Here is a 144,179-nt window from a genome sequence, read left to right as displayed (position 1 = left end):
CCTGTCATGTGGAGGACCCTAAGAATTTTTGGACCGCACTGTGTGTGTTGAGGCCAGTAAGGAAAACTTTTTTTTTTTTTTTAAAGGTTGTATTTTTTTGTACATATTTTTGTAGGTGTTTGAAAGGTAGAGTAAACATGTTGAAAATGTACATGGTCATAAAAACATGAGCATGTATCTCATGCTAGAACCCCTTCCACAAGGTTATTAGAATTATAATTGTATAACAATGGAATTTTTCAAAAAAAAAAAAAAGGGTGTGGTAGATAAAGAATCTGACACAAGTCTTTAGGGCCAGACGGCTTTTCTAGCAGCTGATTAGATGTCACGCACAAAGCAGCAGTAAGAGAAGACATTTAAAAAATAAATAAATAAATAACAGTGGTTTACTGTACATAGAGCTATTTTTAAACTCTATATTAATCATGCTGGCTTGTATCCCCCTTGATAATAATATAAAAAATAAAAAATACAGCAGAAAAAGGTGCGCGAATTGGTTGACGAGATAAAAGACGGGGTTGTTAAGATATTGTTGTTTCATTAACCTTTCTACGCAGAGGACCTCTGAAGAGTCATTAAATAAAGCTCAATGCAGCAGACTAGATACCTGGGCCTGCTCTTGGATATGCCTCATTATTTTGCATGAATCATAAGAAACTGAGGCATCTATTCAATTAATGAAAACAGTAGCTGATGAGCACCACAACTGAGATCTTTACAATTTGAGAACGAGGGTTTTGAAAATGAAACATTCAGCAATGCATGTGAATTACTTGAGTGCAGTTCTGTCTGTATAAATATGTCAAATGCTGAAGAACTATTTAGATGCAAGCATTTTAATCAAATGGGGAGACCCCAATTTCATTTCTTATAGCAGGGCTATATATTTTCCACTCTTTAACAAATTCCTGTTTTTTAAAAGGAGGACAGTTAATGTTAATATGTCCTATGCATCATACACATGGGAGGAGTCATACGCAAAAACACTCATTATCAGTTCAACACGATACGACTATCATGACAGTAAAAATAGACATAATGAAGCGTTCTTCCCTTTGGCGTGTCAGCCGCACGAGAGCACAGTGTGTGGTTTTCACTAACTCTACTGTGAAGAATAAATGAATTTTTTTTTTCTATGGGCAAATATCAGGACTTTCTTCCTATGTATTGAGATGTGGGAAAATTTGCAAGGAAATCGGGACTGTCCGAACCACATATGGACTGTTGGCATGTATGCTGTAACACTAGATCAGATACAATGGGTCAGCTCTTCAAACCTGCCTTCCCACGCTTGTCAGAAGTAGGCTGGTCTTGGGCTTGCAGAGTATTTGAAGTTGAGTGAATAGCAGTAATGACCTACAGTACTGATCTGGCTTCAACCATGAGGGCTGTTTTGGTGCTTTTCATTCTAGCAGCTTTAGTAAGTACTACATTTACATTATTATATCCTTTACTATTACTGCATAAACTACCATTGACTGTTTTAACAGTTATGCACGAGGTTCCAGGTGTAAATGTATAACTGTTTTTCTATGTCACAGTATAAGTAAAAAAAAAAAAAAAAAAAAAATAAGAAAAAAAAAAAAAAAAAAAAAAAAAAAAAAAAAAAAAAAAAAAAAAGAAAAAAAAACCACAAAAAAAAAAAAAAAAAAAAAAAATAATAAGAAAAACAAAAAAAAATTAAAAAAAAATAAAAAAAAAAAAAAAATAAAAAAAAAAAAAAAAAATTAAAAACAAAAAAAAAAAAAAACAAACAAAAAAAAAAAAAAAAAAAAAATAAAAAAACAAAAAAAAAAAAAAAAAAAAAAAAAAAAAAAAAACAAAAAAAAAACAACAAAAAAAAAAAAAAAAAAAAAACAAAAATTAAAAAAAAAAAATAAAAAAAAAAAAAAAAAAAAAAAAAAAAAAAAACCAATTTTTATTTCTTATCCAGGGCGACTTACAATTGTAACAAAATATCACATTACAAGTTATCACATTATAAAATATCACATTATAGAGTAGCATAACACAGATAAGAGCAGTTGTGGAAGTACAATAAGATCACATTTAAGTAAGTGGAAAATAAAGAATACAGTGAGGTATAAGTAAGAGCAAGTCTGACTCAGAGCAGTAAGAGCAGGTAGTCAGTATGATAAATCAATGAAAATGATTTCCCAATAAGAGAAACTACAATAAACATGAGTACGGTTACCTATAAGAGTAAAATCGGATACAAGATACAGTTATAGTTAGGAGCAGTAGTTGAATATGGCAAGGTATGCAGCAGTTCAGTGCAAATACAAGCTGATGCAAGTACTGGTACAATTGGATGCCATATAGTCCAGTATAGTCGAGAGTTGAGGTTTACAGATGCTGTCTGAACAGGTGTGTCTTGAGGAGGAGCCGAAAGGTGGTCAGGGACTGAGCAGTCCTGATATCCATGTGTAGGTCTTTCCACCACTGAGAGGCAAGGGTGGTGAAGAAGCCGGCTCTGGAGGGGGGGTGCGGAGTGGGGGTACAGATAGTCTGCTGGTGGTGGAGGAGTGGAGGGGGAGAGAGGGGGTGTAGTGAGAAATGATAGTCTGGAGATTGGACAGAGCAGTATAATGCATGTAAATGACAGGCCATGTCCTTTTTCAAGTTAAAATTTCTGAGAATTTAAGTTAAGTTTGACTTAACAGGTTTGGGCAGATTCTGAAGCGCACAAGTTTGAGAGGGTATTTCAACCAAGCCCAAGTTAGCCTCAGGTGGAGTGATTAAAAAACTTTATAGTTAAACGGTGAATGGAGAACAGTCACAGACAGCTCCCCCCAAAGGGGCCCTTCATACCTTTAAAGATAAGTATGCTGGGCTTAAAAGGTGGGAAAACGTGAAGCTGTATTAAATTACACCACCTTCTTTTGCTAATAGATGCCTATTTGCTTTAATTTGTGAACTCAATTAAATGAATCATTTTCTTTTTATCAATAATTTAGTATACAAAGAGGTTGAAAGTTTGTTTTTGCTTTTGTAATCATTTTTTTATAATCAATAATGAAAGGAAGATAAACTTCTAGTCTAAACGTATGTTTAAAATTGTTTACTTCATCTAGGGCCTACTATTTATGTATGATATTCCAGGGGTCCATTTCATAAAAGCAAATATAAAATTAGGTTTCATAAAAGTAAAACTTTCGCAAGGCTGCGACATCTCCGGTTTTCACCAGAAACCTGCAACAGCCAGACAGCAGCTGCAACTTGGAAGCAATTTTCATTGCAGATCCCATTTGAACATATATTTAGTATCCTTCAGATCCTCCTGATGCATATGCAAACTACAAATATGAAAGAAAATCCTCCTGATGCATATGCAAACTACAAATATGAAAGAAAATCCTCCTGATGCATATGCAAACTACAAATGTGAAAGAAGCGCTGCTAAGAAGCTAAGACTCTTAGGTGGACAATTTTATTTATTTATTTTTTTTAGATTTAAACAGAAACAAATTTAAATGGATTTTATTAATCATTTTTAACCTAAATTAAAGTTATTAAAAAAAAAAAAAAAAAAAGAGATGAGCGATATGACTGATGAGCTATATGACATTATGTCCCATTTTTTAATCCCCCAGACACATAATATAATCACAAATATTGAAGTTTTCTTCACAAACGAATAAAATACGTTTTTCTAATCTAGCCCAGATCTGGAATGATGTCCTGACTGTTGCTAGGTGATGTAATTGCTCAGACTCCGAGTCTCAAAGCATCTAAGGCATTCATTAATTTTGATAGCTAGTTTATCGCTGTCCAGTGATTATATAGACAACACAGAATTACACTGCATTCTATTATTTCTATAACAATATAATATTACTGACATCGTTATAATCAAAGAGAAATGTCGGATATGTTTGTTACAGCAGGTGGAAACGGAAGATATTAAACAGTCTGGCTCTTAATATAATATATATATAGAATATATATGGGAAGATATATAACTTATTCTTATATAATAGATAGATATAAGTATATATAATCTATATATATTCATTATTTTGGTTTAATCTAATAAAACAAACTTTATTCTTTCATTAACACATCAAAATAGTGTCAATATATGCCTGTGCTGATATCTTTTGAAAACAAGCCCTGACAGCCCAATAAGCATTGCACTATTTAACTATTAGACAAAATATTTACGCAATACTATAACTATGATGAATTTATTATTAATAGCGTTATAATTAAATTATACCAAATCACACGTTTATTTACAATGAAGTGAACATATACTGTGTCTCCCAAATGCTTACAAGGTGAGCAAAATGTTTTCCCTTCATTGAAAATAAAACCGTGATTTAGTATAATTTAATTATAACTACAGTATTAATAATAATAAATGAATCATGAAGTTTGGTTCTAACAGCAGTTTTGAAGTATTTTAATTGTAATATTGTTAAATACTTAAAAAGTACAATGCTTATGAGGCTGTCAGGGCTTGTTTTTAAAATGATGTATACAAACCAATGGAATACAGTGGATGGATGTGTGTGTGTGTGTGTGTGTGTGTGTGTGTGTATAGATAGATAGATAGATAGATAGATAGATAGATAGATAGATAGATAGATAGATAGATAGATAGATAGATAGATAGATAGATAGATAGAAATTAGAGAGAAATACATGCATGTTTCCATGGTGTTTGAATTCACTAGTCGCTGACTGGATTGCGAGTTGGTATAGCACCCTATCCGATGCTAGGGAATTGCATCGCTAAATATCCAACACGTTAAAACTTCGCGAGCTGAGTGAAATCAATCCGCCAATCTTGTAAAATCACATTGCAAAGCATAATGCCCAATGTGACTAAAAAACTGCGTCACTATTGATCGCATTGGGCAGTGTGTCCAGGGCTACAGCTGGTTACTGATTTTTTGGAGAGCAAAAACAACATTAAAAAGCGAGGCGTTATTGAATGAAAGTGTATTTAAATGAATTGGAATGAATGCATATCTAAATGATAAAATAAAGAATCAAATGAATATTGAATGCCCACTGTGTTCACAGCGCCTCGTATTCCAAATGGATCATTGCTGTATTTATTTATTTATTTTTCTGTGCTATACTCAGCTTCCAAACACTTGGAGTTGAGTTTGTAGTTTGAAGCTAGGTTTTGACTGTCTTTCTTCCCTGCCTTTAAAATCTGTAGTTTGGAGAGGCTGAGGGCTCAGATGGAAAGGAACACAGGGCGCTTCGTGTTTCTATGAATTGTTGCTTTATTATTTGCTGGGTTCGTATTGTGCTTTAGAGCATACTGTATGTGCTTGTTTACAGTCTATAGTACCTGGTGCTGTCTATGAAGACATGTTGTCTGGTGATTCACCTTTGTCACAGCACAATTGGAAATTCCTTTATATAACAGGGCGGAGTGAGCACTGGTGACCGCATACACCACAAGCCAGCGTCTTAATCACTTCTGCATTGGTGGTTTTAAAGTTTTTAACTGCATCATCTCACTGACGGCCTTTTTTTTCCAAAGCTGTGCCTGTTTTTGTGTAGGACTGTTTTTCTCAACTCAACGACAAAATAATTCCCTTTAGCAGAGGATCTGTGTTTAGGGTTCAGTATGCACTGTCTCATATGACTATTATGTCTACTTTTAAAGAGTTATCTGATTGAGTCAGTTTGTTACAATACATCAAGTTTGTCAATCACACGCAATTTTCCATCTGCTCTACCCGAAGTCTGTACTTGTTTGCTGAGTTGATTATATGATTATAAATACATGACTAATATTGACATAATAAAATGTACTGCTTACACAAACCAAGGCTCTACTAGTCAAATAATGCCTTTGTTAATAAATTAGTGTTTAACGTACTGTAGACTTAAAGACGTGTTTCTTGGTACTATGTTGGTAAAATGGCATGCTTTGAGAAGGGTGGGGCTGAGGAATGCAATGTTTAATATGTCAACACATCTCATTTTGTCAACTAAGAAACAAGCAATACACAGCAATGTGTCACCTTTACCACTTGATTTCAAAACACCAAGAGGTATTATTAACCTCTGTTAAATGTAATCAATATTGACATGAAGTAATCTTGAAACAATTTCCTTTTATTTTTATTACACCATATAGGTGAGCAGTGGACAAGGCCATAAGCCAAAGTATATTATGTTTCATCAGAGGCATGGACATCTGTCAAATGCAATAAAGAATCATTCGTTTAAATCTTTTGTGGATGTCTCCTTTCTGAAACTCCAGCCATGGCATGCTTTTGTATCTAGTCGAAAAACTGTAGCATAATACCATAAAGCAACCTTGCTCGGCTTTGCTCCAGAATTCCAGAGTAATTTATAGCCTGCAATAAAAATAGATGTAGATCATTATTCTAGACCGAGTAGTCATACAGTATTACATGTGTTTTTTACATTTGGAAAGACATGTACACTATTTATTTAAATGCTTAATTTAACAATTACTGTAAGGCTACAGAGGCACCAATATACAGTACAAGGAATACCTGGTACTGTATAAAGCGCACATACAAACTTGTAAAACAACTTTACATACGGTTTCTCCATTTGATGAGATATTTGAATATATAAAGAATGACTCGTTTCTCCCAGGGCTGTCACATGGGCAGAGATAGGGGAAGTTGTTGGTTGCGAATGGCAATAACGTACAGTTGTTTGTCAATCTGCTTGCTCTTACTAAAAATCTTGTCAAAAGAACTGAATGAGCAACCCATCCCCCCAACACGATCAGCTTGCTGCTAACCCTCTAATTCCAAGGGGCAGTATCACAACTGATCAATAGAGGCAGAACCACTGATCCATTTTTATCATGAAAATCTGTGAAATGCAGGCAGCCAGTTCACTGGGTTTTGAAAGTTACCTAAGCAGCTGATCATAAAGTTCAAATCATATATTAGGCCGAGCCCGGAGCAGCTGTGCATCAAACCTTTGGAATGAGGTGTGTCGGTTGTAAAATATTTATTTAATGTTTCCAAGTACAGAGAAGTGCACAAGCCCCTTTCCTTTAAAAAAAATAAATAAATAAAAAACTGAATCAGTTTCAGTGAGGACATTATTTTAAATGACAAACAACAAACGCTTTGGGATGATTTCCTCAGTAATATCTGAGAAACAATTGATCTGTCTCTCATTTTTGTCTTGCATTTTAGATTGAAATAATGCGCAAACAAAACGTGAGGCACCAATTTAGAGGGATGGGGATTGATAAAGAGCCAAGGAATGTCATTCAAATCGATGAAAACACAAAGGAAATCTATGTACTGAAAAAAGTTGTTGGAAAACATGGATTGAGAATTGATTAGCAGTTTGCTACGCATGTGGACTGGCAGAGTTATACTGGTGTTCTTTTCTGAAAAGAGACTAATATTGCAGATAGCAGACTGTTTGGTTCAAATTGCATGTACTGCTAACCATTGATAGAGACGTTGCGTCTACAAGCTCTTACCCAATATTGACTGCAAGTTAACGAGATAACAATGCTGTGGACTAGAAGGGGACAGGCTCTAAAGTCTTCAGAGAGATCGAAAGAGATAATGCCACTAGGATCAAAGGGGGTCGCAAGAAGATAACAAAAGGCAGATGTATGGACCTTTTGTCTCCAGGAGTGTGAAGAATGCACTGAGTTCAGAGGTTGTCACACTAGACTACACACACAGACACACACACACCCACACTCACACAATAAATTAAATTACCTTGACCATTGGTTAGGTGTCAGAGAAAGGGGAGGTGGACCATCTATACAGAAGGGTATTTAATGTCATGCAAACATTGTAATGATGAGTATTCTGTTTGTCCTGTACCTGGGACCAGACTCCCTGCATATTTCAATAAACCTGGCAACTGATTGAAGAAAAGGACTTTTTAAAGTTACTTCATTGGCGAGCCACCTGTGGACTGTTTCTTGCTACTTTTTTTTTCCAAATACCGGGGGGTTGATACTTGATTACGGAGAAACCTTTTTTGCAAGCCTGTATCCCATGAAGAGGACCAGGACAAAACAAACAGAAGGAGACTGTTTCTACTTTCAACTCAGACGGTGTGGAGAATCTTTGAATCAGGACTTCAGATCGAACATATAACCACGTACATTGGTGAGTAGTTACTGGTTTTTTGTTTTATTTGCAGTTTTTAGAATGTAGTGAGAATCAAGGGTAAAGTATGAAAGAGGACTTTTGACTACTTGATAATTCATGTACATTGAGGACACAATTAGTTAAGACTGCTTAATTAAAAGTGTATTGACTATTAGGACTTTAGGTATGAAAGTGGACCTCTGGAATCCTAAAAAAAGTCATGAGTAAATCGTGTAGTGTTATGACGTGCCAGTAGAGTTTATTGGACTAGTTACACGGACTTGTATTGCTCAACAGGTACAGGTATACTTAGATTTATGTTTTATGTTTGTTTTTGAGAAGATTTGTTACACTTGTTTTGTCTTTGTTTGTACTGTTTGGTTTATAAGTCACGATAAGGGGGCAGTAGGATAAGCCTCTTATTTAACTGTCCACATTAGGTGGTACAAATAAGGAACAATCAGACAATAAGTTCCAGTTAAGCCCAATAGCACATAGAAAAGTGTAAATTAAATGTGCAATAAACCAAAATAAAATGTTATGCTTCCTTAAGCATAGCTTTAAACACGGAACATTGGTAACAACAAGACAAAACTAAAAAGTGGTGTTGTTTTTTTTGCTAGTGTTGTGTTTTGTTGAGAGTCTGATCAACTCCAAATATGTTCAGAAATAATCGTGACAGTCATCAAATGGATGACTGGAGAATCTGGAGTATAGACTATGTTTTTAAACATGGCAAGGAGGGACCCTATACAAAAGACAGTAATGATCCAGTCAATACTATAGGGCAGGAATGTGTGTCTCGGAATGGAAAAGAAAAGCGTAAGAAAGTGAAACAGGCTAATTGCATAAGAGCAATGAGGCAAACTATTTAAGAACTGAAAACAATATATGATTTTACAAGCGAAAATTGTAAGAAATTATCTGTTGAAAATGAAGGTTTGCATGAGGAAATTAAACGATTAGAATCAGTTACAAGTGCTTCCATGGTTGAAAGGCAATTGGCTGCCAAACAACAATTAGAGATGCGTAAGGAAAACGCAACCCAAAAACAACGATTGATAGAGTAATTTGGAATCAAGTTTGAAAAATGCACAGATTGCATATAAGGAATTATGGAATGTGTCTGGAGAAAACAAAGACAGACATATTGTACAAAAGTTGAGGGAGGTACGTAAAAAAGCATGTGAACAACAACAGAATAATAAGGTTTTGCAGTGCAGAATTGCAGCATTGGGATTGGTTGATAATGAGCAAGAAACAAATAGTGAGGATAGCGATGGTCCCGAGGACTGGGATCCTAGACAGGAGAGTGAAGAGGATGAAGAGGTGGAGGACTTAGATGAGTTATAGGACTTTGCTATAGCACCTGAGGAGGTTCAGTATCAAGAGGAAGGCACTAGAGGGGACTATATGTTCAGTATTGCAGAAAATGTTAAATCAAGGAGGCGCAATACTGAAAGAACAGAACCGAAAGGGAGAGTAAATTTTGCAGGAAAGTATGTCAAAACAGCTCCTGTAATGACTCGTAGGATACGCACAACTGGTACTTTGGACCAGCAAACAGGAATAATTACATATGATTATGCTGATGAACAGGTCAATAGGGATTTGACATTGTCAGAATTGGCTTTGATGAAAGAACAGTTGCCCAAATGGGATGGTAATACAGATCCTACACCTTTGTGTGAAAAGCTGCGTGGTATACAACGTATGTTTAATCTCACTGACAGGGATTGGTGCAGAATCCTGAGTTCAGTATTACCAGTTGAAGTGATTGCACCAACTGAATTTACACCACCGGGTGCTAACCCACAATATCCAGGACATGATGAGAGAGTTAGATTAATGTGTGTGGCTGCTAATTATCGACATGCACCAGATCTCAGTAAGGTTCTTGACGCTGTTCCCAAAAAGGGACAACATCCTACTGACTTCATTCGAAGTTTTGTGCAAACGTATAATACCCACAGAGCGAGAGCTGCAGCAAGAGTTGCGATTACAGATGATAACGTCACGTTTTGGCAGTTGGTAATCAACAAATATAAAGACTTAGTCTCTCCTACATGCAAGCATCTATTGATACAGTACAGCAGGGCACTGTCAGTAGACCCTGTTCCGCAAGGTACAGGGCAAGACATACATGATTGTTTAAGAGACTGAAATGAGTCTGAAACAGATAAAGCACCAATAGAGAAAAAGAGTAGTGTTAAGTCAGGATGTTTTAATTGTGGTAAGCAGGGCCATGTGTCAAAGGAATGTAAAATGTCTAAAATGTGCTCAAACTGCAAACGCGCTGGACATACAATTAATCAATGCTGGGCTAGAGGGGGAGGTGCTGAGGGGCAGGGTCCACAACAAAAGTAGCGGGCTGTAAATAGATGAGATTACCTACTGCACCTACACTCATTTGTGAGGAATTGAGCCAGCTGTTACAAACCTTCTCAAATCAGGTAGGAAACAATGGCCAACATAACCCTTCCCACATCCCACAGGAACCCCCACCTTCATCTGCCCTATGAAGGGGTCAGGTCTCTATTGCAGCTGTGAGTGATAATACTGCTGACAAGGAGGGCCGCCCATGTGTGAAAGTTTTGGCTGGAGGCCGTCAAGACACATTTCTGATAGACACAGGGGCTGCTTGCTCTCTCACTTACCATACAGACCTACCACCCAGTGGGAGGTCTATTCAGCTTGTAGGAGTAGGAGGAAGTGTAACCAAAGCCAGAATATCCACTCCAATTACATTGCAATTGGGTACTATTAAATTTGATTTACCATTATGTATGGTCAGTACACACGAAGGTTGTATTTTGGGTGCTGACAGGATTGCCCGGGCTCGATTGATTATTGATCTTTCTAATCGTTTGATTTGGCAAGGGGCAAGAGATCCCCAGGGCATCAAGATGCCAATCATGATTTCAGATAGGCATTCAGTGTTTACTGTGAAGGGTACAGAAGATTATGATGTTGTGAAGTTACTACATCCTAGTGACAGCCGGCTGGCTGAGATTCTGTTGCGTCACATTAAAGTGTGGGCACAGCACAAGCATGATTGTGGTAATGTTAAAGGTGTGGTAGTAGTTGTGAATAGCATTGATCCCCTGAATACTGTATACTGATAAAGTCAGTGTAAGGAGTGTAAGGAGGTACTGATAAAGTGTAAACCCACAGACTCTGCACAAAAAGCAGAAGTGATAGCTGTACTAGCAGCACTAAAGGAGTTCACAGGGAGGCTTACTATCTATTCAGATAGCGCATTTGTTTGCAATTCCTTTACAGAGTACTTGCCGGTGTGGCAGAAACTGGGTTTTTGTACAGCCGACGGTAAACCACTAACACATTACGCACAGCTCTTGCAGATCTGGGATCTGGCCTATGAGCGTACACCAGGCACACTAGTCATTTGTAAAGTCAAATCACATCAACCAGAAGGCAGAACGGTACAGGGAGATACAAATAATACTGTAGACACGCTAGCCAAGAAGGCAGCCATTGATGGGATCCCATGGGATTCCTCAACTGATCCTGTTCATGTATCACCTGTCACCACGGCCACACCTACCATGTTAGATTTGAAAAAGGCACAGGCACTCGATTCTAAACTGGTTGAGGTCATGGACGCCATTACCGCACAGCAGACACTCCTGCAGCCTTACCATAAATACAAGGACACATTGTTGGTATTCGAAGGAACATTGTATCATACCACACCCCAGCTTGCCTGGGTGACACCTCACTGTTTACGCAAGGATCTAGTCATCTACATGCATCAAGTGAGTGGTCATGCAGCATCACAAAAAGTGTTAGACCTCTTACAGGGATGCTACTGGTGGCCAGACATGAGAGCAGATATAGATCATCACCTTGCGCTGTGCTTAATATGCGCACAAATTAATTCAGCTCCCGCACGCCGCAAGGTCCCAATGGGTACCTCACATTGGAATGATGGGCCCTGGGAATCTATTCAAATTGATCACACAGGACCATTACCTACAGCCAAAGGAGGATATAGATATATCCTAGTGGTAGTTGACATGTTTACACGCTGGGTGGAGGCATTTCCTGCACGTCGATGCAATGCTCTTACAACAGCCAGGATTCTATGGGAACAGGTCTTCACTAGATGGGGCTTCCCTAAGAGACTGGAAAGTGATTGTGGAACCGCATTTACGTCCGAGGTAATGGCCTGCCTATGTAAAATGTTAGGTGTAGAACAACACTTCCACATTCCTTACCACCCGGAGGCTAGTGGTATGGTTGAACGAATGAATCGCACATTGAAAGATGGTCTCAAGAAGGCTGTATTAAAAGCAACTACTGATCTAGGTAGATCTACACCTGACTGGGTTGCAGCTTTGCCCGGAGTGCTAATGGTAATTAGAGCAACTTCAGTGCGAACAACAGGATATACCCCATTTGAGCTAATGACAGGAAGGACAATGCGGGTGGCACACCCCACAGGGGTCCCAATCCCTATTACGAGCAAGGTTACTAATGACCACTTCCTTCAACAGGTACAATTAGCTCTCCAAAACAAACTTCTGGATGCTGCTAACCGGATGGGGGCAGCACATCAATACACAGTTCAGTCCTCTCAACCCCCATATAGGATCTCCTTTCAAATTGGAGACCAGGTCATGCTAAAAAACTTTTTAAAAGGCGGGGCCTGGGAAGCTAATTGGGAAGGTCCATATCAGGTTATGGATAAGTTGGGTGAAACCAACCTGAAATTGGCAATACAGAAACGTGGCAGACCAATACAATACTTTTGGTTCCACGGTGACCAGTGTAAGCCATATCAGAAAAAGGTCATTGAGCCTACACAAACTGCATAAGGATATACACTAAACCTGGTCTTTTGTGTCCCCACAGGTGAATTATGAAATACCAACTAACAACCTTGATTGGCATATTCACTCTGCTCGCTGAAGCACGATGGGACCCACCAACGACATTGGTGACAGAGACACAGTGTATAAAGAAAGGACAGTATGTGCAGTTACAATTTCAAGATAGCCTGGGGCTCCAGGCATGGAAAAAGGACGGTAAAATGTTTGGTCTTGACAAAGTATGGAAAATATCTGGTAATAATCAAGTGCCAGAGCCCAGATATGTCCAAAAAGGAGGGGACATAATACTACAATGTCCAGGGGACAGATTTGGAGATATTTCATTATGCCAGTATAATAATGAGGAATGGACATTAACAAAGATCACGACAAACCCAGAGAAATGCACCTACTCGATTACGAACTATGATGATTCAAAGGGAGGTGTCTGGGAATTTAAAGTTATTTTTGTAGCGGGTGATGCACCACGTGATAGGGTTTGCAGATATAAAGTAAAAACCTGGTCTGATAATGATGCCCAAAGGTTTCTGTGGTCTAAGAACCACGAGGGACGGTATGAATCTATTATATGTGAACCTCCACAAGAATGGGAAAACCCAGATAGTTGGGAAGATGGACAATTAATGGCTGGACACCCAAAAAGGTATTTTAAAAAATCAGACATACAGGATGTTGACACAATATATCAGTATCAATATCCAAATCAAATTAGTAATATTTCAATTCATAGTCATAACTGTTCATACAAATCACTCAAAAATATAACATTAACATCATGCAAGGAGGACAAACCCAAAGTATGTCCCCCTTTACACCCCCTACCTCGGGAATGTATCATTCTCGGACCAGAATGAAAAACTGTTTTGGATAATGTGAATATAGTATTATCATATGTGATGTATAATTTCACGAATCTAACTGTTATGTTTGAACAGCATTGCAAGCAACATACCAATATCCAGAATTGGCTTCAAAGGGAAATAGGTAGTACAATAAAAGATTACAAAGAGCGAATAGCCGAACGAATGTATGAAGGTAATGAGAAACGTAGGAAGAGGGGGCTTTTTGATGAAATAGCAGGCTGGTTTGGTGCAGGAAATTCTGTTGCAAACAGCTGGGATATTTATCAAATGTCAAGAGGGCAAACTTGGATAGCAAGTACTGTTGGAGAAGGAATGGAAAGATTGGGGAATGGACAAATGTATGTAAATCAAGGGATTAGACTCCAGGGTACAGCTATATATGAGCTAATGGATGGAACAGAGGGAGCCTTGCGCAATTTGACCAAAGCGATAGATTGTAGAATATTTGCGGGTGACCTTTTAAAAACAATGAAGGAAGAAATAATGGACATTAGGCTAGGAGTGGTACCTAGACATGCACGGGAGGAACTCAGGTTGAGGTTGGCAATGTTCCGTCCTGATCAGACTGACCTCCTGGGAGCTAGTTTAGTGTGGCCAAAGGAGAACGGCAAGGAACCACCTGGTCATATAGGGTTCTATCTCTCAATACCATACATGGATCCTAATAACCAGTATAAAGAGTTTGAAGTTTGAAGATTAGACATGGAAATAGGAGTACATACACAATGAGACAGTGATAGTTTGGGAAAAGGCTACGTGGAAAGTTCAACGAGGGAACTGGAGTGGTGTGGTGTATGAAGCATGCTGTTATGAAACAAATAGTCATGTAGTTTGCCTGTGTCCTGCAATCACCAGAATCAATAGAAATATAAACACCATACCAATTTTAAGTATGGAGATTTAACTTTTCAGACTTCTCCAGGATTTTGTTTTACTCCAACACATGCAGTTCAGATTGGAGATATATATATATACCTGAACCTGAAGCAGAGGAGTTCCAAATTACAGCTTGGTGGGATGACACATATCTAGATTCATATTCGGTCATTTTTTCTCAAATGCACAAATTGGTTAAAATAGCCCTACAAAGAGCGGAAGAGAAGCTGCTCAAAGCTAAGGTCAAAGTTGATTTGGCACAATCAAAAGCCACTGTACTGAAACGATATGGATGGTTAGGGCAGGCCTTAGGGAACACTTTTTGGGATTATATTGTTTTAATAATACTTTTATTAGTAATAGTATTGATCCTGTGGAATAGCATTCAGTGTTTCTGGTGGAAAAAACAACAGCGACAGTTAGAAAGGACCATTGACAGATGGGAAACTGTAAACTTACTGGGAGCCACCATGAATAAGAAATAACACCTGTGTACAGTGATATTAACTGTATTTACTGTATTTTTCTATGTTTATTTTTCATTTTTTGTATTATTTGTACGTATCTTTGTTTTGTTTTTGCTTATAGCACACTTACATATAGAAACAGAGAAAGCAAGGTAGATACCTACACATAATGGAGAGACTTAGAATGAAGGAACATGCTTCACTATAATATATTATACAAACACATTACTTGATGTGACTACTCAGAACCAGCGAAGAGGACATCTGAGGGCTCGGGATCACGTGAGCAACTTGGTTGTAGCGGGTCACCCCCCTCCATCTTATATTCTAAAAGTAGGGTATGTTGGAAAACATGGATCGAGAATTGATTAGCAGTTTGCTACGCATGTGGACTGGCAGAGCTATACTGGTGTTCTTTTCTGAAAAGAGACTAATATTGCAGATAGCAGACTGTTTGGTTCAAATTGCATGTATTGCTAACCACTGATAGAGACGTTGCATCTACAAGCTCTTACCCAACATTGACTGCAAGTTAACGAGATAACAATGCTGTGGACTAGAAGGGAACAGGCTCTAAAGACTTCAGAGAGATCGAAAGAGATAATGCCACTAGGATCAAAGGGGGTCGCAAGAAGATAACAAAAGGCAGATGTATGGACCTTTTGTCTCCAGGAGTGTGAAGAATGCACTGAGTTCAGAGGTTGTCACACTAGACTACACACACACACACACACACACACACACACACACACACACTCACACAATAAATTAAATTACCTTGACCATTGGTTAAGTGTCAGAGAAAGGGGAGGTGGACCATCTATACAGAAGGGTATTTAATGTCATGCAAACATTGTAATGATGAGTATTCTGTTTGTCCTGTACCTGGGACCAGACTCCCTGCATATTTCAATAAACCTGGCAACTGATTGAAGAAAAGGACTCTGTGCATTTTCTTGAATCTACTTAATCACCATCATTTTTTTAAAGTTACTTCAAAAGTCGATCTTGAACAGTACCAATATTTAACTGTAAGTCACGCTGCTCATTAATCTTATTCACATGGATAACATCATCTTGTGTGTGGCCTTATATGCTGCTCCGTTTTTCAGGGCAGGGAATACACACAGTTGCCATTATTCGTAGAGCTTTTACTCACGAGTAACTGAAAGAATGTTTTTATCAAAGTCTGTTTAATTGAATGAAATACAGTTTGATATTCAGACTACAATTCTTTAGCAACAGTGTGGTAACTGGACCCCTGTAGTGAGTTATTCTTGTCCTCTAAACACGAGCCTGCACTATGCTATGTGTTTGGTTGGGGAAATTGTCTGCTGGTTGGTTTGCATCACGTCGCCAAAGTGACCCCTAGTGATCATGTAAATTGGGGAGAAAATGGGATAAAAAAATAAAAAAAAACAGCTGTGTGGAAATTCAGCACTCTCTAACAAACTCTATTTTCCACCCTGTGCAAAGCTTACATTTCTAGAAATTAACACAATAAGTAATATCCGAGACACTGAGCTTGGCGTCAGTATCAAAATCACGGATATCAATGACAACGCCCCTACTTTTGATCACCAAATCTACACGACAACAGTGAAAGAAAGTCAGGTTCAAGGTAAGAATTACTCCCTGAATTATTATGTGCTACACAATACTGTAAAAAAATCACAGCATGTAAAGCAGTAGGGTGCAAAATTATGAATGAAAAGTCAAAGGTCGACACCAGTCAATCACTTTTTAAAAGAACTCCAGAACTCCCTTTCTTGTAGAACCCCCCCCCCCCGTCTTTTACCAAACACTATTTTTGTTTCCTGTCTGGCACCACATACTGCATATGAAAAATGCTGGCTAATATATATTCAAATATAAAGGAGTGGCTAAACATTGTATTATATGTGATACAAAATGGGCATTGTAGGGTTTTGAGCAATTGTGATTATCTAACTGGAATAGATACAGTATGTTTTACAAATTCAATTGATTGATGTTGATTGTTGCTTCTCTATTTAAGGTGAACAATTAATTTTGGTCAGAGCGGAGGACAAGGATGAGCGTAACACCCCAAATTCAACATTTACTTACAAAATAGTTTCCCAGACTCCTATGACAGACAATGTCCTTTTTTACATTGACCAGGCTGGTATCATTTCCTTCAGAGGGTGCGTCGATTATGAGGTGAGAAGAAGAAGGTTCATCAACTGATATGTGATTCTTCTGGTTCAGTGAGGAAACTCATGCAATAGATTATTAAAGCTTGCACGAGACAACACTACTACATAATACATCTTTTCTCGCTATATTCTTTGGTCTTTGGCCTTGCCTTTTCGAGGTACCCCTGCCCATAAATTAGCTTGCAGATAAGTGTAGATGCTGACTGTAGGGAAGCCAGGGGCAGGGGGCAGGATAGCTGCCCTCTCCCATTAGGCAAAGCCAAAAAGCAGGTGGAGGCTGGGGAGGAGGCGGACTCAGGCGCACAGCAGGGATGTAATGGATTGAGGTATGATATAAATCCCTTCCTTGCTGATCATTGGAAGCATTGTTTATCAAAAGACAAATAAAATACTAGCTACTCAACTGAGGATTTATTCTGGTATTGGAAACGTTTAAAAATGACTTGATGTTTACGTGATTTGATCTAAGGTTGAAAGCGAGTTCTCTGCCTGAACCACTGCTTTGATGAATTAAAAACATCGACATTCATTTTTCTTTTTTCTTATTGTTGCTTATTGCATATGGTTCATTGTTCTCTGTTTTCTGTTTCAGAAAGCTCAGAAATATACAATTGTAATGGAAGCAAAGGACCAAGGTGAGAAGGTACAGCTATCAAGTTCCACTACAGTTATTGTTGATGTTGAAGATGATAACGATCACCTACCGGTCCAGGAAGGAGTTCAAGTAAGAACCACCAGTTTGCCTACATTTGATATCATCATAATTTTATAAACTTGTGTTGCCTTTCTTTAAAAGTGGAAACACACTGGTGAACAACCCACACCCTAAACTACAGATAAACTACATTTGTAACCTCACCTTTACAAATGAGTGCCAATCAATGGCAATTATCTTCTGCACTGAGTGGTTTAAAAGCCAACTGGAAGATTATTTTCCTGATGTTTCCTGGTGTACCATGGCTGTAAACTGACAATGAAAAGACAGTTTAGATCAGATGTTGATTAGTTTGAGAGCTCTATAAAAACCATGGAGTGCTTCTGAAATTAAAAACGTAACCAGGATATGATGACTGAAATAGAAAACAATATGCAACAAGAATGCTCAGACTTATGTAATATCTGTGCCAAGTTTTAAGACTATATAGGACGCAATAATATACATTTTTGTGTGTAAAATGTAATACATGTTTAGACAATGTTTAATTGCTTTTATTAAAGTTTTTTTTAGTATATTGCTATTAGAACCAGAATAATGCTTTTATCACATAACGATTAAAAAAAATCCATATTGAGGGATTTAAAAAAAATTGCACAACGTTAATAAAACTCAATAAATGATATAGCCTGAAAAGGCATAAAACATGGAAAGGTCAAGAAGTTTCTTGAGCTTTACTCAGATTTAATGACTGGGTGTTTAAGTGATGGAGGATTTAGAATCTTTTCTGCTTGGGTCTCAGTTGGTGGCGAACGTGAAAGAGCGGGACTCAAACGTGACTCTCCTCAGAATAAAGGTATCAGACAGAGATAAGCCTCACACTCCTGGCTGGAAAGAAAAATACACGATTGTAAGAGGGAACGAGAACAAAAACTACAAGATTCTCACTGACCCAGATACCAACGATGGAGTCCTGACCCTTGTGAAGGTGAAATAACTCTGCTCTTTATTTCATGTAGAACAGCCAAGTAAGAAACTGGTTAATACCCAGATTTCTTATTACGAACTGTTAAGAACATTACAAAGTTATATTACTCAATGGAGCTGAACGTCAACTAATCAACTTGAAAGGAACAGGATAGTGAGTGACCAAACAGTGGATACCAATATAATTGTTGCAAGCAAAATAGCAGCAAGGACTGCGATTGATCATTTTCTATTGGATTTTTGAAAGCATAATTCTCAGAGGTCAGAGATGCACTGGGATGCATTACAAAACAAACATTTTTAATAGTGATCAATTAAAAAAAAAAAAAACCAACAACACTGAAATCAAATCTATAAACTGCCCTTCCTTCAATATATTGCAGCCCCTTGACTTTGAAGATGGCTATCTGAGGGAGCTCTCTGTCCAGGTGGAGAACGAGATGCCCTTTTTCTCCTGCAGTGTAGGTCGTAGCTAATGACCTCTGGGAAGTGGACTACTCAGACCCTGAAGCAGGCTCAACAGGAATAGGGTTCAAACCAAAGACTCTGACAGTAACTGTCAATGTGGAACACATCAACGACGCTCCGGACTTTGTGCCTCCCATCAAAATTGCCTATCTGGAGGAGAACGACAAAGCTGGAAAAGAACTGGAGACATTTACAGCAATTGACAAAGATGGAAGCTTCTCAAGTGAATTCAGGTGAGTCATTGGATTAGTCACCTAGAGCTGCTCTGAAAACTCAGAGATGTGTAAGACAGATGCTGTTTCAGAGAGGTGTAACATACTGAAGTCAATCTGGCACAAACTCCACGTGGGCTGATGTTCTTTATTAGGTGTTATTCAGCTCTATGCTTTTGCTCACAGGTTCTGTCCTTTTCTTCCATGCTTGACTTCTGGTCAGGGATTAAGGTCTTTTTTCTTGTTACAAGCCATGCATTAGCCTTTTCTCTATATGCCAGTTTTGAAAGAAGTTTGCAAGTTTTCTTTTCAGAGCCTCTGCATGGCTTGCATATCATGAGGTTAATTCCATTGATAAGAAGATTGTCAAGCCAGAAAAGGACATGAAGTCACTGGCTGTACAGTATCATACGAGAGAAGCTGCTGGCTTGTTAGCTATCCACCCCTTCAACTCCAGTAATTCAGCACCAACCCACCAGCTGTTTTTTCCCAGTAACACCATTTGCTGGAAGTGGCTGGTAGTCCATCATACATTTGACTTTCTTATCCTTATTGTTTCCTGTCAGCAAGTGAAAGTCCAGTATCATCACTACATGCCTTATCTCTCCAATAGGTACAAAGTGGGAGAAGATCCAGCAGGGTGGGTTTCTATTGACCCAAAAACGGGTTCTGTAATAACGACACAGCTAATGGACAGAGAGTCCCCTTTTGTGACAAACAATACTTACACAGTCATTCTCCATGCAGTCGACAATGGTAAGTAACATTTAAGGGTGGTTTTGACAAAACAATAGACTGGAAATAGAATTGATTTCAAAAGGAACACTGCTTGCGTTTTAAAAGGTATGCGTAGCAGTGGTACACTTCTGCTGGCTGTAAAACATTGCTTTTAATATTTATGAAGAAAATGTGATAAAATCTAACTAAATGGCTGATGTAAAAAAAGTATATACTCTATACAACAAGTCTTGGGACAAAAATGGGGTACTTCATATACATTGTTAGCCTACATTTGTGAAACTAAACCTACATAGATGACTGTTAAACTAAACCTTCTTTTATGATTGAGATGTCTCCCTTCAGTCAGTTCCATTGTCCCTCAACTTGCATGAGCACTAGAGTCACAAGCGCCTGCATTAAAAAAAAAAAAAAAAAACACACATACAAAATGCAGAATTGCCATATAAATATATCACTTTATACTGTTAAAAGGATTAACACTCTTACTGCTTTTCTTTTTGTAGGTGAACCTCCCATGACTGCAACAGACACCGTGTTCATCCACCTAACTGATGTCAACGACTGCGTCCCCTACCTGTGCGAACGAGACAGCCTCGATGACCAAGCTGGCTGCTCAGGACGATGATGAGGACCCCTACTCTGGACCGTTCAGCTTCAACCTGCTGGAAAAGGAAAGCCTGAAAGGGAAGTGGAGACTAGATCCCACTCATGGTAAGATCTAGGGTAGTGCAGGATTTGGATATGGAAATTAATGTGTAAATTTGGAAACATGTGGCTCCACAAAAAAAAAGATGTTTTAAGAATGTTTTGTTAAGTCCTTAAGAAACAGTCCCTAATTTCTAAATATTTTATATATATATATATATATATATATATATATATATATATATATATATATATATATATATATATGGAGTATCCTTTTTCTCTAAGTAGTGTTAGAAAATAAACAAACATAGCTTAAGTCCAACCTCATTTCCTTTGTGTCCTGTTCCGCAGGTTACTCTGTGAATCTCATCAAACAAGAAAACTTTTACAGTGGAATTTACATATTGCATTTGGAAATTAGTGACCGGCAAGATGTGTCATCGAAACACAACCTGACAGTGACTGTGTGCGAGTGCCCAACCTCGGCTCCGGCCAGCTGCGGAACAAGGAGACTGGGCAGTCCGACAATAGGAGCCAGTGCCGTTTTGATCTTGTTTGCAGCTCTGTTTTTAATGCTGGGTAAGATGGTGACAGCCAGACCAGCCAGGAAGGATCTGACTACTGAGAAGAGCTAATAATATGATATTCCCTCATGCATCTACTGTCAATACAACTCAGCTCGCTATGGGATAAAAGGTCCTAATCTTTTCTCTGCTCTGTTTTGCAGGTGTGTTTTGTTTTGCACTATTTTTCTCATGTGCTCCCAAAACAATGGAGATACATGATGTTGGTGATTGCACCATGTTGCCATACCATTTGGAGCATCCCGGCTCTGATTGCAAGGTGAACGTATTTCTAATCCTGTCCTACATACACTAAACACCCCAGTAGCATTTCCTGCTGTTCGGGGTCAGTGTAAACAGCTGCTGTATATATTTCCAGCAATCTGAAAACTGTATTCTAGGTTACAACCATCTCACATAACATGTATCAAGCACACTTAATAGCGCACGTATTTTCTGTGTAGAAAGCACACAGAGGCTTCACTGACTCATCCAATTGCAATGCTATTTTCACAATCAAGCTGATCATGAGAGTCTTCTCTGAGTAACAGAACAAGTGGCAGCATCACTTTCTGCTGTTGTTTTACAGCTAAAGGTCTAACCCATAAACAAGGCTCTGCATCTCATACAAGAGAAAAAAAAAACAATAAACTACAAGAAATACAACCCCTCAATTTATTTTAATTATTGCAACTGTCCAATGTTTTTTGGTAGCGCTACGTGGTCGAGAAAAACTGGTGCTTTATTTGCAAGCCATGTGTGGCAGGCTGATGAGTGGATAGAGGCCCAGAGACAGACTGCAGTTAAAAAAAAAACTAATTTTATTATAAATAAACACAAAAATAAAGTGCACAAGGGCAAAACAAAAATCTTTAAACACAAATAGAAAGACAACAAAACAAAACTTACAAAAAATAAGGTTTCCAGGCTGGGCAATGCCTTCACAACGTTCAAACGTTCAAACGTTCAAACGTTCAAACGTTCAAACGTTCAAACTTACTTCCTCAACTCCCTCCTCCAAATGAGAAGTAGAGGCCTCCTTTTATGTCAGGTGGCTGGGCGCTGATTGATTGTTAATTGACCTAATCAACTAATCAACCCCAGCCACCTGAACATAATAAACCCAGGCAGGTAGGGGAAATTAACCCCATCCCTGCCAATTTCTAAACGGCAGAGCTTTGCTCTGCCACACCATGTAACACTGTTTTCAATTCCTTGTCTGACTGCTTTAAAATACAAAATAGGTCTAAGGTAGATCAACTAGATTCTAAGGTTAAATGTTACATTTCTTTTTTTTTTCCCTTAGTATTTTGTAACATTAGGTGATTGTGTGGAATCATGTGACATAAAGTTGATGTTACTAAACTGTCAAAATGAAGTGGTTTGTCTGTATGTGAAGTCTGCCCATCACATTGTTCTGTTTAACATGAAAGGTCTAATAAAAGCATGAAGAGATCAACTGCTGTTTTTCTGTTTCTGCATAAATGCATTCGATCTATTTGTTTTAGGAACCAGCAAAAATGATTCAAAATGGGAGCAGTGCACAAGAACAAGAGGTGTCCTTTGTGGGTTTTCCGGTAAATATCTCTTTTAACCTTCTTTTAATGATGAACCTTTATGCCACTGGGACTGACTGGAATGCGATTTGAAATGCATCAGCAGCAGACACATATTGTATCATCCCTAGTTAGGATTACAGGCTGATTCCATCTCTGCTACTCGCTCTAGTGGGTGTTAAGTCTTAGAGGCACAGGTGCTGTGGATGTTGTATACTGTCAGAATTCATCTTAATGATTCTTGTTTTTGTTGTTGCTTTTTAAATATGTTTTTAGATTTCAAATGGGTCAAGTAGACTTGCGAAACTGTATTACAGTGAAGGGCATGAGCAGTGGAGGACAGAAGGCAGCAGGATGCACATGGTACTGTTATTATTATTATTATTATTATTATTATTATTATTATTATTATTATTATTATTAATAATAATAATAATAAACAGGAGCTGCATTCCCTGTTGAAGATGTTACGCCCATTGATTGTTCTGTGTTCAACATATAAGAATTAACTGAAACTATTTAAAATGGGTTATTTCATATTTTATTTCAACTCAAAGCTGACAGACATAGAAGATGGAAACAGCAGACAGTCAGTAGCAATTCCATGGGTTATCAGGGTAGGAAACTGATAACATTCCATCAAACTCTCACATACTGAAGCAGTAATACGAATACTGAAAGTGTTTCTATTCAGATGTGGATTAATTCAATGCACAGGCCAAGCTCTGGGCACAAGCTCAGTTTGGAACCGCTGTATCAAAGAACCAGACATAATACGCTTCATTTCTTTAAATCCTTTTTCCCCACAGACACCATCTACAGTGAATAGAACATCATCATGGAAAAAAAATAACGCGTTTAACAGAACTGGAGTCCTGAGTTCTATGATAAGACAGGTTAGTGTTCTTTTAGGGGTTTTGTTTTTGTTGTTTTGTTGTTTTTACAGAAATAAAGCACAAAAACACATTTGATTTAATGTGAATACTTACTTTTTATGATTTTTTATTATTATTATTATTATTATTATTATTATTATTATTATTATTATTATTATTATTATTATTATTAATAGTAGTAGTCATAGTTTTTCTTATTATTTTGGTCTTGTTTTACAGAGAGTTGATTCGTTACATTCTGATCGAGATGACCTCACTGAGTATAATCCTCACCTGTATTCTGATGAAGGAGAAGAACCTGAAATGTTGCATCTTGATGCCATATCCATTCCTGACAGCGAGTTCTCACCTGATCAGCTGCTAGACCTAGGGCCCAGGTTTAAAACCCTGGCAAGCATTTGTAACCCTCAAGCTAACTACAGCCGTCTGGGCAGGCTGGAACATCAATGGGTAGAGAAGATATTTCAGGATACAGTTATAACTGAACAGTCAGTATTTCAGTGACTAAGAAATAGCTACTCACTGAAAGGGAAAAATTAGACTGCAGGGCCTGATTGGTGCTGAAGAGAAGCCAAGTGATAACATCCAGAGCTTTGTAATACATTCTTTACTGCTCACTGTGCGAGATTGGAGACTATTAATGTAAACTGGGCTCTCAACAGGAACAAACCCCTTGAGTATATTGTCTTGCCGAGAAATTGTTATATAATGCATATGCTTTGAAAGTGGACCCTGACCATCCTTAACAATAGGGTTCATGAGTCACTGAATTACTGTACTTTGACCTCTCCCTGCATCAATTTGAAGGTGTCTGTATTATTTCTGAATGTACTGGATGTATTTCTTCACTGATCTGTCTAGCTTACTTGTGTATATATAATTAGCACTCACACTGGTCTTCAGAGAACCTTTTTATTTTTTATTATTTGAAAGTTGCAGGTGTTGTTACCTAATGTGAGCAGTGCATTTATACCAGCTGCAAGCATGCACATTGTGTTAGTAGTGGAGTTAAATATACTGTAGTCTCATGTCTGTTGTCTAAAGGGAGACAATAGGAATACTAGAGTAAGGCAAATTGAAGCATTACTATTCACTGCAGGCATGTGATTTTAGTGGAGTTGAACACAGTTCAGTTAATCTACTAAGGGCTTGTGAAGAAGACAAATGGTGTATATGATTATGAATTGATCAGAGTTCTACCTTCCACAGAACTGTAAGATGTCATCACTATAATTAGAACAGATGGAGAGAGTGAGCTCTCACATGGGAACAGATCCACTGGGAAGCAAATAAGGAGAAGATCAGAGGTCACTCTATGTGTTTTAGGATAAACTAATGTATTAAAGAAGCATATGTAGCACGCAGAGGCTGGGAATACACCAACACACTTCCTATGTGTCTTGATCACTGTCGGAAGAGTGTTTAAGTCATGTCCTGTGACTTCATCTCACATACAGGTTCATAATGACACTCCACTGTTACACATAGGCAGAGTTTATGTGATGTACTGATGATGTTCAAGAAACCTGGATGCATTCCAGATGGAATCATTCTCCTGTTTACCATTGTTCTTTTTTTGCCTTTACTTTTGAAATGGGATTTTTACTTAGTATACAGTGCCATTAAGTGGCCGTGTGTTATAATTGCAAAGGGATCTACATTTTCTGTAGACCACTGCATAGCCTTTTAGCTTTATCTTCATGGTGAGCAAATGGAGGGAAATAGTTTTCGTACAATATCTATGCAATGATTTTTGTTTTATTCAAATAAGGTAACATGACATTTGGTAGGGAAAGGCATTTGTATTTTATGTGTGTATATATTGTCTTATCTGGTAAAATAAAGGTTAAATGAAAATGATATATATATATATATATATATATATATATATATATATATATATATATATATATATATATATATTGTGAGCCAGCTCACAAGTTTACCACCAGGAGTCATTCATGGCAGGTTTGGTATGAGCCCACAGAGGTTGCCAGAAATGATCAGATGGACCTGTGGGCAGCATACATGCCTGCCATGATGTCAAGGAGTTAACGGACCGACAGGCTGCAGGTGTGGTTAGGTAGGCAATTAGGGTTTGACTATTGTTAGACTATCATTGGCCTTAATTGGCCCACACCTGTAGCCTGTAACGGCCAAATGCCTGGCTGGTAAAAGGGAGCATGTGCCGCTAGTCTGTTGGGTTGTTTGTTTTGTTTGCCTGCCTGAGAACTTCTGAGGACTATCTACAATAAGATCGGAACGGGATAACGTGGTGGTCCTTTGCATCTGCAATTCCCTGTTCTCTGCAGGGGCTATGAGGAACGGCCTGTCCGCTGCTGAGATTCGCAAAGGGACTGGACTGCGGAATAAGGGTAGGAGAAGGGTTCCTAAAGAAGAAACCCAAAACCCAGGTGGAATTACCTATTCACCAACTGGATGGGGTTATTGGTCCGGTTGGTTTACATCAGCAATTTTGCTTTGGTGGTTTGGTTTTTGTTTGAAACCTTGTTTGAACTGTTTATTTTCTTTTGGACATTGCAATATAAGAGCCAGCTGTATAGAATACTGGAATAAAGACTTGCTTTGTTTTGGAAACTACTGCCTGTTTTCTTCGTGTGCACCTACCCGCCCACAAGTGGTACCAGAAGTGGGGCCCTTTGTTGCACACAGTGGTCAGGATGTTTCCAGTGAACACCCATGATAAGGAAGATGCTGCTTGGCCAGCGGGAGCCAACGGAGCTGCGGCAGGAGTCGCTAGTGAGCTCACCGCTACAGTGCAGCAGTTGCTGACAGCTATGCAGCATCAACAGCTACAGTTCCAGGAACTCGTCCTGAAAACCCTGGGGACTCATCGACAAACTGGACCCAGCCAGGTGCTGTCCAAGATGACCCCCGACGACGACATAGAAGGCTACTTAAGGGTCTTTGAGACTGCCGAGCGTGAGAAATGGGCCCCAGCAGAGTGGGCGATCATACTAGCGCCGTTCCTGTGTGGGGAGGCGCAGAAAGCCTATGTTGACCTAGACAGAGAAGCGGCTTGCAACTATCCAAAGTTAAAAGCAGAGATCCTGGCCCGACTGGGGGTGACTACAGTAGTTCGAGCTCGGCGGTTCTATGACTGGCAGTACAACCCTGAGCGGCCGGGGCGTTCCCAGCTATTTGACCTGCTACACCTGGCGAAGAAATGGCTTAACCCCGAGCTCAATTCACCCGGACGGGTGGTCGAGTTGATGGTAATGGACAGGTTCATCCGGAGCCTTCCCACGGCAGCCAGAGAGCGAGTAGCAGAAACAGACCCCAGCACCCTGGATGACACCATAGCTGCGTTGGAATGCTACATCGCAGCACAGGTTCTGGGGCATGTGGACCGGCAGGTCCAGGAGAAGAGAGGGACCACTATAGGCAAGTCACTTGTCCGCTTGGACCCAAAACCGGCGCCTGGAGACGATCGCCATAGCGAACCACGAGGACCACACCGACACCTTCTAGGGAAGCAAGAGGCCCCTGCCGCTGCCACCAATCAGCAGGAATCTATCCAGTGTTTTCGATGTGGCACTAGGGGGCATATTGCCAGGCAGTGCAGGAGGCATTCACCGGAGAGAATGGATGTTGGACACAGCCAAAGTATACCATGTCTCCAAACCAGCTCGGTGAGTACCGATCCTTTTTTTGTTAAAGTGAAGGTGGAGGGTCAAGAAGTGGTTGCTCTGATAGATTCGGGAGTTCAGAGACTTTAGTTACCAGGGACTTGGTACCATTGGAGAAGTATACTCACGATAGTAAGGATGTGTACATACGGTGTATTCATGGGGACATTAAACCATATCCCACAGTAATGATCGAGGTGGAGGTAGTGGGTCATAATTTTTTTGTAAAGGTTGGTGTAGTTTCTGCCCTGCCCTTTTCGATGATCATAGGGAAAAACTGCCCACAGTTTTTAGAGTTGGTTAAAGTAGGGGTGGGCCTATGGGGACAGGGTGAGGGGACGCAGCCGTCCACCTCCAATCCAAATACAGAGGTAGGGAGGGAGGAGGGATCCCAACCTTCCACCTCATTGCAGAAACCGGAAGCTGAGACAGAACTGTTTCCCTTTCATAATGAGGATATAGCGCCCTCTGTGGGAGAAAAGAAAACTAGATCTCAAAAAAAAAAAGGAAGGGGGAAAGTTTTTAGCTAAACAGAAACACGCAGATAGACCACCCACACAGGCCAGTAATCCTCCGAGGAGCCCCAGCTTGCCAGATTTTCTTAGTCAGGCCGTTGAGCTAGACAGAGAAAACTTTAAACAAGCTCAAATTGAGGACAGCAACTTAAAAACAGCTTTTGAACAGGCAATGGTGGCGGATGAGGAGTACTGGAAAAATGCAGAAGAAAGGCATACACCCCATTTTTTATTAAACCAAGGGTTACTGTATCGGGTAATACGGGGGGTTATTCCGGGGGAACACATCCATCAGTTGGTAATACCGCACTCCCAGAGGAAGACTGTATTAAATCTAGCACATGTACACTTGCTTGGGGGACATCTGGGGGCAGATAAAACGAGGGCCAGGATTCTGCATAGGTTTTACTGGTTAGGGGTGTGGCGCGATGTGGTTGAGTTTTGTGAGTCCTGTCCTGAGTGTCAGCGAGTGACTAGTAAGAAGCCCCCTAAAGCCCCGCTTGTTCCCATGCCCATTATAGAGGTCCCGTTTGAAAGGATTGGGATTGATTTAGTGGGGCCCCTGCCAAAAACTAAGTCTGGATTTGAATATGTGTTAGTGATAGTAGATTATGCCACTCGGTACCCAGAGGTAGTGGCTCTGAGGAATACCTCGGCTAAAGTTATAGCCCAGTCATTGCTGCATATCTTTTGTAGAGTGGGGTTAACTAAGGAGGTCTTGACCGACCAGGGTACCCCTTTTATGTCACTTATCTTCAAGGAGCTCTGTGCGCTCCTGAAGGTTAAAACCCTGCACACTTCTATTTACCATCCACAGACGGATGGCCTAGTTGAGCGTTTCAATAAAACATTAAAACAGATGTTGCGAAGGGTCACTATTAACCAGCCACGTGAGTGGGATGTGTTTTTACCGTACCTGATGTTCGCATATCGCGAAGTTCCACAGGCGTCCACCGGGTTTAGCCCATTTGAACTTTTGTTTGGACGACAACCCCGGGGCCTTCTTGATGTATTGCGTGAAGCATGGGAGGCAGAACCAGCCCGGGGCAGAGCAGTTCCCGAGTACATTACGTTACTCCAGAATAGGCTAGCAGAGATGGTGGACCTGGTGTCCAGCAATCTCCAGGAGGTACAGGGAGTGCAGCAGCGCCAGTATAACCAAGGGGCTCGAGTCCGAGAGTTTCAGGTGGGGGATAGGGTAATGGTGCTTGTCCCATCCGACCCCCATAAGTTTTTAGCCCAGTGGAGAGGACCCGTGGAAGTCATAGAGAAAGTGGGCCCAGTTAACTACAAGGTATATCAACCAGGGAGACGGAAGACCCACCAGATTTATCATATTAATTTGTTGAAGCCCTGGAAAGACCGGGATTGTTTTTTTTTCAGGCAGCCAGATCTAGAAGGGAGGGAGAATCGACCAGGTGGTTCCCTGACAGTAGCTATGGGCGGTCAGCTGAATAAGCAACAGCAAGCCGAGTTAGACCGACTTGTCCAGGGAAATGGAGCAGTCTTCTCAGACATCCCAGGGTCCACACACCTTACACAACACCATATCGAGACCGAACCAGGAGTTAAAGTACAGCAAAGGTACACTAGGGTGCCAGAGGCTAGAAGGGAGGTCATGCGTGAGGAGGTACGTAAAATGTTGGAGTTGGGGGTCATCCGGGAGTCACGCAGTGAGTGGTGTAGCCCGGTGGTTATGGTGGCTAAACCAGATGGGTCAATTCGATTCTGTATAGATTTCAGGAAATTAAATACTGTGTCTAAGTTTGATGCTTATCCCATGCCCAGGGTGGATGAGTTACTGGAGCGGTTGGGAACTGCCAAGTATATCTCCACCCTGGATTTAACTAAAGGATACTGGCAGGTGCCGTTGACCCCAAGCTCCTGCGAAAAGACGGCTTTTGCCACCCCAGATGGCTTGTTTGAATTTGTGGTTCTGCCTTTTGGTCTACACGGGGCACCTGCAACCTTTCAGAGGTTAATGGATCAGGTGCTACGTCCTCACACCTCCTATGCCGGGGCGTATTTGGATGATGTTGTTATATTCAGTGATGACTGGCAGACCCACTTACAAAGACTGCAGGCAGTGCTAGACTCGATCAGGGAGGCAGGTTTAACTGCAAATCCAAAGAAGTGCAGGTTAGCCTTCTCCGAGACACAATATCTAGGGTATACTATGGGGCAGGGGTGGTTGAAGCCCCAGGAAAAAAAGGTGGAGGTCCTTCACAATTACCCTCGTCCAAAAACCCAGAAGCAGGTTAGGGCATTTTTGGGACTGGCGGGGTATTATAGGAGATTTATCCCGCAGTTCTCCACTCGTGCTACACCCCTCACAGAGCTCACAAAAGGGAGAAGGAATCAACCTATTTTCTGGTCAGACCAATGTGAAGCGGCGTTTCAGGATCTAAAACAGGCTTTGTCCTCTCGCCCCGTGTTGCGTAACCCAGATTTTTCTAAACCATTTGTTTTACAGACTGATGCGTCAGGTGTTGGATTGGGTGCAGTTTTAGTGCAAGAGGTTGGGGGTGAGGAGCATCCGATTATGTACTTGAGTAGGAAGCTCCTTCCCCGAGAGCGTAATTACGGCACTATTGAAAAAGAGTGCTTGGCCATAAGATGGGCCGTGGAAAGTCTTAGGTATTACTTGTGGGGCCGCCGTTTCACACTTGTCACCGACCATGCCCCTATTAAGTGGCTGTATAGCCAGAAGGATAACAACCCACGTCTTACACGTTGGTTCTTGACCCTCCAGCCTTACTGTTTCGATGTAAAACACCGGGCTGGTAAGGAACATGGAAATGCTGATGTGCTATCAAGGCTGCATGATGACTCTGTTTTCTTTTCCAGGGATATGCAGCTGCATAGGGGGAGGGAATATGAGCCAGCTCACAAGTTTACCACCAGGAGTCATTCATGGCAGGTTTGGTATCAGCCCACAGAGGTTGCCAGAAATGATCAGATGGACCTGTGGGCAGCATACATGCCTGCCATGATGTCAAGGAGTTAACGGACCGACAGGCTGCAGGTGTGGTTAGGTAGGCAATTAGGGTTTGACTATTGTTAGACTATCATTGGCCTTAATTGGCCCACACCTGTAGCCTGTAACGGCCAAATGCCTGGCTGGTAAAAGGGAGCATGTGCCGCTAGTCTGTTGGGTTGTTTGTTTGGTTTGCCTGCCTGAGAACTTCTGAGGACTATCTACAATAAGATCGGAACGAGATAACGTGGTGGTCCTTTGCATCTGCAATTCCCTGTTCTCTGCAGGGGCTATGAGGAACGGCCTGTCCGCTGCTGAGATTCGCAAAGGGACTGGACTGCGGAATAAGGGTAGGAGAAGGGTTCCTAAAGAAGAAACCCAAAACCCAGGTGGAATTACCTATTCACCAACTGGATGGGGTTATTGGTCCGGTTGGTTTACATCAGCAATTTTGCTTTGGTGATTTGGTTTTTGTTTGAAACCTTGTTTGAACTGTTTATTTTCTTTTGGACATTGCAATATAAGAGCCAGCTGTATAGAATACTGGAATAAAGACTTGCTTTGTTTTGGAAACTACTGCCTGTTTTCTTCGTGTGCACCTACCCGCCCACAATATATATATATATATATATATATATATATATATATATATATATATATATATATATATATATATATAATATATGTTGTGTATTTGTATTTGTCTATTTTTATGCCAAGAATTTGGATTAGAGAGAAGGCCATTTAGAACACTGCAGCGCAGTTACACTTGATTCTATGCACAACTGAGTTCATGTGAAATTGAAAGGTGACACATCAAAGCGATGCCGGGTGTATTTGTCTATTTTTATGCCTGAATTTGGATTAGAGAGAAGGCCATTTAGAACACTGCAGCGCAGTTACACTTGATTCTATGCACAACTGAGTTCATGTGAAATTGAAAGGTGACACATCAAAGCGATGCCGGGAGTAATGTTTATCTCTACAACTGAACTGGTGCCTATAAGCAAGTGCAGAAAATGCATCACAGCAGGAAACCCATGTGTGTCTTGCCCCAACACATGCCAAACAGAGAGTTACAATGCTCTGGTTATTTTACCTTGTGCCTCAACTCATGCCAAACAGAGAGTCCTAAAGCTTTGGTTATTTTGCCTTGTGCCCTGACACATGCCAAACAGAGAGTCCTGAAGCTTTGGTTATATTACCTTGTGCCCTGACACATGTCAAACAGAGAGTCCTAAAGCTTTGGTTATATTATCATGTGCCCTGACACATCCCAAACAGAGAGTCCTAAAGCTTTGGTTATTTTATCTTGTGCCCTGACACATGCCAAACAGAGAGTCCTGGTTATTTTGTAAGAATGTGTTTGCGTCTGGTATGTTATTGTGTTGCTTTAAACTCCAAGCCCGGATTTATTCATGGGTAATAAAAGAGTGCTGCTGATTTAAATAACTATTTAGTCACAAAATCTAAGACACATGTTACAAAGAACACTATTTTAACAGTTTCTTCTATTTGTCCACAAGGTAAACTCTACTCTTTGCTGACATTAAGATAATATTTGAACAAACAACAGCATCAAATGTTATTATGTGTTCAACACACTAGCAGAAGTGTGGTAGCAGCAGCAGCTCTTATTTAAAATATCTTCTGTCCATTGTGTGTTGTTAGCAACAGTAAAAAGCAATTGTTCTGGTGATGAATCCAGGGTAACAATTCCACGTAAACACCCTGGACCAGGTCTGTGTGTGTGTGTGTGTGTGTGTGTGTGTGTGTGTGTGTGTACACAGTACAAAGAATTAAAAATAGCAAACAGCACGATATCCAAGGAGAATGAGGACTCAGGTTCCAACAGAATACTCATCAATCATCAGACATACTTAAAGATGAAGAAAAGTAACTGATGAAGTATTTTAATAATTAACTACCCCATTTGGGCTTCCACCTTCTTTAGATAATAGCTAGGTAGACAAAATATACGTTTACATAATTATTTGTACTATCTGAAGGTAGAATCCGAAACGTTGCAGCTAATTAGCATAAATTCATTAATCTACGCATTCATCTAGCCGCTATTAAACGAGCACGAAAGTTGTCATTTCAATACTCGTTCTGGAGACCTTTTTGTTGCATGTGATTAATGAGTTTCTTTCACTGAGGGCAATTACTGCTGAAAACTTCCACAAGTTAATTTTACACTGCTAATCTCCTATTAAAAAAAAAATATATATCCTATTGTAAAAAATATAAAAATAGTAACTAGAAAACGATGCTGTATAATGTGGTATATTCTGTTTTCTTTAGCTTGAGCTATCGATGGCTTGATTCCTGAATATTTGTTCAGCATGTTCCAGCTCAGCAGATATAAGCAACATTCTCAACCTGCTACAATTGTAGTTAGGTTGTTCTACTCAGCTACCTTGTGTGTTTTTCAGACAGAAATGTTTGTTTTCTCTCTCAGGTAAGGCTAACAAAGATACAGTGACATGTTCCACAACAAAGGCGGTGTTGTTCAGAGATATCAATCCTGTGCGTATTACGTCAACAAGAGAAGCTGGTCAATTAGACTAGTGTCTCTGCAAACACTGCTGGTGTGCACAGTCGTGGTTAGTTCATTTCCATCTGAATGATTACTTTACATTAAAGCGGGATCCTCAATAAAGTTCTGTTGCTATATTATATCGTCATTGTTTGTCATCTTGCTATTAATTTGGATAGCGGTTTGAATGGCTTTTTTTTTGTTGTTGCTGTTGTTGTTTGAAACTGTTCAGAGTAAGACATTGGTAGGGATTCTGAGACTCAGTTTATTTGATTACAGTAATTCAATCTGGCATCTATTGGATTTTAAGCATGAGTGAGGGTATTTTAACATTTACCGTATAGTGGTGATTTCCAACACTAACTTAAAATCTCCGTATACAGTATGCAGTTCCTACAGAATTACACAAAGCGTTGTAGAGGCAGCTACGCTTTGGTTTCGGGTTCAACGCTACCTGGTGCTGGACCCGTGATGTCACGCAAGAGGGAAACAGTGGTCACAGTTTTACATTCAGTCAACTGTTAAGAAATGTTGTTGCACTTTGTATTGCTCAACATATTGTTTTTAATATGGTGGCAGTAAACGTCAAACTGAATTTAATGTAGAAATAGGAGTGCTACTACAACATAAGGTCAGGGTAAGGTTGTTTGTTTTTTCAGGTTTGCGTTTGAATGCCTTCTGGGTAAAGAAAGCAGCGTGACGACTGGAGGAGGATGAGGACTCTTGAGTCTGCATCTCATTTTCTTTGGTTTCTCTGGTTTCCTTAAATAGACTAATATTACAAGCTTTGACTGGTATGTGATCAAAGCCATTTATAAAGAACATTTATGACTAGATCCATAATTGCATTTTTAGTAAAATAAAAGTGTCCCATTCACAGTTTCAAGCAGGTTTAGTAGTCTGTCTGTGAGATGCATTACGCATTCTAAATTCATTCCACAGATCTGTCAGATTAATTCAATCTAATCAAGCCAATCTGTTTTTTTTTTTTTTTTTTAAAGATACAGTTAATCACTTTTTATGAACTTTGATAGGAGCTGTTTAAAGCATTCTTTGTTATGTTCTGAAGATTTAATTATAGTCAACCGCTGCAGCGAGCTGAGGCCTAATTGAGTCATTATTTATGCCTGTGTTGGTTGGGGTCAGTTGAAATAAAGGTTAAAGCAATCAAATCGTTATAATGTGTCACTTAAAAAACAAAACAAAAAAACTTTCTTTTTTTCATAGAAAGCCAAAATGTTTCTGAATGGAATATCAGAAAAAGTTTACTTCTTAAATGCCCACTTACTTTCTGTAATTGCTTGGAATAAGCCAGTTTTTAAAAAATAAAAACAAAATAAATAATAATAATAATAATAATAATAATAATAATAATAATAATAATAATAATAATAATAATAAATGTCTCTGAGGTTAAAGAACCAATATGCATTTGAAACTGTGTCAGGCTGATATGCCAGTTGTAGGTGTTTGTTTTTGACGATGCATATCACTGGTATTAGTTATACAGTGGCTTGCGAAAGTATTGACCCCCCCCTTGGTATTTTTCCTATTTTGTTGCCTTACAACCTGGAATTAAAATTGATTTTTATTTGGATTTCATGTAATGGACATACACAAAATAGTCCAAATTGGTGAAGTGAAATGAAAAAAATTACTTGTTTAAAAAAATTCTGAAAAATAAATAACGGAAAAGTGGTGCGTGCATATGTATTCACCCCCTTTGCTATTAAGCCTCTAAATAAGATCTGGTGCAACCAATTACCTTCAGAAGTCACATAATTAGTTAAATAAAGTCCACCTGTGTGCAAACTAAGTGTCACATGATCTGTCACATGATCTCAGTATATATACACCTGTTCTGAAAGGCCCCAGAGTCTGCAACACCACTAAACAAGGGGCACCACCAAGCAAGCGGCACCACCAAGCAAGCGACACCATGAAGACCAAGGAGCTCTCCAAACAGGTCAGGGACAAAGTTGTGGAGAAGTACAGATCAGGGTTGTGTTATAAAAAAATATCCGAAACTTTGAACATCCCATGGAGCACCATTAAAGCCATTATTAAAAAATGGAAAGAATATGGCACCACAACAAACCTGGCAAGAGAGGGCCGCCCACCAAAACTTATGGACCAGGCAAGGAGGGAATTAATCAGAGAGGCAACAAAGAGACCAAAGATAACCCTGAAGGAGCTGCAAAGCTCCACAGTGGAGACTGGAGTATCTGTCCATAGGACCACTTTAAGCAGTACACGCCACAGAGCTGGGCTTTACGGAAGAGTGGCCAGAAAAAAGCCATTGCTTAAAGAAAAAAATAAGCAAACACATTTGGTGTTCGCCAAAAGGCATGTGGGAGACTCCCCAAACATATGGAAGAAGGTACTCTGGTCAGATGAGACTAAAATTGAGCTTTTTGGCCATCAAGGAAAATGCTATGTCTGGCACAAACCCAACACCTCTCATCACCCCGAGAACACCATCCCCACAGTGAAGCATGGTGGTGGCAGTATCATGCTGTGGGGATGTTTTTCATCGGCAGGGACTGGGAAACTGGTCAGAATTGAAGGAATGATGGATGGTAAATACAGCTAAATACAGGGAAATTTGTTTCAGTCTTCCAGAGACTTTAGACTGGGACGGAAGTTCAACGGAGACTGGGACGGAGGTTCAACGGAGACTGGGACGGAGGTTCAACGGAGACTGGGACGGAGGTTCACCTTCCAGCAGGACAATGACCCTAAGCATACTGCTAAAGCAACGCTCGAGTGGTTTAAGGGGAAACATTTAAATGTCTTGGAATGGCCTAGTCAAAGCCCAGACCTCAATTCAATTGAGAATCTGTGGTATGACTTAAAGATTGCTGTACACCAACGGAACCCATCCAACTTGAAGGAGCTGGAGCAGTTTTGCCTTGAAGAATGGGCAAAAATCCCAGTGGCTAGATGTGCCAAGCTTATAGCAGCGAGAGACTTGCAGCTATAATTGCTGCAAAAGGTGTCTCTACAAAGTATTGACTGTGGGGGGTGAATACTTATGCACACTCAAGTTTTCTGTTATTTTGTCTTATTTCTTGTTTTTTTCACAATAAAAAATATTTTGCATCTTCAAAGTGGTAGGCATGTTGTGTAACTCAAATGATACAAACCCCCCAAAAAATCAATTTTAATTCCAGGTTGTAAGGCAACAAAATAGGAAAAATGCCAAGGGGGGTCAGTACTTTCACAAGCCACTGTACATGTCTGTATGCTTATCGCATAGCTTTATCATCTGATGTTGCAGGAGGCATTTTGAATTGCAAATTAGGCTGCACATTTTGAATCTACCTGTGCCCATGTGCAAACAATAAGTCTGTAAGGCATCAATCAATTCTGAAAGTCCAGTTTTAACTTTTTTGCAACTCATTAAATAACATTAAAGTCTGTGAACGGGATCAACACTGCTTACAAAAGTAGTCTGATTACAATAGTTTCCTAAAAGCATCAGAACCCCTGATGCAAATGAAAGCAAAACAAAAAGTGAGTTTAGTGTTTAGGCAAAGTTGCTGTGAAATTATACACTGAGCTGCATGATCAACAGAGCACCCAGTCATTTTGTATGTGCCATGCAAGTAATGTGAGCTGAGGTGGTTCTCCCTCCTTATTAAAACAATTTACCGTTTGAATGCTTCTTCCCTGAGATGAAACGGAGAAGGCCGCGCAGCTCTCAGTGCCGGATATATATATACGTCTATATATATATATATATATATATATATATACTATATATATATATATATATATATATATATATTATATATAGTAATATATATATATATATAATGAATATTAAATTTACTTTGTTGAACTGATACTTTGTTCCTGGATAAGACTGCTTTGATCTACAGGCTGCTTGTGATCACTGTCTCTCCTGCCGCCAAAGAAATAACATTTCCATTTAGATTTCCAAGAAAACCCCTAGTAAACAGATTCTGACAGATATACAAAAAAAAAAAAAAAAAAAAACATCACGATGCGATCTGCGTGCAAAAGCATCGCTGTACGCAGGGATAAAAGGGGTATTTGAATTTGATCGAAAACATACAGATCTGGTTCCAGGTCAAAAAAAAAAAAGGATCGGCGAACAATACACCCGATAGTTAAAAAACGCATGATAGTCAAAAATCTTCTGAGGTTTGAAATGCGACAAACATAAAAGAAGGTTCGTTGAGCTCAAGCATCTAAGCATGGGGTGGCAGATGTGTTTGTTTTTAACAGATCACATTTCTCCTTTGCTTCCTGCACTGTGCCGGTACACTTATTAATAACAGACGTGTCTTTTTAAACAGTAAATATAATTAATTAATTTCAAACAATGTACGTGTTCTATAATTAGATAAGTCAAATGAAATATCCCTTAGCTTTCGCGTCACCAGCTATCCATTATTTGACAAGTGATTCGCTTTATTCTGAAAAGTGTTGACTTGTGTTTTTGGAATAGCTTTGTAATTGGAAACGTATCGGCACTAAGTAGATGTTCCGAGCATTGTTAATACAAGCTTAAAATAGTTACAAATATTAAAACAACACAAAGACTCAAGTGCAGCTATACCATCGACTCTCTTGTACTTATTAAGCAGCATCACACCTGCAAGTAATATTTGCAAACAAACATAGATAGAGGTTGATTTGGTAATGGTTTATAATCACTGTTTAGGGTAGAAAGAACCTTTCCTTTAATACAAATCAGAGATTTCGATATAAATTGTATTTGCGATCCAGTTGAAAGAGGATTATTTCTTTTCATAATAAGATGTAGGGATAAAAAAAAACAAACAATGATGCAAAATATAATCTATTTATCTTGATAACGCGCCTATCGAAATGAAACAAAAATGTTGCCTTACAGAGCTATCAAATAATCTATGAAATGTCCATTGGCTGATACGAATGAAGGTTTGTGTATGGCTTGTAAAGGGTGGTGTTTACCTTTCAGTAAGATGCACGAAGACAAATACAAATGAACATGATATCCTGTGTAAGGTTAAACGCATACCAATGGTAGCGTATGGGGATGTGCACGCACCCGGTTCTATTTCTCACAGCTCTAAAACACAAACAAACAAACAGCCTCATGTTATTACATTACAACCCTTACTCTTGACAGCGTGGTTGAATGGTGTTACCTGTCACTCGAGCGGTGGTATTGAAGTAAACTGCGCCTTCCGCGTGCAAAGACTGAACAAAAGGATTAATCTTAGAGTCTCGGTGCTGAAATGGACAGCTCCCGTGATTACGAAATGAACAGGTCAGACGCGATAGGTAAACCCGGACATTTATTTAATGGTCCGTACTCTGCGCTATGGACAATCATTATCTGTTTTCTTATTGCTTTGCTGGTCGTCGTCACGGTGTTCGGAAACGCTCTGGTCATGCTAGCATTCGTGGTGGACACAAGTCTTCGGACCCAGAACAATTTTTTCCTGCTAAATCTCGCAATTTCTGATTTTTTGGTTGGTAAGATACAACCTTTCTTAACCATTATTATAATTATTATTATGAGAATATGTAATGCTGATATTGTATTTAATTGCATTTCTGGTTATTATTATACTTTTGTTTAATTAAAAGGACAACATCATTTAAGTTAAATGCTATTCCTACTCAGTCATGTTCTGTACATATTTTCTGAGAGAAAACGACATTAGGGAGTGTTCTGTAATGCATGTCTTTCTTTCAAAGTTTTTCCTTCTTAAGGGGGGCCATTTCGAGATACAATATACATCTACTACCTTTCTTATCCTTGGTTTTGATATTATAGTATTACTTACGCATACAGTAATATAGACTAACATCAACTAGAAAAATGAAACACATGGACCAATGGACTCACACCAGGAGTTGATTTGAACACAGACAGACTTTTAGAGCAGTTAACAGTGAATCCCTTTGACTGAATTGAGGTAATTCCAGAATAACATATACAGTGCTGTACAATAAAGGAACCACCTCGTGGTGTTATTAGAGAAACCCTCAAGTTTGTTGGCAGAATATTTTTTTTTTTTGCTCACTTAAACTGCGAACATTTCAGTTACTGTAGTTACCAGTTATTAAAAGAAATAGGAACATTAAAACCATGCAGCTTCCTTTTCTTCCTTCAGGAGCATTTTGCATGCCTCTCTATGTCCCCTATGTGCTGACTGGTAAATGGATCTTTGGCAAGACCCTCTGTAAACTATGGCTGGTCATGGATTACCTGCTCTGCACTTCTTCAGTGTTCAACATTGTGCTGATCAGCTACGACCGATTTCTGTCAGTCACCCGGGCAGTAAGTACAGCAGTGTTGATTGCAAGGACAAGTGAATGATGAGCTAGTCAGGAGAGAGTACGGGGCACTGATTTCCACCCACATGGATAATATCAGAGCTTATGAACACCACCCACATCTATTCATCGACTGCTGGAAACAAACCAAATTGGTTTTCAATAATTAGATTCAATTACCATGCGATGGCCAATTTGGCAGTTATTCATAATGACATATTCCACAACAACCCATTCGTATTATAATTACATCTAATCATTATTAAATGGAACATAATGCCTTTGCAAGCAGGATTCAAAGCTGTAGCCTGATGACCCTGAAACGACCCTGTCTTGTTCAACAAGTGCATATTTATGGAACAGTTGTGAAACACTTTTAATGTGTTGTCTGACATTTACATCAAAGGGAAATGTTAAGCGTTTGAATGGGTTTGTATAACCTGCTTCTAAAGATGCCTCGGAGCTTTGTGACAGATTGTAATAGATGCCCTCAATTCTGTTGGCAGCTGAGAGAATTTGTTCAGACTTCACACCAAGCTTATCTATTGAAAGGTCAGTCAGCTATTGAAGTGGCTTTGCAGAAAAGTTATTTCCTAGAATAAGCCAATTCCCCACATGCTGGTACTATAGTGCATTGCTCAGGCTCTTTCAGAGTGAATCCCAATAAAGAAGTGGAGTGGTCTAGAGGTTCTGGCTATTTAAACATGCCAATGTAGCCAGAATATACTGCTACTGTTTTTTCTCTCGTTAACATTGTTATTAATGAATTTATTCTCAAACTGCAACTCCAAGATCACCATCATTTTGCATCATTTTGCATTTGCATCATTTGTTCCTCAGTTTTTATTAGCAATGCAGACATGGTGAATTTGGCTAGTTAAGAATGCTAGTAGTAGTTTTCACTCACACAATATCTGAGCAGTTGATATCAAGTGTTATTAAAAGCTTCCCAGGCATCTACAGCTTCTTACAACTGTATTCGGCACTTTACCTTAACAGATACAATAAGTAAAGTTATCAACAGTGCTTGCTTTTTTTGTTTACACAGGTTGCATACAGAGCCCAGCAAAGAAAAACTTTACAAGCTGTTTCCAAGATGGTTCTGGTTTGGGTCCTGGCTTTCCTATTATATGGACCTGCTATCATGGCATGGGAGCACATTGCCGGCCACAGCATTGTTGAAAAGGAGGAGTGCTATGCTGAATTCTACTACAACTGGTACTTTCTGATTACAGCGTCCACTGTGGAGTTCTTCACCCCCTTCATCAGTGTGACCTTCTTCAATGTGAGCATATACCTGAACATCCGCCAGCGGTCCCAGTCTCGAAATGCATTGAATAAGGAGACACGGGAGGTCGAGCCCAAAGGAAGCGGTCTGGATCCACTCTCTGAACTCAGCACACAAGACAAGGAGCTGAGCCAAAGCAAGAACATGACATTGGTGCCAATGGGTCCATGCCTGGAGCTGGAGGGCAAAGCTGAGAAAACAGGCTTGTTGAATCCCGGAGACCTGCCACCCAAAGAGAAAGGTCCCGAGAAAAGTAAAGGTGGTGAGTTCTCCCAGAGACTGCCCTCGATGAGCAAAAGGACAAGTGCCATTTCACAGACCACTGCCCAACGCTTCAGGCTACTAAGGGACAAGAAGGTGGCCAAATCTCTGGCCGTCATTGTTTGCACATTTGGGGTCTGCTGGGCCCCATACACCTTGCTGATGATCATTCGGGCTGCCTGCAATGACAGCTGCATCTCCAGGTATTGGTACGAGGTGTCCTTCTGGCTGCTTTGGATCAACTCAGCCATCAACCCTGTCCTGTACCCGCTGTGCCACTACAGTTTCAGGAAGGCTTTCATGAAGCTTCTGTGCCCGAAGAAGTTTAAAAAGAAGGCTAGTTTACGAAGTACATAACTGCGAATGGCTCATCCAAAAAGGGTTCTTCATTACACAATTGTGCCGTAGTTCCTCTTTTAATCATACAGGACAGAGCCCTTTACGTTTTGCAGGAAGATGTGACCCAAGCAGTGAATACTATAACATTATTTCTGTATGAAAGGGAAAGAATATCTTACACATTCAATATGAAATGTCAGTTAACCTCTACAGATACATGTTTGTTAATGTTTAGCAGGATAGAAATTATCATGTTTTTGATCAAGCTCCAAAATGTAATCGAGAACTATGGGATGCAGTACAGCCTGCAGTTCAGAAGTTGGGGTAGTGGACTGAATTCTACATTGGGACATTGAGAATGCACAATGAACAATGCAATACTTGGAAGGCCAGTGCACCATCATTGTCTGCACATTAATGTTTTACCATTGGATCGAGATAATGCCAGGGCCCAGGCTGTACTGCTGTTTGTGACATGGTTGTCATCTGTGCTTTCATTTTAATCTACATTGTGTTTAGATGAACACAACAGTGTGCAAATTAATGATGTCATCTCCTAGAGTTTTTATAAATAAAAGAAATGTGCCATTTTGTTTTACTGTACCTTCTCCCACCTCTATCTCTTTCAAACTATAAACTTACTGTATCTTATTTCACTGCCAGAGACAGACAGGGAAACATTTACTGTGTTAAACACGACATGAGTTAGTATGTTGATGCAGTTAAAAATGAGACAGCTTCAGATTTATGTAGGCTACAGACCCAGTGAGCTGTAGCATAAACAGCTTATATTCAGAATGGGATGGATCTGTGTCATGATTTCAACCATACCTCTACGTACCTAACATTGTTATGAATTTCATTCCTCATATACAGAACCTGGCTTTAGTTTCCAGCTTAACATAGTAATACCTTCAGTGTTGGGCAACAAGACAATCCAGCAAGAGAACATACACAAGGTCAGGGGATGAATACTAATCATGTCCTTTCTAGAGGTCTGATGGGACAGATGTTATTCAACACAATAGGTGGTAGAGGGTTCAGGCACACTGTTTTTTTTTTTTGCCTCAGCTGTGAAATTTGTATTTGTGTACATGTCTCCCACAGTTGATTATCAAAAGGATTTCTCAGACATATACCTGGTATATGCTAGGAACCACCCCATGCTAAATACAGTCTTTATAGTTATTACTGAACTTTTAACCCATTTCAGTATTGAACAGGGACAGCAAGTAGACTAAAGCTGCCGCTCTAGTGCACTTCAACTGCAATGTAACTGTTGTACACCGTGACTGCAGTTTGGCTTTGCCTCAGAGCTGCATTCAAACTGCAGCTGTGATGATGATGTATTGTACGCTGGTCTTTTTGCAGTCTGATGCCATTCTTTTGTTATTAAATCCAAATTTGAAAAAAAAGGTGGTCTGTCATCTTTTTGCACTTTCTGTCTGTACAAAATAATATCCAGGTTTTTTTTTTTTTTCTGCCTGTAATGAATTAATGAAACGTATTACCCTGGCGTCATTCAGACGTTATTTAGGAAAAACAAACAAACAAACAAACAAACAAACTATTTCATTTTTGACCAGCGACATTGGACTTTTTAGTTTAACTCCAACCTCTGTGACAATCATTTGCAATATTAAAACCTCTTGCAAGTATTCTGTTTTGAAGGATCAAAAAGATTTCCTATATAATCTAATTTGGGCTTTGCTAAAAAAAAAAAGAATTGGTGTATTAGACAAATGCATGTGATACATGGTAGCCCTGCTGGCTGACAACCCACCCTTTCATAATCAGTGATTACTGGAAATGCATCTGCAGGGGATGCATTAGTTTTAGCACTGTGTATTTAGGATTGGTCTCCAGGATTCTATTATAAATGTATCTCTTTGCACTTCTGCAGTGCATGCGGTGGGTTAAAACAATTACCAAAGCAGCAACAATGAGAAAATCAATTTCTAAGAGACGCAGTAATTACAAATGTAAAATGGGGGTTAAAATGCAGGTGGCCTGGTTTTGTAGATGATTCTTTTCTTTGTGAAAACTGTTGCTCTGCATAGCCATTGTATAGATGAAAGTACTTATTTATCCTTATGTTTTCAAAGTGACTCTTTTTTTCTGCCCAGACACATCGTGTTTTCCCATTGAGTGCATGTCTCTTATAGTTCCCAACATCAAAGAGCAGGATGGGATATTTTGAATAAAATGACAACTGAGTGGAGAGGCTGTGGACCCAGTTAACATGTGGAGTGCTGAACTACAGTACAAGCGATCATGCTGTATTCACAGAGAATGTTTCTGTTAGCCTTGAAACCCAATCCCAATTCTGCCTAATTGGAGTCGGTCTGATTCAGGCAGTTAAATTAGCAACAGATGAAATAAACAGATTTTGTGAAAAAGCTCCTGGTAAAATATTTATCCAGATTCACGTTCTGCCAGGAAGTTATTTAATGACAAATTAAACAGTACATCATCTTGCAGTTTACTATACAGTATTTCAGTTCCACTGTTTCACTTTGTCATGTTTTATTTTTGTTTTTATTACAATGTGTTACAATACTCTATCTGTGGTTTGTCATCTATGACTTCAAAACATTCAATCAGAACTCAGAGATAGAACTGGAAGAAACTAAATCAACAGGCACACTTTCAACTGATGCCTTCTCCTGAACACTCACACTTTTCCGTCATTTTGGTCATCATCATTCAAGCTGAATGTTGCAGACCACTCAGCATGGGTTAAGTGAGGCTAACCCACCAGGAGCCGTCAACTTGCTGCTAAGATGCTGAGCACACACAACAGCTGCCTCGGTTACAGCAGGATTCCATGGGGCCAATTATGATGAATATAATTGATCCAAAACAGTTTTTTTAAAATAAACATGGGCATATAGTTTTTTTTTTTTTTAATGAAATTATTTTGATGCAGGAAAGCACTGATGTTGTGCAACAAGAGTGCAATGTTTTAAATACACCGAGGCAGGAGACTCCTAACACTTAATCTCATTTCCACAAGTGCTCGGAATGCACAAGGGACTGGGTAACATTCTCCATTTCCCCACCTACAGCATAGCACCGCATGTCTCTTTTGCATTGATCCTGAAGAGCAATTTGACAGTGAGTTGAAGCCTCAGCCTTATGCGTGTGAGTGTGTTAAGCAGCACATTTTTAGACATAACAGGGTCTATTCATTGATCTAAACAACAACACATCTAAATCCTGAGATAAAGTATTAAGACCAGAAAAAGGGAGAATCGTTTAACTTGTGCCACTCTATTTAGGACAATAGCCTGCTTGTAAGAACCACTGATAGGCGCCTAGAGCTTCAGACGAGATCTCCTGTTCCACCTGATTGCCTTTCTGAGGATAATCCCGGATTCTTTCAAGAATACCTACAAGTAAAAAAGAAAAAAAAAGAAAAGAAAAACAAACAAAAGCTATACCAGTAGTTCAATTTAAACTCAATTATTTGGACACAGTTAAAGATGGTAACATTTGCAATCCTTTTGCTTCCTCAAATGCAATGCATGGCTTTTAATATCTATACACATACCTCTCCCCTTGTGATCATTGTAATGAGACTTTTACACATACTCTACTTCCAAGCCATGTAGTGATCAGCACGTCTCTCTTACTAAGTCTAAGTACACTCTATTAGTAATTTACACTGCATCAACAATGCATCTGTACCCAAGAAGAATGAAAATTGAGGGACTGTCTCAGCAGATGCCATGAGAGCTCTGAGTGCGAGTGCACCTCAATCCTGACCTGAACAACTGCCAATCAGTCCTGCGCCTCTCTCAGGTCTCTGTTGTGCCAGTGTTGTGATGTAGGTTCAGGTGCATTGAGGACTAGTCTGAGACCTCGCTTGTCTCCAGCAGCCGGTGTTGAAAGGCACTTTGGCGCTAGTGGATGGCTGCGCCACCAAGGTGAAGCTTTCCTATTACCTAACATGTATCTAATGAGGTCCTGCATGCTGCCCACTTGGCAGTTGGAGAAGCCTTGGAGCTGGACCTTGGGGGAGGTGACGATGGCTTGTGTGTTCTCTCCAGGCCACTGTTGCAGGAAGGTTGCGTACACCCGCTGCTCCATGAATGGCTGCTGGACCAGTATTACCCTACAAGCTTGATTACATAAAAAAAAAAATGTTTAAAAACTATGCTGAAAATTGCTTGGATTTTTATAATGAACGCATTACATCACTGCTGCTTCCTGAAGTTTTCTAACTGCACACTGAAAATGCTTGGCAAAAATCTCAGCGCCGACAGTGGCATGTGCTTTTATATAACTGGTTTTAGCTGGAGCGTATTGAATATATGAGCTCTCTTGTTTTGTCTTTAATTTTGGACAGTGCTCTGGGAAGCCATGGCATGAAGGGTGCTATTTGAAAATACATTTGCATTGTATTGTACTGTATTAAAAATACCCATCAATCTTTTTTAGCACATTTAAAAATTAAAATGCTCAATCACAGTAATTAATTAGATTATTGCATAAAACAAACCATTTTGTTCAGTAATGCTTCAATGCTCTGGGCACTGATAATACATCCTGTTTAACCACTTTAAGTGAACCCAGCTGCCAGCCCTATTCATTGTCACAGGCCTCGCCCGGAGGCATAGGGGGCAATTAATCCTGCTCAAGCACTCTAGTCCTTGCATGTCCACAATAAACACACAGTCTGCAGCCAAGAATGTTTCATGAATTGATGCATGAGTAGATGATTGATAAATAGGGCCCAATTAAAACAAACAATTTCCTTCTGGACATATTCCATTATTTGAACAGCAATGTCTCCTTGTTGATCATTGCTTACACCAGCATGCATGCACTGGGTCATCACTTTGTCTCTTGTTAAACTGAAGGCTGTACAGTGATGTACCTTACCTGGAATACTTTGCTCCATTAGTACTTGAAAAGAAAACCTGACGTTCTCCCCTGTATTGGTAGCTCCAGTCTCCAGCAATATTCTGTCCCTGGGGACTCCCATTTTAACAACAACATCGGTGAAGATTTCAGCTTCTGGACGCTGCCAGACACCTGTTAAAAAAATGATAAAAATGATTGATAATAAATACAAAGTGGACCACAATGAGTAGTGAACAAACTACTTGTGCGTCCGGCACTATTACCAGATGAAATGCATGTTATTAGATTCAGCCTGATTGTCACCTGCAGTCTGGTTCCCCAGGTACCCTGTAAACAACAGCCAGGGAGCCCATCCCTCCAGGAACAGGCTGGCTGATCGCTCCGCAACCCGAGTATCATGGCAGCCCAGGCCAATTATCACATCACTCTGAAAGGGAAGTAGCCACACATGAACAGCCTTTCTATATTCCATATTCAGTCTTAGTATAAGGATCCCGTGATCAACCCAGCTTGTCCAGCAGCGCCACCTGCAGGACTTGATGTTGGTAGCATCTCATAGCACAGATTTTGCAGCAGTTGGAATACAAACTAGAGCTGCACGCTCTTTGATTGTCTGATACATGAGTAATTGATTTTCTATTCAAATGTCAATTTCCGTTACTATGGGTCAGACAACAGATCCGACTGGCTTTGATAAAGAGCAGAAAGTTGGTGTTCAGCTAGCAGATGTATTCGTATGCAAGCGTGTACAAATTCTGAATGTTTCAGCTTTTTTTTTTTTTTTTTTTTTTTGGAAGTGCAGTACACAAAAGGTTTAAATAATTAAAAAATAATGTACAGTATTTAATTTACTTGCTTATTGTTTTTATCATTTAAGCCTTTTGAGCACTTGCAAAAAAAAAAAACAATTTTTCATTTTTGTACACTGCAGTTATACGCCATTTTCAAATCGAATTTTATATATATAAAAATATGCATCCCAGGGAATTAGAAAACCAAAACCACGGCTTGTCAAACCTGAGTGAGGGGGTGGTGCATCTGAAGGTAGTTCCACAGCACCTGTGCAAAGTTCTCACACACATCATCCATTCCAGTTACATCACGACCTGCAACATAAAATCCCCAGAAGAGACGTCACAGCCAGTACTGCAGACAGGATTGCTGCTTTGGGACATTGCCATTCGCTTCCTCTCCGATTTGAACCCTTGTATGCCGGTTTGGAATGACAATAAGAATAATTACAAACAAACACAATGGGGTGTTAGGAAGCCACTATGACAAGGCATCACAAAGTGTTGTAGCTCAAAGATACAAAATATTCACTTTATAGGCACAGCTTTATGACAATCAAATAAAGTAAAACAGATTTGGTAACTTGTGCGCATACACACATTATATATATATATATATATATATATATATATATATATATATATATATACACACACACACATATATATATATATATATATATATATATATATTTTTATATATATAGATCGATAGATAGATAGATAGAGAGCATGTATAAATACTACAGAAGTGCACTGCATTTGTCTGAAGAAGAACATTAAGCAGTAAGAACATGCATTACACTATTCTCTTAGAAGAAAGGTTCACAGCATGGAGATACATTTTCATATCAATGACAAGGATAATCAGCTTCATTGACTAGCCCTGCTGAGAGCAGTGCACTGTTACAGAACACATCATGCAAATACTAAAGAGAAAGTATTCATGCAGGATTGCCTATAGCACTTATCCAGCACTGCCAGCTAACCTCGATGCAGAAAACAGCAGCCCTGTCTTTAAAAAGCCTGCTATTTGCTAGGCCAATCCATGCATCTGCTTTGAAAAAAGGCCTTTAAACATGTTCCTGCTCTGATATCTTTTTTTTAGGCTCAGGATAGATTATGTGCTTCCCATTGTTTTCATCACTCAGTGTCTGTCATCTCACCTGTCACAGCATGACTCAAGGTAGGATATCCTTAGCTCAGCTGATCGAGTCCCTGTTGCATTTCATTGGTTAAATATGAACATGGGGATTTCCCGTGAGCGTACTACTACCATGTGCATCTAGGTGATGTCGTGCACTTTTATTAAATGTATCATGGACTTCTCATAATAAACAGATATGAAAAACACCATTCACTCACTTACAAGAATGTGTGTTAATAAATATGAAAGAATAATTAAAGAAAAAAAAAAACAATAATAATGTCACCAAAAAATATGAATAGGCATGGTGTATATGTGTATATATATATATATATATATATATATATATATATATATATATATATATATATATATATATATATATAGATAGATAGATAGATAGAGATAGATAGATAGATAGATAGATAATAATCACAGATCCAAATATCCATAAAGTCACAGGAAGTCTTTAAAAATCTTAACGATTTTAATCATTTAATCATTTATCAAAGCACACAGATAACTCATCAGATACAGTTGTGTCTTCCAAGCCCACTATTTGCCACTGTGAAGGTAATGCTTTTTACCATCTGGCAGGCCGCCCCCCTGCACTCTCCTCTGTCTGGAGGTACCCATCGTAGAGCTCCCGGAGGTGCAGTATGAGTTCCTTCACGCTGTGCCCAGTGAGTGCGGATACGGGGATGATGCCCTGGGGCACTCGGATCTGCAGGGCAGACAGGTTGGCTCAGGCCTCGGGGAGGTCAATCTTATTCCCTGCGATGGCCTGTGGCCGCTTGGACAGTCCGGTCTCATACCGCTCCAGTTCAAACCTCATATAATCAGTATTAACACATTAGATAGCTACAATTAACACATGGTAAAAGGATGGTTAAATGTGCAATTAACATGTCAACAAATGACAGATAAAAAGGGCTGTTCATGTGAGTGTAAAATGTATGGCTGGGTGATTCCTTTGTTGAGTTAATAGGTCATTAAATCTGTTTTGCTAATCGTTACCGGCACATCCATTTAAAGTACGTATCCTGGAGCTGAAAACAACACGCATATTTTTAAAAAGCATTCTGGCTTTACATAAAATGTACTTTCAATCCGAAACTTGAAAGCAAAAACTGTGCTTAGTAAATAGATACACATTTTGAATGTTAATAATACCTGCCACTTGCTCGTGGTCCTGATACTCAACGATTCCAACGTGTGGATTGAGTGTAGTGAATGGATAAGCAGCTACGGCTGGTTTAGCATTTGAGATTGCACGCAAAAGTGATGACTTTCCAGCACTGGGAAATCCAACCTGGAAAACAAAGAGTCTTACATTAGGGAAGAGAGAGAGAGAGATTTCAGAAAAGAAACAGACATGTTAAGTGAAATATCCACAGCATGCTAAGAAAGAACTAAATAAAACATATTTTTTTCTTTTTTCAATCCCTGAATGTTGCTTTTTTCAAGGAGAACTGTCAGATACAGCGTGTGCCATGGTTCGGAGCTCCGGGTGCAATACCCGCTATTGCCCGTGCTCCCCTGGAGTGGCTTTCATTGGTGCCCGGTCCTCATTGGACAGAAAGAACCAGTTACCTTTGCCACCTGTTCCACCAAATGCAGCCACATACTCCTGGCCATGTTTGGAGAGGTCTGCCACCACTGTCCTGTCCTCCTTTACTATGATACCTAAAGGCACCTGCAACTCAAAAGACACGCTACATGTAATCTACATGACAGTGTGCAGCTAAAACAAATAAAATACACCGGACACCAAGACACTTACTCTAATGTAGGTATGGTCTGTATTTTGTCCATAGCAGTTTTTCCCCCAGATTCTCCGTCCATACCGCGATATAGTGGCGCAACCAACGACAGAGACTTGATTTGTTGGTCAACTGAAACAGCGTTGATAGGGTTAAAAAAAAAAAATTAGCTCATGCATGCGAGCACGCAAAATTAGCTCATGCATGCATGCACGCTGGAATATCAATAAATACATACCTTTTATGATGAAGGTCCCCCCCGTCTCTTCCATTTCCACCATCTGGCCTCCCAAACTCTTTGCAAGGCTCGCTGTGGAAAGTGCTTGCTCCTTTGTCTCCCTTTCCCCCTGTCAAACTCTGCGATGATCCACAAAGTAGCGAGTCTGTGTACAGCAAAACAACACCTTCAGAACTTCAAGACCTCAGTTAAGAAACCCATAACACAATGTATCTGCAATACTTTTTTAACTGAGTGCTTTCTCTGTAAAGTGTAATTAAATGACACATCCTAGTTTACACTGTCACCTCAAATAATTTTGGGGACAGGCATTCAACTGAGGCTTCCCCATTTGACCTAACATTTTACTTACTAGCTTCTTTTCTGAAATGTCTCTTTTCGTTTTGAGTTCTCGGAACTTTGCACAATTAACACAGCTAGTGGATAAGTATCCAACATTGCTGGTTCTCACAGGGTCTTGTTCTGTGTCTGCATATGATGGTAGCCTCTACGTTGCGGTTAACACCATGCTGCCTGACGCTTTCCTCCTGAACAGCTGCGTGCCTTCGTGAAAAACCCACCTTCTGAGAACAGCGTGTGAGGGCTCAGCATCATCAGGCGATTCTATCAACACAACACAGTAACATGTTTAAAATGTAACAGTAGATGTTAAAAATGGTTTACATTTAAATGTTGGCAACATGCTTTAGGTTATTTTGCAGTGCAGCTAAATTCTATATCTGTACAGGGCGCTGGAACTAGGGGTGTGGCAGCACCCCCTTGGCTTTGCATGGCTTCCATCATATACAGGGGTTACAGTTTTGTTCAATGGCTTTCAGCACCCCCACTTTAAAAATTGTTCCAGTGCCACTGTATCTGTAATTTAACTTTAGCACCACACGAATAAAGAATAGGGTGCAGGTCAAGGAAATCAAAGGACTGGACAAGTTGGGCGTTGGCGTGGCGCAGGGGGAGAACTTACGTACCTTGTGACAACACTCAGTACCCTGTGTGTGACTGTGCCCAGTATACTACTACACAAATAAACAGTGACAAACATTAATGTAATAACAATAATAATAATAATAATAATAATAATAAACTCCAGATGTATTCCGAGGTGGGTCTTTGTGACATTTTTTGTGTGTAAAACTGTCAAACCGGAGAACCTGTTTTAAACATTTTAATGATCATTTGAAAGGTCCTCGCTAACACTGCAGGTGTCGTGTCTGTTTCCACTGAATGAAGCTTGGTCTTAAAGACAATATTGCACGCTTCAAAAGCCACATACCCGTCTCGTCTACTTCACTTCTGCTCACACAGGCATGCAAAAGGTCCTGCCGAGCACGGCAAGAACCGAGGGAAAGACATAGGTACTAAACGTGTTTTGGTATAGTCGAAACACGTTTTACTTTTTCAAATTCAGGTTATCACAGGACGGCTTGTGTGTCATCTGATATTTACCAGGTTGTTTTTGAAACACTGTAAATGTGTGCTTATTCATACCTCACTGGGAGCGATCAGAGAATACTGAATATATACTACAGTAACATCATTTTGGTGCATTGATTTTTGCATGTTTTTTTCTGCATATTTAACCTTATTTCTTAATTTAATCATATATTGTGTAGGCCTATTGTCTTACCTATGAAAAAAACTTCAGAGGCAGAGAAAATGAGGAAGTCGCTCAAATTATTATCATTATTCAAAGATTTTTTTTTTTTTTTTATTACTTTTAATTTGTTTTAAGGTCCATCAGAACAGCATTGGCTAACGCTTCTTGTTTAAAAGTATTTGTGAATGTATTGTTTATGAGAAGTTAGACACCAATAGACCTGGTTACAGCCTGACAGCAGAATGTGAGCTTCTCCAGATATCTCAATAACACTGACCCATTCCATTACCCCTGCAATTCAAACCGGGCCGCTCTCAAAATCAGATCGGAGACTACATTAAAAACATAAAAATTCAACTCGGATTCAAAAACCGACATCCATAGTCAGTGTTTCAGGCTCTATGCAACGTAACTCTTGACAACAAAGCAACAGAGAAGGTGAAAGGTGATTTTATTATTTTAATATTAAACAGTACCAAAAAAGCAAAAAAAAAAAAAAAACATTTTTACTAACAGGCAATGCAGTACAATTTACATGTAGATAAAACATTCATATTTGGTCAATGGTCAAATCATAGTGTTCTCTCTCTTACCAATGGTTTACAGTTATTACAATTTTTACATTATAAAGAGCTTTTCAACATAAAACAGCATTACTATAGAAACTAAAAAAATCGTCTTTTGCAACAAGTCATGTAATATGATTGAAAGAATCCCACTATTGTCACAGTACTGGGTGTAAAATGATATAGGTGTCCGACAGCCAAACACAGCAAGCTAACTCTTAAGGCAACCTGAAAATGTAGGTGGATTGTGCTGTTATCTCTTGTGATAAATAAAATGTTGGCATCATTGTGCATTTTGTTCTCAGCAGTTGCCATGCTGTAGTTTAGCTACCTTGCGATTTCTGGAAAAAAAAAACAAAAAAAAAAAAACATACAGGTCGTACAGTATCTTGCCATGGGGTATAACAAAAAGGCAAATGTGTCTATAGAACATTGGATCAAACTTAGCCTTTGAATTCTGATGATGGGCAAACAGGTTACAGGAAGTTTGGCAAAGTTGTTTCCATTTGAGTTTGGCACTACAGTTTAAACAGCATGGCAGCAGTGCTGGAGATCACAGAAAGCAGTGAAATCAAAATTAGTCACCATGGTTTCAATGACAACAAAGGTATTCTTTCAAACCCACTCAGGTAACAGGGCTTATACACGATGGGCAACCAACATTTCCATGGTACAGCTGCCCACAGGACTGCCAAGTACAGCAACAGATATTAAACAGCCCCTGTTTACTGCTGACTCATTTAGAAGTTGCACTATTCCTCTATGAGGCCTCTGTAAGTTTTATTTTGTTTGTTAAACATGTAGCATTGATTTTCACAAACACACATCCACATCAGAATGTTTCTCTTTAACTAAAGCTGAATTACAACATCATTACAAGTGTGGCATTAATAAATAAAGAAATAGAAATAAACACAGTAAGAAAAATAAATATTGCTCCTTAACTGACAGACTAAAGATTTTAACTTCAATGGGACACCACTGAGAAAATTACCGAAGGATGCTGCTGGGGTACATCCCAGTCAACAGGGTAAGCAGTATTTTCGATAAACAAGCAAAACAAACAAAGTACACATTTAGGCATATAAGTAAAGGCATTTGTTGTTGTTGTTCTAAACTGTATTCATTTATCAGTTATGACGCTTAATACTAGCAAAACAAATCCAAGTGCTTTATGTAAAACTATCACTTTTCCCTAAGAACTTCATAGATTTTTTTTGTATGCTCCAACAAGCTTATGAAAATTCTGTCAACTGGGAATAAAAGAAAATGTAGGGTAACCCAGTGTCCCCCACACCGAAGGTAGCGGACTAACCACCATGTACATTCAACAGTGTGACACGAGCATTGGACACTATTAACACATCACAGCAGCCACTAGCAAACCACCCTTCTAAAAGGAGATTTCCAGAAGGAATCTGGTGCTTGTCAAGCTGGTTTCTTTGTGCTTTTTTAAAAATTTTCTTCTGAGACACAATGTGGAGTCTGCAAACCTGAGTCCTCTCACACAAAAATATCATATCAGTCAGTCATACCACTACCTGTGTACTTCTAAACCAATATAGACTGCAGCTCAGCTCAGAAAAGAACTTGGATACCCTCCTGGTAACTGTACAAGCAACAGTGGGAGATTGAATACAACATGTAGAAGAAAAACAGCTCCTTGGATAAAGATATCGGACACCCTGCCCTATACTCATACCTACAAGCATGACAATTTTTCACAAGCTTTACATTGATCCATTTTGTCCACCAGTGCTGATTTACTGAGCGGTTTCAGCGCCGATAAATGCAATAAAATACAGTGTGGAGAGGTCTGCATTAAAGCAGATGAAGTTTCAGTGAGGCAGTATTAAGATCCAGTGCTGTTTATATCACTAGTGAAAACCCCACTGGGTATTATAAAATATAACTGTTTCCATAAAGCGTTACAGTGTTCAAGATGCACATGGGTTGAAAAATATTGGATAACTATGGTATGGCACAACATTTTGTTTTCTTATTTTAGTATGGTGTATAATTGTTTTGGTTGTAAATAAAACTTAAAGTTACCTAAAAATAATAATAATAATAATAATAATAATAATAATAAATATAATAATAATAATAATAATAATAAAAATATGTGGAACTACAGAATCCCAAAATATACATTCTCAAATAAATAAAGCAAATATATTATTGAACTAATGGTTAAAAAAAGGACTCTAAAACCTTTCATAGCAGAATAAATGTACACTGGCTATGCACATCAAAGAAGGAGCACAGTGGGAAGTATATCTGCCTTTTCAGTTAGTGCTCAATCCATAGCAGATTCTTGAGTACACACCAGGGGGTTTGACATGTGCTAGGTTGTATCAAGTACAGGATCCTGGTTTGGGAGAATGCTGCCAATTAGAGCACAGGATTTTGAAGTCACTGTCCCAGCTCAAAATTAGCAGGACTATCACTATCACTGACTAACAGTGTTAAGTGCTGCTGAGCTACGAAACCTCTGAGCTACAAGTGAACATGGAGTGACAACCCCAGACCCACCTCTCCCTGCAGGAGTCACTGCCAGGATGGATGCTGAAGAAACTGATTAATGGTTCAGTTTGATCAACTTTACCCCACCAGGATAAACCACAGCTGAACTTTATTGGAGCATTTTATAGTACTGGGGAATAACCCCAGATTGCATCAACTATCAATCACCTGGGATATCCCTATAAATAGGTGTTTGATGCAATTCAGGTTAATTCAGTAGTTCTGTTGTTGAAATATTTAAAATTCTAAAGCTGAATTCCAGGACACCTTTCCAAATTAGGACTGCCAGTTTACAGCTGCAGATACTTCTGCTTAGTTCTCTTCTGAATTTCTGAAAACAGCATCACAGGATTGAAGTGAGACTATTAGTGACTTCGGACTTGTTTTCACCTTTACATGTTTTAAATGGAAACAGACCGGGCAATATCCAACATGAAATGAGGAAGAAATGCTCATGAATCTGCTTCAGGCTACTATACAAACTGACATATCAACACAGAATACTCAAAGAAAAAGCAAAAGCAAGGAAAGGAGGAAAAGGGAAACTGTTGGTCTGTTCATCAGAGGCTGGGCAGGGGAGTGGGGAGTGCTTTACTTTCCTACTGCTGGTAGTTCCCATACTGGCCCTAGAGAAAGAGACAAGAGTTTGTGAAAAGTATGCTGAAACATCAAAGTTACAAATACATCAGGGCAGGAAGGAGTTCAAGAAGCCTATACCTCTGAAACGCATTATCTTCAATGGCTTAATGCATGTGCAAGGCAGGAGAGCTGTGTTTGACCTTCATGTCTAGCCCAATACCTTGCAGACCTGTTTCAAATGCTTTGCTCTTTTGGCTGGTAAGTTTGAACACTATTGTGTATTGCATATCACACGCTGTAGTTTTTCCCACTATAAGTGATTTCCCCCACAAACTAAACCATAGTTTTACAACCACACTATTTCCACAAGGCAGAGAGCTTTTGTATACGGTGTTACAGTGTTGCTCTCAGGTCCCACCTGCTCGTATGCGTAAGGTCTCTGTTGCTGTGCGGAGGGTGCAGTTTGGGAAGCCCGGTAGGAGCTGTACTGCTGGCCCTGTCCCTGCTGGTAGCCCGAGTACTGTGAAGACGCTCCTTGAGCTGGGCCTGAGGAGAAGGGAGGCTTTAGGGTGGATCTCTTTTTATTTGGAACCAGCTAAACTTATAGCTGGTGACCGGCCTTATCCTTACCGTAGCCCTGCTGCTGTCCAGCGTAGCTCTGCTGGCTGGGGTACTGCTGCTGTGTGAATGGCTGCTGCTGGGTGGAGCCCTGCTGGTAAGAGGCCTGCTGTTGGCTGTATTGAGAGTTTCCTACAGAGATACATGGAAACAGTGCTTGTAAAAAGATGTATTGGCTTGTAGGGGATGCATTATGTTGTTATGACGATAGGGGACTGTTGTGAAGGAGAAGGAGAAAGAGTTTATCTTTCTACGGTATGGCTACCCCTACTAATAACAAGGAATATCAGCATGAATGAATTCAAGGACTGGTTCTTTATTAGCTGTTTATTACACTCAGTGTCCTTGTTCACTGCTGTTCATTTGTTTGATTTATTTATTCAAATCGTCGTCAGAGGAAACAAACCTCCTTCGTAATAGTGCTGGGACGACTCCTCGAAGGTCCGCTCATAGCTCTGCTCAGGGTATGAAGACTGCTGATAGGCATATTCTCCATGGCCTGCAAGACAGCAACAGAATGGGAAGGAATGATACCCTGGTATTCCACTCTGGGAGAAAAACTGCGCCTGCAGGACACAGCAGGGCACCGATGAAGAGGCAAGCAGACCTGGGATTGGACTAGAGTTCAAACCCTGATCAAATTAAGCACTGCATTCACAGAACTTCTTAAACAGTCAAGAAACGTTTCATGAACTCTTTAGCATTGCCAATGTAACCACATCAAGTTTTGACATATCTATGTCCAATAGCAAAAAATAATGATTTACAAAGAAAAAAAAGGTTTGACGATGGTGACAGTGACAGCAGCAGCTATATAACTAAGCAACAGTGTGGAGTTTTCAAGTCATTAAACCCACTGGCAATATCTTTTCTACTATTCCTGTTTCATTGCATTACAACTGGAATAAATACAGCAGCTTTGTGTCAATATGATTTCTGGTCCATCCAATTCTAATGCACTGCATTCTATTAGAAAGTCTGGATTGACTGATGTGTATTTATTGGATGAATAATCACCAATACATTCTGGTTGGATGAGGATGATGCACAAAGGCAAGGAAAACTGGCTAAAGGACAGCACTGCAGTATTAATCCTTCATCCCGGTTGTGTAACTTTTGACATCAAGTCGTATACCACAGCCTATGACACACACAGCAATCTACACAGAGAGCTCTCTAAACACCATTTCTAAGAGGGGAGATGCAGCTTGCGCAATATGATGTATGGTGTCTGTGAGTCGGTGGGACATATTGGAAGTCACATGAACAACACGCACAGGCAGACAAAAAGAATGATCACTGGAAAACTCTCACAAATGCACCTGTTTAACATATAATCGAAGGCAGAGTAGCAATGCCAGCAATGTAAACAGATATAGCACTTTCTTATGGAGAGTTACATATTTCTTAGCAAGGTGCAAAAAATAAAATAAATAAATAATTATGTCTGATATTTATTCCCAGGTGTAGAAATTAATAAAAAGAAATTAATAAAAAATTAACACAGACATAGAAAAGACCACAAATGAAGTGTGATGGAGAATAATGAGAAATCGTGTCATTACCATCGGGGTAATATTGCTGGTTAATAGGCTCGCTGGAGCTCTGACTGTGTCCATACTGCTCTCCGTAGAACTCGTCCTGCCCTAAGTACTGCGCAGCAGATCCTGAAACAGGAAACAGACAGCAGCACACCAAGATTGGGTAATCAGCTGATTTTACCAATGTTGGATTCTGGTTGCTTGTGGGGGGCACCTGTCACAAACTCATTATCAAATGTCATGAACAGCTGAATATGTGTAAGGGTTTAATGTGTATTTAGATTCTGAGAAACAGCCCAAGAACAGTCCTTAAAAAAGACATTTAGTAATAAATGGATTGATCCATAACCATAAAACAAATAGAAGACAAGTCAAGGATATAGAAGTGTCCCATACTCTCTTCATCAGTAGTACAGACCATTGCTGGTAAAGACCACTTCAGTTCTCTTATTTGTGATCAAATAAAAAATGTTCAATTTTGTTAGCTACTAGCAATCACAATTAAGTAGATATTTGTCAAAAAAGACTTCAAGTTTAAGAGCTTGTGGTCTATAGATCTGTCAACCCTTGGAAAGGGTATGTCCAGAAATTCAGATTTGTCACCCCCTTTAAATTTATTTATTTATTTTGCTACAAAAGTCCCATAACTACATAATCTAGCCACCAATTGTCACAACGATGAAAAACAATGCTAGGCAAAAACGAACCTGCTCGTTTACAAAATCATCTTTGAATTGAGTTTTCTACTGTTGCTCTTTCTGATTCATAACTTTAAAGAACACAGAGGGTTGCATGGTTGTTAATGAATACTAAATAAAGTATGGCGATGCATACTTGCAGGTTATCCTAAAAGTTACTTCTCTGAGAGTTTGTCTTGTGTTACTGTTTTATCATCACCGATTCTGACGCTTCAGACAGTAAGTGGAATGCTAAGGTGTTAAATTGACTTAGGAGTATATCATCAGTGTTCAATAGATTTGAACTCTGATATTTTAATGCAAACAGTTTGTAATAGAACCCTGCAGTGTTAATCCTGGCAGGGAATACATAGGCTGATCAAACCAGCCACTAAGTAAAGTAGACCAACACGACTTCTGATGCTTTCACTAGCATTATCAGTACTGATCGTGCAGAAAACCTGTACCGATTCAATTTGCACTCAGACTGGCTGGCATTCAGCCTTCCTCTGCCTCCATTTTTCTCATCGTTAGCAAGAAAGTGCAACAAATGCCGTCTCAGAAACATACAGGTGCTCACTTACATTAAAATGAAGAGCATCGGTAATCATGTCATCTTAAAGGTATGGAGGATGTTCAGTGATAACAGGAAATGAAGATGTTGAAAAACGAATGCAGTTACAGCACCTAATTAACAATGATTTCATTTACTTGAATATACTGTGTTTCTGCTAAAACAAAATTATTTCTCATTGCATGAAAGTGTATGATGATTTTCATGCACAAACACACACTGACAACCATAGCTAATTCTACAGTGATCTGTGCCACCTAAGGCTTGGTTACAGTATTGAATACTGCAGGTTAGGTAATGTGCTTCACAAGACAGTCAAATCAATGAAATCGAACAGTTTTGAATTCTAAATATGTCAACATTAGACCCTTTAAACCAGTAATGGACAATGAATGCTACGTGCAATGGACTCACAATGTAATCTTTACATCCAAGACACGACCATTATGCCAAGCATGGCACTATGCTGTTATGGTATCCACCCAGGGCACACCGGGAAACACAGGAATCTATTTTTAGGTACAAACTGACAAAGGCAGGTCCATGATTTACAGAGAGTGGGACGAGAAGTGACAGCTGCAATAAATCTTACTGCGTTTCTTAAAGTTAGAGACAGATCTCTCAGTGGCCTACTTGCTCCACGCTATTAAAAGCATCCAAAGACTCTCTCGGATATCGAACATTCAGCTCAGTTAGAATGAAAGATGTGAAAGTAAATGTTGCAGATATTCTCTGGGGAAAAACAACAACTGGAACTTAAATGAGTAGTTATTGACACTTCAATATAACTGCAGTTGAATGGTTTTCAATGTTGTTATGAATAGTATATATAAAATTTAAATACAGGGCAGTAACTAGATTCAAACAATGTGGCAGGGAAACTATTACTGGCACTTGACTGAGATAATCATAAAATACAACCTCTATACAGCAGAAACCTAACAAGTCACATGACCTCATACGGCAGCCACAGTGGGTCCAGGGGTAAATGTCATGGTCACTAACACCTTGCTTTATAAGGAATATTTTTATAAAACGTAGATTGCTGAAGCAGGATTGTGTCTTTGTTTGTATTCAGCACAACAAAAAAAATAAAAATAAAATAAAACCTGAACTGAAAGCTCAAAGGAAGATAGCCACCCCTTACCTTGCTGTGAGGGCCGGTAGGATCCCATGGGCCTCTGGGCCATCATGTTGTTGCCTTGGTTACCCTGTCCCAGTATTCCGATGGGCTGCTGCCCCTGGTAGTGTTGGCTTCCGGCTTGTGCTGAAGTGTAATGGGATGTTGCGGCTTGTTGGTGCATCATTGTGACTAAAAACATTATTACAGAAATGATATTTTGAACTCTTTACCTCCTGGTGCGAGTGACTTCCCACTACCTTGCCCACTGATAACAACCGCTTAGAAAGATTCTGGCTGAACAGATAAGTATTCCGTGAGAATTCTTTCAGTACGTCCAGTTCAAGTACAGTACCTCAATAAATGCCCTACTAAACAAGGCATTAAGTTAAGCTGGACATCAGTTCAGTTAGATGCTGTAATGAGCTGTGTCTTTATTGATTACTGTACCTTTAGGTAATGGTTATAAGGCAGAGCTGTGCAGGCTTGCATTAGCGATATCTGGAGTAACGGGTCAACTACAGGGTTAAAAGAAGTACCTGACTGTGAAATGTGCGGTACAGAATTGAACTGCAGAACTGCGGTATGTATGATTGAAAGCACCGAAGCTTTGCAGCCAAGTCCAAGTCCAAAACCAGAGGTATAAAGTGTTTGGCCTCACCTTGATTGGACTGCATGTTGAGGTTTGTCCGGGAGCCATAGTTTCCCATGGACTGGCCCTGACTCTGCATCTGCATGCTCTGTGACGAGGCCACTGAGTGGCTGTAGCCCGTGGCCGAGCCGTGGCTGCTGACTGGCATGCTCATGGAAGTGGTGGGGAGGGACGTCTGTCCAGACTGCTGCATGGACACATGATTAGGACCTGAGACAGGACAGACAGACAGTAGCCTGTATCAGATGCACCTTAACATTTCCCGCCAATGACAGAAATAGAAAGCTTTTTCTCCTCTGGGGGGAAGAAAACTTATATAGCTTTTTTGCTTTATTGTTTCACAGTTAATCATGAATCCCACTACTGGCAACATAGGACAGCAGAGCACATATTCACTGCAAATGAAATACTGCATCTAGGTTGGGCATTAATCAAATAATAATGTAAACCGCTGTTTATTTGAATGCCATTCATTTTAGCTGATGTATCCATTTAATTGGAAACTCACATTGACAGATATATTTACTGCTAATAGAAAGGGGTTAGCAGTAAATACACTGAGTGGACTATGTTGTAGTTCAGATGGGTAATTTTGGCAAGTCTACAAGCCGATTAGCATAATAGTGTCTCCTCCTGTGTAATATTTCTCAGAAAGCATACCGTTGCTCATCTGGTTTTGCATGAGAGAGGTGGGAGGGAGGCCAGTCACCATGCTGTCATTCAGGTTGTTCTGAGAATGGAGAGACTGGTTCGATGCACTCTGACTGATGCCTCCAGGGCCCATGTTCATATTCTGGGTGGGAGGCTAAATGTGATTAAGTGGAGAATCAGGCAAACACGTTTGTCTTTACAATCACTGTGAGAGATCTACTCCTAGTTTTGCAGCATAGCTGGGTAAATAGCTGTCTGTCCCTGTTATTCATCTGTTATTAATTGCCTTGCTTTATTGTATAAACACTGTTTATAGTGTATAATAAAGTAGAGGCGTTTGTTGTATTCCAGAACTGAGACTGAAAGACTAAAGTAGTGCAGGGTATCTCACAAGTATTCCATTATATCGCCCCCAGCAGTCCTAAGGACGTCAGTGCCTGGAAGCCAGAATGTTCTCAAGAGAATGCAACCTTCTGACATCTATTATGACAAGATTACTGTTGCTCTATAATGTATAGGTCTATCTATAGGAATCATATTGGGAAGGTTGAGGAATCCATCATACCTGTATTTGTTCAATTCAATCATATTTTTGAAAGTACCGGATTTACAAAAGAAAAGAGACGCTAATGTTGCGTTCCTCTTAATCCCAGTTAGTACAGGTAAAGGGGACAATTACTTACTGCAGGTAACAGAGACTGCATGTTCTGATTGGAGTCTGCTATTGTAGCAAGGTAAACCAGGTTTCTGTGCAGTATTTGTTGATATCTGAAACAAAATGCACCAATAATTTGCTTAATTAGGAGTTGCATCGATATTTTTCATGAAAAATCTCCTGCAACACACAAACTGTGGCCTGTGCTGTTTTATTTTTCAAACACTCTTAAAGCAATAGCTGTGTGCTTTCAAAACAGGGTGCACCTACCTGCTGTATAGGAATAGTGTAGCTTTATATATATATATATATATATATATATATATATATATATATATATATATTAAATCCTGTGTAACACAGCTGATCCCAATAGTACACACAGTTGTAAAATGACTTTCACTAGATTGCAGCATGTTAGCAGTCCGAGTATTACCTGAGACGGTACACGGTTAAACATTAGTATTACCTCCAGTGCATGTCCGGTACTTACTGAGTGCATTCTGCTGTTTTACCCTTGCTCTGGTAATCCATAATGCACTGTATCAGATGGTGGTTTTCATCCAGCATCTTAAAGCGGGGAAATAAAACACAATGAAAGATTAATTTCCCCCGGCTTTATACACATCGTTATTTTCAATGGCTGCTCCTGAAGTGCACAGAAACATTTTCTTTTCTGTACATGCACTTCAGCAAAGCTTCCCCTAATAATTCTCCTGTAGGATAATATATTAACTATTGCATCAGAAGCGTTCCCAGACACACGTTTCCACTCTAGTGTTTATATAAATCACGTTAATGTGACACGACACACTACTCTCAACTGCATAAATCGCGTGCACTATTAATAGCTCACTTTCTCAGATTGACACCAGAAAATATATTATTACCGGGTTTCAAAAATAATGTGTGCGTGTGGTCTACTACTACCTGAAATAAGTTAAATGTCAAAGAAATTCAAGAAAATCACAACTTCACACGTTCAAGTTGTAACAATACTCGGCAATTGTGTGTGTTTTTTTCTAATCAAAAATATATAACAAAAACAACAATAATCACACAAGTCACGTTTATTGTTAAGGTAATGCTTTATTCCAAGTTAATTGAAAAAAAAAAAAAAAAAAAGAACTTGCCTGTTTCTGACTCATCTGCAGACAGACGAGTCAAAAGCAAGGCATTGCAAGTTCCAGCAGTATTCTACAAACACATTATCTGGGTCAGCTAGTTCTCCTAGACTCCGTAAATTTGCAGAAGGGAAGGGGGGGGGGGAGCAATTGCCCTTTCATCACTGCTTGCCACCTTCTTCCTTCGTCATCATTCATTCATCAAAAAAGGCCACCGAGTTAGTTATGCATTGAATCTTCTGTGCTGAACACCACGAACTAGCTACTGTCTGTACATGTTTACGGCTTCCCCGACAATCAGATTCCAAACAAAGGTTTGCATAATACTAGTCAGTAACGGTATCTACACACCCCTTCAATTATCAATCATGTAGCTCTGAAGGCTTAACTGCGTAGCACAGTGCACCTGCTCATTGCTCATCAACTGAGTAACTACCGCACCTGTTTTCATAAAGGCACGTTAACCCGTCATTTTAACATGTACCTGCAACTCATTGCCTCAAAAGAAGTTACATCTCTAAATAAACAAACAGTGGTACAATATTATATGCTTGTAACACTGGTGGCATGCATTGCAATGTGCACACACTGCAGTTACATTACATGCGCAGGCTTTGTTATTATTATATTAGACAGTGGTTATCTGAAGCCTATTCACGTTTTCCTACACTTACAATTGTTTGCGTTTATGCACGTTTTAGTTATCTCCACTTGCATTTGGTATTACAATATATTTCTTTTTTTGGTTTATTTATTGTATATTAAATTGCTGTAAAAACACAAACAATTTAACAGCCAGCTGTCTTGATTCACTATTGCAAGTAGGTTCAGAAGGACACTGCACCCCGGCTTTGTTCAGCGTATATAGTTGCCCATCTTGTCAATCCCTGAAATGCACTAGTACTTTCCCACCATTGAAGGATTTCATTATCAAGCATCTAGCGAAGTATAAATACCGCGCAACAGCAATGTCACAAACAACGAGCTCCACATTACCTTTTGTATCGTCTGCTGGGTCACCTCCCCTTTGCTCCTCGGTCGAGCTGAAGCAAATGCAACAGACATATTTTTTTAAAAAGGCTTTTTTTTTTAAAAAAAATTCTAATATTTGATTATCTACCTCCTATATTACTGTCCAAAGGTTCCCATTCTGTGAAAAAGAGGGGGGACGTTCAATGAAACTTTGACTATTCCAAAATAGATATGTATTTAATAATGTAGAGTTTAAACAAATTGAAATTACCCGAATAATATGCTTAACTTCGTATATAAAAAATAACCAAGAATATTCGTTAATATTTAGAGATTAAAATATTACAATGCTATTAAGCAACACGGACGTACCTTTAATTAATTTGGTACATTCCGTTCTCACATTTCCTAACAAGGCTGTCGTCTGATTCACAACATCTTTTGCGCAAATTCCTTGGCGTAGACAGCACGGTTGTGTTGCAAAGTAGACGCAATAAGTGATGCCCGCACGTCCGAATGTGAGTGTAAACTCCCGGAAGAGGCGCTGCCGCATGATTTTGCTGTTTTGAGATTAACCGCTAGTTTCAGTTTTGATTCCACATACATTCCGTGTTTGCCAGTCCTTCTTTAAAAACATAATTTTTATTATTATAATTATCACTTTTTTTTTTTTTTTTACCTGAATTGAGATGAGTTATGACCGGGCCATTACAGTCTTTTCCCCGGACGGTCACTTGTTCCAGGTAGAATATGCACAAGAAGCTGTGAAGAAAGGGTCCACTGCGGTAAGAGATAGGCACTAAAACTTTTACATTTTATCTCCGGACTCCTTCATTTGTGAGCAATTATTATTATTGTAGTAAACATGCTGTAAACAGTGAAATCTGGTTGTATTGCAGGTTGGAGTGCGGGGTAAAAACATAGTTGTCCTTGGAGTTGAAAAGAAATCAGTAGCCAAATTGCAGGATGAGAGGACAGTGCGTAAAATCTGTGCTCTGGATGACAACGTCTTCATGGCTTTTGCAGGTAAAGCTTTTGACTGGTGTCACTGATATCAATAGCAGTGATCCAGGAATATCTTACCCAAGGTATCAGCAGGCAGTTCCAGATTAGTTCAAATCAAGGTCTGTGAAACCACCTGTTGGATGCTCATTTGACTAGTAATTGAGGGACATATGTCAAACATTGGTGCAAGTAGGATATACTTGTGAATTATAAATATGACACTCCATGCAATACCGATCAAGTTATTGTTCATTTTATACACATGCAAAACAGAAAATTCAAGCGCTGCATTCATTTTGCATTCAAATGTGGTTCAAAGCACTGTTGACTGAAACAGCCCTATTGCAAGCCTCATATCAGTACTGAGGTGCTGTACACTTGCAATGCCAGTGATTCCCTCTCTGTGTTCAGAATGATCAGCAGATTGACAGCCAGTTCTGGCAATCAGGCCTGGGTGCAATCGAGTGCTGTTGGTATGCTAACAATAACAAATTGTACTTACTGATCATGTTCCATCTTTTAAGTCTAACCTACCCAAGAATACTAATTTAGGCAGCATGTATAGTACTGTGTGTGTTTGTTTATTTAATGTGCTAGAAATCGGCACATACAGCAGTTCTCTAACTGCATTGGTTCCTAGCACATTATTGTTCTTTGTATTATCTGCTTATTAACACCACCAATGCTGTGGGCACTGGGGATATCGTGCACTTACAGACAGCAGTAAACTATTAAACAGTTATCAATGACTTAGTTGTCATCCTCAGACTGGCTCGTTAGCTTTAAGCTTAGCCATTTATTATTTCATCTTAAATGCTTTTTTGTGCTACAGTGTTTTGTTCCCCATCCTACTTCAGAAAGCAGATGCATTTTTATTGCAGTAGTTACAGGTGTCTCTTATTAATTAATTCACAGGGCTTACAGCTGATGCCAGGATTGTTATAAACAGAGCTCAAGTTGAGTGCCAAAGCCACAGGCTTACTGTGGAGGATCCTGTCACAGTGGAGTACATCACACGGTACATCTCCAGCCTTAAACAGGTAAGCACCTTCCCCCAGGAAGAGCAACCATCCATTTCCAAACTCGTGTAATGTTAGAATGCAGGAATAATAGCACGACGTGCTTTTGTTCTCTCTCATCAGCGTTATACCCAAAGTAATGGGCGCAGGCCTTTTGGGATATCCTCCCTCATAACAGGCTTTGACCTTGATGGAACCCCACGGCTTTATCAGACCGACCCCTCTGGCACTTACCATGCATGGAAGGTAGGTCTGCATCAGCAAGGTCGTATAGCCCAAGACATTGGACTAGAGAATATAAATGACTTATAAAAGAAAAGGTACAAGATACAAAGATACTAGCAACCCAGCAGAAGAAGAGTGGTTTAAAGACACAACAACTAGATTTGTACAGTATAGAGTAGGGAGGGGAAACATTATCTTATCAACAATTTGTTTCTGTACCAGCACGGTAAGGGGAGGCAACGACTTTATATGTTAGTAAGAACTGATATGAAATTAGTATAATTTGTGATTTTGCAGAAGAAATCGAGAAGGTGCAAAGTGAAAATTGTAGCAAATTAAGTTCACATTCATTTAACAACCATCCACAATTAGGAGTTAAGCATGACATTACTGATCTACTAATCTGATTAGTTTCACTGATTAATGATGCCAAGTTCTCATGAATGTTATCTCTTAGGCAAATGCCATCGGAAGGTCTGCAAAGAGTGTTAGGGAGTTCCTGGAGAAGACTTATAAAGATGAAGCAATGGAATCAGATGGAGAAACAATCAAGTTAGTCATCAAAGCACTTCTTGAGGTAAAAGCAATACTTGTTAATGTGCAATTCAAAACAAGCATCATTATACAGTGGTCTTCAGCTAAGAGAACACCTCCCGTGAAGCAAGCGAAGTGTTCTCTTAGAGGGCATTGACCACCTTGTCATGACACATGTGCATCAACATATGAAATGAACAGAATAAGAGAAACAATAGGCAAGTTTGTTAATACACTGCAATAATAAAACTAACACACAAACTAATGTTAATAAACTGTCAAACTAAATTAACACAGCACCCTTACATTAAATGCAGCAGCAGCTCTAGATTAATTATGAATATTTCAGGTGGTCGAACAATTTCTGACTTTTTGTAGCAAGAGAAACACCTGTACGTTTTGCAGTTTGTTTACATGCCATGTTGTAGCTTTGAGGTGCACTTGTGGAAATCGGAATACAAAATGAGGCCATGACACATTGAACAAACCAATCTGTGTGCCTCGACACTCATGATGACAAGTCACATTTGAAAAGATTGAATAAACCGTCTGAAATGAAGTTTGATGATGAGTTATCAGTAGCAGTGCCAAAAATGGTTCTTTTAAGAGGACAAGAGCATTCTCTTAGAGTTCATATTTGCAGAGACTACTGTACACAATACAATTATCCACCAAGTGTTTTATTTAGTGTGGTCCAGCTAATAAAATTTACCATTTTGGTTCTTAAACAGTCAACACAAGCCACCGCCACACTGTTGTACTCTTATTTAATATGGGTGGTCACATCTAGGCCAGAAGATGCACAAATAAGATTAATTTAAAAATGGCACCAAGGTTGTTTTTGTGTTTTGTTTTTAGGTTGTGCAGTCTGGTGGCAAGAACATTGAACTAGCTGTGATGAGAAGGGATGAGCCATTAAAGGTTCGTATAGGAATACCAGTTGAAATCTGCAACAGTTTTAAAACCGTCTCGTTTTTTGGATGACCATTTCTAGCCTACTTCTTTAAGACATTAAATAGGAGCACCTGAAAGTTCACATTTATCACTCTGGCAAAAGTACTCTAGGAAAATGACGTTTAAAGGAATTTTATTCTCCTCATCTCCTCCCCCACTTTAGATTTTGGATCCTGAAGAAATAGAGAAGTATGTTTCAGAAATTGAGAAAGAAAAAGATGCTGAAAAGCAAAAGAAGAAAACATAAGCCTTCAGACTACCCTTACTGTTTACTTCATTTATAAAAAGAAAACCACAAAACAGCACTCAAGTACAGAGGAACAAAATGCTGGTTTAATAGATGCTGCAATAAAATGCTATGACAGTTTGTCATTTGTCTCCACTTCACGGATGCTGCCTCTACACATTGAGAACTGTATTAAATGTGTATTCTTCACACTTGCAATATTTCCAGTAAATAGAGGCAATTAGAATAACCAATCAGTTTCAGCATATTTACCATAGCTACATAAAACAGGTTAGCCATGTGGAATCAAGTTAATGGTTTAAAAAAAAAAAAAAAAACTAATGTACAAATTTAGGAAGTACAAAGAGTAAAGAATTTTGATTTCTTCCCAAGTAGTATGACTTCCAGTGTTAATCACGTCAGAAGTGAATGCAATGGCATGAAAGCCACAGTAGGAACACTCTAAAGACAATGGTCTGACATCTTTCACATTAGAAATGAACAGTAGCTTCCCCAGCTACAGGTTACTGCAGGGGATTCTATATCTAAACACTAAAATGAGTAATAAAAAAAAAGTCTAACTACAGCAACAGGTTTATTTGCAATGGGACAGAAAAAAAATCCAGAATCAAAGATTTTTCTTCATGGCTGTTGGAGTAGTGACTTGCTTTGAGTCTCCATAAATTTGTACACAATTAAAAAAAAAACACAACCTTTTGATTCAAGCACAATTGTAAACTTTCTTGAATTGTGATCCACCCATTAAGGTAGCAAACAACTGGAGAGTCTGTCATCCAACAATTTCCATTGCTCTGGTGCCATGATTCAATTTATAGAAAGCAGGGCAGATTATATTTACAACTAAGCAAAACACAACATACAAAAGAAAAGTGCATTTACATAGACTGAGTATTATGCAACTCAGAAGTTCTTATACCGCATAGATTTTGTAGCAGATGCATCTGGGAAGGGTGGGGTGGTTGATAATGCCAACGCAAGTTTCAATTTTTCTCTAATTGAATACTAGAGTGGTTAAACTAATGGGTCCTAAAGAAACATGGTGACAAGAGTCACACATCCAAATACAGGAGTTGCACAGGAAACATATTTGGTTCTCTTTCTAGACATGTTTATGTTCTGAAAAGACAAACTTTAAAAAAAAAAAAAAAAAAAAAAATTCCTTGGTTTACGGGGGGGGTGGGGGAATCCCTCACTGGGTGGAGCAGACGTAAGATTAGTCAACATTAAGGTTTTCAGGAAGACAAAGAACCCAGTCACCCTAGGCACTGAATATGTAGCAATAACCAACATTTTGGCCATATCTTGTGATTGGGGAAATAGTTACAGCATTTTTAAACCAAATTAAAACTAAAAATTGACCTCCCATCAAATCACAAGGTAGTACTATGCTTCCAGTAAATACCAGAAACAAAAAAACAAAATTCTTCACAATTGTCCAAAACCAAAAAAAAAAAGTGCATACTTTGAGATATTTTCACTCTTAAATCATAGCACTTAAGATTCTCACAAAACACTAAGTGTAACAGTAGAATCCTTACTCTGCTACACTTGCCTCCACAGTATAAACCCATGATGAGCACCACTGGCCTAGAAAAGAAATGAGGAAACGGTTACAAAGCAATAATTCATACAGTCCAATACATAAATCAATTAGAGTGATCCTTACCCACTCTAACTACACCCTTCCACTGCCCACTCTCTGTGGGTTGGGAATCCTCTGTACTGTCCCTCGGCCTCTCCGGCCACGAAGACCACCACGGAAAAACCTACCAGGGACCCCAAATGTCTCCACATTGAGCTTCCTCTCTTCTGCCCATGTAGTCCTTCAACATGAATATTTAGTCAACAGAAATCACATTACAGCCATGTCCTTAAAAGTCTACACTGCCTACGAGTACTGGCATAAAACACTTACCTGGCCTGAAGTTCTGAAGAAATATTATCAAAGAAAGATTTTGTTTTATCATAGTAGCATTTTGGGGCATGGGTGTCCTCATCTCCTGTCCCTTCACTATTCTGAGTCTCAACCCCAGAGTCACCTTTTTCCTCTCCATCTGCAAGTTAAACATGCGAGTATTAAGAGTTTTGTTTTTGGAATTAAAGTACTTTGCTCATTACAGGCTTGCGTTTTAAAAAAAAAAAAAAAAAAAAAAAATCATGGCAACCAAAATCATGCAGACCTTTAATATTCAGCTTGTTTTGCAATTCTTTCTCAAGGTCTTCTTTGATGAACTGGGCATTTGCACTTTCAAAATCAAAGTCTGCCTCAAACTGGATGGTACCAGAGGCCTTGGCATTCACATTCCCCACCAGGTTCTGTCCTTTCCCCCGGTTCCTGGACCTCCTGTTTGCTATAGAGGGGGGTACACTTACCAGCCATTTGGACAGCAAACATTTAGCTTACAATTAAATGAGCCATTATGCATTAAAACATTTTATAGTGGTACGTGTGTTCTGGCACATTGGGGCTATATACAACTATAATAAGTTTAGATTAACAGATACTCAAAACAGATTGCCAAGTCTCACCTTGTCGTCTTCTTTGTGGTCTTCTATTCTCGCCATTATTCTGCACCTGGTTTTTGTCTAAAGCTGTATCAGATCCAACTGGGACTTTTTAAAAAAAAAAAAAAAAAAAAAAAAAAAAAAAAAAAAAAAAAAAGTAATTTGTAAAGCACAAACTGTACTAAACAGTTTCACATGGGAGGGCTATTTCTCGATTTGTTATCACAACTTCCAAATCAAATGATTCAGAAATACTCAAGTGCTTCTATCAGGGATGCGTTTGTTTCAAGTGAAGGATCCCATCCAATATCCATGATGGTAAACGCCACCACTAGGTCACGCCAGTTTAGAACTCACCACATTGCTAGAATGGCACTTACTTCTCTGTGGAGCCTCCTCTACAGCACGCTGAGGCAGCTCTCTGCCAAGCTGTTGTAGCTGGGGGGGTTTCTTCTGCACCGAGTTCTCAGCTGGGGTTGTCTGAACAGCTTGCTCGATCATAGGGCCCCTGCGAACAGGCAGGCTGTGAAAACCTGCCCCTGGAAAAAGGATACTGATTACAGATAATCCGGAATAAAGATACCTTCTACACAAGATGGACACTGACTTATTGTACATTTGAATTTGAAGAGCAATGGATATTTTAGAAATATTAAGTTTCCACAGAAACACGCTTGGTTAAATCAAATATACTGAAATGCTTGAAGGGAAAGCTTCTAAGGTTAAGGTTTTAAGTCAAGTGAATTTCAAATACTGAAAAATTACCCCAGAAAATAGGATTACACTTTGAACTGAACTAGAATATTCTTTCAGATTAAATAGGACATTAACAGATCAAGAGTTTCTTGAAGCAGTGGTTGAACAAAGATTTAGCTCTGGACTAACTGGACTGTTTCATTGTTTGAATCCAATATCACTCTGCATGAAACACAGAACAAACTACTTGTAAAACTACGCTCAGCTTCCAGGTTTTGAATTGCGGTAAAGACCAGCTTTCATTGCACTTACCCAACCCCAATGCTGCAGCATACTGCTGATTCAGCAGAGAGCTGGCAGCGAGTTGGCTGTAGGACGACATGCCCCGGTACGGGCTGTAGGAAACCTGGGGCTGGTGATAAGAAGCTGATGCACTGCTAAGGGAGGACTGAAACATTTTAAATGATTTGAGATGTAAAGCTTCTAAAATGACCATTTACAATAAAAATGCAAAACACAACCACAAAACACTTTGCGCTACATACAGTAAACCAAAACATTCACAGATGCACTAAAATGAAAAGATTAAATTAACAATTGAACCAATTAAACATCAGGCTTTCAGAATACAAACAGCTAAAAAAAAAGCAATGCTCCAGACATTAATGACGTTTCTTTAAACAAATACCAAAATGTATGCATTTTGACTACACCAGCAAGTCTACATGTTCGTGCCTTGGCGAGATTAAATAACAGCATTGCACTATACAGCCAAGCGTGTATGGACCATATGAATGGGTTTATGACGACTGTTACAGCGACTGACCAAACCCCACCTACCTGAACAATTGCAGGATCCTGAGGCAGACCATGGTGATGTTTGGGAGGCTCGCAAACAGTTATATCTTTGATGTCGCTTCCTCGAAATATGATGTACTCATATATCTCGTCTCGAGGAGGCACCGGCCTTTCAGTGGGGCGTCCCTCCGTTCCAAATGACCTAACTGTCAAACAACGTTTCCATGTTAAATTCAAGGAGTAGTGAGCGTCTCATACAATAAAGTGCTTGACATTGGACAAGTTAGTTAAGAGTGTAATGTTAAGAGCATCAGTAGTTATTGAATCTGAAGATACTATCATGTCTAGCAGAAAGATTAAAAGTATCTACAACTTTATTTCGATGGCTTTAATTAAACCACACGTGCTTCATATTTGGCTAAGTGCCCAAGCCATAATGAAACAATTTAATTAGAATTTTACTTTGAGTTAAACTAGAAGTGAATAGCAAACGAGATGTTACATTTGTTCAAATATAGTAAATGTAATTTTTGAAGGAGAAGTCAAGTAATGGCTACTCTTAAGATCGTTCTGTGCCGACCTTAACGAAATATGCATTTCACACTGATAGAGTACATAATTATTCCAATAGATAAGTTACCTAACCACGCCGAGACAAAAATCATACACCAAAGCAATTAAGATAGCTACGCTTTTTCAGAAGTCTTACCTTTGGCTAGAGCCACCGTTGAGTTGTCGGTGTCGATGGTGTACAAAATGCCTTCATACCGAATCTGGGCCTTGGATATCAGGCTGATTTTACTGCCGATATATGGGGTTCCGGTGCTCATGGCCGGTTTGTAAATAACAAAACCTCCGCTGTTTCTTCTCTATTTTAATGTTTTTTTTATTTTTATTTTTGAGAGTCAGCTACAACTACTCACTACTCCTTCTCTCGCTGACTGGCAAGTGAGCTGCCCACCCGCCTCCGTAACGGTTTTATAGGCAGCGCTGACAAAGGGGCGGATGATAAGTAGAGATGTGCGAACTGCTTCCTTTGAAACCTGGGCACGCTCCTATCTTTATATCTACAATGGCTATGATATATATATATATATATATATATATATATATATATATATATATATATATATATATATATAGTACTGTATGTTTTAAATACTGCTGATTACTATAAACTCCAGTCTTTAATCAACTCCAATAAGGAGAAAATTCCATAATGTTAGAACTTGAATTGTGTGACTTTTCAGGTTTGTTTTTCCTAATTAAAGACTTCTCCTTAGGATTTATACACTAAAATACAACAGTCCTTGCGTATATTAATCATACAGCGCTTTGGTTATTTGATGTATGTGCAACCAGCCGTTAAAGCTTTTAAAGTAAAATTGTTTGCATCGACTTTTGCTGTGCTTAAGATAAAGTCATGAGAAGATGGACTTTTTTTTTTTTTTTTTTTTTTTTGCCTTTCAAAGTCTAGTTTTCAAATATGAACAGAATGAGAACACACCTCGGGCACTGAATGTGTTAGTAGGACAAGCAAAGATATGTATGCCACACACAGCAGATTTCCCAAATTAGTATGTGTCCTATGTTTGATTTTAGGGTTACACTTGTTGTTTAATAATTTTCCTGCAGGGATAAGTTACTTGGCTGTAAAAAGCATTTTTATAATCACAATTTACATTTATTTTATTAACTGCATAGTATACCTTTTTGTTTTAGTTATTTGTTCTGACGTTGAACAACTGAATCTGTGAATTTACGTGTACAGTTGTTTTCAGTAAAGCTGAATGATCTGGTTTTCCAATCCACATTTTGTGCAGGGGTGAAATCATAATCAGTAGGTAATCTTGAAAGGTCCCATTACCTCAGCAAATGCATGTGTGGACGGCTTGAGGTTAAGGGTGCATTAAAGGTCACACAGCGACCACAGATGTGCGGTGATGTCTGGGTAGCACGCTGCAATGATTCTTGCAGGCTCAGTCCACACACACGCGTTCTGCCTGGGCCATGTCTGGAGATTGGGCTGGCCTTCGGGATGTTGATGTTTAGTTGTGTGGCATTCTGTTTCAGCCATTAGTTGTTTGTTTGTCTGTAATGAGAAGGGTCCTCAATTTGTGCTTTTTAATCTTTCTATATATATATATTATTCAGCCACATGTGCACTGTACGTTGCGTGTGTTGGGAACAGACCGTAGAAGTATAATACGTTTGCAGTTGGAAAGAAATTAAGGAAAAATAGGTTGATTACAAGTCAGGTACCTAGCAATGACGAGGCGCTTTTTTCAGCACAGGATATATATATATATAAATAAAGTTCAGGGCTCTACACGCTCACCCCACTGGAAAAAACTGAGCGGTAGAACTTAACGGTTGACAGTTTTTGGTGTGATAAACACTGCAACCTTGCAACAAGTTTACATTTGACATGACGGCGTACATATTAACTATGCCATACAACTACTGTAATTTAAATTCCTTTATTTCTGTAAAAAATATACCTTTCCGTATATACCTTTCTTTCCGTGCATTAAAATAGTAATTACACACACACACACACTCTCTCTCTCTCTCTCATATATATATATATATATATATATATATATATATATATATATATATATATATTATAAAATCACATACAGATTGCTTACAATTGCCATCCAATTGCCATGATGCAGTTTACACATCTGTGAAGTAACCTTGAATTGATACATGCATGCATGTAGTACCAGTGCATGCTGTCGGCAGTAAGTGTGGCGCCCTCAAGCGCACAGCCAGCGGAGGTACAGATCGGTTATAAAAAAATATAAAAAAAACAACGCCGCCATTTTGAAACAACCGCACAATAAGCAAAAGCGTCAAAACAAATGGTCGCTTTGGTTTTGTATGGTCCCAGTGACTCCAAACCGGGAATAAACACCCAAAAACGTTACAACAAGCAATTCCGGGCATATATTTTAGTGTTATGAAAAGAAGTTCGCTTTATATCACAGTTCCACGTTACTAGAATGTGTTCACCCCTGGCTGTGTCACCGGCGGTGCTGTATCATCCTCTCCCTTCTAGATAATGACGCTCTCAGCCATTTGTCCCGCCCTTTAAATCAGAGAGCAGCCAATCAGATCTGCCTGGAGTCCCTTCCCTCATGACGTAGATGCAAATCGCGCGTGCGCGGTGCCTGGGTAAGCCCCCCAGTCAGCGAGCTCAGTGAAGATGGCGGCGGGCTCAGAGTTGCTGGATGAGGTTTTCTTTAACACAGAGGTGGATGAAAAAGTAGTTAGCGACCTAGTTGGGTCCCTGGAGTCTCAGCTTGCGGGTTCGGGTCACGGGAACTCCGAGAATCGGGGCTCGGTCGTGGGGAACCACATTGTCAGTGCGGGAGTAGGAGGTAATGCTAATGTCCAAGAGAGCAAAATGGGACTTGCACAAGACCTGGCGAAAGCAGGTAATGTAATATCGTGAAATGGTGTTTTGCTGAAAGAAAAAAACGTGTACGGATGTGTGCATGAGATAGTGTAGCTTGAGCTGTGCATTGTTTTTCTCACTCATCTGTTTCCGTTCCAACAGGGTCTGGAGTGCAAGGGGGTGTTATTAATAACACAAGGTCCCAGGGTTCAGCAATACTACATGCAACAACAGAGATCACTTCATCTGCAGGGTCTGAGGCATCGCTCGGACTCAGCCACGGCAAGTCTGTGGTTGTCAGTGCCATGGGAACCCCTGTGCCCAACCACGGAGCGGGCAGCGGCAAAACCGGAACGTCTGCAGTGCAAACTTTGAATGGGAGTAATGTAGCGATGAACTCTCACAGTTCAGGAAGTACTGCAGCCACTTTCGCTGGGACGCCAGCAGCCGCCAGTATTTGCAAGAGCAGCGGCAGTGCACCTGCTGTCACAGCGGTCAACAACGGACCTGGATCGGTTGTAAAAGGAAATGTAAATACTGTTTTACCTGCCACCTCAAACACTGTCATCCAAACCTCTTTTTTTAATGCACAGAGTGCTACTTCGACTGTAATTACGTCTCCGACAACGACTTTAGGAACCGGACCTACCGTAACACTTGTGAGGCCCCCTATGCACACAACCGGACCGGGCACGACGCAAAATGGGAATAATACCGTTTTAAGTTCGACCATTAATGTAGCTAACCTGCCTGCGACCGTGGGATCTGGGATATCGTTACAGACTTCTCTTGTAAACAGCAACCCGTCCCCAGCAAGCGTGTGTGCCAGCATTGCAACGCACGTAGTCAAGCCGGAGTCTCCCAAAACTATCATACAAACTGCACCGCAAGCAATGGCACCAAGCGCGGTTGCAAATGCAGGCAATTTGTCTCTTGGTCAACCTATGCACTCCGGGCTTCAGACTGTGCCCACTCAGCAGCCCTGCGCACCTGCAGGAATCAGCAAGGGTCCGGTTGTCCAAAACGTACCGAGGACTTCCACTCCAGCAGCAGTTGCTAACAGTCCTGGCGCGATACGAGCAATTGTTCCACAGGTTTTAGCCCCCCGCATGGCTCAAACACCACAAAATCAGCCAAACATCCAGAACATACAGCTGCCTCCAGGTAAGCGTCAAAAGTTAGTGATTAACGTAGATGTGACACGTTTGGCGATGTGTCATGAATATATTACTGTCATAACGTAATCATTGTCTGTGTAAAGACCTCTGCGCAGTGTTACAGTGGTTCACTTTACAAGTATTTTCATGTTTAACCCTATAATGATCAAAGCATACAAATAACAATCCGCATTTATCAGTAAACAATACTCTAGGTTGTATCCCGTTTTCAGGTAGAACTCATCCTATTATAATCATAATCAGAGTTTTTATTTGCGTGTGCATTGCACGCTGTTTATTTGATTAACTTCAAGTAGTCATGTTTACTGTGTTGTGTATGATAATTTAAAAAGCGTTGTGCATTTTCTTGAGTGCTTAAGTTTTTTGTTGGTTCGTTTTATATAAAACAGAATTTGAAAGTGGCCAGACCTTTTTTTTTTCTCTAATAACATCTCGTTATTTAATCGTTAATCCTACAATCCTCAAATCCCAAAGTATAAACATTTCTGAGGCAGGCAGTGCTGGCTAATATAACGGTATACCAACAGCTGCGCTAATGCTCAGTCATTGCAGGCTATGTGCCTAGCAACCACTGCATTCATGTTTTGGTAAAAGTTTTAGAAGCTTTTGAGTCTTGTTTAAGAATCTTTTCAAAATAACATTCTATATCTATGAACAAGCAGCTTGTTTTATTGTTATTTTAGTCATACATTAAGCCCAGAGACTTCAACAGGAATGGTATTCAAACTTCTGAAGTCTTGTGCTTCTCTTTAAGGCAGTGTTGAAAAGGGCAGCAGCTGGTTGCACTCCTTGTAAAATGTTGTGTGTTTAACAAAAAGTACATGTAAAAGAACAATCCTAATATTTCTGTCTAGTTATCATTTGACTTACTTTTTTACACCTTGCTTTTCAACACATTGTTTTCAACCCAAAACAACTCAGTCCTTTTGAATGTATGTCAGCACCTTGTTTGTATCTTTTAAGTTGCATGCTCCTGCAAGGTTTTAAAGTGTGTAGTATTATATCTTGTAGGCTGAGGTAGAACTCTTTCTGCTTGCCTTGGGTCTCCGCAACATAGCTTCCAATGTAACTCATTTGAAATAACGTGCAGTTTGAGTAGCACTGTTATGACAGATCCAATTGGATCAAGTAAGTACAAGCATGTTATTAATCTCATGTTTATTATCTGTTCAGATGTCTAGTACCAGTGCAACGCAAAGCCTCAGAATCTTTGCAAACCACAGTACTGCCTTGGTGTTGCGCCTGTGTGAGGCAGAACTTTGCTGAACTGTTATTGATCAAAATTACTGCATGTCTGTGGGTTTAAACAGGCAGTCAATTATACTGTTATTATCATCTTCAAAATTACTTTCCAGGACACACACACACACACACACACACACACACATCCTTTTTCTCAAAGTGAATTTCTTTTTTTAATAGAAGAATACAAGTGCATAATTAAAACCAAAACAGGTGGGGTTTTATTAAGCTGCTAATGAGTGCAGTAAAACTTAATGCAATGTAACTGTTTATGGGCAGCTGCTAAAGTTGAATTCACACCCTTTTCTTACAGGGAGAATACAAGCAGTTTAGTCTATCCTCTCCGAATCCGTGACACCTACAGTAGCAATATTGGCAGGATTTGAACAAGACCACTTATCCCTCGCCTTTCATAAGCACTAAATAACATAGGTCTAAATAAATACATAATTAAAAACCTGACAATAAAAATAACCTTTCGATTAGCCTGATTTGATCACAGTGTGGGCTGAACCTACTGTACTTCCTATTGTGTTACCTAGTGAAGCATTATGTTCTAAAGCCTTTATTTAATTGTAATTTTTTGTACTAGCTGTGCCTTCAATAATATCATGCCTCCAGGGATTTTAATCTAAGGAATTGTATAACATTTACAGCTGGTTTCACAGGTCACGGTTAGCGCTAATCTATCTCGTAATACTTAATGTAACTTTAGGTAAGGTTGTTCAAAATCTGGACTAATCAGGATGAAAGCAGGTGTTGGTGTCTAGCAGCCTAATGCCAGTTCTTCAGTATATGTGAATGATAATTGCTTTTGTAAAAATCATAATCCTAGTATACCTGCACGGAACAGTTACTGCTCCTCCATACGCTTGCAAACACCGCTGTTCAACTTCTTCTCGTGAACCAGGAAACACGACTCCAGACCTCAAACATGTACCGCCTATCACGTTTGTCCTTTCATTGAGAAGGGGGATTTCTGTCATTTTTTCAAGTGTATTCATAATTAGCTTTTATTTAAAAGCTGGTCTAAAAATCCCGTCGACAAAGGGAACAGCATAGAACCCGGGAGCCATGGACACAGGTGGATGTTGAGTGGAGACTCACTGGATAGGAAACCCCTTTTTTTACACAGTATTGGTGAGTGCATGAGTTTACCAAGCCATGGTGTTGGTGCTGAGTCTTTGTATTAAGAGCCAAGTAGACACAAGTTCTGTGCTAGTAGGAACTGGATGGGCATTGATGAGCCGAATGGCCTTCTCTTCTTAGTGACTTTTCTGCTGTTGTTATCTGACTTGGCTCTATTAGCTCCTGCTCCTGTTTTGTGATTTTCCAGGTACATTAATCTATACGCTGGTCACATGAAATTCAGGTTGTTTCAGATTGAAAGGGACATTGGTGAAGAGCAGTGCCTTTTTAGTCTTTGAAGGCAGTGAGCTTTGGCCAACATTGGTGACTTTAATGAAACCAGAAGACCAGACCCTGCTCCCACTGGAGGAAATAAGAACCAGCTGAGTGGAAAGGGTTGGAAACCCTCCATATAGTCTGAGCGGAGGGGTTCTGCAGGGTGTGCTCTGTATTTATTTCATAGCATTGAGAAATTAAGGCAGCCCTTGTCTCTCCATTTCACAGAATAGGAAAATGTTAGCCACTGGAAGGAAATCCTTATGCTGCGGTTTGCAAATATAACATTGTGTATTTCTTAATGGTACTTGGTGCTTAGTTACAGTATATAACCGTCCCAGGACTTTAGAATAGATTCACAGTGCTAGAAAATGTTCCCCAACTGGAAATGTTTGATGGCATCTGTGTTGCCGCCTCAACTACCAGGTTTTATTTGATATTGAATACTGATAACGTAAACATTTTGGAACCTGTTCGCAAAACTTCAAGGACCATTTTAAGGATTGTTTTTATTAAGGACTGTTTTTTAAAAAATAATTTCTGTGAATTAAGTCAAGTTCCTACCTTTTGGGTTAGAAGTGTATTCTCATTTTTCAACTTACCGTTTGAGAGGGTGATTGTGATCACAAAAAAGCAGTAACAAAAAAAAAAAAACCAAACATTTTTTAAAACAGCCCTGAAGGTGTATGACTAGGTCCTGTCCGGTCTCAGGCAGCACACGGAGTGGTGTATTAACGCAGAGTGGTGCTTGTGCCTTGCAGGGATGGTGCTGGTGCGCAGTGACAGCGGCCAGTTATTGATGATCCACCAGCAGACTCTCGCTCAAATGCAGGCCCAGTCCCAGAACGCCATGACTCCGCGCCCCGCCACGCCGACCAGCACTCCCCCTGTTCAGCTGCAGGTACTGGCTGCTTGGGTTGTTACTTGAATTAATGAAAAGACTGCCCCCTACGCGCACTGTAACTTCTAATTGAAACCAAGTAATTCTTACCGCTAACTCTTGTTTCACTGGCATTCCTTCCAACTCTCCTATTTCCACACTTACAGCTGTGGTCAAATCAATTGTGAGGATGTGCTCTCTCATTCAGTTAGCCAGGTGGGGGTTTCTCTTGAACTGCTGAATGTATTTATCCTTTTCTTATATATAAAGGATTTCTCCAGCATAAACCCATTGAGATTAAATATTTAATTCCTTGGCCATGAAAATAAATCTGCAGAAAACTTGTACATATTACATAATGCACTTTCAAAGTACTTCCAGTAGGCAGAATATATGTTTTTTTCTATGCGGGGTGGCTGCATTTATTCGTGATATTGAGTACTTTACGGTACTGTTTTTAGGCCAAGAGCATAGCTATTGGAAGGATGGATAATGGGTTCAGTAACGGTGTGCCTCTTTGTTAATCGTCAGGCCCCTGGGACACCCATGATTGCCAGGCAGGTGACGCCAACGACCATCATCAAGCAGACCTCTTCAGCCCAGACCACAGTGCAGTCCACCACCACACTACAGAGACCTCCTGTCGTGCAGGTACAGTAGAAACTTCTTCCAGGGCTTACAAACATATTTACTGAGATACTTTTAACTTTTTAAACTTTTTCTTTTTTTCTTTCTGCAGCCCCAGATTGTGCTAGGCGGGGCCTCCACAACTGCTTCAGTAGGAGCAGCGTCCCCAGTGCAGCCAGGAACACCACAGAGAACAGTAGCGGGGACCACAGGGGCCACTTCCACGGTAAGAGACTTCATCTTCACTCGCACTACTTGGGATACAGAGCACACTCCTCTCCTCGTCTCATTATGGAACAAGACCTCTCTGCCAGACTGCTGTTCTGATGCATACAAGTTGAAGATTACCTATTCTCAGCATCTGCATTAGTGTCTCTTCAGTGTTGATCATGTCTCTGTACTCCAGCCTGCTTATTTAGTTGACTGTGTTTACATGGGACGATATCCCGTCAATTTGTCACCAACAATTCATCACCAGCGACAATAGATCACAAACGTCTCATCATGAACTTTTCATCACCAACAATTAATCACCAGCGACAATTCATCACAGACAATAACTCTCCGATTAAGGCCACAATCTATCATAAAAGCTGTGCTAAAAACAAATAGAGCTATAATAAATCATAAATAACAGATACAGTACGTATTCACTTACAAATTACATAAATAAAACCCATAATGTACTAACATTTACTAGTTTGTGACCACCCAACTAAAAAAGAAACAAAAAAACAACAAAAATAACAAGTTTGCTTTTCACTAGACGCGACGAAATTTCGAACTGCAAACGCCGCACCGGTCATTTTCACCTGTAGCGTTTTAAACAGCTGTGGTGTGATACCCTCCGTGATGAATTGTCCCTCGCGATGAACTGCTGGTGATGAATAGCTGGTGATAAATTGTTGGTGATGAATTGTCATAGACCTACACGGGACACCGACATTTCTCTTCCACCCTTATAAAAGTCTAGGCTTATAAAAGAACAGCAAAGTGTGATAAAGCATAGTGAGACTGTCGAGGTATGGTAAACCATATTAAATAAACATGGAAAACCAGGGTAAACTATGGAAAATGCACAGCACAAGCATGGGAAAAGCATGGAAAAACTGCAGAAATACTGTAAACTTTGTGAAACCCAGATTTACATTATTTACAGTAGAGTGGATCTGAACAGTAGATGCATTTTCAAAGAAATAGACTGGATTTTATATGGAAACTAAAAATACTTACAGCGCATTTTGTGTGTATTAACCTGCTTCATCTATGTGTTGACTGATTTCATCCAAAAGCTTGCATTCTCAATTGTTCAAGCGCTGATCCTGTTTTCTTTGCAGGAAACCTTGGAAAATGTGAAAAAATGTAAGAACTTTCTGTCGACGTTAATTAAGCTGGCATCAAGTGGAAAGCAGTCCTCAGAGACAGCTGCTAATGTGAAGGAGCTGGTGCAGAACCTGTTGGTAAGAAAGAAAATGTACTGTGCAGAGGCACAGGCCGTTAGTAAAATGCTTCCTCTGTGGTTCCATGTCATGCCCGCTTGTGGTTCCAATGTACATACTGCTTGCTCAACTAAAAATACATTTTCAAGCAAGTTAAAAGTGAAAAACAAAAAAGATGATCTCTATAACAGCCAGTGCTTTGTTAAGTTTGGGATCTTTTTTTTTTTTTTTTTTTTTTTTTAATTACTCTGAAAACCACTTAAGAAAAATAAAAAATAGCAACCACTTGGCCGTTTTTCAACTCCTGCAGATGTATTCATCACGCTTATCTTTCATGGGTGTACATGTCTATTTAAAATGCCATCTTTTTTTGCAGGAAGGAAAAATTGAAGCAGAAGATTTTACAAGCAGGCTTTACAGGGAACTCAATTCTTCACCTCAACCATATCTTGTGCCTTTCTTGAAGGTAACCACGACTTAAAAAAAAAAAAAAAAAAAAAAAGTGTTGAATTGTTTAAAATGTGTGTTGTGTTTTTTTTTAAAGATGATTTTATGTGTTTAATCCCATTTCATCTCATTGTAAAGCTCCTGACCACATGCTCCTGTATGTTTTGCAGAGGAGTCTACCTGCCTTGCGCCAGCTCACCCCGGACTCTGCAGCATTCATCCAGCAGAGCCAGCTCCAGCAGCCCAGCAGTCAGACCAGCACTGCGCTCACAACGGTGGTCCTGGGGTCGTCGGTTCAACGCTCAGCCGGAAAAGCCACTGCCACCCTCACCAGCACCCCCCAGCCTGGGCACACCAAACCAGGGCAGCTCACACCACAGGTAACAATTCCTATCACCATCGATAACTTTCTTTGAGTAGTGCAGTCGTTCCATCAAGGAGGATCGACTGTTTGCAGCCATTCTCTTGGTAATAAAACAACCACAACACCCTACATGGAGTATTCTGTTTAGATGTCAAGTACAATATATGGAAAAGAAAGTGTTTAAACCATTGCAGAAAGACAATAAATAAATAAATAAATAAAATTGTTTCGTTGTCTTACAAAAAATGTAGTGGGACACTCAAAACCTGGACCAGTTAACTGGGCTGCTGTGTTGAGTTATTTTTCCTGAACTGCACTAGCAGTCTGCCGATTGGGGAGGAGTTAACGGTTGTGCTGTGTTGAGAGTTTCTTTTACTTGTTTTTATAAGTCTTAAATGAGAGGTTTTTTAAACCGTGCATTTCTTGCAGGTTCTCCAGTCTCAGCAGCAGGGGACCGTGGTGCGTCCATCGCAGGTAACCCTGACGCAAACCCCCATGGTGACTCTGAGGCCGCCCCACAATCGGATCATGTTGAGTACGCCACAGCATGTGCAGCTGAAACCTCTTCAGACAGGTACGCTATCGGTCAGACTCTTCTCTCTTTCAGTGAAACCCTTCGTTGTTTTTCACGCAGACCCTTCTCTTTCTCTCGGCTGTCTAAATTAAGTTTTATCTAGTTTCAACTATCTATGAACCCATCTAGTAGTATAACATGTACATCATGAACTAATGCCTATTATCTATTACCTAAGGTATCTGGCAAACAGCATTAAATGTGTTGCCAATTTCAAATCACACCTCATGTCATGCATTGATAAATGCCTTTTTTATGGCTGAGCATGGCTGCCATCTACTGGTTGATTACAAAAGTGCACACATATATTACAGAATATAGAGGGAGGGGGCAAGATGTTTACCAGTAACATTCTCTAATTGTATGTGTCAAGACATGATTTGACTTCCTCAAATGAGATTCATGAAATAATATTTTGTTTAATGAAAACTTTTTAAGGGCCTTTCCCACTCCCCATATGAAATGGTGACAGATGAACGACCGAACTGGGTTTTGAAAGCCAACTTATGTGGACCTGTTGGTGCGATAAGGAGATCAGACAGGTGTAAGCAATACACAGGAAACATACACTCTGTGACATGATGCCACAAGGCAGCTCTGAATACCTGAAATGACTTTGAGATAACATGCACTGAGTGGTATTTTGCTGGACCTCTAGGGCAACCGTATGCAAAAGGGTATCAGACTTTGCTAACCATTGAATTAGAATTCAACTCAAAGTGGAATTTTAAATGCAAAAAACATGTTAACATGCAGACAGACTCTAACGCCCTTTCCTGTCTCTTCTTAAGTCACCGTATTACCTGGAAACAAAGGGCTCCCCCCTGGCTTCTCACAGGCCTCCGCTGCACAGAGGAAGAAACTCAACGAAGCTGCAGGAGGCTCCTTCCGGTGAGAACTGTTTCAGGGTTTGAGGTGCAGAGATGTCAAGCAGCAGAGCAGCAGAGCACAAGAGCAGGAGCCAGCACACAGCATATACTGTACTGGGAATGGACACAAATCAAACAGCCCATTTACTCACAACGCATCATGTTTTGTGTATCTCTTGTAGTTGTGTAACTCACCTGTCTTACTTCAGTATAGGGATAGAAGTGCACTAGTTGTTTTTTTTTTATGCTGCTCAAATTAATTGATTGATACAGTATGGTAAATAAATATAATCTGCAAAAGCCTTTTGAAAAGAATATTGACACACAGGAGTGTAATCCCCGATGGAGACTGAAAGTTCTACATGAACAGTTTCCAGTAAAGCAGCCTGTTCCAGCACACACTGGTGATGCGAGTAATAAATGCTGTCCCTGGGTTTCAGTGACGATGATGACATTAACGATGTCGCATCAATGGCTGGAGTGAATCTGTCTGAAGAAAGCGCCAGGATTCTCGCGACGAACTCGGAACTCGTGGGCACTCTAACGAGGTCTTGTAAAGACGAAGCATTTCTCTCGACAGCGTCGTTGCACAGAAGACTATTAGAAATAGGTAATTGCAATTTCTTTTAGAAATGTTTTCAAATGCTAAATCAATCCATGAATGTGAGGTTTTCATTTTATTTGTCTGCTGTAATTTTTCCAAGCAGTTTCTATTACACAAGCATTTCTTTAGTTGATTTTTAATGGATTTTTTTTTTTTTTACTTAAGGTAATAGCAAAATAAAAAATGAAAGTCTTCCTCTAGCTGAAGAGTTTGTAGATTTTTGCATTTTTGCAAATGTTTGCATTTAACGGTTGTGTTGATTGTGAAAAAGCCATCGTCACCTGTTTGCTGTCTAGTAATGTCAAAAGCAGTTTGGCTTTGAGTCTACTGTTTATGTATTTTTTCTTTTTTTTTATATTGTTTAATATAGGCAAAAAATTTGGAATAATAGAACTGGGGCCAGACGTAGTCAGCATTGTGTCACACGCAACACAGCAAAGGTTACAGAGCTTAATAGAAAAAGTGACAGAGATTGCGCAGCAAAGGAATATAGTATACAAGGTAAGATTGTCTACTCCATGTGCTTCGCTAATGGATATTTAACATAAGACTGAAACCACGGCTGTGGCTGAGACAGTGGTTACAGTTTCTAATACCTGGAGAGTGTGTTTTCTAAGTGCTGCGTGTCTGTGCGTACAGGAAGACGAGCGCTATGAACAGATTAGTGATGTGCGGTCACAGCTGAAGTTCTTCGAGCAGCTCGACCAGATAGAGAAACAGAGGAAAGAGGAGCAGGAAAGAGAGATTTTAATGAAAGCAGCAAAGGTAAGCTCATTTCTGTTATATACGTGTCTTCGTTTTTACATGAATAAGAAACTACCGAAAACTGTGTGCTAGACCGTACTGTCAGTGCTTCAGTGCTTTATTTCTAGTTGGGTAACTTTATTCTAGGATTCTTGAGAATTTAATAATGCAAGTGCTGAACTACTTCATGCTGTTCATATTAGTAGGAATTCCCTTTCAATCACTCTACACACTTCTTCATTATTATGAGTACACTGACATCTAGTGGAATATAACTGTACTGAAGGATGGTAACCTTTTATGTGAAATGGTCTTTTTCTGTAAAGTTCTAGATCTAGATTGGCAAAGGCGATGTCCAGTACTCCCGTTGATATTTAAACAGAGCGCTAACTGCTGGCTTATTGTTTTTGTCTCCCCTTTAGTCACGGTCACGTCAAGAAGACCCAGAACAGCTCCGGTTGAAACAGAAGGCCAAAGAGGTCGGGTTCCATTCTTCAGCTCGGCAATTCAGCAGGGCTCATTGTGTATTATTGTTCAAGGCCCTTTGTTTATGTAGTCCCTTGTAAGACCTACCTTCTCTGAGATGGGTGTATTCTGCTTTAAAACAGATGCAGCAGCAGGAGCTGGCACAGATAAGACAAAGAGACGCCAACCTCACAGCCTTAGCAGCGATAGGACCGAGAAAAAAGAGGAAAGTGGGTTCACCTGGACCAGGGGCTGCGACGGAGGTATCGTTATGTTTTATTAACTAATTAATTAACTAATTAATTAATTAGTTTGTTTTTGTTTTTTCAAAAAAACTGCATGAATCAGTACCTAACTTGTACAGAACATTATATTTTGGAGCTGGTAAAATAAATCTAGATGTTGTAACACAACACGGTAAGCCTCGGTTTCCTGCTCAATGGCTCCATCTGAGGATAATTATAATACTGCAACGTCTGACAGCAGGCCAGTTGATATATGCCCTATATATTCTCATTACCAAAAAAAAAACACCTTTTGGTATGTAGTATCGCCTTTAAAGAAGTTAACGAGATGCTGTTATAAACCGATCAATGAAGGTGCTAGTCGAAAAGATTTAATAGTAATTAGGGGTGGGTACAAATATTGATATTCTGATATGATTTCGATAATAATTTCCATATTGCGATATCAGTGGATTAAAAAAAAAATTCAAGTACGCTCAAACACAGTATACATTCCAATCATTGTCGGTCTCATAGGCAAACACCACACACTAAAGTATTATTTTACCATTTTATTCCATTGATTGGCGTTTAGGTACGCTATCTGCATGCTGCATTAAGCACCATTGGCCATCCGTCAGGGGTTCATTACTTACGCTATTATTAATGTATTTTTAAATTGTGAGCTTTCGGTATTATAAATGAAATGTACTTTTTAAAACATCAAAACACATCTTGAAGTAATGCGAAATTTGTCATGACACCATACTTAACTTTTCAAGGTATTGTAAGTCAGCAGTTACACGCAGAGCTGCTGAAGACTCAGTTACTTCCGGATTAGCTAGAAAGTCTGCACAGTGAAGTATAGAAATATTTCGGTTTTGAGGTGGCTGATGATGGAATAGTGAAACAATATAACAAGACCTTGTTCTTCTCCATGGATATTGTGAAGCAAAGCACCACTAATGTAAAGTAAGTTATTGCTTTTCATATGTAAATATCTGTTGACGTCTGTATATGTAGACATTGCAATTGTATTTTTCTGTGTTTTGCAAGACATCGATATTATCAATATCAAAATAGGCGCACACTATCGATTACACAGTTTTCATATCATTGCCCACTCCTAATAGTAATATCCATATTAAGACGTTTTAACCAGAGGGATCAAATTTAATGAGAGCTACAACTGAAAATACAAGCCCCAGTTCCGTGCAACAGTATGTTAACGCTAACGAGGTCATCTTTGTTGCAGACAAGGCTTTCTCAGTCTGTTTTTTCCAACGAGCTAATGATGTACAAACAGTAGAATTTGTGTACATGAGAAAATGGATAATGAGGGTCTGCGACTGTAATATTCAGAGGGGGATCACTGTTCCCAGAAGTGTGCCTAAGTGTTTTACTAGCTTAACTTTCCATTCACAAAAGTTGTGCAAAGTGCACTGTGGCAATTGGGGTAGGTCTCTTCCACTTCACTGCCACACCAGTGTGTTAAACACACGTTGCTTGAAAGAGATTTAAAAAAATGACCTGGATCTCAATTAAAAACCATGTTAAAAACTAACGCCATCTGATACAGCGCCATACCTTTAGACAACCGTAAATTACCGTCTCCTCATCAGCATTCGGGGGGAAAAAAATAAAATAAAGGAAATCATCCAAATTGGGACTTAAGTATCTTTTTCCTGGTTATTCAGTGAATTAAAATGTAAAAGGCTAATCAGTTTAATGAAAGAGCTACAGCACTACCAACTGTGCACTTAATTAAATTGCCTAGTTTATCAGCAAGCCAATTAGAATAAAAACACTAAGAACCTAACAAGGCGTTTTAAGGCGCACTTGACATACAGTATAGTGCACAGCTGCAGTGTTCTTTCCTTTTTAGCTTTGTTTTTCATTTCATAGTTTTCTTTGCAGATATCCATTCATTCAATGCAAATAATCCCTTCAATTACATCGATAATCTTTAGAACATTGCTTGGATAAATGGAGCCTGTGTACACGTCTCCCAACAATGTGCTGTGTATCTACTGTGAAGAAATAAGAATTGTTCTGCTTGCTCATTTCAAGCCAGTTGTAATTGACTAACAGTGACTTCAATGTAAGTAATTTGTTGCCACTCTGAGAAGCTCATTTGAACAGAGTCCTGCTAATTGAAATGTTGGTCAGCAATGTGTTGGTACAGGGAATTGGAATCGAAAAGCAGGAATTGACCCCAGCCCTGGTCTCAGTATTTGTGTGAAGGCAGTGAACTGCATATACCGAATAACCCTGGGATATTTGCGTTCTCTCTCACACACTGATTCTGTCTGTCTCCAGGGCTCTGGTTCAAGTGGGTCGCTTTCAGGCAGCCCTTCTGTCGCCGCGGCGAGGCAGTTCACTCGACAACGAATCACACGGGTTAACCTCAGGGACCTCCTGCACTGTTTGGAAAACGAGAGCGAGACAAGCCATTCACATCTGCTGTACCAAGCATTCCTGAAGTAGCACGGGCACCACCGGCAAGGCTTTCCATGGGCAGGAGGGAAAGCATTCATGAGACTTTTGTTTCCTTTTTTTTTTCTTTTTTAAATATGTGCGCCTTTTTTTGTAACATGTAGACAGACAGTGGTACAAAAAAAAAGAAAAAAATCTGACTGGGGGGGGGGTTTGTATGTGTTTATAAATAAAATATCCTGTAAAAAGTTTTTATAAAATCTTGTTATTATAAGTATTATTATAGTTATTGTTATTATTACAGACTGTGGATTCTATGACTGGACATATTATTGTTACTCATCTTTTAAATGAGTTGCCTTCTTGCCAAAATAAGCCATATATTCGTATCTGAGCTAGAAAGGCTAAGCAATTAATAACTACCTTTTTTCTGTCAGTAGTTTTTAAGCACCCACAAAATAAGGACTCTATTATTTAAGTCAGTTTGCTGTATGTGTTTGAATACTGGAGAGCTATGTAATGGGTTCTCTTGATTTTAACAGCATTTTTGCATGTCAGGAAAGGCCTATGAAGCCTATAAACAAATGCCCATTGTTTTGAATGTTTCATTTTTTAATATTACTTATTTGATACAGTTCTTTAAAAAAACAAACACACAAAAAAAACAAAAAAACAGTGAAGACTTGTAATAACTTTTTTCTCTGGATAAATATATTTTACTGCACTGTTTTGTTTTTTTTCTAGCAAAATTAAAATTAATAAAAATTGCAATAAGATATCAAGTCACTAACTGAGAAGTGGTTTTAAGTATAAATCAAGTGTAAATAAAAAAATAAAATAAAAATTCTGAAAATAACTAAATTGCCAGTAATTGTATATAACTTTGGCACATAAATAATGCTCTGTACACCATAATTATTTTGCTAAAAATAAGGACTGCATTTAAATAAGACCTACTTTAAAGCAAACAAGAGTCCAAACCCTTCTTTGTACCTATTTTTTTATTAAATATTCTAATTTTGTCTTTATATTTTTCACAGGTATTGTATTGAAATTGTTTATGGATTGTACTTTTATGATTGTAAATACTTTTGTTTTCCTTTTCGTTGTGTGTCGTTTTGTGTTCGTTCATCAAGGGGAAAAAACTCTTCAATGGACTTTAATGTGTGAACTGAATGCTAATCAGTGTTTTTACCAGCAGTTACATCCTTTTTTTTGTCTTTTTCAGAGAAAAACTAAATCCCAGACCTGTCTCCTCTTTTTTCTTGTACATTTTGCACAGTCACTTGTTTATATGTAAATATTTTACTTAAATAAAAAAATTAAAAAAAATAAAAAAAAATTGCTATTGTTTTATATAGGATTGAAAGAGAATTAACTCCTTCATTAAAAACAAAGTTATCTGTACTTCTGGACTCCTGTGTTTTCCTCTTACTTGCACCTGATACCTACTGCGCTTTCTGAACTCCAGGCTAGCTGAAAGTTGGTCTTTCTGAATCTTTATGCAGTATTGATGATGATGATTGTTATATTTCTTACCTTACATCATGAATACATTTGTGGAGTGTTTATTAGCACGCTCTTTGTTTCAACCGTTAGTTATTTAATTGAGGTTATTAAAGCTCAATTAAACCAGGATTTAAAAAAAATAAAATAATAATAAATCATTTTCTGCTGATCAGTATATCGACAGAGATGGCAAAGAGCTGAAGGGTTATATTTACCTGGCTTAATTGCTGTTGGTACCTGCCATTGAATCCCACACTTGTGTTTTATGAAAACCACATCAGGATCAGATGAGATACAGAAAAGGTGAGGATAGTCAGACCAACTGCAAAACGAGGGACGATGTTAAGCTAACGAAGTGAGGAGAATCATTTTAAAGCATTTGTTATTTCTACTTGAAACCTCCATCTAGTGCTAATCTAGTTTTAACTGCAATTAAACCTACTGTAGAAGTCCTGTAAGAGTTTCCCCTCCCCTGCTTTAAACACAGACAGGACATGCTCCTGAGTCGTATTTCCTGTCTATAGAACTGGCTGGATAGGACACTTCTGAAGGGACTTCACCTGCAATCACTGAAGCTAAAGTTCCACATGGAATGGGAGACTATCCCCTTAACTTGTGCATTAAGCATATCAGCAGAATTCCCCTAGATATGTGTGTGGTATTGTAGTTCTCCTCGTTAGATTAACATCGTCCCTCGTTTTGCAGTTGGTCTGACTATCCTCACCTTTTCTGTATCTCATCTGATCCTGATGTGGTTTTCATAAAACACAAGTGTAAGGCTCAGGTGGGATTCAATGGCAGGTACCATCAGCACTTAAGCCAGGTAAATATAACCCTTCAGCTCTTTGCCGTCTCTGTTGATATACCGATCAGCAGAAAATGATTTTTTTTTTTTTTTTTTAAATCCTGGTTTAATTGAGCTTTAATAACCTCAATTAAATAACTAACGGTTGAAACAAAGAGCGTGCTAATAAACACTCCACAAATGTATTCATGATGTAAGGTAAGAAATATAACAATCATCATCATCAATACTGCATAATGATTCAGAAAGACCAACTTTCCAGTGTGTTTGGACATGCTTAATAGCATGCTTTCAAAGGACTTTCACTAAATCAGCTAATTGTCAGTCCATATTAACTATAAATTGTAAAAGTCTTACATTTACTGGGTAATAATAGATTGTTTTCAACATTCACAGTTTTTTTTTATTTTTAATGTGTAATTCAGATGGCATTAAGCATACCCAACCACAGAGGTTGCTTACCACTGCTATTGTGAGCATGATACAGCACCTGAAACGCTAGGGAGTGTTACTGAAGTTCTGAGCATTCAGTATGCAATAGTCTGTAAACCAGCCTTACTACTGTGCCTGGATCAGCTTCTGTATAAGCGTTCCTAGGAGACAGAACTTCATTCGACCACTGGATGGCGATCTTGTTCTATGAAAAAACTGAATATTTCCTGTTGACCTCAATTTAATTGATCTACAGCTTGAAGTCCTTGGTGAAAGTTGGTGACTTATCCTAAATCCTTGTCTGTTTTTTTCCCCAGCCACCTGCGATGAACAGCTTGCAGAGCGCTCTGAAAAAGCCTCTGCTGATACAAAGAGGTAATCCAGCCCTCTAACCCTCTGGACTGCCAATGTGAAGAGGGCACCGTTTCCTTGAACTGTTTCATTCCTTCTCTTTCTGATACGCTGAGCTGTATCTCCAGGCACTGCAAGTAGATTTTATGAGTTGATGCACTGGAAATTGATGAAGCACTTAGTCAGGAATATACGAATCAGTAGAATAGGTAAGCGAGCACTGTGCTATGTCAACCCCTGTGACCCTTTCGAATGCTGGTTATTGACTGATCCGAAACAGGCCACTTGGGAAGACTGAAAACTGCAAAGCATGCCTGTTTCAGGCGTCCGTTACAAAACGCTTGGTGCAATCAGACGCTTTGATGTTGTGCTTTGCCTACAGGGAGCCCTGCCAAAACCCTCTCAAGAGCAAACACTGCAGATGAATCTAGAGGCAAATTGCTTATCTCGTCGTCGGTCACAGAGTACCAAACTAAATAAGCGTCCAGGGAACTGTGAAATAAGCAGCTCAGGATTTTGCGTTTGTAGTTGGGGTGATATTAAGCAATACCGTTGGGACTGCTGAAGTTCTGAAGACAAAGGAAAAAACTGAATACAACAGAAAACTGTATAGAACAGCCTGTTAAAGTGCGGAGAGACTTTAGATAAAGACGAGCAGGTTGATGTTGAGGCTCAATGTGACAGAGTTAGTAAGCATGTGCTAATATATAGCGATAGAGGTTATTGTATTGAAGCTGCTATTCATGGTTGACATTCATAATAATTGACCAAAGTTTTAAGGCAAGTTACAGTATATCAATTATTTTTTTAGTTTTCCAGTCAGACAGATTTTCTCTTTAGGTAAACACCTCTATGTCAGTAGCAATGCCACCTTGGTCTTGGATCTTCTTAGCGGGCAGGAACTAAGAGCGTTGATGCCCGGCTAGCACTTGCACGGGAGACCTCTTAGGAAAGCTGCAGTGCATGAAGTAATGTGGGTGGATCAGCAGGGACACAGCATGATGTGATGATAGGGATCACAACACTGCAGATGGTTCATTTCCTGTGTTACAACTAATTAGACCCCATCTGAGCCTTACACTCGCGTTTTAGGAAACTGTTGGGCCATGCAGGGTTCTATTACCCACAGAACAGGAAAAAATGTGGATGTGGATGAAACGAGTCAAAGTGAAAACACAGAAAGAAAAGGGAATCATTGCGAATGTGCTAGTGATAGAAATTGAAATGTATTTGAAATCTTTGGTTCTGGAGCCTGAGATGTACGGTTAAGCGTAAAGAAATCCATTTAAGTGTAGCTTCAGAGTATCCTAACGTGTAGGTAAATGTATGCTATACTGTCAGCATGAGAGATGGTTTACATAAACACACAACCCCTTGATAGCAACCACAGTGCTAACGCAGGGAGTAGAAACTATTTTTGTCGCATAATAGAATCACCCCTGGAGTCCTGGAAGAGCCGAAGAAGCTCAGTCAATTCTCTTAATTGAACAAATTAGCAAGAAGCAGCTGTTACCTATTAATAAGACCTGCTTTCTTTTTATCATCTTCACGTGCTGGTTGATAGCATCTGTAACTACAGCTGTCAGGCATTTTGATCAGGCTCTGAATCCCGCTTTCCATACTTCCTGACAAATCTAATATCCAGAAACATTTCCCTGTAGGCTGGGCACGGCAGTACTGAAAGACTGCAGTGGCAAAGCTAGTATTTTTAGCAGAGTACAGTAGGTGTGGGGGACAGTGGCAGTGGTGCCAGCCCACTAGCAGCACAATATTTTGAAATGGCTGAGGGTAATGTGTACCTAGCATGCTGCATGTAGTAATGCTAACTCCTGTTAGACAAGTTATAGGGCGGTAAAATGAAATATCTGTTAATGGCATGAAAATACAAACAACAGACCTTGCTGAAAACTCCAGTAACTAGTGACAAGCTAACTTATGTATCTACAAATCACAGACAAGCTTTACAGCAAACAGATTAAATAAGGAGAGTAAACTAGAAATAGTATAAATTGTAGCTCCTAAAACGCCTTGGTGATTCCCCCAGCTGCAGTACCCTATTTTTTATGAGGCTTCTTACTATTGTATTCAATATTTCATCCTACAATTATACATTATTAGCAAACAACATACTGCCAACCGACACAATACTGTGTCTTCAGTGTTTCGCTGTGCTGTTATTGTATCTCATTCACGAGCTAATCTCATTACTGCAGGCTGCTATATACGGCAACATACAAGTAATTCTATAGTGACCTTGATTCATTGTACAAGCGATGTATTTTCCAGAAAGGCCATGTTGATTTGATCAGTCCTAATAAACAGGTTTCACAGTAAATGCTGCCATACATGTTCGTCACCAGGGGGCGCAGTTGACACACAGAACAGGATGCAAAGCAACCCTGTGCAGAGGAATTACAACAAACACTGCTGCTAGGGCCCCTGATAATTGCTATAATAACAATACTGGCCATTATTTTAGAAAATCTACCCCCATACAAACATTGACCGCACTTTACTGTGGTAAACAAACCTGTGCTCTCCTGTGCTCAACCTTTATTTCACTGTATTTGCAACATCATAATATCTGGATTTTTCTGGTTTCCCCCTTTCACTTTGAGAGACTTTACTAGAAATCCGTGTGAAATATCTTGTGGCGTGACCTATTATGCTATTTTCAGTGTTCTGCAGAAGGTGTAAGTACTGTATTTAGGTTTTTCCTGTGTATAAATATAAATGCAAGAAGCTCATTCACTTTTATGTTTTCCCATTTTGTGTAAATGCTGTGCCGTGTAACACCATCTGATCTCAGCAATCAGCCTTCTAACAGCTTGACAACCTACTGATGTGAGGAGGACAGACTGTTCGACTCGCCCGCAATCTGCAAACCCTGGATAGGAACACATTGAACAGCTTTCTTAATCTGCCTGTGTTCACCCTGCTCCTGTGTACCCCCACCCCCTCCACAGATATAATGCCATGCTGTAGCTCTTGTGCTGGGAAGAACCATCTGTGTTTTTCTTAGATAAAGAATTTAGACTTGTTTGATTACTGCTCTGGTTTTATTCTGATTATTTGTGACTGGCGCTTACTGTAGTAACAAATGAATACATACATAGAAGTAAAAGCAGGAATATGTCAAATGTATTTTTTTTGTAGCACTAGCATGATTGTATCACTGCCCTTCTTATTTGCTTACAATATTTTTGTTACTTGTTTTCTAATATTTTCAACACAATGTTACCCATATACTCAATTCTACAGTGCCTTCCAAAAACACTGTGCTGCACTGCATTCTACAGTGCCTTCCAAAAACACTGTGCTGCACTGCATTCTACAGTGCCTTCCAAAAACACTGTGCTGCACTGCATTCTACAGTGCCTTCCAAAAACACTGTGCTGCACTGCATTCTACAGTGCCTTCCAAAAACACTGTGCTGCACTGCATTCTACAATGACTTCCAAAAACACTGTGCTGCACTGCATTCTACAATGACTTCCAAAAACACTGTGCTGCACTGCATTCTACAATGACTTCCAAAAACACTGTGCTGCACTGCATTCTACGGTGCCTTCCAAAAACACTGTGCTGCACTGCATTCTACAGTGCTTTCCAAAAACACTGTGCTGCACTGCATTCTACAGTGCCTTCCAAAAACACTGTGCTGCACTGCATTCTACAATGACTTCCAAAAACACTGTGCTGCACTGCATTCTACGGTGCCTTCCAAAAACACTGTGCTGCACTGCATTCTACAATGACTTCCAAAAACACTGTGCTGCACTGCATTCTACGGTGCCTTCCAAAAACACTGTGCTGCACTGCATTCTACAATGACTTCCAAAAACACTGTGCTGCACTGCATTCTACGGTGCCTTCCAAAAACACTGTGCTGCACTGCATTCTACAGTGCTTTCCAAAAACACTGTGCTGCACTGCATTCTACAGTGCCTTCCAAAAACACTGTGCTGCACTGCATTCTACAGTGCCTTCCAAAAACACAGTGCTGCACTGCATTCTACAATGACTTCCAAAAACACTGTGCTGCACTGCATTCTACGGTGCCTTCCAAAAACACTGTGCTGCACTGCATTCTACAGTGCCTTCCAAAAACACTGTGCTGCACTGCATTCTACGGTGCCTTCCAAAAACACTGTGCTGCACTGCATTCTACAGTGCCTTCCAAAAACACTGTGCTGCACTGCATTCTACAGTGCCTTCCAAAAACACTGTGCTGCACTGCATTCTACAGTGCCTTCCAAAAACACTGTGCTGCACTGCATTCTACAATGACTTCCAAAAACATCTGGCCTGAGGTGGCATTCAAATTAAGCGTTTCAAATTGTGCAAAAAAACAAAGACTTGTTGTCTAGAGAGCAGGACAGCACTGGCACCTGTAACGTCCTAATTATATGAAACTGACCTGCGTGTGCCACAGGTTTTCTACAGTGATAATGGGCAGGGTTAGTTTATAAAAGGTCAGCTGGTTAAGTATGTTACAGTTTGGTCCAGCTAATTACATTCCATGAAGTTAGACCCATATTCAGGGCTTGTGTACAGACAACCCATGGGGGACTGGCTGTGGTTCTGTTTTTTTGTTTTTTTCAGGTTGCCTAGTTACTTCCCTCAGTAACAAGCTTAACACTGATGATGCTACCCCTCTAAGAACAGCATAAGTTGTAACGTATTCTTGTCATAGCCTTCTTGGAAAAGTTTTTAAATATATTTGCAACAAATTAGTGCTGCTTAAGCAGTTATTTTGGGGGTCTTTTAATCTGGCTTCACTGAGTTTATATACTGAATGCTTGCTTATTCAAATTCAAATCAATACAGTAATCCACACTGGAATGTATATATCTAGATGGATTCCAAGGTGTTTGAAAGACAATATTTGAGCATTGCCTGGTGATAAATACACGGCCGGGGTCTCATGGAGTGTTTTGCCTGTGAGAGTCCAGAGTGCAAACGAGATGTGATGTTAGAGTGAGGGTATTATATTAAGAAAACATCTAGTGATAAAGCTAATGGGATATTTATCACCTTTGTTTTTCTTTTTTTTTTACTTGGCAGTTTCATTATCTTATTTTCACAGTTCTTAGCATGTTTGGAGTTGAGGGAACCTGAACAGCCATTGAACTTTCCGCTTTTAACTAAGGATTTGACATCTGTGTCGTTGCTTTTACTTCGAGTTTATTTCACAAGAGAAATAGTTCCAGCAATGGCAACGGAAAGCATCCCAAAACCACACCGTGATAAAGCCAGCAAAAGTGTATACCATGAATAGATTTAAATAGGTTTTCAATTAGTTTCCTTAGAAATGTGTCATCTCTGCAGTGAATTGTGGCAGCTTTTCTTGTGTTGAAATCAACACATTCATACTATATATAGGCATGTTATCGGTCTGAGTGTTTAGGCTTTGTAATTTTATTTTTTTGTTTCCTTTCTGCACATCTTTCATGTGTGTTACTGAAGGCAGAGTTCATTGAAACTGTATGTGCAACTTTGACAGTTTCAACCATTTCCGCTGGGACTGTGCTGGGGTTCCAGAGAGCTTTCTGTAACTACAAACTTCCTTCAAAATATTCAGGGTTTCAAAACACAGGAGTGTTTCATTTAATGACTTTCAACCACCAAAACCACTCAGCCAACCTTCAGATGGAGAGCTTGTGGCTTCAGTCGCTGGTCAGGATTCAATAAGATCAGTCTGAGGAGAGAGAGAGAGAGAGAGAGAGAGAGAGAGAGAGAGAGAGAGAGAGAGAGAGAGAGAGAGAGAGAGAGAGAGAGAGAATTTGGTGTTATTTAATTCCGTGTGTAATGACAGTTTGCAACGCTTGTATCTATATGACTAAAATAGGCATCAAGTAAGTATACATTCCATTCCTGTATAATAATAATGCAGTAAGCCACAGAGAGCTGCACCAGAGTAGTACAGAATTGAACTTGATTACGGGAGTAGTTAAACCCAGGATGGTTAGAATGAATCATCTACTCCAATAGCTTTCAGCAGGAAAACATAGATGCACCAGACTAAGCACATGAGATGCTGTCAAGCTGCTGTGTTGCTGAGAAGTCCTTGTGATAGATACAGGGTAGATAGATGAAAGCCATTACATTGAGCAAGGGGACATTCTGGAGTTTTTCAGCAGGAGGGGAAATGAGTTTGATCCTTCTGCACCTCCAGGCTGTGCATGCACATCTCCACTGCATAGCAGTTGAGACTCAGATTATCATGTGAAGTTTTTAACCCCCACCCTTCCCACCTCACTCGCATGGGATTGATCCAGCTGTGCTGTGTGATGGAGAGGCTGTGGCTGTGATGGTCTGCAGCCCATCCAGTCCTCATCCTCATCATCTTTCACAGTCAGATCAGGTTAGGACGAGTGCTGGGCAGTGCAAATATATTCAAAGCCAGGGATGCCAGGAACATACCTACATTAAGCCTTAGACTTGATTAGAATGCCTTGAGATACAGAACAGCCAGACTGACCCATGGGGAGGGGGTTGGATCATCTTCTATCTCTCATCAGCTTCAAACATAATTCAGCCAGTGCAGCCTTCATAAAGCCAACTGGAGTAAATTGTAGTAAAATTATACCAATGTGTAGTAAGCATATACCCAATATTAATGAAGAATGTCATTGTGTGAATCTGTCACAGGTTGGTATGGTAAAGCATTGGTGTGTTTTTTTGAGCAAGCCAAAATAAATACCTAAATTGAAATAAATTACTACAGAGCCATAAAGAGTGTTAAAAGAACAAGCGGCCCGGAAAATTACTTGTCACATAGTTTTCCAATGGTCATTACACACAGCAAAGATCAATACAAATAATGCGGACTAAACAGAGGCGCCCAGGAATGTATCCTTGGGGTCAAATTGACATTGTTTATTTATGAAAGACCTGCTCTTTGCACAAGGAGACAGTGACGTCCACCTGCTGCAGTTTTTCTAGCACGGGGTTTGCCAATCAAGGTGCTGGAGGGCCACTCCACTCCAGGTGTAACAGGTAAAATGACACCGTGAACCACTTCAGGGTATGGATGGAGGTTTAATTGGCTCAATTAAACAATTTAGTACAGGAGTGGAATGGCATGCCAGGACCATGATTGGCCAATCTGCAGTTCTATACAGACCAGATATATTTTATATAGTGTTTGTTGCATTGCGAAATTACTTAAAACATTTTTAAAAAGGGGAAATACACATAATTATTCTGTTTTACCATAGTTAACCTTATTTTTCCAAGATTAACCATGTTTTTCTGTGGTTTACCACACTTTCATGTATGCTTTTACTCTGCTTTACAGCACTTTGCTTCATCCAAGACTCTCGTTATAGTCCTAGAGATGCAAAAACGTGACTTGCCTGGTAGTGTGTGTGACATCTCCTTTAAGGGAATAAATGAGCACTTCCCCTTTAAAGCTCTGATGAGGTTGACTTTTAGAACTCTGGTTCTCCTCTTTCCCAGCTTGTGTGGAAGAATTCTAATGACATGTTTCTACTACAGAGCACCCCAAGGTAAATCCTTTTTTTTTTTTTTTCTATCTAGAATGTCATAATGATGTTTGTATTTGAGGTAGTCTGCACAGTTGTAAAATATGTGCTTTTGAAGTTTCCATGTGGGACAGACATGCTGGTATCAATCCAGTGTTGCATACAGGCCTATTTTATTTTATTTTTTTTAAAGTTAGCATTTATAACAATTACTTAATTAAGCCTTAAATGTTTTCAGCACTTAATGAGTGGGAGATTTCAAGTTAAGTATACAAACTTGAAATCTGCAAATTGTTAGGAGCTGAGAACAATATAAAAAGTCTAATTAAGCAAACCGTTAGTTCAGTTAAGGGTTTAGTAAAGTAATTGAGAGCTCAGTTGGAATGAAGACACAGGGGATTCCCGAGGACCTGGATTGAGATGCGCTGGTCGAGGCAATCACAGAAGGAGCATGCACATGACACTTGCCCTGGTACTTGTTTTCTCCATTGCATGTGGCTCGTGCCCCATCAACAATAAATCTAGGAAACCCTTCTCCAGAACTGGACCTCTGTTGACCTGAAATGACACTATTGGTGATAGTAAAAATCATTTTAAAAATATGCACTTCCAATTGGAGATCCATCAATATTGCAGGTAGCACGCAGAACTCCCCTGCACCCAGTGCATGCAGTCACAGCTACACCGTGCCCTTTGTTAGCTGAAACGAGTCGTTGTATATACTAGTATTTTCTTTCTCTCAAATGCTTTAAAAAAAAAACAACTAAATTAGAAATTTGGAACAAGTGCCATGGTAGAAATCTGTAAAGTATTCATCTTTTGCACTTCAATGGCTTTATAAGTGCTGCTGAATCTGTGAAGTATTGATTTAGAGGTTAATAGCCTGTTGGCCCCTTAATATGTTTCTGCAGTCAATCTGCTTACGAGCGATCTGTGCATCAAAGGAGAGGAAGGCGGGTTAAATGGAAAGGGACTTGAAAGGCTTTAATCTTTTGCATTTTTGGACACGTGCTCCCTTGTGCATCAACAACAAAATAATAATATGGCAAATATACATAATTCAAGAAACTGTTTCTTACACGCCACGTGACACATGTTACAAACACACCTTGTTACACAGAATTCATCAAACCACTTTGGGATGTTAATTTTGTGTTAAACGTGTGTCTTTCTCTATCATAGACCACCTGTTAAGTGCCGGCATATTATTTTTAAACTTTTAAAGGTGTAAAACCAACAGTGATCTTGTTAAAGCATAACACATAACTTACTGCATCTAATATATTCACAAATGCTAATGCTGAGTTAAGATATTTTTGATCCACCTGTACACCATAGCATACGATTCTTAGATGACATTTTTGCTGCTAAGGTGTTACAACACAACTCCTGGGTCTATTCAATTGCTGCTACTGTATATAACATTTCCCTATTCTACAGTGCATTCTGACATAGAAATCCCTTGATTGATAACAAGAACTACCTACTGTGTGTGACCTGTCAGAGACCCTTTGTACCCTGTTGTATTTTTCTGACATCTTCAGGTCCAAGTAGAAGGGCACTCCGGTATTGATAAACTGAATTTGGTTTAAATATCCTGCAATATGTTTTTGAGTCATATAGCGTCCCTTAGGGTGCAACACATGCATGCATCCTTGCACTGCAGTGCGGCAAGCTCAGTTATGAAGCATAGAGAAATAACCCTGTTTATACTGTGCAGTAGATGTTGGTTAAATCAACAGTACATTTCTAATGATGTTTTTATATATCTCCTATGCACCAGTTTTCCAAATGCACCCCATCTTCCTCCGTACCTCTACCTCCTGTAGTACCGTCATAATAAAAAGCATGTTAAAACAATAGCATGACCAAGGCAAAGCATGTGTTTAAACTTTCATATGAAGGGTTAGTTGTCTCATTTTTTCTTCTTTGGTCATCATTGTTTATTGTGCTGTGCTGCTGAATTTCTTGTTATAAATGCAGTCTTCCAATATACAGTCCAACACAAGCCCCCAAGAGCATGGAGTATGAATTACATATACTGCTAAATGCATTTTGGTGCACAGGATAGGCTTGAGAGTCTGTAATGATGTGCACTTTCTAAAGAGCATGAATGTCATTCTTTTTGAATGCATTAAAGAGCCACAGATTAAACGGGCAATGTAATGTAGATTGATGAGCAGCTATAAATCTGAAACACACCCCAATGGGAAGCATTGCATGCTACCGAAAGGTAGTAACAATGTTTTGTAAGTATTTGAATGCTACAGGAGACTGCAGGCTGTCTTTCAGGTGAACTTTTCCGAAGGATAGTAAAAGTTTAAATCAGCCGTACCCTGAACAGAATTACAGTGATTTTTGTTTTTGCTATCTGGAATTTTGAAGATGGAGAATTGGTGAGGGTCCAGATCCAATAACATATTTACTGTCGACATGGCCTTGGAAGAAAACTAATTTAAGCAGGGAATGTAATATTCAGAGAATCAAAGTAGTTGTAAACTTGTGCTCCTGAGCCGTGTGTAATGTCCAGGTATTCACACAAAGGCCAGGACGAGGATGTCAAATAATTCTCAGGTTATTTCATCAGTTAAGGCAGCTGGTAATAGTCACAGCTCACACATATTGCTCACGGAAAAGACATTTCTAGTGTAGTACAAAACTAGTCATTCTATTAGAACTAAAGTGAGAGAAAGGGCTGATGGGAGCTCTCTGGACAGGCCGTAGTCCATGTTTCCTCTTATTGAAGCAACACTTAGGCTACTGGCCTCCCAGGTGCACCCTTTAAATAACCCCAGTGGGAAACATCACCTCTCAGATAAGAATAGGTATGGTCTGCATTGACCTAGGTTATAATCAACGTTCCATACTGTAGGGCATGTACTTGATAACAAGGGACACGCCTGCCCCTAGAAAAAAGTGCAAGCAGTGGAGCACTGAGAATCCTGAGGGTGTCTTTGATTCTCCAGAGAAATGTGCACTAAAGATATGTTTCGGATGACAGTTTCTGAGTATAAATATTTTCAGTTCCACAATAAAAAATAAAATAACAAATACACAGTATGCAGTCTCATTTAACGATATGTAACTGTCTTGTCTTTAGTTGCACGCTACCTGTAGGATACATACTTCTGAAATGTAATATTTCGTTATCCTAAAAAAAGGTTTATTGTGCCAGTCTTTCGAAAGAGAAGAGCATTTTTGACAGATGATAGAGAGGATTAGAAGATATTGCAGCGGCTGAACAATAAACAGAGTGTGAGACTATCTAGGCATTTTGCATCTTATCCCACATCAACCATCGGTAACCAGATAGCTCCAATTTAATTCAAAGCTCTGTAGAATGCAACTGTACTTGAGGAAACCTTATCAGGGACCCTCATGTTGGCTAGCTGACAACATTGAGAGCTGAGGACAGCATCAGCCAAGAAAGGCCTATTCAATTAAAAAACGCTAAAGATGTGTTCGTTTATAAGTTGAAAGGCATCCTTATGTTGCGTGCTTGTTCCTGGAACATGTAAACTCCTGTATGGTGATTGTGGTGGTTTTTGTTACTTTAGTATAAACAGAATTGCTGTTAAGATTGTCTGTTCAATTCTCATCTCTTTCACTTGTAATGTTTAAAATGTAGTTTACTATCCTGCCTTTCTGAAGCTGTGGTGCTGGTACTGGTCTATTACAGATTGACAATTGCTCTATTATAACATGGCTGCTCTCCATTTTAAGGTTGTTTGTCCTGCTTCAGTGCAGCAGGCTGAATAAATCTACTGTAAAATTTGGGCGGTGAGTTAGTTTCTGATTTCATTCATTACTATTTTTCACACACCACCTGCAGCTGATAGCTATTCCCCTGTGCTTGGTATCATTTACCTGAAAATGTGATGAATATGAAGATATATAAATGTGCCATCCTGCTTTTCTGAAACTGGGGAACAGTTAATTGACACCCAGTGAGATGTTTCTTCTGGAAAGGATGCTCTGACTAGAGGGGGCTCAAACCTGTGGACCAACATTCAAGAGATCGTAACGAAAGGTAAGCAGGGGGCTGGGGCAATGGTGAAGGGAATGCAAGGTAGGCCAATGTATTAAACTCGATTACTATGCATTTAACAGGGGTGTTTTTTTGGTTGTCATGGCTACAGAGCAACGAGTAATAGAAGAACAGAAAACGCTAGGGAAGCTTGAAACTGGCTGGCAGCATTGCATCATGTAGGGTTTTTGTTAATTATACCTCAGTGCGGAGACAGATAGCGTATTATTTTTTATTTTTTATTTTAGTACTTTTAGTACACATTTGGAATGTTTTCAAGCATTTCACTGGCTTGCATTAGAAGGGGTTTGGAGGAAATGTTTTTAATGAAGATTTAATACATATATAAAACAGGACCGCATTATGGAGTCAGCACTTCATTCATCATAAGTAATATAAAATTGAACCAAACTGCTTCGCAAATGGCTTAGAGATGTACTTCTGGCTGACACAAGAACATTTTAGTGGAAGTCACTATGACTAGGAATTGAATTAAAAAACACATTTTCAGTTTGTTTGTATAGCAGACCTGCTGTGGGTACATATGCAGACTCAGTGCCCCTTATTGTTTGTGACCCCAAAAATGACCAGGTGAAGTCCAAACAAAGGGGGAAAAAAGCTAAATAAAATAGTCAACTTAATAAAAATAATAAACATCTAGCAAATCCCTTTGAACAGAAACTTAACAACTCAACTGCCTGAATGTGGAGCCTCATTTATGAACACGCCTATATCCTTAGTCATTTTTGTAATACCCTAACAATGCCATGATGTCAGACTGCACTGTCATTTATTAGGCTGAACATCACTCATGTTAGCGAGTCATTCCGTGTTGCACTGCTGGGTGTTTTAAATCTTTTTATGTACAGAAATGTATGCAAAATCCTGTGCTTTTCATTGGACGTTTATAATCAGTGAAGAATAAAACCAATGGCAGTCATTGATACTCCATGTACCGGAATGTCTGCAATCCACCTAGAACTCCAAATCCACTTCAGCGATAAATGCAAGACGTGCCAAAACACATTAAAGATTAAATGTAATATGCCCAAAAGATTTGTATTTGACATTCACTTAAAAAAAAACCCAAAAAACTACAGCTTCACAAAATCCTTACTGTAAATGCATCAAGTCAGTACAGGAATACTTTCCTATTGTGCAAAATAAAGTGCCTGCTTACAGATGGAATATACATGATCAGCATTGGCTTGTCTGTGTGCTGGCCAAGGTAATCATTCCCAATCTTACCAGGTGATGTGGCTTGGTTATTTAATGTATGCAGCGTTTTTGGATATGAGTGTGGCTGGTCCAGCACAGGTAAAGCAGCCTACTCGGTTATATTAGGATAACTGCATGGTTGAGGTTAGGTACATGGTTTGAGTTGGGCTGGATTGGTCTGTTGTTGTGTAATAATTGAATGTCTGAGTTAGGATCCTAGCACTGCAGGAGATGACTCTGTTTCCACAGATGGAGGAGGAGAAGACGTGCCCTGCAGAGGGAGGAGGAGAGTGCAAAGCAGGAATGTTGCTGCCTGAGAGAAGAGGAACAATACACATTATTACTTTTCTTCACAAGTGTCTTAAAGATTATTGTTGTATGCATTCATAGATCATTACATACATACAATAAGAATCTTTCAAAGACTAAAGAAAAGTAATGGTTTGCCTTGTGCAGCTGGGCACCAAAACGGCAAAACAAAACTGCTGCTCATGCCAACACCATGCCAAAAAGGGGGAAGGAGAGAGAGAGAGAGAGATTGAGATGTTTGCTGTGCTTTCAACCAAAAGGCTTCCATCGTCCGTGCTGTCGATCCGTCGCCTGTTTTAAGTTCTTAATTCAGCCCCCACAGCTGCTTTCCTGAAAGAATGGGTCTCGATGAACTTCGCTTAGTCTCTTTATGGCAGTGGAGTGCTGAGAGTTACTAATCTCTTGTCTTGGATGGCCAATAACTGCATGAAATCTGGATTAGTGACAAGCCTTTCTCTGGTGAGAGAAATCGGAATGTGGGAAAAAAAAATGCTGCTATAGATTTCGTGACTCTGCGACTACGTGACTTATTCTCGCCATTGATTTCGAATAACACCATGTAACAAATTTTTTTTTTTTTTTGTTCCTGGGTAGTAAGTGTTATTTCCTAATTGCTTATGCCTCAAAAGTATAGAAAATGGCTATTATTCCCCACAAACTTTGCTTTTGTGACCAGGACAGTGATATTTCAAAATATCACTATTTCCAATGGGAAAATGGGCAAATGTGTGTCTTTTCATTCACATAAAGTCAGAAAAAAACAGCATATGAATCCAAATGAACATGTATTTATACTAAAGTAATACAAAAATGACTACAAAAGATTTAGAAGTGAGTAGTTTTTCGAGATTTACAATTTTACTGTATTTACAGCATAATCGTAAATCTCGAAAAACTACTCACTTCTAAATCTTTTGTAGTCATTTTTGTATTACTTTAGTATAAATACATGTTCATTTGGATTCATATGCTGTTTTTTTCTGACTTTATGTGAATGAAAAGACACACATTTGCCCATTTTCCCATTGGAAATAGTGATATTTTGAAATATCACTGTCCTGGTCACAAAAGCAAAGTTTGTGGGGAATAATAGCCATTTTCTATACTTTTGAGGCATAAGCAATTAGGAAATAACACTTACTACCCAGGAACAAAAATTGTGCTACATAGTGTAATTAATCTAAGTGCAAAGTGGAATTAAAACACAAGCCATTCATAGTTTCTACTGAAAACTTGTTCTCTGTATGCAATGTGCCTCAAACAGTGCCCCCTCCAAATGCTACCGTACTTTTACATTGGCGAGTTAGTCTAGTAGCGCATTTGTGCCAAGATGCCATAGGGTGCTTCAGAATTACATTTTAAAAGATCCACAATGAGCTTTCCAGCTTTGAAAAAACAGATATGTCTTCAATCTAGTGCTGATTGTGCAGGCTTTACTGCTATACATTGACATTAGATTTCATAGGCAGGGGGAATTACACTCAAGTAAATGCTGGGAGATTACTCGTGCCTTGCTGGGCCACTACTGGTATAGCTGCCAGTGAGAAGTTTATAACAAGGGTTTAGCTTTGCTCGTGCACTGTCATTGTTCCTCTTGATAAAGATACACAGTTGTGCAATTCAAGGGGGTTGAGTTGGCATGAAAGAGAAATCAACATTTCACAATGGAATTAAGGGCGGGTGGGCGACAGGGAGCAGGACAAGGAACAAGAAAAGGTTACTTGCTTTTTTTCCCCCCAATATAATCTTGCTAGCAGAGGTGTTTTTTATTCTTCAGTTTTTGCTGATGTAGTTTAAGCACTCTTGGGTGCTTCAAGGAGAAGGGATAGAGCGACACATTATTTTAATCTTCGCACATTTCCAGATGGATGCGTTGGAAAGATTTATCTCTTTCTCTGTGTTATTTAAATGCTTCAAGAATGACAGCTGCTTTTTGCTGGTGGGCTGCAGTTTTGTGGTAGTGGCAAGATGGTCAACCATTGTTCCTGTGGAGATGTTTTCGTATACCCTTAAAAACTGTTAGAAACCATCAATATAACGGCAGTCATTTTGATGGGAGCATGATTGAAGCAGTATGTCCACTACTTTACCATGTGTTTACCTTGAGAAGAGCTCTACGAGAAATAAACCAGAAAACATCAAGCGTTTTTAAAAGGGGAACTTTATTTATAACACAGGGTCAGGTGCCAATGCACCAGTTTATTTTTTATTTTTTTGTTTGTTTGACCTTTTTTGTACATTATAAATCAGCAAGACCATTTATGGGGTTGAAATCAAGATCTTAATGGCACTATAAACACACACTTAAAACAAGAATACTCTTCCCTTTTTTTAACTTTTTTTTCCTTTACATTTTACTTATTTTTGGTACAAAATGGTACAAACAACAATACAAAATAGTTGTGCTGTTGACAGTTTGCAAAAAACTTATTTGAACTTGTTAACTGTGCAGTGATTGTGTGTTCAATGCAAGTTGTGGAAAACAACCACAGTCATGCGGGCTGCTACACATTATAAATTTTTGTTTATTATCAATAATAATAATAATAATAATAATAATAATAATAATAATAATAATAATGATAATAATACATTATTATTTCTAATTCTTATTATTAATTTATTATAATTATCATTTTGTCCATTTATAAAAAGACACATGCAAAAAAAAAAGCTCCAATCTTACATGTATATTTGTTCTTGTATTTTAAGCTTCAAGCAATTACTACATTATGTACACACTATGGTGAGTAGCGTCAGAAGGTTAATTAATTGTGTGTCTGACTCTAATTATATGCTCTTAATTTTTCCAAATGAGTTGACCCTAGCTTTATCCCTTTTTTTTTTTTTTTTTAAATTCTCTACAGTCTTGAGTTTTATGCTTTGGGAATTTGAAAATCAGCAACAATACATCTTGCTTCACTTTTGTTAAAGTGGCAGCAACTCCACTGGGCAATCCTTCTCTCTGCCAAAGGGACACATAGGAAGGGTTAATGATCTAGTACCATTGGTGAAATACTGCACCGTGACCTTTGTCCTTAACAAAGCACAGCTCTGGTTCGTGTTCCAAGGTTATAAAAGACCTCTAAGTGTATTTCTCTGATTATAGTATGTAATCTGTTCAGATGATTTAAAAAGCCTGTAAATGAAGTCCACCCCCTCCTATGGTGTTAAACCAGTGGCTCAGCTGAGATATGAAACAAGGATCCCTTCTTTACAGACCTGTGTTAAAAACACTAAGGGACCAATTTAAAGCTGTAATAGATAAGGATTCACCGTTGCTAGTTTGGGAAACTATAAAAAAGCAACTTGGTATGCTAATTGTGCTCCTATAGGATTACAGTAATTTACTTCTTACCAAGCTTTTAATTACCCCACTCTCCCCCAGGCTCATGAAATTGACCTGCAGTCTGATTAAAAAGCAGTTCTGGATTTCTGAGCCAGTTTGTGATTTTATGTGAAAATCCAACCTTGTGGAAAAAGACAATTCCTTTGCTGAGGCTCATTGTTTCTGAGTCCCTGTTAACATTCTCCGTGTCATCCCTTTGCTACTGCGTCACAAGTACCTTTTTAATTCAGCAGCATCTAGAGCACTTCTAACTGTTTGGGCTATATTGAAAACACAATTCATATTTCATGATTCATGAATAATAATATTACTACACCCCGTAACCTCCTATAGAGATGTTCAAGTGATTCTGTTTGTGTATTTGCGCCCAATATATTGGTATATTGTAATGGGACTTACACACATTATATTTTTACATACTAACAACTGGTTTCACCGACCCTTATAACACCAACATTGCACTGCCTAATGGTAGATTTGGGTCTGTGAAACCAGCCACACGACAGTCCTGATCTGAATAAAGATGTGGTTAGTCCTTCAGTCAGTGCTTTCATTAAAAAGGTGCACTTCAGAACTAGCAACACAAGCTAAATGGCACCCTGCTAATTCTGAGCATTTTAATGAACTCTTGGAAGTTCAGTTTAGTTTACACAAAGTAAAAATCATTTTAAATGCAACTCTGTGTATCCGCTTTTTCTCTGAACTGAGACAACGTATGTGCCAACTGTTTGTTTTTTGTGGGCTGGAGAGCTGCTGTACTATGAATCAAGCTCAAATTGAGCATGCACAAAAAATAAAATAACACACACTGCAAGATCCAAATGGTACTACAATTATATGGAAAATACAAATAAACTAAATAAAATAAAGTTTGACAGACCTCTGACTCTTCTACTCTTGCTAGCTATACAGTAATCTAACACCCAGCAACGTTGTGCATATTCACAATGTATGAGGCAGAAGCTGAGGCATGAACTCAATTTCAGAATGCTCAAGCAGCCCCAGGGTTTTCCTCCAATCTAGAAGGTAAAAAAACTAGCACTAATTAGTTGCACGCACAGAAGCTGAAGTTGACAATGGAATATGAATGATTTGTTTTATAATTTGCATGTGAAGGCACCACGCCTTTTTCCTGTAGCTGTCACTGATGGGAAACTCTACCATGGCAGTGGATACTTGACATCTGACAAAAAGCAGTTATTCAATGGCTGCACACCACACCATGAACTTGAGGAACTTTCAGCAGTAGGACCCCACACTTCAGCGCTCTTCCGGCACACAGAACAGTAAGGTAAGCAGTTCATTCTGTAATACTTAAAAACAGTTAATTTACAGTATACAACCCCCCCCCAAAAAAATAAATAAATAAACACTCGAACTTGGTGAATTAATGTCTTTTACTTTGCAGTCTTATCCGTTTCCCCCCCCCCCCCCCCCCCCCCCCCCCCCCCCCCCCCCCCCCCCCCCCCCCTGCCCCCCCCCCCCCCCCCCCCCCCACCCCCCCCCCCCCCACCCCCCCCCCCCCCCCCCCCCCCCCCCTCCCCCCGCCCCCCCCACCACCACCCCCCCCAGCCCCCCCCCCCCCCCCCCCCCCCCCCCCCCCCCCCCCCCCCCCCCCGCCCCCCCCCCCCCCCCCCCCCCCCCCCCACCCCCCCACCCCCCCCCCCCCACCACATCCCCCCCCCCCCCCCCCTCACCCCCCCCCCCCCCCCCCCCACCACCCCTCCCCCCCCCCCCCCCCCACCCCCCCCCCCCACCCCCCCCCCCCCCCCCCCCCCCCCTTAAAACCTTTGGAATCTTCATGCATATTTTTCACTTGACAAAGTCATACTCTAGACCACCATCTGCACCAGATTCTTATACGTCCCCCCCCCCCCCCCCCCCCCCCCCCCCGCTTCACTTTATCAGGACAAAAAAGTGGTCTAAATGTCTAAATCAAAGAAGCAGAACTAATTTGGCTTCCAGTGCCGTCAAGATCATACATGCCTTTTTTAAAGTGTAGTTAAGACTTTTAGAATTGAGTGTGTGCAACCCAGCAGGTTAAATATGATAGTTTACACAGCAAGGTAATAGAAGTTAGCTAAATCTCAAACACACAACAGTTCCACTGAACTAGATGACCCTGTATAGCGGAAGGTATAACGTTTGTTTTAGGATTCAACAGACCCTCGCTGCACCGCGTTTATTTATATTCTTGTGTGTATTTATACACAGTATGCCTTACCGTAGTTATGAATGTTTGTCAGCTTGCTGTAACATAAAACCCATACTTCATCAAATATTACAACCAACAACTCTCATTGGATCATTGTTTTAACTGACTATGTGCCACCAAAAGTATAACAGAAGCTTCTGTTTACCTGATAATAGCATCATTTTGAATGTATTTACAAGAATGTGCTTCTGACCTGCTTAACAGCAGCAAGGATCATTTACCAAATGGTTTCAATAATCTACTGTCCTGAATATTCAGACTCACAGTAAATAAAAGCCCCATACTGCATCACAGACACAATTCATAATGACACCTCTGTGGGGAAGGGGAGTGGGGGTGTTCAGTTTGTCCTAACTTTTTTGTTTGCTTCAGGGATGAAGATGGCTGTTTATAGTTGCACAAACCACTTGTTTTTTATTCACTACTTTTTTTTTTTTTTTTTTTTTTTAAAGGCAATCTGAAAATAAAATGCAAAACTTTTTTTTTTTAATTAATTTTTTTTTCTTATATTACCAACTAGTTTTTTTTTTTTTTTTTCAGGGTCAAAGAGGGAGAGAGTGCTGCCCGAGCCATTTGAATGACGTTCAATCCTGAGATAGCGGGAATCCGATAAAACGCACCGAAAAAGGCACTTTGACAACAGTGCTTCTGTTCTAAGGAATTCAAGTTAAGAAAGAATGCCTTTCACTCTCTTTAATGATAAAGCGAAGGTTTCAAGCAAAATAATGCACCTCCCTGCTGCCTGCATCGAAATAGAACAATGCAGCTAAGACAACAAGCGTTCATTCATGCTATTAGACAGCTTATATATTCTAAAAAGAGAAGAAAAAAACAATGACACAAAAAAATAAAATAAATAAAACACATTTGTTTTTGCTTGTTTTACTGTCAGCAGGGGACATTGATTAAAAAGCTGCCTCTGTACAGTCCTCACTCTTGGTTGGTTGGTTTCTGGAGCGTCGTCTTCGCCTCGCTGGTTGAGGTCACTTAGTCTTCATCTCCGCCCCCGTACATGTCTGCTAGCTTCCTGAAGCGCGGGCCCCAGTCGCTGAGATAGTCGTAGTCCTGGTCGCCGGTGCTGGATGAGTTGAGTGAGCTTACAGAGCCCGCTGTCGAGCCGCTTCCTTCGTAGTCGAACACCAGGAGCGAGTCATAGGGAGGTGCCGTCGGGTCGTTATCCGCAGCTCTGAGGCCCTGAAAGGACAGGAAGAGCGAGTGTGCGTTAGATCTGGAGAGAGAGCGAGAAAGGTATTCCCCAACTTCACCCATGTCTTGCCTCACGTAGATTTACTGTTCCAATTGATTTAAATTATAATGCAGCCTGGTGCAAGTCCAGCACAGTTTTCTCTCAGAGCCCTGCGTAAGCATAACCATACATTAAAGGGCAAAGATCAAACCAGTTCAAGGCAGTAAGGATGCAGTTTAAGGTTTGGGGAAAGAGACTATCTCTGTACTTCGTTGATGAAATCCCCAATGTCCCCGGGGTGGGGGACGACCGGTCGGATGGGGTACTGGGGCTCGGCTCCCACAGGTCTCTCGTCCACCCTCCTGATCCCAGGGGGCTTGCTGATGATGTGATCCAGGGACTCGGGCTGCTGGAGCTGGCTCAGGTCATAATCCTGAAATCAGGGTGGAGAGGGAGAGGAACAGAAGTCAGGGAAAGGACGAGAGGGCAACCTTTTCCTGAATACAACGCAATAACCGTTACAGATTATCAACCCTGAGGTCAACGGTTTGTAATAAATTAATAGGTGGTGGGGGGCTGTGTACCAGGGGTGGTGAAGACCTGCAGTGGAGAATTATTTTATACACTGGCAAGTCAGTTCACACAAGACTAGGTAGATGCAATACATCTGAGCTGACCTGGTCCTCCTCGCCACCGCCTTCTTCATCATATTTCAGGATGTTGTCTCGTACGTCGTCCTCGGGGTCGATCAGGAGCTGTTTGGTCTGTCTCTCCTTCTCCCGCCTCTTCATCCACACCACGAAGAGGAGCACCATGGCTGGAATGGGAGAAACTCTTTGTTTTTTTTTTATTCCCTTAAGCATAAACACGTTCATTCTTTGAAGACACTACACATCTACATCAGCCTAGATGACGCTTAAAAAAAAAAAAAGAGATTATAGATTATAGATTAGCTGTACTTGCAGAGCTGGGTGTGTACTTACTGAGCAGTATGATGATACAGATGAGGATCGCAATGATGGCTCCAGTGCCAAGCCCAGTTGATGCCACGGCCCCAATGGTGGTGCAGTCTCCATTCTCGTCGCAGGGGCACACCTTCACTTTGATAACTGAGGTGTTGGACAGCGGGGGGTTTCCCGAGTCTGTGATAATGATGGGCACGTCGTACACTCCTGACTCCAGAAACATGATGCGCAGGCTCAGCTGGGCGTAGTCACCTGAGGTTCACCAAGACAGGTTTACCCTTCCTACATTAAAACACTTCTATGTCACAACCCCTACTAATTATATTAGTCAACTGTTTTTTGATTTGGACTTTTGTTGACTGAGGCCTAAATTGAGCCCTTCAAATTAATTTCACTTGTAATGAATTGAGCCTGATTCCAATACCACCCCACCCTTTCCATGCACTAGAGCTACACAAACCCATTCTTTGGAGGTGGGGTTCACTGGGGTTGATTTACCATTCAAAATTAAACAAGTGAGGATACAGCTGCTTGGATTTGCGATAATTGCTGTTGTCCACAGAGCCTAAGAAAGCAGCAGCCATCACAAACCCATTCACGTGTTTAATTTTGAATGTCAAAATAGCCCAATCAACACCAATGACGGTCAGCACCTGATTTCAAATCTCAATCTGAATAATCGAATGATTGTTCTGTGCAGCGAAGCTATCTACTAAGCCACTGCCCCCTCACCACTGAGTCGGGAGATGGTCCAGTTGCGGCGCACTCTGCTTGACAGCTCGAAGACGAAGGGCCCCACATTGGGGTCGATGTCTGCGTCAGCAGCCGTGATGTTGATGGAGTTGGTGTTGGGCTTCTCACAAATCTGGGCCTCTTTGGGCAGCAGCTCGGGAGCATTGTCATTGACGTCAATGAGGTAGATCTGAAGCGTGCCTGTACCACTTGCTGCGGGAAAGCCTGGGAGAAACAACAGAGACAGGGACTTCTTTTTGAACCGCTGTGAAATTTTGGAACTGCTGCTGCTGCTAATTTTCAAATTCAGCAATCTCACTAGATCACCCCTCAAACATGGTCAATTTTAATTTAAGAAATGTTAAAAGTACATTTGACATGTACTGCATTTTACTGTAAGGTCCCTTCACCAATTGTATTGAACTGTGTTTTTCAAAATCAAGTACAGGACGACCCTTTATAGCGCAGAACAAGTTATAATGTGTTATAGTCATGGCTCCCATTTGCTCCATAATGCCATTCCACCAGCACTTTCATTCTTGTTCTATGACAGAACACAATAACTCAGTCTCTTAACTATGACTCCTGTCTACAGCATTATAAAAGAGGAGAAGTCTATGTCTAAAAATGACACTGATAAAAAAGCTCACAACAAAACAGCATTGTGTTCCTCGGATCATCCAGACCTTCAGGCACAGCGTAGAACATATCCAATTTTGATCTTAAAATCCTGAGAAGCAGAAACACTGCGCTGTGATACATAATCTGCTCCCTGTACCCAACGCTGGGAATAATAAAGAGATTTATACACATCTGACAGCCTGTTCTGATTACATTTGATTGAACAGAACAATAAGACGGGACTAGTTTCTGCAGTGGAACAAAATATGCATGCACAGACTTCAAATGCCTCCAGCTATCAGTAAATCAGTGTAAAAGAAAGAACTCCAGCGCTAACAGTGATATACAACTTCTAATACTTGCTTTAACTATTTCACAATGGTCTTGTAAGGATAGCTCAACAGGGATGACATTGGCCCAGAGGTACATTTTGTACCAAGCTGTATAGAGGGAATCACTCTCTAGGACTCATTTCCTCTTTAAGAAAGTGTCTGATCTGAGAATTAATCTCCCTGCTATAGCTTCAGCCCTGGTAACGTTGAGGCACGATTGTACTTGTGAAATTGTTTGTCCTGATTGACCACCACAATTAAATGTTGCTTGTAAATATATGGGTTGTCGTTAAGCAGTGAATTGCATTTAAATTAAAGCCACTTCTGGGTGTTACTCATTTCTGTTCTCCATTACTGTAGATGGCCCAGCTTTCTATTCTATAAATTCTGTTAATTTTGAATAGTCGAATCTCAGTCCTTGTGTGGACAGCCCTTTTTAAAAATGCAGACAGGCTGACAGCTGGGGCCCCACAAACACCAGAGACATAACCACCTAGTGTTATTTCTAATGTAAGTAACCACTTTGCTCTACTGTATATAGTTTTCTATACATAGATGAATCACAATATACAAACTTCGCAAGATGTAGCTAAATATCAGATACAAAGATTTTACATTTGTTCAGCGATGATGATATAAAAATAAAATATCAAAAGCACAAGTTCATGTGTTTTGTTCATGTTTTTGTGACTGAGTTTAACATAAAACCCAGAACAGCTCAAAATATTATCCAGTGGTATTCATATTTCCATCTCTGCCAAGTGTTAACCCTTTTAAGTCAGTGAGCTCTAATTAAAACACCAATTAAACAAACGGCTTCAGAGATTCTGGATTTTGTCTCTCTGTTGAAAACTTTTTGCCACTTAAGAAGGGTCTAGCTGTGAGCGAAGCTGCGACAGAGCAGTCATACAGTAGGCTCTGGTGCCTGTTTGAGTTTTAAAAAAATATATATTTCCATGACAACCTCTGCATTCTGCCCCTACCTCTGCAATCTTTGGATCTGGGAGATTTTATTGATTTTTTCCTTGCTGCTGGGTAAATCCGCTGGGCTAGTAAGACGCACCTGTTCAAATTCACTTATTCTAATGTGGGTGATTGATTGCTCGGTCCCTCCTGTGGTGCATTCTAATTCACACATCTAATGTTCTACCCTGCTCTGGACAGCTCAGTGTATTGATCCCGACCCTGCTCCTTGTGTAAATGTGTGATGAAGTTGTTGATATTAACAAAGTGCACCCTTTCAACATAAGTCCAGGCCAGTTAAAAGTGTTTCTCGTTTACTTTTGATTTATATAATATTGAACTTCTAAGTGATTCACTCACTGGATATATACCATATATATATATATATATATATATATATATATATATATATATCTATATATATATATACTAAACCACTTCCTTCGATAGTCTCATTAATTCATCAATACCAGACAAAAAAAAAAAAATAATGTTTAACAGCTTTTGCGACACTGACTATAGATTTGTTAAAGTCTTTTCAAACTGCAGAAAGCTATCATGGTCTTATTCTTGCTACATCAAATCCAGGTTAAAACAAGCTATTTATAGACAACGAGAACGTAGCTTTAAAGGCAGGTTTGAAGGCATTCTCTGAGAGTGTTTACTTTTGGAATACCAATACCCCAAGCGGGCATTACCAAAATCCCTCCAGCTCTGCTTCTGAAGACACCCCCACTACAGAAAGGCTGTCTGCACACTGTGAACGACAGCAGTTCAGACTTGAATCCACAAGAAAGCCCTAGAAGCAGTAGAAGTAATACAAGGAGCTCCTAAATGTCTTCTTGTAAAAACATGATTAAAGGGAGTGCAGACATTTCACACATCTGGCCACTGGATGGCGCAGCGCACAAGCTTCAAATCTTATAGGGGGTACACTTTTAAGTAGTTTAAACTGGCAGGGTGGTTTGGTAGAGTTAGTACAGTGTTCCTTAGTTGTTTCATGATGCCATTTTGTTAATTGGTGTTTATACCTTTGTTAAATGGAATGGTACATGCTTTTATGTACTGTAGAAGGGCTCTTTCCTATTTGAATGTTAGTCAGAGAGAAATATCAAGGCAGTATGTATAAAATGGATAAAACAACCAAATAACTGCTCTAATTCACTTACTGGCATGGTGGTGTTCAATGCTAATATGAACTTTATTGGGGTATCAGAAGTTAATGTGATAGTTAGGTGATAGTTAGGTTAGGTGATGCTTTTCAGTCATTTCCAGTCAAATCCAAATGCATTTTCTTTCTTGTCCTGGATTCCACCCTGACACTAACTCTACCTCATTATAACAGGCAAGACTCTCCATCTCCATCTCCACCACAGCCGTGCACGATGACCTCCAGTGTAGTCCCTTCCCTTCACTTGGGTGTCCCTCTTCCCTCATCAAATCGGACAGCTAACACAAAGTGACAGGCCTGTCACAGCCTCGCTCGTCCCGGCTGCATCAGAGAGTGCCGCTGGTGCAGAGGCAGGTGCTTACCATTGTCGGCTGCTAGGAAGGTGGCTTCGTAAATGTTATTTTTAACATAGACCGACTCCCGATCCAGGACTGCAGTGGTGGTGATCTGACCGTTGGTGGCATTAATGTTCAGCCAATTTGCTGGATCTGACAGCTTGGAGTACCTGGGGACAAGACGAATTAATATAAGTGAACTCTCTCCCTCCGTGTGTTCCAAGCCACTGACAGTTTTCCTTCATAGGATCTGACATTTAACTAAAGGCTAGCGTGGCTTTCACCCAACTCCCCCACACTCCATACACTTATGTATTACTGCATCTTTTATGTGATTTATTTTGGATATTTCTTAGTTGAGATGCCACATCTTATTTCAATTCACTCCAGTAATTTGGTTCAAGTTGTGTTTATCTTTTTTAAAAATGTATTTTCTTTATTTTCTCCAGTTTCTCTGTATTACCTCTGTATTTAGTGAATTAGACCCAGGTTTCAGTGAGTAATATCCTGATCCACTTGGAAAATAAACACATAATTAAGACTTTTTTTCTCAGAATGACCACTAAAACCCTTGTTCTAATGCACCACTTTGTTTCTGCCCATTTCTCATAAAGCAAAACATTTACTTCCTTCCACAAGGGCTCTGAGGTTCAGAATCATCCAAGCCCCAGCTTTTTCCACATAACCGCATTGCTTTCAGATTGAATGCTGTCTATCCCATAGTGCTGAGTCTTGATAAAGCTGTTGTCAATGGCCAGTGAAAAGCAGACCTTCAAAACTGCATTGGCTTCTCCGAGTTTCTCAGCCTTGAACATGCAGTCAATTTCACCTAATTGTCCAGTTCTCTGTACAAATCACTGAAACCAATCACCTCTGCTGCTTAACATGAGGGGCCTTTCTGATGACAAAGCATTGGAAAAAGGCTGCAGAAATGAATTGACTGAAGATGTATGTTTGGTAATTTGCTTGGTTAACGGTGTTAGAAACCCTTGGTACAGCACAGGTGTAATTGTTTCTTACTTGTGACCTCTGTCTTTCAGTCTTTGGACTTGCAAGTTTGGTTACATTTAGACCACCAAATGCGTGACCTGAGGCAGGCTCAAAGCCAGGCCTCCAGATAAGAATATGGTTTCAACCATGCCTTCACACCAGGTAAACACACAAGGGTTAACAGAGCTGTCTCTATTGCCTATTAAAATGTAATCTAGTTGTAGGGTTACTATTGATACCACCAACCAATGGTGTTTACGTATTGCATTTTAAATCTGATTGGCCTGATCTTGCATTGCAGTTGGCTTGTCTTTTTAAACAATTTGAATAAATGTATATCTATATATACACCAAAGACACCAGTGTTTTCTGTTGTATTGGTAGTGCCCATGTCTTTGAAGTTTAATGTTGCTTATTGTCTAGATATAAGCTGGACTCAGCACATTACCCCTAACTTATTTCAACAACCAAGGACTCTTTCTGCTCAGGCTGTGTTTCTGTAATATTCTGCATGAAGGGAGCAAACAGTAGGGCAACATGAAATATTAATACCATGGATTTCCCAAGTCATTACCAGTCACTTCCTTCAAACTTCATGGCAGCTGACTGCATACTGCACCCTACCAGTGTGACTCCCCTACAGCTTGTTAAGATCATTTCTATGAAGAGTTTTTTTTTTTTTTTTTCTCTGAGCAGGGCCTAGACAAGGAGAACCAGGCTGGTATATTTCATACTTTCCAACCGTTTTAAATGTGTTCGATCTTTAAATGTATTTGCTTATGTAGGTAAATAACCTTTTTATTTCCCGGAACCAAAACAATCATTTCCATTATACCACTTTTTAATGCATTTGGAAATACATTAGATGTATTAATTCGATGCATCGTACACTAAGCAGTTGCTGTTCAATCCCTGGGCTGTTTACATTTTTCTAGTTACAAGTATGAAAACGGCCCTTTGTCAGCACACTTTTTCTTGGGCATTTGCCAAAAATGCTTTTAAAATAATCAATAATGATATTTAAAAGGACATACAACTGATACAAGAATGTAGTACAGCTTACCTTTAATTCAACGCTGTGAACTACGCTTGTCGCTTATTCCCGAATGAACCACGCCTTTGGAGCTAACTTCCAATCGCTGTGTCTCCTTGGGGTCATGTGATTAATATGTGGCTTGCAGTCACGTGGCAATCAGAAGAATAATCTTAAATTAACAAATGCACCTTTCCTATAAAGCGTGGTCCTTTGATTATCAGAATTTGAGACAAATGCATCAAATAGCACTGCGCTGGTTTACTTTATTGATGTATTAGCTTGACCACCTTCAAGATCCTAGGTGAAATTACATAGCTCAACATTGTTACAAAGTGACTAAACGCTAAACACACACAGAGCCCAGGACATGTGGAGTGTTATGTCACTGCCACATGCCTTTACTGCCTAAAGGTTTAGGAAGCTGTGGGAGGAGCATAAATTAGCACAATAAACACAGCATTTATACTGGCATTGCCATCCTCCTTTGAGGTGTCTGGAGTGAGTGTTCGACAAAACGGAAGAAGATGCTTCTACTCTTGTGACCCCCTAAGCATTCACCCCAATTAATTAGAACCAGACAATGAATATTTAGAGAGCTAATTGCCGGGTATCACTCTCAAAGCACTTAGCATGCGTTGTTTCATGATTCACCTGCTGCAAGGTGGGAAACTGCTATATTAATGGAAGCAAATAATAATACAAATAAATGCTTTGCAGGCATTTCTTTTTTCTCATTATTATTTGTTTCAAAGCCAAGTCTGCTTTGTATTTTTTATTCACCCTGAAGATGTATTAAAGAAAAACTGCCCGGCTGATAAATTATTTGTATAAAACAGGGGGCCAGATTTGGTCTACACTAAAATGCATTTAGATTTTGTTTTCTTTTGTGAATGTAGAATAAAACTGCAAATTTTACCAAACTAGTTACCTACAGTGGTTTGTTATTTATCTTGGAACAAAAACACTTTCTCCAAAATTATGCTCACTGTTTTCTGATGTAAAAAACTTGAAAAGATCTATGCATCAGAATACTAACGCTATACTCACAATACTAACACTGTTATTGTACTGGGTTGGCTGCATGACGGGCTTGCAGAGTGAAAAGAAGCGGCCGGCTGTCGGCACGCATTTCGGAGGTAGCGGTGAGCTGATCCTAAAATATAACTGGCTAGTTCAAATTGGGGGAAAAAAAAAAACAGGGTAAAATCAATTGACGACTTCTAAATTTAAAAAAAATAAGGAATAAAAAGTGTTAAAACATAGCTAAAATGACCAGCCTGCCCCCATTATATGTGTTAATAACTTCGTCAATGGCAATTAAACCCAATGTTCCTTATCCACAATATCAAACTGGGAACATGTCACTTCATTAACAAAAGACAAGACCCCCTGCAAGATGACAGACGGGCCATGGTGGCATAAACACTACTTACTCACGAGACAGTGGAAAACATACCATACAACAGTCCTACAATGGTTTAAAAGAGACACTTCCTTTGAATTTCTATACATATAATAAATCACAATGCAAGCAGGTAAACTTAAATAGGGGGGCATCCCTGGTGGTTTCTAGTAGAACATATCTGTACACAGTTATTAATTATAACTAAAAAGAAGAGGAGTACAATGAAACATATTTTTAAATGCCCTTGGTTGTGACCCCAACACTGTAACCCTTTCCCCATACAGCATACCTATGTACCTCACCCATTGTTTTTGTCTCAGGGTGCTTTCAGTGTAGATCAGTCAGAAACCCTACATATAGGCACAAGAGGCTCCTGTAACCGCTCCCTGTTGTGGACCGCATGTCTATGATCCTCACTGCCTCGGTTTCAGTTTTGTTTTATTTTCATTACGGACAGAAGGGCAAGGCAGTGCATGACACACCAGACTGACATGGTGTCCTATCAGGTAGGTACAAAGTGAATATATAAACAGGACAGCATCCCCCCACCAGGATCAATTGCTCCAATGTCTCCTATACATCTTTTATGCTGTTACTCAGTTTTCTTGTTGACAGGTTCCACAGATCCCCACCCGGTTCTTTGAACTTTCATTCTTCACCTCGTACTAAAATCTGTTCCAGGCAAGAATAGACCAGTAAGATGGCTTACTTTAGAAACAAGTCACAACAAAAAAGAATGAATGAATGCAATAATGATCCCAATCAATCGGAAGAACCTCAACAGGCTTACTGACAACCAGAGAGGTCTTCACAACGGGATAATCAGCTTTTAGATCTTGACTCAACGATCTTGTGCTCTCCTTAAAAATATTATTTGCTGTCCTGAGCAGACAGCTACAGATGGATACATGAGTTCAAATAAACAATGATCCTAAATTACAGCCAAAGAAATGTATGACATGTTTTTTTTTTTTTTTTTTTTTTTTAAGTAACCCCCCCCCAGACTCGGGCTAGATTCACAATTCCTCCAAGTCCTGTAGCTAGAGTCTCTAATCTAGGAATCTGCAAACTGCTTCTTGAAGATTTTAAATGCTCTAACATCTGTTTAACCATGATCTTTAATAAAAGTTTATCGGATAAACCAGCCCACTGACTGTCAACACCACGCTTAAATCAAACTGCAGAAACAGTGGGTGCTAATGGTATTCAGAAGGCTGTTGAGCTGTTGAGTTATCAGTCTGTTATTAATCTTTAGATGATGCTACTTCCACAAAATCTTTAACGGGTGTCTTTGTCGAAAAAGCAAACACCTACTACGCACATTCACAACACACAAATGCATGCACCAGTGATTAATGTGTAGGGAAGAATTCAACTGAATTAAACTACATTTAAAATTAAAACTAAACACGCAATTAAATGTATGCTGTGTTATTTACACCACAGCAGTTTACACTGTGTGATTTCCCCTGCCAGTACCATTAATACAGATTTATGTTGCATTTACAATCAGTGTGGAGAAAAAAATAAACATAAAATAAACACAAAATAGGAGTGAAAAAAAAAAACGACATAAAGGCAACTTGAAGATTCTTGAGTGGGCATACATCTGAGTTATTGATTCTTCTTAAGAGAAAGACCTAAATTATTGAAACTCAGTTACTGAAGCACATAGTTCTGGCCGGAGAGGAACTGCAGGTTATACAGAGAGACGGAAACAGGCAATACTCCACCAAAGATTGTTTGCAGGCTTAAGGTGCTTAAAAAATGAGTAAAGCAGTGGATTTCAAGAAACAAATCAAAAGTACAGCAAATGAAAGCTGCTGAAGTTATTGATGAGCAATCCCTGTGGCTGCTGGGAGTCAGTACTCTTTGCAGGTATGAACCTACAGCTTAGCGTTGGATAATTGGAGGCTTCTTAATGTTGAACTCCTGACAACACCAGCTTGTTAATGAGCAGCATAGGCACAAAGGTGTGTTTACATTCTAAGCCCATGCAAGAACTGTTCAGACTCCTTAAAGTAAATGCTTAATGAAATACCCTGTGACCCATCTTTGAAAACACCAGCAAAACAGCTAAACACAGATATTGCTTTCAAATAGTTGGTATGGCTGGAAAAAAAAACAAACAAAAAAAAAACAATGAAAAGCAATGCACCATGCAATACATCTCCCAACTGCTGCTAAAATATACAATCAATTTACTGTTGTTGATATTAAATAGTGATGATTAATTCATTTAGCTGTAAACGTGTTTCAGGGCATTTTCAGCAAAGAAGCTGCAACTCTTAACTCTGCTGCTAAAACCTTGCACCTTTTGACTCTGAGGTTAGGAAATGCATCAGACTTCTTTCACTCCAGCTGGTTTCTGACATGGAGGCCGCATGGGAGCTCCTTACCTGACTATCTGCTGCACAAAGCGGTCAGGGTCTGTGGCGGAGAAGGTGCTGAGGGCTGTCCCAGAGGGGACCCCCTCCTCGAAGCGGATGAGCTTGGGGTTGGATGAGAAGTACGGCGCCTCGTTGACGTCCATCACTGAAATGGTAACCCCCGCAGTGGACTGGAAGGAGGACTGGATGCCGTTGGCCAAGGGGGCCTGGTTGGAGACCATTACAGTCAACATGAAGGCTCTGTTCATCTCATAGTCAACTGGCTGTTGAAAGATGGAGATAGAACTTTGTGATATTTGATTTAGGAATAATCTTACCATGAGGATCAGCGTTTATGAATAATCTGTTAGGAATGATTACGACGGTTTATGTTTTATGAAGGTGTAATAAATGCAACCCAGTGTGGCGTGCTTTCTTTATTATCAGTAAGGTTGAATGTTTGAGAAGTTTGTCTCTCATGTGGGGCAGTTCTTTTCAGCCCTTGTTAATCCACTGCAAAAAGCGGCATTGAGCACCTGAGGGCTCTGGAGAAATGGAAGCAGGAGCCTGGGCAAGTCATTAACAAATGAATTTACAAAACAAGATATCTATTACAGGTTTCCCAGCGGCATTAAATCATTGTGATCCGTTGTATCTGCGAGGCATTATTGATAATCTCTCTTCATCTGTTGGGTCTGCAATTATCAGATAAACTGAGCGGTTAGTTGTTCTTTGGAAAGGAAAAGTGTAGAGAAAACAGCTGGGCTCCCTGTTACAGCCAAACAAATCCTCTGCCATGAATTAACTTTTTGAGATTTGCATATTCATTCTGCCTTACGATTTACATATTTTAATTGCTAATTAAAAGAGCGTGGCAGTGCAGGGTGAAAGACAGATTATCATGTAAACTCCTCCACATGTTGGAGAAACAGAGCTGCCTCTGACTCCAGTGCTGGCAGTGCAACAGGCTGATGAACAGCGTTTTAATTGGGCTGCTGAGCTCCCACACTGAGGAATAGGAAAACTTGGCATTTACTGCCCCTTCTGTCTGAATATCAAATTCCAATGGTTCCCAGGACGTGCTGTTCCATCAAACTTTTTGGTAGCTCTTCCATTGTAAAGCATTACCACCAAATTCTATGTTAAGCCTGGACACACTGCCAGTGTGTTATGCTTTGCGTTGCGATTTTACAGGATTGGCTGATCAATTTCAGTCGGCTTGCAAAGTTTAAACGTGTTTAAAATGTTGCGATGCAATTCCCTCGCATCGGCTAGTGTGTTATATGATTCATTTATTATTAATAGTGCTTTAATTGAGTTATATCGAATCACGTTTTATTTACAATGAAGGGAAAACATAATGTTTTCATTAGAAGCATTTGGGCGACACAACATATGTTCCTTTCATTGTAAATAAAAACAGGATTTGGTATAGTAATAAATGAATGATGGTTGTTGTTGCAGCAGTTTTGAAGTACTCTGTAAATATTGTGTCTAATAGTTAAAAAATACAATTCTCATGGGGCTGTCAAGGGTTGTTTTCAAAAGATGTTGTGTGTAAGTGTGTGTATGTATATATATATTGTATATATTGCATCGTACTGTGTGTTCCGGTCTTTAATAATGATTAAATCATATCCAAACATAGATTTCACATCTGAATATGTGTTCACGATGTGTTAATAATTAAATAAATTAGTAATTGTTTACAAAGGCTATAGCTAACTATACAACTGTAAAGGATCCTATTATAAAGTGCTGCCTTCAGGTTAAATCTGATATTCAATATTCAGCCACAGCATATGAATAGACATGCCACCCAAATGCACGTATTGGACCATAAATAATAAGCAATATCCATGCTAGTTGCCAGGGGATTTTACTGCAATTTGGATGATAACTCTGAGAACAACACTGAAATTCTCTACAAAACTAAAGTAATTGTACAAGTACATTTCTTAACATGGGGTGCGATGTGCCAAGTCAAAGTCTCTGCAAACTTAAAAACAAAATCGCAAATGCCATTTAAAATTGGTTTTATATGTTTTATTTGCATCAAGGACTGCATTACAGCTGAGGTCACGGTGACAAAAATTGCTACATGCGCTTCAATGCAGTGGTAGCACCAACTGTGAACAGCTGTTGTCATTTATGTCAGCATGTGTGTGGATTTTAAACAACAGAAATGTTTACTGCTGTGTAGTAGCTATGAGCAGATACTCAGCTCCCTCCCCTACCTCTCTGTGCCCTCTCCCCTGCACCAGGGCTCATCAGTACGACATGTCTGCCCTGTTAAGAGCAACACACTTACCTTGTAAACTGAAAGAGGCCATTGCCACACTGCAGCAGGATTTATTGCAGTAGATCAAATATTTTGGGTGCATAAAAGCGAACATGTTTGTAATTGAGAAATCAGTGTAATTTGCTGCAGTGGTCTTAGTGTTCCTCCTCTTTGAAATGCAATGCTGCCTCTCACTGACACCAGTCCTGCACTGTTTCTGCTTGACTACACTTAATATAGACTGAATGACAAAGCTACAATATACACCAGCCTACTGCAAGCTACCGTCGGAGTTCTCAAAATACAATGTGGGAGACACACTGTCACTGAACCAGCATCGAAACAGTCACATGATTGTCGTGGCTTTTATTTAGGACCCATATCTCCCATATATCAAGTGGCCCAATGCACAATAAGAAAAACATGTCGATACATCAGTGCAAATGCATCAACTGAGAAAGGATCTTTTACAGAGAAAATATGCAATAAAGAAAACAGAAACACACTCACAACCATATGATCTAATGTATATATCTTGTCTCTAAGTAAATTCTCTATAAATGCATATTGGATTTCCAGGGCTATATAGCCTGCATATGTATATAGATCTATATAAGACTCCCATTGCGTAGAAGTTGTCATGCTTAGACATAGTATTTAAGCAGATACTGTATTTGTACTCCAAATGAAAAGTAATGAGAGTCTGTAACAGACATAATGAAACGTTTACTTGCTGAAATACCAGTCAGCATTCTCTATGCCCAATCCATACCCATCCTTTAAATAAACATAAGGCTTCAGTGGCAGTCTATTAAAAAAAAAAAGAGGAGTAAAATTCCTCTTTGTTTGCAGTTTGACAGGAACAAGATCAAAGAATACACAGAAAAATCTAGCTGTTGGATTTTGAACCTCATATAAAAAGGCTTTTTCTAAAAAGTATATATTAGCTTTGTAAAATACAAACAGCCAAGAGGATAAGACCACAGGGAAATCTGTATCAGAATGGAATTTAATTTAAGCCCAAAACTTAAATTTTAATTTATTACTCTTGCTTTTTAAGACATTAGGGGACTGGCAAATCCCCCACCTCTTATTATCCTGTGACCCAGTCACTACAGAACAAAAAAAAAAAAAAAACCTACAGAGACTATAAAAAAGCATGCCAGGCTACATACTGTACAGTGCAGACAACAGCTGTTAGCTGAGCTAAAGCAATCATTGCTGCTCACCTGCCACACAACCTATGTGCTTTAAGACATTTTAATTAAGGTATCCTCAAGACTATATCTATATTTGGATTCGTGAAAGAAACCCCAATGGCAAACTCTACCAAATTACAACTGAAAGCAAGTGAATTCTAAAGATGTGCCACGTTATTTATGAATTGATTTTCAATTAAAATTGATTTCTTTCAGCAGTAGAAAATCATCTCAAAAGGGAGTGTGTCGCTTCTATTTAAATAAATAGCATCGGTATCTAGTTTAAATCTGCATTGATTAAAACTCACTGACCTCGGCTCCTTTCTTTGTATTACATGAATACACGTCAATCATAAATATGTCTCAAATGAGGTCTGAGTTAGAATTGGGAAGGAACTGCGTCGGTGGTATATTTCTTGGCCTACCTTCACCACGGTAACCATGCCGTCGTTGGTAACCGGGTCGGTGCGGATGGTGAAGTGTCCAGAAGGGTCTCCGCTCACTATCCGGTACACAGCGTTCCAGTTTGCAGTGTGGGGCTGGTCCCTGTCAATCACTGTCAGGTTGGCAACAACTATGTTCACCTTGTTTTCTGGAACCTCTCCAGAAAACTGCAGAAAGAGAAAAAGAAAAAAAATGTGACATCAGTAGAAATCAACAGTAATTTGAACATGAAATAGAATTTGCTAAACGAACTTGAATTTAGTTACATATACTGTATCTACATACATATTTAAAATATAACACCACTGTTATATATAATGAATTTCCTTAAGTCTGAAATATATTGTATTCTCTTGCAAATGACCACATAGGTGTTTGGGATCTGTTCCAATTGAGTTCATGCCCCCTCTTCCAAACACTCCTGGTAGCTCAGACACTGTAAGCCTGCAGACTCTATGAAACACTCTCAGTATCATGGACATGGGAATGTAAATGCAGCTGGCTGATCCTAGTATAATGGATTTCAAAAAACAACCAGGACTAGCCAAATTCTGAAGCGAATTCTGCAGAACAAAGCCCTCGGTTATTAAAAATGAGTCTCTATTTATTTGAAATGGTTTATTAGAAATTTGCTCGCTGAGAGTAGAGCATCATTTCTATTGTGGTCCCGTTGAACTTCTCAACTGGTTTAGAACAGAAATGTAAAGTGTTTTGATAACAAGTGTTATCTTGTTACCTCATCATATTGTGGGGACAGAGCAGCTGAGAGGCACAACTTTGTCGCCGGCTCTCTCTATAACGTACACAAAAACCTTTTCATTAATCCTTACTGCTATTTCCACCGGTTCCATTTCACACAAATAAATCCTGTGTTTTTTTTTTTTTTGCTGCCACATCCTTCACATGATGAATGGCTGTGCTGAATCTTCAGCACAAAGTTCAGACAAAAAATTTCTAATTAAGCTGTAAAGCGTTGTTTGCCTTTAGAGGATGTTGTATAATACAAACTGATATCCGCAGCATTTTACACAGCCGTTTGAAATACTTTATATCAGATTAACATGGATCAAGGTCAGGCGTCTGACCTTGATCCATTTTAATCTGATATAAAGTATTTCAAACGGCTGTGTAAAATCGATAGCAATGTCTTCATTGTATTATAATACTGTACTGAATATGTGTGCACATTAAGAATAAGACACTAACAAACCCAAGTTCATTTCTCATTATGCCTTGGGAGAGTCACAGTGAACGTTTATAAAATATTCATTACTAGTGGTTTATAAAACTTCACATAGCTTTCCATGTACACCCTAGTATATTATTTATATCATATCATTATACTAGGGTCATTGAAGCATAAATGTTTGCATATTGCATTCTTATATTAACAAAACAACCTTTTCTAAACTTTCAAAGCAATTTATCCAGCTCCACTGCTTTTTAGCCAGAGCACTTGAATGAAAGCCCTGTCCGGCAGAATGGGGAGGCTACCAGAATGAAATGAAAACTGGAACATTGAGAACGGGTAAGACTTACACATCTTCGACAAAATGGTTATTTATTATTTGTAGTTTAATGTTGTTTCTTTCAACTAATTCAGACTTTAATTAATTAGGACTGGCTAACTTCATTTATTTAAAAACATCCCCAGCGCATAATGATGTTTCTAGGTGCTGTAAAGGAAGAGTATCAGGAATATTCATTCTCATACAAATAGACACAGCAATCAATGTGTGGCTTTCTCCGCTTCAATTTTCTTATGCTTGTGTAAGCTGGAAAAATAATCTGTCCCTTTATGAACACCAAAATGCATTTTAAAAAGATTACACCACAGCCACCCATACAAACATTACATATGTTACGTAGGTACAATTATAGAGAAATTAACACATGCTGCATTCTTCTGGGTTCAAATCCCTAATGAGCACCCAAAGACCACAATGCTTTATTCACGCTGAAAAATAATTTGCTTTGTGGGCGAATTCTTCAAGTTTTCATTCACAGGCAGCCTGATTATCTACTTCCTTCGTTTCTAAAACAGCTGCTACCAACCAGTGCCTTTCCAGAAAGTGCTTGAGGCACGGAGTCAAAGAAAGCCTCCTGGGGGCCCAGCACACAGTGCCATCTCCCTTCTGGGATCCAGGAGTTAAGTCGTCTTGCTAGGGCCAACTAACTCTCAACAATCATAAAAAAAAAAAAAAAAAAAAAAAAAAAAAACTATGGAATTGTATATGTCCAGTATGTCTCACAATAAAGATATAATATATCATGTGCTGTCATCATACATTCAACCTGAAGTAACGAGTAACTAAGGTGGCTGCTTAAGAGATGTCTTTCTTACTTGAATTGAACTGAAAATTTGTTCTGGCTGGTAAGAACAAGTGACTGTGAATCCAACTCTAGTTTCTCTATAGCAAGGTTATGTTTTATCATACGGCTACTTGCAAGATCTAGTAAAACCTGTATGAAAAACAGCTGCAGTTATACTTTGGAAGAGCAGCGAACTGCAGAACAGTGAAGTTAGACGGCTGCTAAACATGGCTGTGATGTGTTAAAGGGGTCTCAGTTTGCAGTAATGCAGCAGTTGAACTGCAGACTAAAGACACCTTCTGTAGTTTTCTGCAGCTGACACAGATTAAGTAAAACTTGTTTTGGCCTTGTAGCTTCTTGTAGTCTTAGAAACAGAAAAGAGCAAGACCACTGAGTAACCCTTGCTTCCTTTCCCCGCTCACACCCTACCTTGCCTTTGCTTTGCAATACGAGGAGCTGTGGCGATAAGTGTGAATTAATCATGCTGCTCAAGGCACCTGATAATATCTAATGTGTACCTGAAGAGCTCCACAATAATTCATCACATAAAACCCTAATGCTCCCTGGGGCCAGCTAGCAAACAGCGGATGCCAGCCATTAACTATCTTAAAGCATCTTCACTCTCAATTCATGGATGCACCATTAATATAAAACTGAGTAGCGCAACAGGGTGCTTATTCAGGGAATGGGGAAGAAAGCTTCTTCTGTCAAAATATCACTGGGTTAAAACAACCTGAACGGTGCACTAATGGAACATCTTATATATCCTTATACTGCATGTTTTCTGCTGCATGCAAGAGGGACCTCTTAACAAAGAGCTGGATCTTGGTGGACTTTTTAACTCCAAGCTGAATGTGACTGACTAAATAAACTCCCCATGGCCCAGAGGTCAAACCCCACAGGTCAAGTCCAGAAGAACTTTAGGCAGTGTGTTGATCCGATCAGTCTGCTGGAAGCCCAGTGTGAAGAGGTAGCAAACTCTGTATTCACTGGATAAAGTATAGGCACCCCCCCACAGCAGAAAATTGTTCTAGCAATTAGCTAACTAGGAAAATGAGTAATGTTCATTCAGTGTGTCTTCACCTTTGAAATGGATTAATCATATTAGTGTCCAGAGCTCGGGGTAGTCTCTGATGGGAGCTTAAACAACCTCGTTCTGATTCACTGCTCGGCTACAGAACAAAGGAAAATTACACACTGAAATGATAATTTACCTCTCAGACTTTTGTTTCCTATTTAGGGGAGTAGCATAATAAATGGGTCATTTTGCAATTTATGCAATGCAGGATTGAAATGGTTTGGTAATATATTAATGATTCTGCTCAGCAGCACCCCCTTGCTGCCAGATGTACAGAATCAACTGGCTCTGAGCCACTCATCCCTGTCAATGCTCCACACCAGTCAATGTCCTCCCTTGTGATGAGATACTCTGATGTTCCCTTGACCTTTGTATGCACCCAGCCCCTCCTTCAGGAGGCTGTGCTCCCTTCCTTCTAGAAGTACTCTTTCCTGTTTAATTGAATCTATCACAAGAACAAAATTACCTTTTGAGTTTCTCATTGCCCGCTATCACCAGGATGCTGCTGGTTGCCGGCATGCTCTGCGTTTCTGGAATAGGTATAATTTACTCTCCAAGACAGCAGCACTGCTCTCTGCCTCCTGGGCACAAGGGAGACCCATTACCCACCAGAAGGGCCAGACATGGGCCAATATGAGCTTGACGCAGAGGGACTGTTTTACTTCCCACAAAATACATTTAAGGCAATGCATGGCTTGATGCCCTTTATAATGATGCCTTTTAAAAAATATACATTATCTTCCCTGCTGGATAGACTAAGCGTGATGCAATATGCTTTTTTTCAGTTTTTCCAATTTAAACTCATTTTCACTGGGCTGCTACCCCCAGACTCTTTTCTTATTGATAGCTCCTGTTTTTTTTTTCTTTTTCAACATAAAACATTAATTTAAAAAGCAGCTGCAGTACATGCTATTTAATTTATTGATTTATTTATCAAGACTTTTTGTAACGTTTTACTTTTCCTTTCAGAAACAAAAGCATGTTTTTTTTTTTTTTTGCTCTGCAGAATTGAAAAATGATCCCGCATGCTGTATTTTTTTTATTTATTTTTGGTATAATCCTTGACAAATGCTGCAGTGCAGTACTGATAAGTAGGTAGGTTAATCTGAAAGCCTCCCTGACAGATGAGGGACTTGGCTGCTTGCATGGCTTCACACCCTCCAGAGCTGGAGCTCAAAGAGATGCATGAGATTCTGCATCTCCAGCGCGGCTCTGATCCAGACTGTGTCTGCAGAGCTATGCATCATTCTGCTGATGAACAGCCCCTTAACACAGCCAGGGGCCAGACCCTACAGTGGATATTGAATTGTGACTGTGCAGGTTTGCCATCAGTTCTGGAGATCAACAGAATGTTATTCATTATCTTCAAAATCGTATCTTCAAGCTCAGCGCACTTGCTATATTTTATAACGCTTCATATTCACAGATTACATTCACCATGCCCAATACAAAAATAAGCAACCAAGTCTGATTGCTCTATGACAATCAAACTTTTTTTATATATCAAAAGTCTGAGAGGTAACTTACATTTTTTTGCATATAATATAAATACGTACTTGATAATTTTCTGACGGGCTGTGAGTAAAATAAATGCTCACAGAGGGGTTCGATCGCCTATGCCACTTGGGAGATATTTGATAACATGAGTTGAACGAGCACTGATAGCTTCCATTATTAATGGAAGTGATCTTAATGACTAAAAGAGTTCTGTGTTGAAAGCTGAACAAACACAGCTCAGATCATATCTTAAGAGACAAGGAACAGTTTGGATTTCCTGATGCGACGTGTCTGCCAACACCTATCACTTGTTTTAAACCTCCATTTCATTTTCAATGTATGTATGTGTCAAGAATAAAACTCATTAAGCTAGCAACCTCTTGAGTGACCTGGGGCAACACTCCTCTGCATGAGTTGTTAAAGCATGCAGCTCCAGACCTCAGGCTTCACCCACATGATGTATAGCTACACACCGTGCTAGCAGTCAGTTCTGGGGGGTTGTCATTGACGTCTGTCACGCTAATGATGGCTGTGGCTGTGTTGGACAGGCCGAAGTTCAGGTTCCCTTCCATGTCGGTGGCTTGAACAATGATGGTGTACTGAGAAACTTTCTGTAAGGCAAAAGAAAACAAAAACATTAAGACACAAGCTCCTACAGAAATATAAAAATCAAGAATCTGACAAAATAGGACATATATTGTATACAAGAGCTAGGTGGATGCCAGGAAGGTAAGCAACACTGGGAAAAATTTACAGAATGGACAGAGAAAGAGAGACAGAAAGACTGATTGAAAAATATATGCAGATAGATAAAAACACACAGACACAGGGATACATTTCTATGTAATGGGAAGGAGAAGGATAAATAGGTACACAGAGAGATAGGTGTAAACAGATGCCTGGATTGGATAGATGACAGCTTTGTATTCTATGCGGTAGCCAACACCTCAACTGCAGTAATGGTTTTAAAATACATCACCCCACCTCTGTGAAGTTGGGGGCTATAAAGTGAGAGTGTATGTTATGAGTGAGAGAGACATTTATTAAAGTCTAACTGTCCCCCAGTATGCCTGTGGTGTGAGGGTGTCATCATTCATTTTAATGGGAGCCATGGTACTTCAAATAGAAACATTCTGCTGTAGATAACATTGGAGTCTTTTCACAGCTAAACGCCCATGAGTTAGCTAAACCACCTTGTAAAACTGCATACAGTACAGACTGTCTCAATTAGATTTCATTCTGGTTACTGTGGCAACATATGTATGTGATTAAAACCCCAGCAAGAGTCAGGTAAAGCATTCCCTAGAGTAAAACATATTCTGGTCAAAACAATCACCAGGATGGTGATGAGTGACACATCAGACGCAAATTCCAGCGAAAGACGTGATAGTTGATGGTCACATTTTAGGATCCGTTTATAAAAATTCATAGGTCGTGATGGTTATTATTAAGCTATAACCGTTTATTACAATAACATTTAATGACACATCGCCAGTGTTAAGCTTGGTGTCTTGTTATAACACAATTATATGGTTTACAAATGTCTTAGTTATATGTTCTTATAACACTGTATTAATTAAGTAGGGCATGCCAAGTTCTGTGCTGTTTGAAATTTCTAAATGCTTTTGTCAGGACTAAACAGTTGACATGAATGAAGGCTGTCATTTTGTAGTTTCCTACAGCAGTTCAGATAAGTCTATAGCTCACTATCTGCAATCACAGCTTCATGAATAATAATAAAATGCAGTTGTTAAAGCAGATTACAGCAACTACCGATAACATGTGAGGAGTAAAATATAGTACTTTACTTTAGTAAGCCCTTAGTGCCACTGCAATATTGCCTCATTTAATCACGATGTTCAGACATGGTTGTTGGCTGGCAGGCAGGTGAGTCTTAATAAAAATAGTCTTGAGAAAAGGTGACTGTTGACTACGGTTTCAGCATTGAAGATAAGTTACCTTTTGTTTCTGTGATGAAAAAAAAAAAAAAAACTACTGTAATCTTTTTCAAGTTTTCAAGCCTTGTTTTGTTTATATGTTTTTGTTTTATTTTTTCACTTCTAACACGTTGCAATCTTGCTCTCTCTGTGCCCGGACCTGCAGGGCATTCTAAAGCAAAGACGTCCGGCTCTGATGTATTAACTTTAGAACTAGAGAGCCTATACACCCTTGTGGACACAAGAGGGCACTGAAGAAAAGCAAAATGAAAAGTACACTGGACAAAAAAGTTAGAAGCAGCTCACCAACAAACATTTCAAGAACTCCCACTCCCTGTTTTTGTTAGAAAGGAACATTTCACAGGGGGCTAGAAAAAGTCCCATGGCATGTTTTGTAAAAAATGTGTGCTGATTGAAAGTTCTACTATAGTAGGATTTTTTGCTGTAGGTAAAATGCTGCCCAGGCACGTCTTTCATGCTTGTGTGTGTGCTTCGTTTAGTTTGCAGATGAGCTGGTCTGTCACAGGTACACAGCAAGAGGAGATTCTCTTAGTAAAATAGGAACCTCTATGTATTTATCCATAGCTTCTGACACTGAAACATACATTCTAATGTCAAACTTATAAGTGTCATTTAGCGGCTTCATCAGTGTAACCTCTACAGATTACAAGAAAGGTTTGATTTCTAATTTAATAAAGAGCTCAGTAGAAGTGGTGCGGAGGAGGCACATTACGGTAAGGGAAATGCAGTTGCATTTTTATACAGCTAAAAAAAAAGAAAAGAAAAATCAGCAAGGTAATCTGTGGTCTCCGAAGGTCAGGCAAAGTACAAACAGAGCAGCGCACTGTTTATTTAATAAAGAACACACAATACAAACAGCCTTTTTTAGTGATGTTTACACTAAGTTAGGACCAGAGGCAGGGGCAATGGAACAATCTGTAGAAAATGTTGGTGTAGCCTGTGCCAATGTATGAGTCTGGCTCCAGGCATACCCATAATCACTTCAATATACCTGCACTCACTGTGCATGTAACAAAAGAATCAAGTATAATCAGTTTTATAGATCTCTTGTTATAGATCTCTATTCCTGCTAAATCGTGTCACAAAGAAATAAGCAATCTTTGCTGCCACAAAGAAATACAATTTTCCCAATGCCCCCAGGCATAGGGTTATAATCCATTGAGACAAATGCATTGCACTTGGGTTGGCGCTAGGGTTAACCAAGAGGCAATTATTTATTTATTTTTTTAATAAATAATTCTGCCAAGATCCTTATTAAGTATGAATTAACCTTTTACTAAGTTGTGAGGCAACGTATGTTCAGTACAGCATTAAGCTGTTGGGGTGTTCCTGAATATCAGAATCTTAGGTTCAGTTATGAACTGATAAAGGCATTAGCTGAAACATTTGAACAATCATACTGAAGGGCATGTCCTCGCTGTCTACAATCCTCTGCCTTACATTATAGCAACATGGACTCTAAAAAACTAAAATACTGTCCTATAGCTAGAGTTGGAAATGCCTACTTTTAATTATCAAAGGTGCCGAATAAGAACGGGTTCTGTATTCAGGGCTGTACACAAGGGGTCCCTTGAAAATATAGATGCACTACATACTCACAACTCTAGAGGTATAATATAGGCAGTGCTAGGGTTGGCCGTGCTCCGGGTTTGCTGGCTCCAGTAGCTCTGCTCTAACTCCAGGCTGGCTCCAGAGGTGATGGAGACCCCTGCTCCAGCTCCAGAGCTGATGGAGACCCCTGCTTCAGCTCCAGAGCTGATGGAGACCCCTACTTCAGCACCAGAGCTGATGGAGACTCCCTGCTCCAGCTCCAGACTGGCTCCAGAGCTGATGGAGACACCCTGCTCCAGCTCCAGGGCTGATGGAGACCCCTGCTTCAACTCAAGAGCTGATGGAGACCCCTACTTCAGCTCCAGAGCTGACGGAGACCCCTTGCTCCAGCTTCAGAACTGATGGAGACCCCCTGCTCCAGCTCCAGGATGGCTCCAGCAGCCCCTGCTCCAGCTCCTGAGCTGCTCCGATGCAGCTCCACACTGCTGCTCCAGCTCCAGCTGCTTTTAGCTGCTCCGGCTCTGGCTCCAGCTCCACTAAAACCTTTAATCAGTAATGTATGTTCTTGACTTTCATACTGACATTCTATTTAAGTTTTTTTTTTTTTTTTTTTTAATTGTTCAAATCAAGTTAAGTGTGTTTTTTAGGAGACAAGAATGTGAAATCTGGTTTTAAGACACAATTCTATGAATCCAGACTGTATTCCTCTGGTATATTACTGGCTGTTTTCTGAAAGCCTGCGAATGATTGCTTACATACGTTTATATAATATGCCTAATAATTCCACGAGGGCCGTAACATTTTGAGACCTGCAGTCTATATTATTAGTTTTTTAATGGTACATTTTCTCAGTTTTGATGTAGTAATACCGGTAATTAAAAAAAATTAAAAAAAAACGCAGCTGACTGTACAATAAAATATTGTTCAGCAATAGGACAATTAACACTGTCTAGGATTTCTACATACAGTATAAAAAAAACAGAAGCTTAACGCAGCCACTTCTGGTCCCCTATTTACATCTTGGTTGTCAATAAAACAAGTCCAGATTTGGCTACACATGCAACACTATCTGCCAAATAGTGATCTCTACAAACATGTGAAGTTGCAATGGCAGGGATTGTTAAAAATATGCGTTGTCTACTTATGTTTTTGCCTGAAATGCACTATAATTGTAATGACTGTATAGCACCCTTTGTTTTGTAATTAATTCACAATGGTAAAGTCAGGCCTTTCTTACTTACCTAGCTCCAGCTCCGCTCCGAGAATGAAGGACTGCAACTCTATTGTCGTTTTTGTATACACAAGCACGCTTATTTGAAATGATACAAGCAAACTCTTACACTGCTTGGTTTGATTGAATGAGTAGCATACAACAAGCTTCAATAATGAAAGCTGAACATTAATTTAAATAAAGAACAACGACAAGTTTTTAATGAAAAAAAAAACATTGTAGCCTAATTCAACACTAAAGTAAAAAACGGGCTTCTGTTATTTTGAAATGCCACTGCTTCAGATTACTACTAGTGCTTAATAACAGTAAAAAAAGTTTTATTTAGGGTTTTAGAACTTAAATCTGCTCGTGCGAACAATGAGTCAAACCAATGCTCTTGTAGGGTGAAGTTTAATCTGTTGCTGTTGTTTTTTTAAATATTTTTTTTGTTATCAATGTCGGCCTCTGAATGCCTTTCCATTTTTGTATTTCATTTTAAACCATTTAAGAAAAATCATAACAAAACATAGAATAATAGTGTGTATACCCTATGGGTTAAGCGCCTATGTATACAAGCATATTATTATTATTATTATTATTATTATTATTATTATTATTATTATTATTATAGCCGAATGTATGGATACGTTAAACATTTACCTATATTTGAGGTTAAGCTAGTCAAACAGAAAACAAAAAGACAAGCATTTAAGGACCAATTAACAAAAGGTGGCCAATTTATAACCCCCCATCAGATCTTCAGTCACTGCTGTTTCCATAACAAGTTGTGGAATTTGGCTATTTTTTGTGATAGTAAAAAATAATGCCTGTAAAACACCATAATTTGAATAAAACTGATCTTTTGTTGTAAATCAATTAATCCTTGCTTTTAATTAAATATGCCTCAATTATAATTTGATGAAACACCTCTAATTAAAATGTGCTGACAAAAAGGCACAAGCTTGACTTGCATACCACAGTCAGGCTCTAAATGGGACAGGCACATATATATATGTGTGTGTGTCGGTATGTGTCTCTATGTGTGTATTAAATTTAAAAAGCCCCCACCTCCTGCAAAAACAAATCAAAACATAACAACACAAGAGAATAAAGACAGGACCCATGAGCTACATTTTAATTGGCATGCAAAAACAATCAGAATAGGAAATCACTGGTCTTAATGAGTCCCTTCCTAGGCCTCCAAAACAGATCTGAAGCGTCTTATTCACCTGTTAATTAGTGCGTAAATATTCTAATTAGGGAACAACTGCAGATGAATGGGATTAGTAATAAGGAGAGCTCAGACTGGAGCAGGCAAGAGACATTCACAACTCTCATGTCTTATTTAAGATCCCCCCTGACACCAGGATTCATGTTGAAATGCTGCATTTACATAGTGCTGCCTAATTAGACAAGTTTGCATTTATGTTCCAGCTCTATTTTTCCTCAACCAAGTACAACATTCCCTGCCACTCGAGGAGTCTAAGGGTAAAACATCTATAAATGTTGGAATAAAAGCAAGCCGGTATTAGACAAGACTAATAATAAGCTAATCATTTTGGAAGCCTGATATGTTTTGCCTTCAGACAGTTGACATGTGCACCTGATTGCATATCCCTATGAGTGTTCAGGCTCTCTCAACACCACCTCCCCTTGCATGCCGATAGACCAGGCCCACCTACCCTCACCATCTGTGGCTGTGGATCAGATGCTGGCTCCAAACAGAGGCCTTTGGCACCGTTTCCTAATCTGATCCAGTCTTGCGGATACAGGAGAGCCAGCTGTACTGAAAGCTCCCTGTGCCCCGTTCCCTCAGCTGTGTACACAGCCACGGCAGAGTTATTGAGAGAGATTATTGATTTGATGAGGGGAAAGATCGCAGAGGGACCCAGAGACAATCTGCAGGCTTTCTTCAATATTTGCAGAAGTGATTCTAGGGATCCTTTGGGTCCCATATCCTATGCCACCTTGACCCTTTTGGATCAGCTTGGGTTATCAAGATCTCTCCCTGTGGCCCTTACAAACCAGGCCTGACAGCAGTGGGTAGCACTGAGTGGGTAGAAGGTAAATTGACTGATACGAAAACTCATAGAATTGCTTAGCTTTCGGATTCTATCATTGTACAGAATGCTAACCCATTTCTGGTGTGAAGAACATTGTTGTGTCATATTATTGCAAGTTGAGCCACCAGGAGGGATTTCGGTTTCAAATTCATATAATTACCACTATGCTGATTTGTTACATCTCTCTGTACTCTGCACAAGACCCATGTCTAGTTCTGCTTTCCCTCTGGCAGTCCTTAGCAGAAAACTGGTAAATATTTGTTATTTTGTATTTTTGTTTCATTAGAGGACAGCCTGGCTGTGCACAGACAAAATAACAAATGTTGATCTCTTAACTATATCAACTGTGATGGAGCTGAAGCCATTCTGAGCTTAATTAGTGACGCCTGAGTGTTTTTCCACCTGGTATAATGTGATGAATTAAGTTTAAAGTCTAGAATTGCCCAAAGTGCAATGCAATGGGAGCAATATTTCCATCACAGTAGCAACAGAACTTAGCAGGCTTTCTATTTAGGGTTTCAATAGGTACGGGGTGATAGGGAGTTGCAGTAGCTGGAGTTTGTGTATTCCAGGCAAATGCACTCACCCCTTTATTTTTGTAGCTTACCCCCGCCCATATCCTCAAGACTGAACAAGGTAAAACCAGTCCAGACAGTACACTCAAGAGGTCTTCAGCAGAGACACTGCTAAGCAGGGATTCAAGTCACTTGACTGAGATACCAAGGAAGTTAAGCTGGCTGTGACTAAGCTGGGAATTCTTCATCAGCAATTAGATAAACTGGAGGTTTTTTTTTTTTTTTTAAGGTTTCGAATAATGCAAAACTGCACAATGCAACAGAGTTCAAATCTAAATTGGGGTGGGGCATCTGTCACGCTCACACATTGCCACGGGACCTCTTTTCCAAGGAAATGCTACTGGAGTGCAAAAATGCACTTTTTATTAATGCTTATCGAAAAGCTGCTTGCATGGGGGGGGGGGGGGGGAAAACTAGACATATTCATCTCCAATTCAAGCGAAAGAATAATGCTACATAACAAGGGTATGTTTACTGTGTTGCTTTTTTTTTTTTTTTTTTTTTTTTTTTTTTTTACCCTCCAAGCCTTTATTGGTCAATAAATAATGCATTCGTAAATATAAAAAAAATCAGGTTCTGTAAAGCAGAATCTTTTCTTCTGAAAACTCAACAACTCATTTCAAGGTAAAACTGTAACAAATTGAATTAAGTAGGCTACAGTTTTGGCTAATGGCTTGACAGAGGCATTAACCAGTGTAACTTATGCCCACATGTTGCCCCTAAACATTGAAATAAACAAAATGCATCTTGTTACTGCAGAATGGACTATTAAGTTGTTGAAAGAGAAACATTTACTTTTCATGTCTTCTTTCAGGGTTACATTTTGTTTGTTTTGTAATTGATATGTGTAATCCATAACCAAGACACATATTTTATATTGCTATTTTCAATTACTGTGCTTGAGACAGCAAGCTCAATTTCCTTAAGCCACGGACAAGGCATTCATTAACAGCCTTGAATGTGCAAGAATACAAACATCCTTCCCTTGGGCGCCGTCTGTGACACAATACCCATTATCTACTTAATCAGACACACTGACACTGATAACGGCAGCCCAGGGACGATGACTGACTTGTCAGTCACACTGTCATTATAGAAAGTGACCTTCTAGTCATTAAAGTCATTTATTGGAAGAACAGACACCTGAATATTAGCAATGTGAAAGTAGGAAAAACATTTCCTTAGTCTGTCCATTACGAGGCTGCAATTTACTGAACACTTGCTTAAATTTAGATTTAACATTACCCCCATCAGCAGCCGCAATCACACAAGTGCAGCGGTACCCATACATCTTATCAATGCACTACTGATGCCTGTCGACTGGGAGGGACAATTGTTCTTCACTGTGGGTCCAGTGCCACAGCAGACCAACCTCTCTGTCCAGTCCAGCTGCCACTGTGACGATGTCCCCGGTCTCACTGTTGATGGTAAACATGTTGGGGATAGGGCTGTGTGGGGACTGGGACAGGATCCTGTATCGAACCATCCCATTTGGCGTGGTGTCATCATCAGCATCAACTGCCGTCACCTTCATCACGTAGGAACCTGAAGACAAAAACAGCAATGTGATGCACACTCTCCTGGGTTTAATACACAGATATATTATTGCAAGTGAGCTTTCTGTCAGCATTGCAAATGACACTTGAGGTAAGATTTACTAAATGAATGCACTAGCTTTAAGTTCATAATGTTAAAATTGTGCATTTATTTAGCTTATCGTGCATTTTCCATGTTAACTGAGCCGTCTGACAGAGAAACGCCTATCACACTCTCTCTGAAATAGGTGCCAGCGCACCCCATCCACTCGGCCACTCCCAGCAGAATTCCTTTTTCTTGGGTAGGCAAGGAGGCTCATGATGCTGCATCTTACCAGGACTGGTCTAGTCTGAGTGTGTTTCATCTGCACTGTAATTCCAGATATAGCACTGTTATTTCAATGATAGTGTATGTCAGAATACAATTGCAAATGGAACTTCGATTTCAAACATCATTACATTTTAAAGGAGGGTTTTTACTTGTTTAAAGGAAAACTCTGCTTGTAAAACGATACGCTACAAAGAGAGAGATAAATGTTTATACAACCTTACAGTCACTTTCTTTGCCACCGAGGGAGGAAAATGCAAAACGCAACATGTCAAACACCCCCCCCCCCTTCATTTCATTAAGTGAAATCCTAAACACACTTAATCTTGGTTCATTGTACAAATGGGTGTGAAAATGCAACTGAAAGGATTAATTTCTCAGCCTCTTAAATTACTATTTAATTTGAAAACTAATTCCGTTCTGTAATTGGCTTTCCACTCAAATCACTGAAGCTCAAAAATGTAAACTTTTATTATTCATATGCGCCTCATGCTTGGAGTCACACTGGAGCTCTGGGGCGTGGTATTATTCCTTCGCCCAAAGCTGCTCGAGTCTCTGCCTTGCTAGTCTCTGTGCAATGACGGGTGTCTGACTGGTGAAGAAAAAGTAAATCTGTTTAAGTGTGTACTGTAAGAGAATACACAAACGAAAAACACTACAGTTAAACTGAGAGGAGTAAACTGCTACAAACTCTGAATGTGCAATCAGTTAAGCCATAACATCAATTTGATACCATTGTCATTAATGGATTATCCAGAAGTATTTTTCTGACTGCAACCCAAGTATTTTTGATAGTACTTATGTTATAGCATTATATGATTCGGTAATTCATGATTTGGATAAGTTTGTGCGAGGGGCATGTAAAAACAGTATGCAGCAGCCTGAGAAGGAGCAGCTTGCTAGTGCGAGCTGTTTTTCCAAATAAGTGGCCCCTATCACATATCTATGCATCTATGTGTACAGCTACCAAATGGTCTAGTAGCTGCTTATGTGCCTCGGGTAGGGGAGTTACAGGTTTGATCCAAAACTAGGGTTGAAAGAGCATTGGAATAAGCCAGGGGGGCAAGCTAAAAGAGTTAAGAGACAAGACCTCCATTTATCAAAGCCTGTTACTCTACTGTGCAATTAGCATGATTTTACACAATATTTCTGTACCTACCATAGGGTTTTTTTTTGGTTTTTTTACATTTTAATCGTTGAAACTGGTATTTGGAAGATTTTTTTAAATCAGACTTTGTGCCAAACTATATATATGTATATACGTATGTATGTATATATGTATGCATATATGTATGTTGTTAACTTATTAACTCAGCGAAAACTGAATATACCAATGGGAAAAGTGCCTGCTTATCTCTCACAATCACTTGTAAAAAAATAAATCAAATCTAAAATAAAAAGTATTTTAATTGATTTATATAATCTGTATTTGAGACCAATCCATAACTATTACTTTCCACCATCAGTTTGGATATTCGTCACTTCTGCTCTCAGAGCTGTACAGTAATGTATGCCCTCAAGACATCTAGTCACACTTCTCTCACTCCTTCTACCCTCCTCCTTACCAGCCTGCTCCTCGCCACTCTGAACCGCAATCAGATGGTACTGCAATTCACCTTGTTGAAAAAAAGGCCCCTGGAGATGCTGGTATGACAACCACCCAGGCAGCAGCGATGAAGTGATCACTGCTTTGCTCCTATAAGCAATGCGTCCTGTCACCTTGTTGCCTAGCCCCTTGCATTGCAGGCTCTTATATCTGTACGCAATGTCTGCTATTCAAGTTCTGCCATTGAGACCAGTTTTGGGATTTCTTCTAAGATGTATAGACCCCTTCATTCTGTATAGCTGGTAATAAGTTTTAATGACAACGATAGGTCTCCCTCATTCTGTTCCGGGGTATGGCTCAATGTCCTGCTCTCTCTATATCTCCTCTGAAGTCATATAAGGGGCATTCCAGCTGGACAGGATTCTGTTTCCTCTATTTGTGCTTAATGGTACAGAAACAATATGTGACAGAGAAAAGGATTCCAGCGTAGGTTTGATTTCAAACAGTCTTTCAGCATTGTTGCTAATCTGGAATGTATACCAACTGCTAACAAAGCTACATTTTGGGACTGGCATTATTATAAATCCCATTCCCAGAAGACATGTGAATAATTCCAGGCTATGCACATTTCTACCAAGTTTATATAGAAAACTGTATGCTAAGACTGTAGCTTATCTCTGGGATACAATGGTTTATAGTACAAGGCTGGCATAAAGTCTCTTGAGGTATAATCAGGTGTGCTGTGGCTTATATAGTTGGTACAGAGGAATTTCCATTTTTGGTCCTATTGCATAGCATGAGACTGTAGGTATTATTACTGATATTAAACCAAAAACTTGCACTGCCTTGAGTCTATTTTAGAACTGCCTGTCTTAGACATGTGTATGCCCAAGCTGTACTCAATGAATAACTCATTGGTACCATTATTGAAATGTTATGACTAGCTCAAACAGATTTCAGATGGGATATTTGCTACCTGAAGGTGGAAACTGAAACACTTCAAACAATTAATAAAGCAGATTTTCTGCTTATCAGTTCTCCCTTGAATACATGAATATATAAAACGCTGACAGTTATCATGATCCAGTGTCCCGCTTAGTTAGTTAAGGTAATATCCAATTTACTGACTAACATCCCAGTACTGCAGAGTTCCCTGTGGAAATACATAGTCCAGATTTGCTTAGGGTTTTCTTTTCATTATTTCAGAGTTAGGCGATATATAGGTTTTACATTAAGTCAGGAACAAGGCAGTTGTTTTAGTAATAGTTTCCAAAAAGCATCTTAAAAGGAAATCTGAAACAGCGGGTTCAATACTAAGAGTGTTTTTGTTAGTTCT

The 144,179-nt window shown here is 39.6% G+C and overlaps 7 protein-coding genes and 2 pseudogenes across 12 annotated transcripts in view; 4 read left to right on the top strand and 5 right to left on the bottom strand.

The window, feature by feature from the left end:
* The first annotated feature begins 14,343 nt into the window (after positions 1–14,343).
* Positions 14,344–21,663, top strand: LOC121298454 (annotated as a pseudogene).
* Positions 21,664–38,976: 17,313 nt separating this feature from the next.
* On the top strand, positions 38,977–43,154 carry LOC121298453 (histamine H3 receptor-like). The gene is made up of 3 exons (XM_041225575.1): positions 38,977–39,217; positions 39,862–40,028; positions 41,073–43,154. Exons 1-3 carry the CDS (start codon positions 38,977–38,979, stop codon positions 41,928–41,930), a joined length of 1,266 nt encoding a protein of 421 aa, XP_041081509.1. The 3' UTR covers positions 41,931–43,154.
* Positions 43,155–45,695: 2,541 nt separating this feature from the next.
* LOC121298452 (uncharacterized protein SCO4629-like) lies at positions 45,696–47,870 on the bottom strand. Its single transcript, XM_041225574.1, has 4 exons — positions 47,799–47,870; positions 47,085–47,208; positions 46,800–46,952; positions 45,696–46,036 (listed from the first exon to the last, which is right to left on the bottom strand). The coding sequence occupies exons 1-4, from the start codon at positions 47,868–47,870 to the stop codon at positions 45,696–45,698; spliced, it is 690 nt and encodes a 229-aa protein (XP_041081508.1).
* A 1,432-nt stretch (positions 47,871–49,302) lies between these two features.
* LOC121298451 lies at positions 49,303–51,314 on the bottom strand (annotated as a pseudogene).
* A 3,679-nt stretch (positions 51,315–54,993) lies between these two features.
* On the bottom strand, positions 54,994–64,757 carry LOC121298502 (calcium-responsive transactivator-like). 3 transcript variants are annotated; one of them, XM_041225647.1, is made up of 11 exons: positions 64,594–64,757; positions 62,967–63,043; positions 62,502–62,586; positions 61,828–61,972; positions 61,177–61,377; positions 60,543–60,662; positions 58,169–58,270; positions 57,010–57,102; positions 56,616–56,735; positions 56,404–56,531; positions 54,994–56,032 (listed from the first exon to the last, which is right to left on the bottom strand). In XM_041225647.1, the coding sequence occupies exons 1-11, from the start codon at positions 64,660–64,662 to the stop codon at positions 56,006–56,008; spliced, it is 1,167 nt and encodes a 388-aa protein (XP_041081581.1). In that variant the 5' UTR covers positions 64,663–64,757; the 3' UTR covers positions 54,994–56,005. The 3 variants fall into 3 exon arrangements, with proteins under 3 accessions (XP_041081581.1, XP_041081580.1, XP_041081582.1); XM_041225646.1 differs by having other exon boundaries at positions 54,995–56,032; positions 60,543–60,707; positions 64,594–64,755; XM_041225648.1 differs by lacking the exon at positions 58,169–58,270 and having other exon boundaries at positions 54,995–56,032; positions 60,543–60,707; positions 64,594–64,755.
* Positions 64,758–65,084: 327 nt separating this feature from the next.
* Positions 65,085–68,673, top strand: LOC121298304 (proteasome subunit alpha type-7). The gene is made up of 7 exons (XM_041225357.1): positions 65,085–65,354; positions 65,469–65,595; positions 66,490–66,614; positions 66,717–66,839; positions 67,276–67,395; positions 68,211–68,273; positions 68,470–68,673. Exons 1-7 carry the CDS (start codon positions 65,259–65,261, stop codon positions 68,551–68,553), a joined length of 738 nt encoding a protein of 245 aa, XP_041081291.1. The 5' UTR covers positions 65,085–65,258; the 3' UTR covers positions 68,554–68,673.
* Positions 68,674–68,767: 94 nt separating this feature from the next.
* On the bottom strand, positions 68,768–73,577 carry LOC121298303 (protein LSM14 homolog B-like). Of its 3 annotated transcripts, XM_041225355.1 has the most exons (9): positions 73,262–73,577; positions 72,595–72,758; positions 72,067–72,202; positions 71,439–71,597; positions 71,083–71,166; positions 70,734–70,904; positions 70,469–70,607; positions 70,220–70,376; positions 68,768–70,140 (listed from the first exon to the last, which is right to left on the bottom strand). In XM_041225355.1, exons 1-8 carry the CDS (start codon positions 73,380–73,382, stop codon positions 70,229–70,231), a joined length of 1,122 nt encoding a protein of 373 aa, XP_041081289.1. In that variant the 5' UTR covers positions 73,383–73,577; the 3' UTR covers positions 68,768–70,140; positions 70,220–70,228. The 3 variants fall into 3 exon arrangements, with proteins under 3 accessions (XP_041081289.1, XP_041081288.1, XP_041081290.1); XM_041225354.1 differs by having other exon boundaries at positions 68,768–70,376; XM_041225356.1 differs by lacking the exon at positions 70,734–70,904 and having other exon boundaries at positions 68,768–70,376.
* Positions 73,578–75,741: 2,164 nt separating this feature from the next.
* On the top strand, positions 75,742–90,754 carry LOC121298240 (transcription initiation factor TFIID subunit 4-like). The gene is made up of 16 exons (XM_041225238.1): positions 75,742–75,998; positions 76,121–77,122; positions 80,544–80,683; positions 81,194–81,313; positions 81,402–81,515; positions 82,627–82,749; positions 83,105–83,194; positions 83,346–83,555; positions 83,969–84,113; positions 84,905–85,004; positions 85,423–85,592; positions 85,957–86,087; positions 86,226–86,351; positions 86,753–86,809; positions 86,939–87,058; positions 89,339–90,754. Exons 1-16 carry the CDS (start codon positions 75,767–75,769, stop codon positions 89,504–89,506), a joined length of 3,048 nt encoding a protein of 1,015 aa, XP_041081172.1. The 5' UTR covers positions 75,742–75,766; the 3' UTR covers positions 89,507–90,754.
* A 20,081-nt stretch (positions 90,755–110,835) lies between these two features.
* cdh4 (cadherin 4, type 1, R-cadherin (retinal)) overlaps positions 110,836–144,179 on the bottom strand; it is a 240,318-nt gene continuing 206,974 nt past the window's right edge. For both annotated transcript variants that reach the window (XM_041224860.1, XM_041224861.1), the window contains 10 exons: positions 140,807–140,979; positions 132,551–132,688; positions 127,171–127,356; positions 123,296–123,549; positions 117,493–117,635; positions 114,044–114,268; positions 113,330–113,563; positions 113,024–113,163; positions 112,615–112,779; positions 110,836–112,354 (listed from right to left, as the gene is read on the bottom strand). In XM_041224860.1, coding sequence (XP_041080794.1) covers positions 112,148–112,354; positions 112,615–112,779; positions 113,024–113,163; positions 113,330–113,563; positions 114,044–114,268; positions 117,493–117,635; positions 123,296–123,549; positions 127,171–127,356; positions 132,551–132,688; positions 140,807–140,979 — 1,865 coding nt within the window. In that variant the 3' untranslated portion in view covers positions 110,836–112,147. The remainder of the gene's footprint in view (positions 112,355–112,614; positions 112,780–113,023; positions 113,164–113,329; positions 113,564–114,043; positions 114,269–117,492; positions 117,636–123,295; positions 123,550–127,170; positions 127,357–132,550; positions 132,689–140,806; positions 140,980–144,179) is intronic.

This window comes from Polyodon spathula, chromosome 23 (assembly GCF_017654505.1).
Source record: "Polyodon spathula isolate WHYD16114869_AA chromosome 23, ASM1765450v1, whole genome shotgun sequence".
NCBI classification, from domain to species: Eukaryota; Metazoa; Chordata; class Actinopteri; order Acipenseriformes; family Polyodontidae; genus Polyodon; species Polyodon spathula.
The sequence above is the reverse complement of the archived record's forward strand: the minus strand, read 5'-3'. Positions and strand labels throughout refer to the sequence as shown.

Coding starts and splice junctions, on each gene's coding strand:
- LOC121298453 (XM_041225575.1), top strand. CDS start 38,977: ATGGACAGCTCCCGTGATTACGAAATGAACAGGTCAGACGCGATAGGT. Junction 39,218..39,861: donor AATTTCTGATTTTTTGGTTG/GTAAGATACAAC, acceptor TTCTTCCTTCAG/GAGCATTTTGCATGCCTCTC. Junction 40,029..41,072: donor TTCTGTCAGTCACCCGGGCA/GTAAGTACAGCA, acceptor TTGTTTACACAG/GTTGCATACAGAGCCCAGCA.
- LOC121298452 (XM_041225574.1), bottom strand. CDS start 47,870: ATGGATGATGTGTGTGAGAACTTTGCACAGGTGCTGTGGAACTACCTT. Junction 47,209..47,798: donor TGCACCACCCCCTCACTCAG/GTTTGACAAGCC, acceptor CTTCCCTTTCAG/AGTGATGTGATAATTGGCCT. Junction 46,953..47,084: donor CCTGGGGAACCAGACTGCAG/GTGACAATCAGG, acceptor TTTTTTTAACAG/GTGTCTGGCAGCGTCCAGAA.
- LOC121298502 (XM_041225646.1), bottom strand. CDS start 64,662: ATGTCTGTTGCATTTGCTTCAGCTCGACCGAGGAGCAAAGGGGAGGTG. Junction 63,044..64,593: donor CCCAGCAGACGATACAAAAG/GTAATGTGGAGC, acceptor CCCCGCTTTAAG/ATGCTGGATGAAAACCACCA. Junction 61,378..61,827: donor GCAAAACCAGATGAGCAACG/GTATGCTTTCTG, acceptor GTCCTGTCTCAG/GTCCTAATCATGTGTCCATG.
- LOC121298304 (XM_041225357.1), top strand. CDS start 65,259: ATGAGTTATGACCGGGCCATTACAGTCTTTTCCCCGGACGGTCACTTG. Junction 65,355..65,468: donor TGAAGAAAGGGTCCACTGCG/GTAAGAGATAGG, acceptor GTTGTATTGCAG/GTTGGAGTGCGGGGTAAAAA. Junction 67,396..68,210: donor TCATCAAAGCACTTCTTGAG/GTAAAAGCAATA, acceptor TTTTGTTTTTAG/GTTGTGCAGTCTGGTGGCAA.
- LOC121298303 (XM_041225354.1), bottom strand. CDS start 73,382: ATGAGCACCGGAACCCCATATATCGGCAGTAAAATCAGCCTGATATCC. Junction 71,167..71,438: donor AGAGGAGGCTCCACAGAGAA/GTAAGTGCCATT, acceptor TTTTTTAAAAAG/TCCCAGTTGGATCTGATACA. Junction 70,905..71,082: donor ACCACAAAGAAGACGACAAG/GTGAGACTTGGC, acceptor CCCCCTCTATAG/CAAACAGGAGGTCCAGGAAC.
- LOC121298240 (XM_041225238.1), top strand. CDS start 75,767: ATGGCGGCGGGCTCAGAGTTGCTGGATGAGGTTTTCTTTAACACAGAG. Junction 81,516..82,626: donor CCACAGGGGCCACTTCCACG/GTAAGAGACTTC, acceptor TTTTCTTTGCAG/GAAACCTTGGAAAATGTGAA. Junction 87,059..89,338: donor GACCAGGGGCTGCGACGGAG/GTATCGTTATGT, acceptor GTCTGTCTCCAG/GGCTCTGGTTCAAGTGGGTC.